This window comes from Arvicanthis niloticus, chromosome 23 (assembly GCF_011762505.2).
Source record: "Arvicanthis niloticus isolate mArvNil1 chromosome 23, mArvNil1.pat.X, whole genome shotgun sequence".
Taxonomy (NCBI): Eukaryota; Metazoa; Chordata; class Mammalia; order Rodentia; family Muridae; genus Arvicanthis; species Arvicanthis niloticus.
In genome coordinates this window covers 3,572,720-3,716,898 of record NC_133430.1, presented here as the reverse complement: position 1 = coordinate 3,716,898, position 144,179 = coordinate 3,572,720, and the positions used below count along the sequence as shown (strand labels likewise).

At 44.4% G+C, this 144,179-nt stretch overlaps 2 protein-coding genes, 1 long non-coding RNA gene and 1 pseudogene across 4 annotated transcripts; 2 read left to right on the top strand and 2 right to left on the bottom strand.

The window, feature by feature from the left end:
• Positions 1–11,293: 11,293 nt before the first annotated feature.
• On the top strand, positions 11,294–28,889 carry LOC143436690 (uncharacterized). Of its 2 annotated transcripts, XM_076920950.1 has the most exons (4): positions 11,294–11,499; positions 19,840–19,966; positions 20,818–20,883; positions 24,341–28,889. In XM_076920950.1, exons 1-4 carry the CDS (start codon positions 11,311–11,313, stop codon positions 25,990–25,992), a joined length of 2,034 nt encoding a protein of 677 aa, XP_076777065.1. In that variant the 5' UTR covers positions 11,294–11,310; the 3' UTR covers positions 25,993–28,889. The 2 variants fall into 2 exon arrangements, with proteins under 2 accessions (XP_076777065.1, XP_076777066.1); XM_076920951.1 differs by lacking the exon at positions 20,818–20,883 and having other exon boundaries at positions 24,341–26,045.
• LOC143436691 (uncharacterized) lies at positions 21,298–31,733 on the bottom strand. Its single transcript, XR_013106542.1, has 2 exons — positions 31,546–31,733; positions 21,298–21,460 (listed from the first exon to the last, which is right to left on the bottom strand). It is a non-coding gene; the product is annotated as an uncharacterized LOC143436691 (long non-coding RNA).
• A 14,013-nt stretch (positions 31,734–45,746) lies between these two features.
• On the top strand, positions 45,747–114,098 carry Vipr2 (vasoactive intestinal peptide receptor 2). Its single transcript, XM_076920952.1, has 13 exons — positions 45,747–45,916; positions 47,967–48,066; positions 61,747–61,854; positions 63,867–63,964; positions 92,063–92,160; positions 99,186–99,327; positions 105,118–105,268; positions 105,945–106,005; positions 107,136–107,205; positions 107,624–107,715; positions 110,584–110,713; positions 110,780–110,821; positions 111,959–114,098. The coding sequence occupies exons 1-13, from the start codon at positions 45,869–45,871 to the stop codon at positions 112,130–112,132; spliced, it is 1,314 nt and encodes a 437-aa protein (XP_076777067.1). The 5' UTR covers positions 45,747–45,868; the 3' UTR covers positions 112,133–114,098.
• Positions 114,099–118,001: 3,903 nt separating this feature from the next.
• LOC143436689 (chromatin target of PRMT1 protein-like) lies at positions 118,002–119,146 on the bottom strand (annotated as a pseudogene).
• Between the last annotated feature and the right edge of the window lie 25,033 nt (positions 119,147–144,179).

The following is a 144,179-nucleotide window of genomic DNA, read 5'->3' as shown; positions in this document are numbered from 1 at the left end:
TAATGTATCCAGCAATTTAAATGATTTGGCCACATTTAAAACACACAAAAAAATTCATAATATTTTCATAGTGTGAAAAGCTGTATTAAAGTGGATTCTTTGAAATAATCTGGCATAGACAGGGAGTCAGATAGCAGAGTGCTAGGTGAGTCAGATAATTTATATTTATTTAAACATTAAGTCTGATTGTTTAGGAAAACTATATGTAATGTCATATTATGCAGTTAATGGAAAAGCCTGTTACTTATTCATATACTCACTTAAATATCTATGTATAGATATATAGATATACTCGACATATAAACAATCATATATCCTCTAATGTAGTAGATGTTGATAGACTTGTTAATAATATGGACAGATAAATGAACACTTTCAGAAGTTACTGCTGTAGGAAATGCATGTTCTCCCTGTAGAATGCATTTGCCTTCACTTTTTTCGAATATATGCACAAATAATAAAAATGCATTGTAATAGCAAAAATACAAAAGAAATCCTGAAACTTATGACTCCACCAGACTAAAGCCATGAAAAATTAAATCAACTTCCTGATCTGCTAAGGGCTACAGCTAGTCTCTACTGCCCCCTGCTGGTTCTGAGCACTCGCTGGTAATTTTGAGCACCTTTTTTTTTTAATTAAATTATATTGGATATTTTATTTACATTTCAGATGGTATCCCCTTTCGCTATTTCTCCTACCCACCCAGAAACCCCCAAACCATCAGTCTCCTCCTATTAATATGAAGATGTGCCCCCACCCACCACCCTCTCCCATCACTCCCTGCCCTCAAATTTCCCCAATCACTTGGAGCATCAAGCAGCCTTTCACAGGATCAACGGACTATCCTACTCACCTATACCTCAAAATGTGCCCATCCTTCCATCCTGACATATACAGATGGAGCCAGGGGTCCCTCACTATGTTGCTCCCAGGCTGGTGGTGTAGACCCTAGGAGATCTGGTTGGTTGGTATTGATGCTCTCCACATGGGGCCACAAACCCTTTCAGCTCCTTCAGTCTTCTCTCTAACACTAACATCTGACTATCGGGAACCATGATTTGTTCAATGGGTTAGCTGTCTGCATCTGACATCTCAATCTGCCTCGGTTATATGTCATGGTCTGGCGAGACCCTCTAATGGAAGGACAGCTATATCAGGGCTCCTGTCAGCAATTGCAACTTCCTGGCATCTCACATACAGCATCTGCCTTTGGGTGAATGCACATGAGATGGATTTCCCAGGTGGAATGGTCTCCAACAGCTCGTTCCCTTCAGTTTCTGTTCCACACTTTGTCTCATATTTGCTCCAATGAGTATTTTGTTACTCCCTCTAAGAACCAAAGCACCCACACTTTGGTCTTCCTTCTTCATGAGCTTCATGTGGTCTGTGAGTTGTATCTTGGGTATTGCCAGCTTTTGGGCTAATATTCACTTATCAGTGAGTGTATATCACATGTGTTCTTTTACTGTCAATAGGACAAAATGGCAACCAACAGATTGGGAAAGATTTCACCAATCATACATCAGATAGAGGGTTAATATCCAATATGTGCAAAGAACTCAAAAATTAGACTCCAGACAACCAAATAAACCATATTGAAAAAATGGGGTACAGAGCTAAACAAAGAATTCTCAACTGTGGAAAATCAAATGGCTGAGAAGCACCTAAAGACATGTTCAACATCCTTAGTCATCAGGGAAATGCAAACCAAACAACCCTGAGATTCCACCTCAAACCATCAGAATGCTAAGATCAAAATCACAGGTGGTAATAGATGCTGGTGAGGATGTGGAGAAAAACGAACACTCCTCCATTGTTGGTGGAATTGCAAGCTGATACAACCACTCTGGAAATCTAGTGTGGCAGTTGCTCAGAAAATAGGGCATGGCATTACCTGAGGACCAGCTATACCACTCCTGGGCATAGACCCAGAAGATGCTACAATATATAACAAGGACACATACTCAACTATGTTCATAGCAGTCTAATTCATAATACCAGAAGCTGGAAAAAACAGATGTTCTTCAACAGAGGAATAAATACAGAAAATGTGGTACATTTACACAATGGATTGTTGGGAGCCGGACTTTAGTAGAAGCGGCTAGATCAACTTTGCAGCCATATGGAACCATATACCCTGACAAAGATTTGGTTTTCAATAGCCTACAACAGCTGAAGCACACTCTGATATCCCACATATTTTGTGTTGCTGTTTTACTGCCCCCAGCTGCAAGGCGCACGTGGTAGTCACCGCCTGCAAGGCATTGCGGTCGCACGTGCTGTCCACGCTATAGACGCCTGTAAGGCTTACGTCATATCAACACCTGCAAGGCACGTGGCAAAAGCCTATAAATAGCTCAGATTTCCCTTCAATAAACGAGACTTGATCAGAATCTCTGCTTGTCTCCATTCTTCGCAGTCTCTTCACCCTTTATCCTCTCTCTCTCTCTCTCTCTCTCTTCTCTCTCTCGCTAGACCCTGACCCTCGGACTGGAGCGGCAGCTTGGGCCAAGACACAGTGGCCGCCAAGCGTGGAGCAGAGCAGGCCGAAACATTTTGGCCCACAAAGCGGGCAGTACGGGCCGGGACAATGGAATACTACTCAGCTATGAAAAACAATGAATTCGGGAAATTCTTAGGCAAATGGATGGAACTAGAATACATCATCCTGAGCTCCTCTTGAAGAAAGGTTTTGTCTGGGCTCACACTACCATCTACTCATTGTGCCTCTTTCTCTGACACAGTGATGCACTGCTGTGTCCTCAGCTCTCAGGTGTCTCATTTGAAGGTAGGCAGTCTTCTTGGAATCATCTCTTGAAATGGTGACTCTCTTCCTCATGGTTGCAGCATATTCTGTTGTGTGATCTCTAAGTTTGTCTCTAATGAACCTACTCTCAACTCCAGACTTTCCCTGCACCCTGGCGATGGCAGTGAATTAGTAGTCACTGAACATAAAACAAGACCCTTCACAGTAGAGTCTCAGAGATCCTCCTGGCTGAACAAAGCCTCCTCCAGACTGCACCAGATGAAGCTAACACTGAACACCTGAGAACACAACAGTGTGTGTAAGAGATGGGGAAATACACACACACACACACACACACACAACATGCACACACTAAATCTCCCATTTCCATTATGTTACCATTCAAAATCGTCAAGGCAAGAACCAAGCTCTGCCCAAACTTTCATGGTATGTGCTCTGAATTAATCCAGTGAACAATGGAAGGCTATGGAGACCTCAGAAATGCTGGCCTCTCTCGGTCTCTGGACTGTAGGAACATCAGCTGAGCTGTTTAGTAGATGACAGAACCCTTTATTTGCATATGCCCATCCCTTTCAGCTCAAACAAATAAACTTACTGGATGAAGGCTCATGAGATTAACATCGTCTTGAACTGCCCAGAGGTTACTGCAGTGGCTGCCTCGCAGTGCATTTTCCTTTATATTTTCAAGATAGAACCAGTGTCCACTTCAGATATCATGTGGTATTTAAACATATATGCTGTCCACATATGTTTTATTTTTTATATTATGTAAGTAACTACACTGTCACTCTCTTCAGACCCTACCAATAATGGGCATCAGATTCCATTACAGATAATTGTTTTCTACTATGTGGTTGCTGGGAATTGAACTCAAGCCCCTCTGAAAGAGCAGTCAGTGCTCTTAACCATCTCTCCAGCCCTCCACATAATTCCTAACTTCTCATCTTCAACATCCAGTTTGACTGCTCTCACATTCATCCTGTCCAGTTAAGACATTTTCCTTGGCAAAATACTAGTTTCCTTTCTTACCCTTTAATGCTTCTAGGAGGCTCCCTTCCAAGGAGCTCAAGGGTGAGGAATGATGAGGTCGTTCGGCTGTGTTTCATCAAAAGTCTTTCTTGTGTATTTTAAACTGCATAGCACAATAATCACTATTTACAGGCACCAAACTGTGTGATAATGACTGAGAGGTTTTTGCCCTAATCTCACTTATGACACACCCACTGATCAGCCCTTCTACATTCCTAAAAGATTCTATATAAATTTTAGGACAGTTTTTTTTTTTTTTTATTTCTGTGAAGAATGAGGTGGGGGTATGACTGTGATTACACTGAATCTGAGAATACATTTTATCAGATTGGTCATTTTTCACTCTGGTAATTCCACCAATCCATGAGCGCGGGTGTCTCTCCAGTTTCTAGTGACAGTCTTTATTTCTTTCTTAGGAGGTTTAAAGTTTCCATTGTACATTTCTGTCACATTCTGTGTTAGATTTATTATCATATATTTTATTTTCTTTGATGCTACTGTGAATATAAGTGAATCCATGAGCTTCTCTGTTTGTTGTTGTATAGAAAAGCTATGATTTCTGTATAGCTCTGTGTGTTGTTGTATAGAAAAGCTATTGATTTGTGCAGTTAATTTTGCAACCTGTTACATTGATGAATTTATTTACCCATTCGGTCTTTACCAGGTTTGGATATTAGAGTTATACTAACTTTATAACAAGGAGTTTGAAAGTGCTCCTTCTGTTTCTGAATGTTTAAACAATTTAAAAATGAAGATGATGCACGTCTTTAATCACAGCAATCAGGAGGCAGAGGGAGGCAGATTATCTGCGAGTTTGAGGCCAGATGAGGACAATGAATGTGTAGATGTAGATGTATCTGAGACTGAGAAACCCAGGGTTGTTTGTGCCCTGAACAGCCCTTTGCCTGATCCTACCTGCCCTTGGGGACTGGGGACAAGTTGGTGCAGAGTCAATTACAGACTCCGGGAGCAGGTGAGGAACGCTGTGGCAAGCCCATCTGAGCACTGCTGCAAGCTCCTTCAATACCCTCCAGCCACGCCTCAATTGGTTCCAAGAAAGTATGTATTCTAAACATCAGTTCCTGATTGGCTGGCATTGTTTACACCAGCAATCCTTGCTCTCCTTAGAGCATCCTCAGTTAGGTTCTCCTGCAGGAATGCTGGTGTCACAAGCAATCCTCAATAGGTCCTCCTGCAGGAGATGCTTTTGCAGCTGCCTGCCCCCCAGCGTTTACATAGAGGCGGCCCTGCGTTTCCTGTTACAACCCGGTGTGAGTTTCTCCTGCCATCAATGCCAACTAAATCACGCGGTGTAAGGCTGTATTTTAATCTGGCTGACAGTATGCCTTTCCCGTTTGTGATGGAGGAAGAGGCAAGGAGAATCAATAATGACACGATTAGGTTTGTTTAGAATGAAAAGAAAACCTCCTAAGCCTGGGGGAGAAATTTGTTAGTATTTGGGACAATTAATCTACAGAAGACTGGTTTGCTTATGCGTAATTCCCCAACTCTAAAGTCACAGTCTAACGTGGATGTCGAACATATTTGGAGAATGCGCACCCTCTAGTGGTACCGAGCAGCACTACAATGTTACAGGCATGCGCACTAAATTTTGATTCAATATATTACAGAACTATCCAAGGGACATAACAGCACAGTTACCTCTTTTGTCGAGGCTAGGACAAACGTCATATCTGGTATGGAAATTTACACTTATTAAGAAATATCCGACTCTCAATCAGGGAAATGACAACATCGTGTGTATATCCATGTCTCATAAATGTAAATGTTTGTCACAAGAGGCACAAAATAACATCCAAAAACAATTCAGGGAACAAAATGCAATTGAGGTAAAAGCCCCTCCGTTTTTTGTTTGGTGGTGGTGGTTGTGGTTGTTGTTGTCATTGTTGTTGTTTTCTGGAACTTCTCTCCCAGTTCCCCCAAGGCATTGTTCACTATGGGTCATTTTTTAATGCGTGCTTTCTTTTTTTTTTTTCTCCATTAATTTATTATTCATTCATTTTAACATCCCAATCACTGCCCCCTCTCCTGGTGTCCCCCCTACAGAGTCCCTTTTCCCATTCCCCTCCCCTTCTCCTCTGAGAGAATAAGGGCCTCTCCTGGTATCCCCCCATCCAGGCACATCAAGTCTCTGCAGGGTTAGGCATATCCTCTCCCACTGAGGCTAACAAGGCAGCCTAGTTAGGGAGCAGATTGCACAGACAGGCAATAGCTTTAGGGAGAGCCACCACAGGCCATTCTTATAAAAGTGTTCCAAGACTCTCTTGAGAAAAATAAAATGTGCAGGTAAATGGATGGAACTAGAAAAAAAATCATCTTAAATGAAGTAACCCAAACCTTTGGAAAATAAATAAATTATATATTTGCTGATATGTAGATATCTGTTATTAAATAAATTATAATCAAGCTACAATTCACAAAGTTAGAAAGGTTAGAAAAGGGGACTGGGGAAAGCACACGGACTTCCCTGGGAGGGAGAAATAGAATGGTTGTATGGGTAGACCAGGGAAGAGGGGGTACGGGGTACAGGAATGGGAGAATCCTGTAGGAAGGGAGAGAGGAGATGGGTTTGGTAGAGAAAATGCAGGGAACGGCAGAATTGAGGGGCATTTAAGAGGTTGTATAGAAAACCTAGTGTGGTATGAACTTCATAAAATATATGAAGTTGATCCTATTGAACGAGACTGAGTGTCAACTGCCATCTTTGTTACCAATGAAGACTCCAGTGCTAGGACTGAGTTTTATCCAGTTGAGTTGTTGGCCAGAGGAGTCCCATGAAAATCCACAAACAGCCCAGACCACTGCCAAGAAGATCGGTTGCTCCCTACAAACTCACAGCAAGGCCCCATTGTAGAAGACAACACCCACAAAACTCACTAAATATGGAGAAGTCAAGCTGGAGCCTGTGTAGAACCATAAAAGATACTGAGAACCACCAAGGCGTCCACAAAACCTTTCACCTACAATCTGTACTGCCTGAAAACTACGAAATGGTGGCACAGAGCTTGTAGGAGGGACCAACCAATGTCTGATCTGACTTAATGCCCATTCCTCAAGATGCTGGCCATATCCAACACTGCTTGGGTGACCAAAAAACCAGAGACTAGATAGTCCAGAAACCTAGAATAACACTGGTGTAAAAAAAAATAAGAAGAAGAAGAAAATGACTCGATGATATTCTGCTATTCTCATAGGTCAGTTCCTTATTCAGCCATTATCAGAGATGTTTCCTCCCGCAGAAGATGGGAACAAACACAGGGATTCACAACCAGACATCATACATAGAATGAAGGTCTTGGAACACACGGCTCTTAATGGAATGTCTCCGTGAAATCTCTCCTCAGAGCTCAGGGAATCCCTTGGCAAAGGAGGCAGGACGTGTAAGAGCCGGGGGTGGGGTGGGATGGAAAACATCAGGAGAATTAACCGAGCAAGGCTCATATGAACTCACAGAGACCGAATCAGCAGACACAGGACCTTCATGGGTCTGCACTGGGTCCTCTGTGTATTTACTATAGCTTTCAACTGAGTGTTTTTATGGGACCCCTGAGTGTGTGGACGGGTGGGTCTCTGACCCTCAAGTCTTCTCTTGGGACTCTTCTCCTCCTGTTGGGTTGCCTTGTCCGACTTCTTCTATGTGATGATTTCTGTTTCAGTTTATATTTTATTTTGTTATGTTTTGTTATCTGAGCTTTTCTCTTAAGAAGAAAAGAAATCGATCCAGATGAGAGGAACTGGGATAAGTGGAGGAACTAGAAAATCACCAGGATATATTGTACGAGAAAAGAATCCATTGTTAATAAAAAGGGGAAATTGCCGGCAGTGGTGGCACACGCCTTTAATCCCAGCACTTGGGAGGCAAGAGGCAGGTGGATTCTGAGTTCGAGGCCAGCCTGGTCTACAGAGTGAGTTCCAGGACAGCCAGGGCTACACAGAGAAACCCTGTCTCGAAAAAACAAAACAAATAAAATAAAAAGGGAAATTTAAAAAACATAAACTTTGTAGGAAGTGGGAGTGAAAATTGTGGGTGTCTCAGTTAGGATTACTATTGCTATGACAAAACAATATGGCCAAAAAGCAATCTGGGAGGAAAGGGACTATTTGGCTTATACTTCCACACCATGGTCTGTCATTTAAGGAAGGCAGGACAGGAGCTCAAACAGGGCAGGAACCTGGAGGATGGAGCTGATACAGAGATACTGCTTACTACCTTGTTCTTCACGGCCTGCTTAGCATGCTTTCTTATAGAACCCGAGATCACTAACCCAGAAATAGCACCACCCACAGTAGGCTGGGCTCTCCCCTATCAGTCACTAATTAAGAAAACAAGCTTGTCTGCAGCCTGATCTTACAGAGGCATTTTCTTAATTGAGGTTCCTTCATTTCAGATGACATATTAAGTTGACATAAAACTATCCAGACTGTGGGTATAAAAGGTAAATCATTCCCTTCTGAAGGCATAAAAGACATTTTTCTTATTTTAATTTTTATTTCTATTTCTTTTTTTAAAATTGGATAATTTCTTTATTTGTATTTCAAATGTTATCCCCTTTCCCGGTCCCCCACCCCCGAAACCTCCTATCCTATCCCTCCCTGCTTCTATGAGGGTGTTCACTCACCCACCCATCCACCCACTCCCACCTCCCTGCCCTGGCATTCCCCTACACTAGGGCATCAAGCCTCCACAGGAGGGCCAGGCGGTGGTGGCACACGCCTTTAATCCCAGCACTTGGGAGGCAAAGGCAGGCGGATTTCTGAGTTCGAGGCCAGCCTGCTCTACAGAGTGAGTTCTAGGACAGCCAGGGCTACACAGAGAAACCCTGTCTCAAAAAAAAAAAAAAAAAAAAAGCCTCCACAGGACCAAAGGCCTCCCCTCCCACTGATGCCCAACAAGGCCATCCTCTGCTACATATTGTTCTTCCCATGAGGATACAAACCCCTTCAGCTCCTTCAGTCCTTTCTCTAACTCCTCCATTGAGGACCCCGTGCTCAGTCCAATGGTTTACTGTGAGCATCTGCCTTGTATTTGTCAGGCTCTGGCAGAACCTCTCAAGAGACAGCTATATCAGCACAATAGTATCTGGGCTTGGTGTCTGTATATGGAACATTTTTCAATGAATTCATATGTTCCAGGATTTCTTTCCCTGGATCAATCTAATCTTGTTCCCCTAAAGTCTTCTTTAGGAAAACAATGGGTTTACTGGACTTACATACAGAGTGAGCTTGTGTGAGGTTATTTTTCAGGCCAGTGAGAACGGAGGGTACCTACTAGTCAAGCAGGGCCAGCTACTGGATACGGAACACAGAGTCTTAGTGTCTCTTATCTGTGACTCTGTGAGATCTAAATGTATCTCATACTGCAAATGAAACATAGTTATTTATTTCCTATAATTCCCTCCTCTTTTTCCTTCACTTTTATCAGTCTTGTCTTTGGATTTATATTAATTAATTAATTAATTTTAAAATTAATTAATTAATTTAAAAAACTTACGTAGCATTCATTGACTATCATAGGACAGATAGTCTGTTTTAATAGGTAAAAATATTAGGTTATGTTAACATGCTTTGGGCATTTTAATGGTTGTTGTTTCAACGACGATTGTTTGTTTGTTTAAGCTCCTTGATACAAGAAATAATGCAGAATGGAACTAGAAAAGGTCGTCCTGATTGAGGTGACCCAGACGCAGAACGACAAACATTGTATGTACGCACTTAGAAGTGGATATTAGCTGTAAAGTAAAAAATAATCATGCTATAGTCCACGGACCCAGAGAGGCTCAGTAACAAAGGGTGCTGCAAGAATCTCCCTGGGCAGGGGAAATAGGATACATTTCATGGGTGGACCGGGGCAGGTGAGCTTGGGAACAGGGGAATCAGGTGCAGTGGGGAGAAAATATCCTGGGTGAAATAAACGGGACTGTGGAAGAGGCATTTCGGGGGCGAGGCGGAAGTGCAATGGAACCTCCGTGGAATCTTAGGAGAGTGGCCCTAGCAAAGACTCCTAGTGACAGGGACACAGCCTGAACCAGCCACCTTCTGTAACCTCAAGACCTCAAGTGGAGGGATTGGGACACCAACCCAATCACAAAACCTTAGACCTACAGTTTGTCCTATCTGAAAAGTATTCTGGAACCCGAGCCTGTCAGAATTGTCATCCAGAGATTTCATCCAGCAATTGATGGATGCAGAGTCCCACAGACTAACATTAGGCTGAGCTCCGGGAGTCCTGAGGAGGAGGCGGAGGAAGGATCGGAGAAACCGGAGGGATCAGGGATACCACAAGAACCTGGTCCAAGAATCAACTGACTGGGGCTCGTAGCGGCTCTGAGATCAGGGAGCCTGTAGGGGTCTGACCTAGGTCCTCTGCATATCGGTTACTGTTGAGTAGCTTGTCTTCTTGATGGTATGTACCTAGTCTTATTGTAGCCTGTTATGCAGTGTTTGGTTCCTGGGAGGTCTGCTCTTCTTCTCTGAGGAGGCTGGGCAAATCTAGGGGAGAAGGGAGATGGAAGGGGCACTACCATGGGGATGTAAAATATATGAATAAAGAATAAACAAAATAAAAACAAATCTAAAAAATAAAAGCACTGACTAAAGAAAGAAAGAAGGAAAGAGAGAAAGAAAGAAAGAAAGAAAGAAAGAAAGAAAGAAAGAAAGAAAGACAGCAAACAGCATCCTACAGCAGTTAATATTCCCATTACAATTACAAGAGAATTTAGGACCAAAGACATCAACCCTTTCTACTTCTAAATCATCCTTCCAGCCATAGTCTATAAATGGATCATCAATTACTAAATTCTCTGCTAATATATTGACAAGTGTCATTAATCTTGAAGATCCTTGATAACTGTCCCATTAGAAACTGTGTTATATGGAATAAAATCTTCAAGCAACCATAACACAATCATTTCCCTTTTCTACTAGCATTACACGATCCTGCTCTCCCAAACCATTTGTAGCATCTGTATGATGCTTCCTTTTCTTAAACTAGTGTCACCGGGGAAAGAGGGGTCTCCTTCCAAGCCGGTTACGGGGGAAGGGTGCATCCTCGCTGGCCCCTGAGCGTGTTAACGCCTGTTTGGCACTCGGGTATGAAGCGGGGTCTAGCACACACAGATCTTTTAATTTCTTAAAGTGAACACTAGAATGGTTTAAACTGAACCTCTCGCTTGTTTGTACTGGACAATGCTGACTTAGGAAATATCTCAAAACCCAGGCAGGAGAACCGAGTCCAGAAAAGTTCTAGGAAATGGAAAAACAATTGTCGTTATGTTCTCTGACTTGTGGACCGTATGTGCACACATGTACAAGGAAAACGCAGAAAGAAAAGCCACAGGTCTCCCTGGAAACTAAATCCTCAGAAGCCCGCCTCCCAAACAGTTTCAACGTAGACCTTGCCCTTCAGACCTCATTCGGCCGTGGGTTGGTGCTATCTGGTGTCAATCAAGTCCAGGAGGGCGGGGCAGGGGTGGTGGCAGTCACTTTGGTGAAAATGTGTTGGCTGAGAGCCCGCCAATCAAGCGCACAGCAGCGAAAGGGCGGGCCCTGGCGATCTCGCGAGCCCACACCCCGTCCACGACCTTTGTGTTGGAAAAATGTGAGCGTGGTTTCCAGCTTTTGGACGCCCCGGTGGCCCTTACGAAATCACGGGTGCTGGGGATGCAGCGGAGCCATGGAGATGGTGAGCGATGCTCGCGAGGCCGCGCGGGGGGCTGGGGAGGCGGGAGGCTGCGCGGACCTGGCGTCCTCGGGTGCCCCGGAAGGGAGGAGCCGAGCAGACACTGATTTTGCTTCCAGTCCTTTCCCCTGCAGCGGCCTCTCTGTGTGCAGCCAGCAGACTGCAGGAGATGGCCCGAAGGAGCGTCAGAAAACCGTCTCCACGGCGGAGCTTCCTGCGGGACGTGGGCTGCCCGCTCTTCCTCCTCCTCCCAGAGTTTTCCCATCTCCCACTTGCGCCTTGTAGATGTGACGGAAATGGGAGGTCAGATCCGAAATCCTTTTCAAACCCAGCCTGCAAGTAAAATAGGTGTGCCATTCCCAAACAGTGTCAATTGATGGGTCACCGTGGTGTCAGTTTCAGTCAGACAGCTTTTGGCATCGTTTTTCTTCAGATTTGATGAATGGCACTTTATTATTGGTTCTTAAGGTTTTTGTGTCGGTGTATATTAATTATACATCCTAGTGAGTTTCTTTATGACATTTTCATACATGCATATGTATTTTGAACATAGCCTCCGATATTTCTCTCCTGCCCCATTCTCCCAGTATAACCCCCCTGCTTTCCTAGCTGACAAAAGTCTATCTTTTCATGAACCAGGGAACTTATTTACCGAGGGGTTAGTTACAGGAGCCTGGGCATCTAATTAGTGGCAACAACAGACCAGAAAATAATCTCTCAACCACTTATCAACTGTTCACTGCTCCTCAGGGAGGGGTGAGGCAAGGAAGTATTCTTAGGTCCAGTCTTTTGCAGGTCTGCGAATTTAATCACATCTGTTGACATTTTGGATGCAAGGGCTATGTCATTTTGTAGGAATTTGTCTTTTGTTTTTTTAACAGTTCCCCCCTTTCAACTGAAACCCTGGTTTTTGTTTGTTTCTTTCTTTAAGTCGTTTCTTTTGATTTAATTTTTGTACTTTATTCTTTGTCTTCTAAGCCACAGATACCTTCACACGATATTTTTGGATTTACTTTTCCCCTTACGTGATGCCCACGCTCTGTGCTTTAGTGACTTCCTGCACCTGGGCCTGACACCGTTGTCCACAACTGCTATGTGTTTGTCTAGCACATAGTGACCACTGTGCCCTCTCCTTAGACAATAGCCTGAGCTGTGAGGAGCAGCCTGCCCTGAGCCTGGTAGACTTTGACCTATGAAGCCCTTTTGTTGTACGCATGTCTTAGTGGCTAAGAACAGTACTGAAGTCAACATGGTGGTGTAGCCATTTTTTCAACGCTATGGCTTCGATCCCTTAGTGACTGCTACGTTAAATGGTCGTTCTGCTTCACGTTTTTAAAAACAGCCGCACTGAATTTATAGTTTAAACAGTTCTGGCCGAGGTTTCCTTTTGAACACACCAGTGGTTACTGGAATACTTTTTTTTTTTCTAAATTCTCCTCTCATATTTCATTCCATCTGCAGCTTCCCCTCCTCCCAGCCCGCCCCCACATTCCCTCCCAGATCCACTCCTCCCTTGAGGAAAGAGCAGGCCTCCCAGGAGTATCAACTGAACAGGACATAATAAGTTACAGTAAGACTAGACAGATGTCAGGGCTGGACCAAGGCAACTCAATAGGAGGAAGAGGGTCCCAAAAGATTCAGAGACAGACCCTGCTCCCACTGTTAGTTCTGCAAGAACAGCAAGCTACACAACCATAACAAATACACAGAGAACCTACGTCAGACCTTTATAGGCTCCCTGATGGTCCCTTCAGTCTTTGTGAGCCCCTGTGAGCTCTGATCAGTTGATTTTTGTGGTTCATTGGACACTTATTCATAATGCTGGCCTGGCACCTGCTGGCTGTGTGTTGAATTACTGATTCAAGTTCTTAGAATCCATATTGTCAGGTAGCCATTGGTTGAATGAGCTGTGAAACTTTATCCTGGAGTAAACAGCACTTGGTGCTTCTTAGAGTTGTAGCCCATAGAAAAATTCTCCATCCAGTTAAGCATGCGCTCAGCTGCCCCTTCTCCCAGAGCCTGGAGGTTCAGGATGTAGTCCAATGGAAGGTGTTAATTTGGCTCCTTCACTACAGACAAACTCTTTCCAGGAAGAATAGGTAGACCCGGAGTCGGGTGGTATGAGCAGCTTGAGGAGAGAGCTTGAGGAGAGGGCCTGGAGAGTATGCAGGTCACATTCAGGCTTCCAGAAGCCCATTTATGAGTAAGGCACAGGAAAGTTAGAACTCAAGGCATGTCTAGTCTACGTGTGAGACCTCATCTCAAAGCAATACAGACACAACTCCACAAAGTTGGCAGTGAGGTGCTTGACCCAGTAGGCTCAGGGAGCTGTGGGCGGGGAGGGGGGAGGGGGTTAGGGAGGGAGGGAGAGAAGAAGCATTCAGATGTCTAGTACAAGAGCTGACTTAACACAGATCAGGGGTCTGAATCACAGACAAGTGTGTCCTTTCTTCACTTACACCCCAAAGCCTTTGTTTTGTTTTTTTGTTTTGTTTTTTTTGTTGTTTTGTTTTGTTTTTTTGTTATTATCTTTACATTTCAGATGTTATCCCCTTACAGCATTCCCATCACCACCCAGGAACCTCCTATCCCGTCCTCCCTCCTCCTGCTTCTATGAGGATGTGCCCCTACCTACCCCCTCAATCCCACCTCCCCCCCTTGAATCCCCCCACACACACACTTGGTGTTGGTCCTTCATGGGACAAAGGATCTCCTCTCCAAAGCCTTTTGCTTTAAAACCTACAAACTTTGTTACGTTTCTTTCCCTTGGCAGATGTGAGCATAAGTGTAATCAGTCTCATTAGGGTACAGTGATCATTGTAAAACGGGAGTTCCACTGAACCTGCCTTTGAAAACCAGAGAATTCGTTGGGTTTGCCTGTGGGAACATGGGTAACTGCAAAACTGCAAAACTGCAAAGCTGAGAAGTTTTATCCCATAAAGTGTGTCCAGACCATGAAGGCTGTATCATGGCATCCCACTTTAAATTAACCTTTTCACTCCTGCATTTTCTAGCATCTTCCATGGTCTCGTGCAGGTGGAACGCAGAGTCCCAGAATCAAGTCCCATGATGCCCCCATCTCATTCTGTCTCTTAGGGATATGAACAGCCACGTTGTCTTTGTGATAGACCTGATGATTACTGTGCTTCTTTGCTTTTTTCTTGTCGTGCCTTCTACCAGGTTAACTTAGTCTTGGCTATCTCTGTCCTGTATTATGATCGTAGAAGAGATAATTGTTTTATACCGTGAGGAAAAAGCTACATAATGCCCTCTGGCCTTTACCACTCATGTGGATTTTGCATAAGATGTGTGTGCTCCAGGAGCCATGGGCTTGCCCAGCAGCTCTCGGGGACTTTATTGTTAGCCTGCTGGCTTGTGCTTCTCAGTTCAAGATTCTTGAATTTTTCCATCAGCTTCAGAGTCACAGTCAGTTCTGTATACTGTTCATGGTGTGGCCTGGGGCTGACGTCAGAGGAAGAACTGACTGTTACCTGAGAGCAGCAGTGGAGAACTTGCCAGCAAGGGAAGAGGACGTAGCTGAAGCAGAGTGTAGGCTTTCTCTGTAGATTTTAAGTCTGGAGGACTCCTTTCTGGTTACATCTGTCTTTGTGTGATAGGGGTCTTGACAGCCAACAGTGTTTGCAAACTGTATGTGTGTTATGTATCTTATATATAAAAAGGATTCTGTTGTCGGTATAGCCATCATCTGAGCCATGTTCTGATCTAGGCCTACAGGTCTGTGAAGAACTGAAGAAGCACTAATAAAATGTCTGTTCACTTGAGAATGTACCATGTGTGTGAGGGGTTGGTCTTGATATCCATTGTAGGAGCCAACTTAGTGAACTGGAAGCTTTCTGAGTATCTCCTGCGTATTCCAGTGAAACCCTACGAATTGAGTCTCCTCTCCCTGTGTCATGAAAGTGGTTTGCCAGAAACGTGAATGGACACATTTCCAAAACTGAATACTTTTACAAAGTAAGCTAGCTTATTAGCTGCTATCTACCAAGCAGTCAGATACTCCTTGACAGCTGCCAACTGGCAATTACAGATTCTTTTATTATAATATGCATTACCATTATAAGTGTGTGTGTGTGTGTGTGTGTACAATGGTTACAGAGGGTTAATGATTTCAGAGTTCAAAGGGGCCTGAGTGCAGCCAGAAACAAAAAGCTGATACCTATTAAAAGGCCACTGCAGGTGGAGATGTTAGCAGCTGTGGGGTGTACACAGGAAGCAGTTTCATGCTGGTTCTTGTAGCAAGAGGAGGAATTCTTTTCAGAGACCTCTACTCCGGTAAAGCTGGGATCCTTTATCACAGAGAGGAATTTCAGGATGAGCTAGTATGTACCAGACTTGAAGTTTGTTGGGAAGAGGTTATAACATAGATTTGAGCATGAGGTTAATAGAAACACGTTCCCAGAAAGGGGACGATACACCCAGTATGGTTGTAGACTTCTTCACACTCTGTAACAATGGCCTTACAGTAAACAATTATTTTTAAGATTCCAGTGCATTCTGAAGTTGCATCTCAAAAAGTTGCTGAAGGACTTGAATAAGATCATAGGCCTGTTCCCATTCTGCACAGATAACATAGCTTATGAGGAGTGCATGAATAATTAGTGTTTTTAATGCAAACAGCAGTTAATAGTGTTTTGTTTACTTCTCAGAAAATGTGTGGGAAAGGACTAAGGCCATAATTGGAGACTGGGTATATTTGGGTCTTAAGCATTGTTTATTGGTGTTTCAATATTTAATTTGAAATATTCTGTATATAAAAGGAACTTTGTCTCTATGAAAGCGGCTTTCACAGCAGATTCTGTTCGGTTGTAATTTGTGACTTTTATCTGAGTCGACATCAAGCAGGCTCCAGGGTGAGAGGCTCCTTTTGCCCTCATTGTTCCCTCAGTTTCCCCCATCTCGCTGGCCTGTCCAGCTTGGTATCAGTGAACCCAGTGTTAGAACTGCTGGGGAAACACAGGAGCCCTGCCATGAATATACAGCTCCTTCTTACTAAGGAGCGGAACCATTCACAAGAGAGACCATAGAAAATGAAGCCCAGGGAAGATCTGGGACTCTGATGACTCCTTGTCACATATACCTGGCGGTCATGTGCTCTTATGACGGATTCCAGGTGAGCACGTGTTAATGCTGTTGGTGGATCTGGACTTCTAAATTACCTCCCCAGGCCCGGCTCTCACTACAGGTCACCGTCCGTCTACCTTATTAAACTGATAGTTGAGAACCTTGTTCCTTGTATGAACAGGGATTAGGTTTTTGCCTCCTTGTGTTTGGTGCACAGATGAGCCACAGAGTCATTTTGCTTTTTTCACTCAAAATGGAGCCACACAAGGCAAGAAACTAGGAAGCCTTTATTTTACACATCATACTGTGACTTAGACCAGCTTGGCGTTCATACCTTGCCTCAAGACTGCAGAAACCTCACTTCCTAAAGTAACAGGTCTCGTGGACCAACTCACCTCCTGATCATGTACAATATACGCATTACTTTAAGTAACCTTGGCTTTTCTAGGCTGATCCATGCAGAGAGGCTTCTGTTTTTCCTCCCCTCCTCTTTTCTTTCCTGACCTTCCTCTTTTTAGAATTCTCTGTGTGTGTGTGTGTCTGTCTGTGTGTGTGCCTCTCTGTGTGTCTGTGTGTGTGTGTCTCTGTGTGTGTGTGCATGTGTGTGTCTGTGTGTGTGTGTGTGTGTCTGTGTCTCCAGAGTTGTTATTGAGTACTTTGCAGAGTGTCAGATTTAAGGCAAAACCACCGTCCCTCCACGCACGTTCTCACAGTTTCTGTTGGTGGTAATTCAGAATGTTTCTAAAAAGCGGTGAAGGTGAATTTGATCGTCACAGGTTTTTTTTACTTCTCAGCTTATTTTGCATTATTTGGGGTCCTTTATGAGAGTTCATGATTAATATGGATAAGCATAAATGAGTAAATTTCAGCCCCTGAGAACTGTACCTTTCAGGAATAAAGTTAAACATTTTGATATACGTGGATAAAAATGAGACCTCTGTGGCATCTACCTTTAGTGTCCATTTTCTGATATGGTGACCGAAGGCATAATGATACATGGGTGTAAGTGACAAGTCTGTGATGAATTCTCATCATAGGTATCATCTAAGAAACAGGCCTTTGTTCATCTCACTTCAAGAATAATGGACATTTTCACTACCAACCTTGAACTAAACATGTCATTTTCCAGGTGTATTTCATGTTTAGTTCTGAAACAAATCAACTAAGAAGGTTTAAGATGTGTCCAGCCTCCTAAAAGACATCATCATCAAGACGGTTCATGTAATAGAACTGCTTAGTTAATTTATTAAATAAATTACCAAAAAAGAATATTTTCAAGTTGTTTACCTAAACTGTAAACCTTTTGTACTGGGCCACATTCATAGTTGTCCTGCCTCTAAACGTGGTCCATGGATGGATCACACCCAGATGCCACAAAAAGAGTATGTGTCACAGACAGCTTCTGGAAGGTGCTCCTTGTTCATGGGTAACACCGGGTGCAGGTCTTTTCCTTCCATCAGCTTATCTGAAAACACAGACTGTTCAAATTGTATTTAAGACAAACTTATGTTTGATGTCATTGACAGTGCCATTCTTGGTTTTCTCCCTAGTTGTCTAGGAGTTGACTTTATATTTCCACAAATGATGTTTATTGAATTATTTGCTATCACACAACAAGGAAATGTTATATTCTCTGAAAAGGGTGAGATAGCATCCTCTTCACTTTCAGGAATGAGATGTAAATGCTCCCGAAGTTTATTGCTTTAAACACCCGAGTATTTTGTGATTTGTTCCAACACTGAATATTGTCATGTAAAACTGTGAACATACCTAGGAAGCAAAAGTCTGATATTCAGGACTTCAAGCTAAAGAATCTCAGGGATGAAAAACAAGGAGATTCCTAGGAGAGCGTGTGTCTGGTTAGAGGCTGTGGAACCTCATATTCTGAACTTGCAAACATTTGTTTCTCTACTTTTCTTACTTCTGGTTAGTATGGTTTCGTTTGTTTCTTTGTTGTTATTTTAAGCTACTTCCTCTTCTGTGATGAAATAGACAGACATTGTGCAGTAAATTTTCACTTTATTCCAGCTCAGTATCACATATACACAATGTTTTATCATTCTTATTTTTAGCCAAAGAAACAAATCTATTTCCAAGTATGTTCAAATTAAACCTTATAATACAAAACAATTAGTGACTAAAAGGCTGCAGCTCTGCTTGTACCTTGACATCCTTAAATACAATCTCAGTGGTATATTAGATATAATATATATATTCTTAAATAGAATATGATTCATGTTTGCACTGTTGGCTTCTGTAGAGTTATGAGTGGCCTTCAATTTATTCCACCTACCAACTGCTGGGATTAAAAGTATGTGTCCCCCACGTCTGGATTAAGCATACAGAGAGGTCAGCCCCTGTCTCTGTGTGTGTGTGTGTCAGAGAAAGAGAGAAAGAGACAGAGAAACAGATTTTTAATCTGTCCTCAGGAGGAGCCCAGGGCCTTATGTACTGTCGATCACTGGGAAATATATGTATGCACAGCCATAGTGTATTGTTTATAACTACTATTTTTATTTTTACAAATACAATATAAATATTATCTGATCAGCTTTGCAGCCTTTTTCATATATTTCCATTCCCAACCTCATGTGAAGACTGCTTGAAGTTTGTTTTAGTTTCTTAACTTTATGTTTCTTAAAATCTTAATACTGGACCAGGTGCATTTTGGTTTGAACCTAGGTTTGACCATTCTCCTTTTTTTTTTTTTTTTTTTTTGACAAAATAATGTAGGAAAGAAAAACATATAAAATCGTTCCCATGAAAAGATTGTTCTTGCTGTACTTCCTGTTATAAGATTATAAAATGCATGATCACTTTAAAAATCAAATTGTACCTCATGGCTGCTAATGAAGAGGCCCTGGACACCGACGTCAGCATTACTACTGAGCTGTGTCCTCTGAAACTCCGACTCAGGTCCACAACGCCTGAATGAGAATCAGCCTCCGTCTGTGCGGCTTTCCTGTCTCATTTCTTCTGTTCTGCGGTAGATAGTGTTTCCTGTTAGTTTATACAGTGCGTATTTTGATGGTAGTGCTTTGCCATCTTAAAGTCATGCAGTTGTCACATTTACACCGGTTTGATGGGCAGTGTGTCCTATTTACTCGGGTAAGGTGTGATAGAATATTAGCACGCTATAAAAAGCCCCCTTGCCGAACAGTTTCAGCTGCCCGGGTCATCCCCGTTGTAGCTCTCTCTTCCCGTCAGCTGACACGGAACTCTGACGGCGTGGTATTGATTTGTGTCCGTTTTATATTTCAGGAGCAGCTGACCTTCCGCGACGTGGCCGTCGACTTCTCTGCGGATGAGTGGGAATGCCTGGAGCCTGCGCAGCAGAGGCTGTACAGGGACGTGATGGTGGAGAACTACGGAAACCTGGTCTCCGTGGGTGAGGACGGCGTCCCTGCAGAGCTCCCAACACGCCGCCGCCTTTCCTTTCAAAAACTTCGCTGTAGCCCGTGCTTCCCGTAGCCAGTACAAACTTGAGCTTTAAAGAACGGCTGCGGGATCCCTGGCGTACATAAACCGTGTTCCCGTTTATACGTCAGTGGTGACTGCAGCGATTCTGTGGCACAGAGCCACATTCTGATCTCCGTACTAAAGTCTAGTTTCTCCTCTTCCGCTTTGATTTGACCCAGTTAGAGGCGGAGCTCAGCACTTGCAAATTGAACATGTTGTCTTCTGTGTCTTCTGAGAAATCAGTTTATACCAGTGTTGTTCTTGAATCCCGTACCGAATCTCCTCTGTTGAGCACAGCACTGAGACTCAGTTGTTACAGGGGCAACCGTAGTATGGGTCGTGTCCTTTTTTTGATAACTAAGTTTTAACAGTCTCTTAAGTCATATCTGGTTTCCTGTCTAGAAACACACAAAAGAGCATTGGGATGTATAATGACCAAAGACAGTGTTTCCAGCTGGGTGCGTGGGTAGGTGGGACCAAATGAAGCAGTGGCAGTGCTGCCGGGTGGGTAGGACTGAGTGAAGCGGAGTTCTCAGGTGAGAAGGGCATAGATCCAGGAGCACGCTACAGTGTCGTGTAATACTGCACTGCATACATACTCCAGATTATCTTTACCTGCGGTTGTCAGGGAGTGGGTTGCTCTCACTTTGCTGTTACGAATAATGCTGCAGTTAACCTTAAGGAGAAATATCTCTTCATTTGGCCATCACCATGTATTTATTGTGACACTCTTTGGTACTGACTCCTCTTCCATGGTTGATGTCCATTATTTCATTATAGTCAGAAATGAACTTCAGAACTCTCCCGGCTGTTGGGACTTGTCTTGTGTCCTGCCGGATAATGCAGGTTGGTGTTTGTTTGTGTCTGTAAACCTGATTGTTTATAGTATTTTTCAGGACTTGTTTCCTGAAGTACTCTGACCAGTTTTGGTTTACAATATGAAACATGGGGATGTGGAGTTAGTATTATTCTGGTTCTTTCAATATCTCACTTCAAATCTCAGTGCTTATATCGTGTTTCTGAGCAATGGGAAGTGTATTGTAATGCGTTGATTGCAATTACACTCTCCTAGAAAAATGGCCATTTGTCTTTGTCTTTGCTATAGTTTCTATGACTTTGATAAAACACCATTACCTAAAGCAGCCTGGGGAAGGAAGGGTTTCAGCGGACAGTTCCACACTACAGTATGTCACTGAGGGAAGTCAGAGCAAGAACTCAACAGGGCAGGGACGAGGAGACAGGAAAGGCCCGTGCAGTGTACAGCTTCCTGGCTTGCTCCTCTTGCCTGCAGGACCACCAGCAATGGGCAGGGCTCTCCCACGTCAGTCACCGGGCATGAGAATGCTCCCTGTGCTTAGTCACAAGCCAGTCTTACGGAGCTGTTTCTCAGTTGATGTTCCCTCTCCTCAGAAGACTCTACCTTCTGTCGAGTTGATACAAAAGGGAAAGAAATGTCAGTGTGCTTATTTTCTTTCATTAGAGTTTCTAACTTAAATTGTATCTTATTTTCACATCTTTTTTTTTCTGAAAGTGTGTTTTTTTATACCATAATTATGGCCATATCAGTTCTCTTTGGACCCTTACTTCATGATTTTTAGCATACCTGAATCCTTACATCTTAAAGAGTCTCCTATGATACAGCATAATTTTCCCTTTTTTTTTTTTTTTTTTTTTTTTTTTTTTTTTGTTTGCACTGACAATGTAATCTGCAGTCCATACAAATTTTCTTTACACTTACACTTCTCTTTCCTGTGATCCTATTGATCACACAGCTGTTTTGTTCGGAGTGTGTCAGTGTATATTGACAGGTTTATAATTAAGCTTTTGCTTTTGTCTTTTAAATTCTCTTTAGAAATTAAAAGTGTATTGTGCATCCTCCTAAGCCCATGGAATTTCATTTCTCTGTGTTTGGTTTTCCACGGAGCTTTTCAGTTTTATTATTTGTGTTGCCTCGCGGTACTAGGGCAGTCTAGTGGTGGTGGTCATTTACAGTGTGTACCCTTGAATGCCTGCATTTTTCCTTGACCTAGAAGAGTGGGCTGGCTGGGTGCAGAATGTTTTAGACTTTGTTCCTTCAGTAGGTTCACTGTGTCCTCCATCTTATGTCTGGATTGCAGTGCTTCCTTTAAGAGCTCTGCTGAGATCATGCCAGAGCATCGTAGAGAGAGGCCACATCACTTTAACTCCTCTCAAGGTTACCTTTGTGACTTGAGTCTAATGCACAGGTCATTTTTACTTCCTGTCTCTCAGCATGTAGCAACTAATTAAAGTGCTTAAATTCTGGTGTTTTCTTCATCATATTCCTAGACTTCTACCATTATTTCATAATAAGTTCATCACGTATTGTATTTGCTTATAACTGTTTATTTCTTTGTCCATATTCTCATTTTCTTGATTTTAGTATTTTGTCATCTATTGTCTTTCAGATGGTTTTTTTCTGGGTATATAATTCATGTAATCAGTTTTTGAATGGTGAATTTGTAGTATTTTTCATGTTCTTCCCACTGAGTCAGTCATCTCTGTCTACTGCATTAACATTCATTGATGTTCATCCGTTAAAAAAGTATCAGCAGCAGATTATAACAGGCGTGGGGGAGACGCATGGAGGCACCTTAAAAACTGAACGTGCATTTGTTCCCGCAAAGCCCAACAGTAGTAAATCACTCTGTCGATAAGGCCACCAGTAGAGTGTTTAATGCGGCGTGGTTTGTATTAGCTAAAATAAAAGTTCATGTCAGTCCAAATGCATAAATGATTCAGGGGTTTAAAAAGAGCTTAGTGTTTAAGCTGCTCTTGCTGAGGACCAGTGTGGGGTCCCAGTACCCACACTGAGCAGCTCACAGCTGCCTGTCACCCTAGTTCCAGGGGGATCTGATGCCTCTGTTATTCACAGGCATCTACACTAACATACACACACTTACACACCTCTGGAAATAATTTTAAAAAACACATTTTAAAAAGATTGTGTAGTCCGTATGCACAGTGGATTAATATTCAGCAATATAAAAGAAAATCAAAATCACCTAGTTTTATGCAGCCTGGGTAAAAGTGCTAGACATAATATGAAATCAGTCAGACACAGGAAGTGAGCATCCTAGTGTGCAGTCTGTAAAGTTAATCTCAGAAATGGAAAGTGAGTGCAGGTGGGTACGTGACCAGCGACTGTCAGCTTGGGGGATTGCTGAAGAGGTAGTGTGTAAAGATGAATATTGCTAAAATAAGCATAAGGCTGCTAGACTATAGCTTTATTAAAGAGCGAGACTTAACTGAAAAAAAAAACAGGATGGGCATGAGAACATTCAGAATTTCACAGATCATGAGAGTATATTTAATATATATGTCTTGAAATACTAGAGAAATTGATGGTAAGTGTTTAAGTACAGAAATTATTATTATATGAAATGATAATGTGTTAAGTAGATACAGTCATTCCTGTATAAATATATAATTAAAAATAGCATGTTGTACATGATAAATAGATTAAGTTAATTTTTAAATGAAATTAACAAACAGTAGTGATTTGTTTTATATTCAGGAAATTACTTTTTTTTTCTCTCTACAGGATGTTTTCATTCATGCTTTTGATTATTGAGGACTCCAAAACCTGTCCTTGGGAGACAAACCTGTTTTATGGAGTTTTGTGTCCTTATTCAAAATTCATTTGCTAACATAGGCTCTCTCCCTGGTGACAGTTTGGGGTGCCAAAATAGTATTTGCCTTTGGTCTCTGTTTTACAAAACTGTCATGTAAAATATACTTGGTAACTCCTACTACCTGTCATTGTAGACAATCAGGTATCAGACCAAAAAAGAAGTCCTCTGTCTCATTTTTTTTTTTCCTGATGGGGATGGAGATTTGAATTTTCCTAATTAGCTATGCTATATAGAGAAAAGAAGACCTGTGTTTGACAAAAGTAACAAACTCCACTTCTGCTACAGTGAGGCTCCTTGGCTTTATGCTTACCTGGGATGCTGTGATTCCTTACCTGGCTATGGGAGGGTGTATATGTTTAATTTTGTCATTAAGGTGTTTTGTTGTTGTTTTGGTTTTTTTTATTGTTTCTTGGTTGTTTGTTTCAGCGTGGTTTGATTTGATTGGGGGGGGTTGTTGTTTTGGTTGGATTTTTTGTTTGTTTTGTTTTGTTTATTAAGTTAACTTTTAACCTTTGCTACTGTGATTTCTCTAGCTGTTTCAATATGGAACTCCAAGTATTCTATTCTAGTATAACTTCACATGTGTTCATAAACTTGTTATCACTAGTATCTATTAAGTTAACTTGTTTCTTTTTATTTCTTTATTTCAGCTCTTTCTCATCATTGTACCCAGAACTTTTCTCCAGAACAGATCCTAAAATATTCTTTCACAAAAGTGACTCGTGGAAGTCGCGGTCTTAAGAGTTTACCCTTAAGGGAAGGTTGTGCAAATGTAGATGAGAACAGAGGAACAGCAGCCAACCGTGGTAGACGTAAGCAGTGCCTGCTCACAAGCAACACCAAAGGTGTCATTGACAACAGAGAACAAGAACAGAAAACAGCTCTGAAAAAGACTCGTGCTAGGCCAGATTCTTTTGATGAGCTATTTGTCTATAACTGTAAATATCCACAGGAAACTTTTCAGCATGACTTAACTTTAATAGAAAGTTTGGAAGATCTGATAGATAGATTAATGTTTCACTCAAACAATTCCATAGACAAAGAACTAAAAAACAAGGGACTGATCTCTAAAAGTGATCAAGTCGAGTCTTCCTATCCTGAAAGATCCTTACTCTTCAGTCAGCAAATAGCTGTCTCCTGTGGCCAGAAGCACAATTCTGATGATTGCGGATTGCCTGCTACTGATCCATTATTGCATAGCCAAAGTCGAGATGCAGATGTTTGGGAAACCCCTTACATGTGTACGGAAACTAGCAAAGATTTCAGTACTGGAGCTTTACCAAATAATTGCAATGATGTGATGATCCTGGAGAAATCTGGCCAGCGTAACAAAGTACATAATGACTTTGACCATTGCTTGAGTCCCAACAAACAACCATGTACTCTTCCAAAACAGCTTTTCAATTGTGATAATTTCTTTACTCAGTGTTCAAAGCTTACCATCCATCAGTGTAACTATATTCAAGATAATTGTTACAAGAGTATAGATTGTGACACAATGTTTAATAAAACTTTAAAGGTTACTAAGCATAGAATTCAGCATTCCCAGAAATCCTATAAATGTAATGAGTGTGGCAAAGCCTTTAAATATTGCTCAAGTTACAGAAAACACAGAATAATTCATACAGGAGAGAAACCTTACAAATGTAAGTTGTGTGGAAAATGCTTTACCCAGTGTGCAAGCCTCAAGAAACATCAGAGAATCCACACTGGAGAGAAGCCCTACAGATGTGAAGAATGTGGCAGAAGCTTTAACCACTACTCAATTCTTGGTCAGCACCAGAGGATTCACACAGGAGAGAAACCCTACAAGTGTAAGCAGTGTGGGAAGTCCTTTACTCAGTGTTCCAGCCTTCAGAAACACCAAGTAATCCACACTGGAGAGAAGCCCTACAGATGTGCAGAATGTGGCAAGTCCTTTACCCAAAACTCAACCCTTAGTCAGCACCAGAGAATTCATACTGGAGAGAAACCTTACAGATGTGAACAGTGTGGAAAGGCCTTTACTCAGTGTTCGAGCCTTAGAAAGCACGAGAGAATTCACACTGGGGAGAAACCCTACAAATGTGAAGAATGTGGCAGAGCCTTTAACTGCCGTTCATCTTTTACTAAACACAAGAGAATTCACACCGGAGAGAAACCTTACAAATGTAAAGACTGTGACAAAGCTTTTATCCACTGCACCAACCTTATTCAACACAGGAGAATCCATACAGGAGAGAAACCATACAAATGTAATGAATGTGGGAAATCTTTTAGTCAGTGTTCAAACCTTAGAAAACATGAGAGAATTCACACATGAGTAAAACTAACAAATGTAAAGAATCTAGTAAATCTTTTATTCGTAGTCAAAAACTTGTGTAATGTCCTATAATTCAACTGGGGTGAGTCCTACAGAAGCAGTGAATGTAACAAAGTCTGAGTCACTATCAGAGAATTAATTCTTCCTGGGGAGAAACCCTACAAATCTGAATAATACCAAATTCTTAAGGTATCTTTACCAGACACCACAGAATTCACTTTAAAAAGAAACACACGGGCTGGTGAGATGGCTCAGTGGTTAAGAGCACTGACTGCTCTTCCGGAGGTCATGAGTTCAAATCCCAGCAACCACATGGTGGCTCACAACCATCTGTAATGAGATCTGATGCCCTCTTATGGGGTGTCTGAAGACAGCAACAGTGTACTTACATATAATAAATAAATAGTTTTAAAAAAAAAACACAAAAAAAAATTTAATGTAGAAAAATTTAATTGTTTACCATAAAACTTTGAATTCATACATGAGACAAAAACTGGCAATTGTGCAGAGGCAGACAGTTCTTTATAGCTCTTCAGCTTTTATTAAACAAATTCACACCCCAGACAAACCCTACAACTGTAGAAACTGAAAAAGTGACAGGCTTTTACCATTTGCACACTTTAACACCAGAGTTGGTCTGGAATGAAACACTGCAAACATAACTGTTTCAAAGCCTTTGCATCAGGCACAAAGCTTTGTAAAGACAGCATAGTAAAAATTTCAATTTTGTCCCAAGTGCACAACTCAAAGAACAGTACAATATTTATGTTCTGTGCAAGCATAAGAAGTGTAATAGAGCCTTTGGTCAATATATAGGCTCTTAGTATAATTGATAATAGAAGTCTACAAGTAAAAGTATTCTAAAATTATTCTGGTAGAAATTAGCTCTTAAAGCTCTCATGGAATACTATCAACAGCTCCCTCTCAAAACCTAGGATTGTATCACGAATTAAAAGTTTCTAAATATGTTTATGAAAATGAGAAAGCACCATTTTTACATGCGTATATCAGAAGAACAAGACTCATTTATAACAAGTGCTTATAAAGGGGTTTTTTCCTTATCCAAGAGAAAGTGCTAGATAACAAATATTACTAATTCATTCCTGGACACTGATAGGATTCTACTAATCATTCACTCCCAGGATCTTCAAGTGATTTTCCTAAATGGGCATGATGTGGCAGCCTGAAAGGTTTTACAGTGTTTGTCAACGGAGACTGCCACCTTCCCAGGATGGGAGGGAGAAAAATACCCTTGAGGTTCTCATGCAGTGCCACCCTCTAATTGTGGCCAGCCCTGATACAGGCATACCCTTGCTGAACATCCAGTCCCTGTTACACACAGTAAACACCACACCAAGAATGAAAGCAATACAGAGGTCCTGGTGTTTCTTGAACAGACCGAAGGGTGGTACCAGCACAGCAGCACAATATAGAGTCATTGCTGCTGCTACCATCTGAAGTCAGCCAGCCTGGTGGAACACAGGCTCAGTCCACTGCCAAATAAGAATATGACTGCTCTGGGGTTGGTCCCACCTGCAAGATTCACTACTAAACCAGGAGGGCATACCACAGGGTCCACAAGGGAAGGATGCCAGGGCTGCATATGCACCTGAGATTAGCCCAGGTAGTTTTGCATAGGTGAAAGGAGGAACTTGTCTGAAGTGCAAAAAGCCACCTGCTTGAAAAAGCGTCAACTGACCTTTTCTCACAGCACGCGGCAAGGTGTCAGCGTTGCTAATTTTTCCATCTAGGTAGGAGTGGAGACACAGGTACATGGAGGGGAGGGTCAGACAGTCATCTAAATCCTGATGAATGGTATGCAGGATCTGGCTAGGTTAGGTGAAGAGGTTGGATGTGGAATTAGATGTGTCTATATGTAAGGATAAGGCTACAAGGGTCCTGACCTGAGCCTCAAGGTTTGTGGCATCCCAAGTGGTGCTTAGTCTATGTTGAGACACTGGATGGGAGACCATAGAAGGTGGGGTACATGAAAGGCAGTAAGGCAGAGTGAGCCAGGCTTACCCTGGTGAAGAGTTTGTAGGATCTGGTTGACCAAAGAAGTTGGATGTAACACGGGGAGGGAATATAGTTGGGGAGTAAGTAGCAGGAGTCCTCCAGGCTTTGAAGTTTTGTGACTTAGAGCACTTCCTGCCTGCCCCACCCCCTGCTTCCTGAGTGTTGAGCCAGCTTCCGGCTCCTGGTGCTCCGTCCCTGACAAAGCAGACTACACCTCTGAAATTATTTCTCCCTTAAGTTGTTTGTATCTGGGAATTGTATCACAGCAACAGAAAGTAACAAGGTCCTCAGTTCAAGCATCCAGAACAAACAGTTCAAAGACATTTGCCTTTGTAACAAAAAAGTTTTCAGTATTCATAAATATGAATTACATTCATGATAAATGAAGTGCAGGTGGGCTCAACCCTTTAAAGTTGCAAAGCTCGAGAACTTTCCTTGCATGGGTTGGCAGGGTGGGTAGAGTCCTCTGCCTCTGATTCATGTTAATTAGAATTTAGCTGAAACTAGGAATTGAATCCGTTAGCCTCGGTTCTAACAGGGATGTGTGCTTGGGAGGCATTTTTTATTGCTTTCTCTGCCATCAGAAACAAGACAATGTAGGAAATCATTGGAAGGGCTAGGAGTATGAAACGGTCTCATTTAGGTGTGGAGGTTGGTCTTTGTTTTTGTTTTGTTGTGTAAGTGTGGCATGTGTGTGTGTATACGCATTGAGCATGTGTGTGGCACCCACAGAAGTTGAAAGGGACTGTTCTATACCTTGGAACTGAACTTGCAGATCATTGTGCTGTGTGAGTGCTGGGAATCTTCTGAAAGCAACAAATGCTCTTAACTACTGAGCCATCTCCCCAGCCTCTATGTTTTTGAATAAAGTGTTGCTTGTTGATTTGTTCCTGGTGATGTTACTGAGGGCCATAGTTTACCAACAGAGGTTTCGTTGTTCTCATCTTGACATTCAACACATTTAATCTTATTTTTTTCATGACAAGAAAAAAGTTTAAATGTGAAATTGAATAAGTGAGAACACAGCATTTTTGTATTCATGAGACATGGTGTGTTTGAGCAAATATCTTAGCGTCAATATCCAGAAAGAACAAAAAATGAGGAGAACAAAATAGTTATAGCTATTTTTCACTTGGGCAAAATATGTATGATGTTTTGTGGGTTTTGTACTAACGTGTCATTGGACACATTAATGAGGATAGATTGGCAGCTCCACACATGTATGTGTGCATTGTATAGTCCTGCAGCCAACTCTAAAGTATATGAGAGAAACATTCAAGTCGGGTTATATGACTCAACTTATAGATATCGTTTATAATAAAGTATATGAGAGAAACATTCAAGTCCTCCATACTTGGAATCTCCAACAATAAACTAACAGTTGTGTTGTTGCTGGGAAAAGACCAGTTGAGGAGGTGAATTCTGATTCGTGGCTGTGGTGCTGCAAATGCAGGATATTAAAAGTTGGCCTCGGGCTGGAGAGATGGCTCAGTGGTTAAGAGCATTGACTGCTCTTCCAGAGGTCCTGAGTTCAATTCCCAGCAACCACATGGTGGCTCACAACCATCTGTAATGGGATCCAGTGCCCTCTTCTGGTGTGTCAGAAGACAGCAATAGTGCACTTATACATAAAATAAATAAATCCTTTAAAAAAATAAATAAAAGTTGGCCTCTCTGTGGTCCAAGTTTTATAGTAAGTCATACTGCTATGAAAGCTAAAGAAAGGCAAAATTAAATTTGTCTAAGAAGTCAATTTGAAACTGTTATGTTGTTGGCTACGAACATTCCAAGACTTGGGTTCTGATATTTCACATGAGAGCCAATGATAACAATCTGAAAGGTTTTTCTATATAAAATATGAATCTCATGTGCCGATGAGTTTTCTGAGTGGTTCACATTAACGCAGGAAGGGCCTGCCTGGTACACACTACATGCTCTGTTGTTGGTTTGTATTACTTGTCTAACTTTATTTTCTAGCATTTAACCATTTGTTTTTATGAGACCAAATCAGAGTGGTTGAAGAAAGTTGAAAATATTTTTGGAGAGTGGCAGCAAGGTAGATATGGAAAAAGTATCCACATGGCAAGTAAATAAAATGTCTAAAATTGTAAGCAAATCTGAGTAAGACCAAATTGTTGGAAGAATACGCTTTATTTGTAACTTCTGTACTTGCTGCTTTTCTGTTGCTGTGCTAAAGCACTGACCTCACACCTTTTAAAAGTTTACTACAGCTTATAGGCGCAGAGGGTTAGAGTCAACACTGGCAGGGATAGCATAGTAGCAGTTGGCAAGCATAGGAAGCCAGGAGCTCATGTCGAGCTATAAACACAAAGCAGAGAGATTGAGTTCTGAAAGCCAGCTCCAAATGGCAGGCTTCCTCACGCATAGATGTACCTCCTATACCTCCAACAAACGATGCCACCAGCTGGGGACCAATTATTTAAATATGGGAGCTTTTGGAGGACATTTTTATTCAAACATAAACACTCTACTCCCATGAGCTGCTGTTGGTATCATGATGAAAAATGTGGCATTTAGTCCAACTCCCAAGATCCCCATAGTCTTTAAGTCTCTTCTGAGACTCAAGATTTTACTTCATTGTAGACATACTGTCAAAACAAAAACCTCACAAGTTAAATACTTCCAATATATAATACTACAGGATATGTATTACCATTCCAGATGGAAAGAATTCGGGCATCATAGGGAAATAATGGACAGAAGCAAGATTGGAATCCAGCAGAGCAATCGCTAAATCCTATTGCTCCATACTTGGGACTTTAATTTCAAAGAGCTCAGGTAGCTTCAACCTCCATTCTACTGCCTGCGACATACATCTCCGTCCTGAGCTCCTGACAGACATCTCATGGTTCTGCCCTGTCTCACGTCCCAGGGTCTCCAGTACAACCCTGACTTCACTTATACAACTTTATACAATGGCATCTCACAGCCTCTTGAAGACTCAGGGACTTCACACAGACTCCCTTTCGCCTGGCTTCAGCGGCTCTCTGAAATCATGGAGAAAGAATCCATGAACCCTTCACTTGTGCATCTTTCCTGCCTTTAAAGACAGCAGTATGTAGGAAACACTGCCAGGTGGTACAGCCAGCTTGGGAAGAATCTTGCCCCTCTTCAGTCACATTGGCAGAAGTGGTTTTTACTCAGTTGCTTTTCAGGAGCAGAAGATGCTTTAGCCCAGTGGTTCTCAACCTTCTTAATGCTATGACCCTTTAATACAGTTCCTCGTGTTGTGCTGACCCCCAACTATGAAATTATTTCAATCCTACTTCATAACTATAATTCTGCTACTGCTATCAATTGTGATATAAATATCTGATATTCAGTATATCTGGCATGTAAACCCTATGGAAGGTAGTTTGGCTCTGAAAGGGGTCACAACCCACAGGTTGAGATCTGCTGCCTTAGGGTGCCTTTCACATATTCGAAGCTTAGCTGAGTGGGCTCTCGACCTGAGCACACATTTTTCTATTTGGACCTGTAGAGCAGGATGCCTCTCCATGAAGGTTCTAATCTTACCTCCTTACACACGTGCTCTGGCTGCAACCTTAAGTTTCTGGTGCTCTTTTTATCTTCAGAATGTATGTTCTTATTTTTTGAGTGCTGCTTCCTCTTTTTCATTGTAGACCTGCGTATCCGTCATTCATAACAGCCATGCCACAGATTCAATAGTCTGCCACCTGGAAATTGCATCCACCACGGAAATTAGTCCATTACTTTTTGATTCACCCTAAGGCAAGTCCTTAGGAGGACACAGAGTAACCAGATTCTTTGCCAAGACAATCATAGATGGCCTCTAGCCAAGTTTTTAAAATAGTTTCTTTCCTCTGAAACTTTTTGATAAGCCTCTAAAGTCAGTATCGCTCTATAAATTTACTGTCTTTCGGGCTCCCACTAAAATATCTATTTAAACTCTGCTTACAGCTTACAGTGTTCAACTGCTTTCTCATCCAAGGGTCCAAAGTCTTCCATGTTCCTTTAAAAACCCTACATGGGCGGTTCCTCACAGCGGCAGCTCACTCTCTGGTAACAAATTCTACACCTGTTACTTTCATTGTGATAAAACACCATGGCCAAGACAACTTGCAGAAGAGTTGGTGTTAACAAAATCAACTTGCTCATGCTATTCCCAGCTACCTATCTCTACCCGTGGTTGTGTCTTATGTGAGCTTGCTTCTACTGTTCCAACATCACGCCTATTCCACTGCTGACATGTGCCATGAGAGGCATGAATCCCAAAGCTCTGAAACCATAAACTTCAAATAAACTCTTCTATCAGTTGCCTTTATTAAGGAATTTAATCAGCCGGGTGGTGGTGGCGCACACCTTTAATCCCAGCACTTGGGAGGCAGAAGCAGGCGGATTTCTGAGTTCGAGGCCAGCCTGGTCTACAGAGTGAGTTCCAGGACAGCCAGGGCTACACAGAGAAACCCTGTCTCAAAAAAAAACAACAACAACAAAAAAACAAACAAACAAAAAAAAAAAACAAAAAAAAAAAAAAGGAATTTTATCACAGTAATAGAAAAGTAACTAAGAAAGAAGTTGGTGCCAGGAAGTAAGCTATTGCTATGACTGGCCTGAGCATAATGGCTTTTGGAGGAATTCGGGAACCGGTGGCTGGGATGCAGAGAAGTCCTCCATGACAGCAACACGACGGCAGACCCCAATAACACGGGAAAGTCCCTGGGTTTCCAAAACGGCTTTATTGTCATGGCGGATGGTAGTTGAATTTGAATGTGCGTCCCCCACCCCAAAACTCAGGGCAGATCTGAGTTAAATAGGGAAGGGGAAAGAGGAGGGTCTGAGAAAAGGAATAGGTAATTGGCTACGCCCTCTGGCCTTTAGGTAACTCATTAATATGGAAATCTCTCTAGGGCTGAGGCCTGTAGTCACACCCTCTACCTGTGCCCTCTACCTGTGCTCTTCGGGAGGGTCTGCATTGTCCTTAAGTGACTGAACGGTGCAGGTTACTGGAGATCTAGACTGAGTGTCAGGACCCTTGGTTCTGGGGCGTGGCCGAAACCTGCCATTGCCCCATTGGGTTCGGGGTTCAAGGCCTACACCACACCAAAAGCCAAGACACCCTACACGGCCCCACAGAGGAATATGGTAGACTTTGAGACTTTTTGTTAGGAAACACAAAATCACAGTAAGCGCGACTAAACGGAGCCTCCAAGCAGGAACTTTGAAGACAGCAATGCTGATGGTAAGGTGGATTACGGAGGCTCATGGGCGTCTTCATGGGGAAACAATCGTGGGAGTCCCTGCAAGCATGATGGCCAACAGCAAAACCATCCAGGTAAGGAAAGAATGAAACTCAGTTCAGCACAACCTAGCTGCTGCTTGTCCAAATGTCTAGAGTCTGATGCCAAATATTTTACTTTTTCTACACATTTAAGCACAGTAAAATTTTGGAAAAAGTTTCCACATGACAGTTATTAGTACAATGCTTTAAGCCTGGCTACGTTGAAACTGCTTTGCAAAGTTCATTTCCTTAGCAAAGCACCCGTGACCTTCGTACGAGAATGAGTTGTAGTGACTGAGAAACAGTGCTCAGGATAAGAGCCCACTGGAGAAGGGTTTGTAAACAGCATAAGGATGGGTTCTATTGAGTGAGAAACAGTGGTCAGGAGTCTCAGCCTAGGAATGAAGGGTTTGCACTAAGTGTAACAGCAAAGTTCATGGGGACCCTTGAGGATCAGTTCCACTGACCGAGAAACAATGCATGGGATTCTGGGTCATTTTAGTGAGAGCTGACTTTACAGAATAGCCAAGAATATTAGGTATTAACACATCCATTCCCTGCCTTCTGGTTGGGAAACAGGTGTCAGTTTCTTCTATTGAAGAAAAAAACCCTGTGAAAAATATAGAAAAACTAACGAAAAATATAGAAAGTCTTTATGACTCCTAGACCTGAGCCAAAAATACAGACCAGCTGGTTCACTAGTCTCACAAAGAAAGCAGAACTAAATGTGAGATTTTTAGGTCTTAAAATTCACTGCCCCGGGATGTATTCTGCATTCTGGGAGGAGTATATTATTCCAGAATCAGAGGACACTTGCTGGATTAACATTCCTCAGACCTCAGGGAAGAGAATGCACCTGCAAGTGGAGAAGGCCCAAAACACAGATATTCTTCCTCAGTTTCCTCCTCACCCCCCCCCCCCCATTTGTGGTTTTTTTTTCCTTTATATACCCTGTACTCCCCAGCCTCAGGGTCAACATTCCTCTGCCCCTATGTGGGTTACGAGTCTCGGCCTCAGCCGGCTGAAATATACCTCATGCTGATTGCATCAAGATCGGTGTCTTGTGAGTTATTGGGTGACCATGTTATCCCGAGACTCGAGTGAGGGTCTCCCCTCCATGGGGGTCTTTCACCTGCATGTGTAACAGCTCTGGTTTCTCTAATGCTTGTCTGAGTACTCATGTCCGCTGCAAACAATATTAGCAACTGGGGCAGAGCAGTGATTCTTGTGGTATTTTGGCAAAGAATGTGGCTGCTTTCTGCTCCTAAGACTAAATTGAAAAGGATTGATTTGATTTTCTTTGAAGAGAAGATTTCAAGACAAGCTAATACTGATTCTGTTGTGTGGTTACTAGGAATAATGATTATGCAGGTCTATAATGAAAAAAAAAACAAGCAAGGTTGTAAGAAATACAAAATGTACAGTTTGAAATGTAAAAGAACAACAGAAAATTAAATCCTGGAGGCAAGGCTTGTGCTGAAAGAAATAAGAAGAGGTCTGATGTGAAATAGTGAAGCAAGGGGGTCCCCTCAGGGCAAGACCCACCCAACTAAGCTTTTATTTGGTAAGTAGGAGAGGGCCTGGGGATTTTCCACTCACAAAAAGCAACATCAAAAGTGTGGAGAGCTTTTGGGGCTGCTTGGCAGGAATCTGACGTTGGCCAAGGATAAGGAAATGGGCTTTAGGCGGGAATCTGACATTGGGCCATGACAAGGAAATAAGTTCAGGCAGGAATCTAATTTTAGGCTAAAACAGAGTAGTAAGTTCAGGCAGAAATCTAAGTCTTAGGCTAGAACAAAGAAGTAGGCCTCAGGCATGAATATGACTTTGGGCTAGGACAGGGAAGTAGTCGAACGTATTTTGGTCATCCTGATAAGCCCTTAGAAACAATGATCACAGGAGAGATCACAGGACTTTGCTTATTGCCTTGCTTGTTCCTTGACTATTTGCATCTATTGTATTGCTAGTTCCTCAACCTAGAACTGACCTAAATACTTGCATGTAATTAAAATGGTTTAAAAGCAAATTGGGAAAAAATAAACCCAACTCAGCCTTCAGCCTCAGAACTGTCTGGGGTCATGCTGCAATATTGTCTAATTGTCTCTTTTCTTTTAATCCTCACTCCTGCGCTGGAGAACCTGTTGACTGACTGAGCTGGCTTGGCCACAAAAGAAAGCTTATTTAGTGAAAGGCTACACTCAAAAAGGGCAGCATAAGCCTGTGGCCCTGGCTTAAGAGACATGGAGGATACAGGCATTAAAATTGTTGTGGAATCATCCCCTGTGAAGCCACTAAAGACCCGGATGTGGCAGAGGAATCCCTTCATGAATTCCCTGAAAGGACAAAGTTTGCAAGTGTGAAAATGAAGGTTGGAGTTAGGGTTAGTGGGCTGGGGGCTAGGGTAGAATTAGAGTGTTAGGGTTATTGTTAGGTTTAGGGGTTGTTAGGGTTTGTGTGCTTGTATAAATGTGTATGGGTGTGCATATTTGTATATGTATGTACGTGTACATGTATATGATTATTTGTACATATTTGTGTACATGTATATGTATGTTTACATTTATGTGTACATGTTCTTGTGTGTACATGTGTACATAGTTATGTGTGTCTGTATATTAATGCATGTATACATGTATATGTGGGTATATCATATATTTATGTGTATATGTATGTATATGCTTATATGTCTACAAATATGTATATGTGTATATGTATATGTGTATTTGATGTATGTATGTTTATGTGTACACACGTGTATATTTATGTGTGTATTTTATTTTCATGTTTGTGGGCATGTGTGTATAACTATACTTGTATGCGTACAAGTGTATGTTTATGTGTGCACATGTATATGTTTATGTTTGTGACAGAAGTCTAGGAAAGGCTATGACAAGCAAGTGAGTTTCCTGGAGATGACCCACTATTTTGCATGGATGTAATGGGTGCACTCTGGAGAGACACAGCCCCAGAGACTTCATCCCAGGACTACTTCTCACTGCTGACATGCCTTTCCTTCCATTATTACATAGCCTAATGATTCCTGGACATCAGTCCACCCTTTTAGGCAAATTTCCTACAGATCAACATAAAGACAAACTTTCATAAATTAATGCTGTTTAGATAAATTAATGACTTTGTAGAATTCCTGATTTGATTCAGATAATCTTGGGAAGAAAGTTTAAGGTGGTAGTTTTAGTTATTTTACCAGAAAGATGTAATAAAGTTAGAGTCAAGACTAGGATATGCCTCCTCCTCCTCATAGAATAGTAAGTAAAGGCTGCATAATAAGGACTACAGTGAGCTTTCATAATTGCACTAAGAAGAGAAACAGGCTTGGAACAGATTTGTGATTGAGGAAAAACGCTCATTCTAGGTCAGGTCCAAGGATGAAGCCACAGGTGTGCACTCTGATAAAGCAAGGCCATGTGAAACTGTGGCTTTGAACTTATAATGAGCTTAGAGAATGAAACACTGCTTTAAACTTAATATCAACATCCTTCTGTAACTGTCCTTTTGTGTAATATTTTTTAATGAGGTAATTTTATAAAGAACTTTTGTGTAGGAAGGTATAAAAAGGCTGAGAGAAGAAATAAAGTGTGGCTGTTGGTTGGGGCTCTGCTCCTGCTCCATCTATCAAGTGTGTGTATGTGTGTATGTGTGTGTGTCTGTGTGTCTGTGACTGTGTCTGTGTCTCTGTCTGTCTGTCTATATGTACATACAATATCTCTATATTTCTATATGTCTGTCAATATGCATGTGCATACATATATGTGTTTATAGGTATGCATGTGCTCTTGTAAAACTGATGAAACAGGTAGTCAGGCCCAACTAGTGTGTGAGTGAGTGTGTGTGTGTGTGTGTGTGTGTGTGTGAGAGAGAGAGAGAGAGAGAGAGAGAGAGAGAGAGAGAGAGAGAGTTTCTTTTTCTTTCTCTGTGAAATTGCCAAAAGTCATCAGCTTTTGGCCCCAGAACAGTGAGTTAGATTCTGAGTGAGATCAGACATATCTTTCTGACTTAGTCCCCTTAGCATAATTCCTCCTGATCTACCATATTGTGGCAAATGGGAGTGTTTCCTACTTTAAAATGCTTGGTGTTACTTTTAAATGATTAGTATTCCAATGTGTATTTATACCATATCTGTATGCACTCATCTATCAATAGACATGTGGATAGTTCTCACTATTAGCCTGGGGCATGCAGCAGCTCACAAGGCACTCTGTTTCAAACAAGGTGATGGACACTTGGGGTTGTTCTGTGACCTTCACATATACATCTACACTCATATACAAGACACATATACAACATGCACAAAATATATGCAAGAAGAACGAGTGTATTTTGTCTGAAATATCTGAGTGATTATTTTAATTTAATTTTATTTTTTAAACACTAATTTGAGGTGACAGCTGTACTGCAGGTGATCCAAAAGGCAGCTTGGCTTAGTGACAGAAGAAAAGATGGAGGGGTGAAAGGGAGAGGGGAAGAGGAAGGATGGGGAAGGAAGAAGAAAGAAGAAGAAGGAGAAGAGAGAGAGATAACATCTAATATCTTGCCTCTCCTGGTCTATCTGGTAAACTAAGCAATATTTTTTTTTGCTAAGCAATATTTTATTGACTTTTAGTTATGTAGCATTTAAAGTCCCTGAACTCATTTAAACGTCTGAAAATCCCCAAATCTATTGAAAAGAATTCCAAACATGAAGCCCTGGGGGCAATGACATTCTTGCAAAGGAACCAGGCTTCTCTGCATGCCGTCTGCTCCCTCATGAAGCTGTTTTTCTCTGACAAAAAGATGGCAAGCTTGAAAGTACTGAGAAATAATGGCCATGAGATGAGTAGATACACACAACTCCAGCTACACAACCACAACAAACACAGGCATACCACAGCATATAGACACATATACCACAAAACACACACATCATAGCAGATGCACACACACACACAAGCTGTCAGCTACACATACTACAGGATACACAATGCATGAATCTCACCAGACACATCATACCAGCTACATGCTTATACACATACTATATCACACACAGACACGTGTACCACACCAGCTGCAAATACATACATTCTATACCAGCCACACCCACCACACCAGCTACACATAACACAACCCACAAACATATATGCAGGGACATATATACCACACCAACTGCACACATACCATACCACAGACAAAGTCACACACATACCAACACTCACGCACACACACACACACACACACACACACACACACACACACACAGACACCAACTGCACATATATCCACATGCCCCACTGCATCCAGACATATCACCATACTAGCTACACACGCATATTTATGCACACACGGCCATGCACCACATCAGCTTCATGGGCCCGAATAGTCATAGGTGAACACCAGCTTCCCTGTCCTGAGAGCTTGACTTACTAGGGTATGTGTCAATGTCAACTACTTTGATCTGCTGTGTTTAAGACTATCGCAGCTACTTAGAATCTGTGACTGATCACTGACTTGTGTGATCACTGTTCCTGGTGTAGCACCTTCTCTGGAGTTAGGGGACAGTGGAGCATCTTCTCTAGGATGTTATAGCTCCAAGACATAGACTTGCAGTGAAGCTAGGTCTCTACGTTGCCCTCTTTCACATTTGGTGGACATCTTTCCCAGGAAACGTTGCCTGGAATCTACAAGAGAACGCTCAAAACCCTGTCCCTCGTGCTTGGTTTCACACACATTGTGCTGTTCTGTGGCAGGCAGGAAGGCAGGTTTTAACAATAGCTCGCATAGGTCGTGGCCTCTCAGCTCAGATGTTCTTTCCTTTAGCCCTGTGGTCGGGCAGGCAGTGCCTTGGGTGCCCCTCCCCATGGTCCACTTTAGGAAGCTTCTTGTTTCACCTTTCCAATGGCGATCTCCTTCTCTCTCGGAAGATAGTGTGAGGCAGACACTGTCCACTGAGGGGCAGTGCTCCCCTGGTCAGAACACTACAGCCTCAGGAAGCACGCAGGAGAGAGAGGGATGGCAAGATTTCACAGGCCATTGCATAGAGAGAGCTGGGTAGGCGAAGAGCGGGGCACACCTACACGGTCCTGATTGTGAATATATGGTGCACACGGATATGTGTAGGCACTACCCGGGCACATGGCTGTTACTGCTTAGGGACTCCAGCATGAGGACCTTCGATCCAGGGATGGGAGCCTGAGTGTTTGCGAGAATGAAGTTTGCAGCACTTCCGGGGCTAAGGCGAGAGCCGTCTACCCGTGCATTTTAAGCTAGGAACAATGTCGCTGGGAATGCTACAGGGATCGTTTGCCAGGACCAGGGGTTGGGGTGGGAGTGACGCGCCTGCAGGGAGCTTGGCCATGATCAGTTCTCACTGCAGTTCTCCCCTGAAGAGAGAAATGAGTGAGACTCATGTCCTGCACAGCGTCCCCAAACCTCCCTCACCTGATGCTCCAGTCTGTCCCGACTCACAAGACTCCATTTTTACATTTCATTTCCCTAAGAATTTAATTAAAACACTGCTTCTCAAAGAGCATTTCATGACAAGAAGTGTAAGAAAATGAAAGTATTATTTTTCCTCCTGTCTTGCAGCATCAGGGATGGAACCAAAGGCTTTATGAATTCCAGACATGCACTCAACATTGGCCCCCAGCCCTGAGTATTTTTTTATTCAAAGAGATTGTAGCACAGCATCACAAAACTAAGGCAACGTTAACCTCTTTAATTTCACTTACTGAATTCTGATTATATCCTGAAATTGAAGGTTTGCTCCAAACTGAATCATCCTTTGATGTTTCACACACTTTCATAATTAAATAAATTATGACTAAAACAAGATCTTTCTCTCCCACTAGAAAAACAGGGTGGGCAATAACTGTGGACAAGGACGGGCTGACTTGTTCAGAGGCCCCCTAAGGGCCACCTCCGCTGCACTAGCTAGCCCTGGTGTTCTCATCTGTCCTGGAGCAGAGCGAGAACTTGGTATCTTTGGACTCTTATTCCAAATTCAAATCATTATTCCTTCAGAAAGAAAACATCAACCAGCAGGAGACGATCACTACACTGTGACAAAGACTATGTGTTCACTTGGCGTGTTGGGGGAGTCAAAGACTCCTCAGCATCAGTAGGGCATTCACACTAGACGAACAAGGTGCATCCTTTGGAAAAGGCAGGAGTCTGCTGCTGCCGTCACAGCTCCCCAAGCACTCTTCAGGGGCCACTTTGTTCATGCTTAGGGACACCCACATGTCTCGTGATATCCATGGGCTCTACACCTGATGAAACTATGGGGATCCCAAGGCCATTGCAAAGTCACCCATAACCCCTGGACAACAAACACATGATGAAATCAGAGAAACTCAGATAGGTCAATGGCTATCATGAAGATTTTCTCTTAGATGGCAAAACTATAGACAGCATAGAGGAGGAGGAGGAGGAGGAGGAGGAGGAGGAGGAGGAGGAGGAGGAGGAGGAGGAGGAGGAGGAGGAGGAGGAGGAAGAAGGAGGAGGAGGAGGAAGGAGGAGGAGGAAGAAGGAGGAGGAGGAAGAAGGAGGAGGAGGAAGAAGGAGGAGGAGGAAGAAGGAGGAGGAGGAAGAAGAAGGGGAAGGGGAAGAAGGAGAAGGAGGAGGAGGAGGAGGAGGAGGAGGAGGAGGAGGAGGAGGAGGAGGAGGAGGAGGAGGAGGAGGAGGAGGAGGAGAAGGAGAAGGAGAAGGAGAAGGAGAAGGAGAAGGAGAAGGAGAAGGAGAAGGAGAAGAAGAAGAAGAAGAAGAAGAAGAAGAAGAAGAAGAAGAAGAAGAAGAAGAAGAAGAAGAAGAAGAAGAAGAAAAGTAATTGGATAGTAGCACCTAAGTTTTGCCTTTTAGCTCCCTATTCTGGTTTTCTCTCATTCTTTCTTAACCATGCCCGCCCTAAAGGAAACTGCACTGTGTGGAGACAAACACAGCAGACTCCTGTGGGGATGAAGACTGGTCAAAGTAATGAGCCAGGAGTCCTCTAGTAGAGTAAAGGGGACTTCTCAGCAGAAACGTGGGCAGCACATAGGATAGCCACCCTTCCAACTCTTCGCTTACAAAGCTTCAAATGGAGCATTCGGCTGTAACTTCCACTCAGAAGGTTTGTGTTAAAATTACAATGTTATTTTACTTAGTATCTGTCCATCTTAACTGTTTGGTCAATTTAACATATTAGGGCCAAACCACAAGAGAGCATGCTTGTTTGCCCTGGGACTCCTGTGTGGATACTGGTCTCCTAAGCAGACAGCACACTCCCAAAATAACAAGCATGAGCTCTCTCTGCATGGCCAAATACAGCACCCAGAACACATGTGGTGCTGCATAAATGCTTGCTCTCTGTTGAATGGCCTGTAGGACACTCTGGCTTTCTGAATGACTGCCTAGGAACAGACCAGGGAGCAAAGACAAGGAGACTAGTTAACACGCAGGCTACTAACACCACACCTAAGCTCTATTCAGACAGCTCAGTGACGGGGAAATAAAGGTAGGTCACAGGCTTTCACAGAGTTTGCAATGTTGTGGTGGCCTGTGAACCTGAAACGGTGCGAGAACTCTGTGCATATCAGCATGTGTCAAATGGCAGAGGCTGAAATGCCATAGTCCTCTGCTGGCTTCGCTTGGGCTGGCTTCTTGATCTGCTCAGGTGCTGTGACTCTCAGGTGTAAAGCAGAGCCTTATGGTTAGACATAGCAGCACACATGCGTAGTCCGGCTGCTGAGGAGACGGAGGAAGATAAAAAGAAATTCATAGTCAGTCCTAGCTAATGTAGAACAGAGTCTGAGGCCAACCAGGCTCCATGAGAACACCTTAAAAACAAACACAGCACAACAACCACAAAATAGCCCACAGCTTGTATGGAAGGGGTCATGTGATGGCTCGGAGATAGAGAAGGAGCCCCAGGATTCTGGAATTCACTGAATCTTCATATAGAGCATTCCTTCTCTGGCATGTGTGTAGGAAAAACTTAGCACTGAGTACTGTGCTATTTATTCTGCATAACTTGTGCTTCAACTTCAAAATTTGAAGAGCAAAGCCGTTCTTTTCGGTACGATTACACAATTGAGTTGAACCTGAACCAGAGCACATGAGCTCAGATCTGGATAAAGAAGGTGGCTGTACAGGAATGCAGCCACAGCCCACCTCCCCCCCCACCCCCACCTACCATCCCTGATTCCTGGACTTCAAGCTGTCTTCCTTCTATTGGTTTGAGAAGAGAATGCAGGATCCCCTGCCTTGGGCATCAGAACTCCAGGTCAAGAATTTCAACTCTGGAAATCAGAAGCTCTTGAGTTTTTGCCTGATCTAAGAATTGCATCATCTGCTTCATTGGATCCAAGGCCTTCAGACCCAGATGGACCCATGATACTAGTTTTCCTGCTTCTCCAGCTGGTACACAGCTTGTTGTGGGGCTTCTCAGTCTTCATACTCAGGTTAGACAGAGACCTAGACAATCTTCTTTTCTCTCTTCTTGGTTCTGACCCCCTGGAGAACCTTGTCCATACAGGGAGGACCAGGCTCGGAATCTGGAAAGGTGTTTGTGTTCAGCACACATGTATTACTAGATTACCATTAAGCTCAATATAAAAATAAATTATAAGAAAAAGTTAAAATGAAAGAAATTATATCTTTATGGACACTATGAACTGCTCCTCTCTTAGAAAAACTGAGCCTGAGGTATGGGTGGGTCAGACCTGATAGTGAGGTGGGACACCCATGAAAACCAGCTCCACTCACTGAATTCCTCTGTAAAACAAACAAACAAACAAACAAACAAACAAACAAGAACAGACCCAAAGGCTTGCCTTTCAAATTTGGGCAATAAAATAAATTTTAAGGTTGTTTCCCCCGAGCTTTGACAGAATATTAGGTAAAACTCATTTTCATTTTAAAGACTCATAACAATATGAAATGCATATAAATCTTACATTTAAACTAAGGATTTAGTTTGCAGAGTATTAACAGGAGTCAGGATGAGCACGAACCCATCATCTGATACATTTTGCAGAGGAGATTTGCCCTTTACAAATTGGTCGTGTGTTGCTTTCCTTCTGCGCACATAAGAGGCGCAGAAGCCTGGAGATGACTGTGGCTGTGCCCCCTAACGGGTCATGTGTCTTTCATAACCAACCCTCCAGGCACAGCAAATAGATTCAGTTTATGTACTCCTCTGAAATTGCTCCTCTCATTACAAGGCGGTGTCAGAGAGAAGAACCGGGGAAAGAATGTCATTTTGTAAAAGTAAGACAAATAGAGATGAAACAATCACTTCCATTCTTCGTTGTTGTTGAAGATTTTATGTTGAACACAAAGCCCTTGTAGATAAGAAGGCAGCAGCACCTTCTGAGGGAGAGTCAGCGGATGTTAGTGGGTGTTGTCTGTCAGCTCCTGAGGATCCTTTTTATGTGTTCATATAGGCTTCTAATGTTTCTGATCAGCTTCACTGAATGAGCTGCATGTGGGGAGTGATAGCTGTTTAGCCACCATTGCTGAACCAAAACTTCACTGGCAAAAACAAAACAAAACAACAACAAAAAAAGGGACTCAGTAACCACACCCTAAGAGTGGAGGGTTGGGTAAAATGGCATGTGAAGATCACTGCCCCAAACACTGCTTTGGGTGTGAGAAGCCTCTGTGATAACCAGGACTGAAACTCTACAGTCTGGAAACCAGAGCAGACACTCAAGTGGGAGGTGCCAGGAAACGGCCGAAGAGGATGTCAGTGTGGAAGGGATACAGAGCCCAGACATCAGTAGGTGGAGATGAAGGGGCGGGGGGGAGCTGAGAGCAGGTCTGGTGGATGCTGGGGAGCACAGAACAAGGCTGAACTGTGAACAGTGTGAAGTCCCATCATAGACCCAAACACACTGGCCAATCCAGCCCCATCTTTCACTCTTGAAACAAAACCAGAATTAGCAGAGCAGCAGGCTAGTGAGCCTCTGTGTGTGTTTTCTGAGGGCAAGCCAACTGCTGGAGACACCAATGACCCTACTCCCTGTTTGTCAGGGCGTCTGCTCTTGCTTTCTTAGCTGCCACAGTGATGACCACTGGATGTCATGTTCCACAGGACCCCTCTTTCTAACGTTCTATCTGAGGAACCTTGACCTCCACTGGCGGCAAGTCTCTTTGGGACTTTCGCTTCTTTGGGACGCCCCTAGGAAGAACAAACGTCTCGTTTCCCCTGTCTGTATCTCAAGCTTGTCAGTAGTATCACTTCACCTCCTCATACACACCATTGCTGTGGGCGGAGTCCTGGCATCTCACCCAGTTTTGACCCCTAACATCCAGCTGTGACTTTAGAATGTATCCCTCGCAACTACTCATGTATCAGCTCTCCTAATTCTATTTGTAACCCTGTGGGGTTGAAGGGCAGACGTCATCATCGTTGTGACTTACAAATGTGCAGGTGGATCAGGTTCACTGGCTGGAAGAGTAGAGAGGGTTTGTGGACAGAGGCCCAAGCTTCCTGGCCCTAAGCTGCAGACCAATTTCCCAGACCTTCTCCTCCATAAGATAGACAGACACAAACAGACGATGGAAGGATGACAGACGACAGGTAGAAACTTAGGTCCTCGGGTACATGGGCCTCTGATGTCATGATGAGCACATGATGAACTCAGTGGGGAGAAAGATAACGGGCAAATAGACACCCCAAAGTGTGAAGGATGCATATTGTAGTATTTTAGTCTGACTTTGGGTTTGAAACTATAACTGAATAAGAAGTTTAAAACTGGCCTGCTTTACTTAATCCAGTGCTATTGTCTGCTGGTAGCGTTCTACTTTTCCCTAGACTGATCTGTCGACAGCCAAACCACTGAGCAGCGGCAGGGTCCCCACAAGCCTAGTATACAATGGGCCACACACGTGACACCTGAGGGTTTGGGGTGCCAATAGGCAGACCCACTTTTGCCTTGATGTAGTCTCTGCTTTCTGTTCAACTTGGCCTTGAGCCCTCAAGGGAAACGCATACAAGAGCTTTCTCTTTTCTATCTACTCACACCGGTGCAGCCCCAACCATGGTCGTCCAGCCGCTCTCTGCAGTTCTTCCTTGAGCTGCCTACAGGCTCCGCGTTTGCACAGGAAGTTAGTGCTAGATGCTACTTCAGCGCTCAAGTTTCCTTACCTGGGATTGGGCAACACCCTTCGTAGGTGAGCGGCTGCATAGAGCCTCCAACTCTCCAAAGGCTTGAGCATGACAGCTCACAGTGGGGTCGCAGAGGAGAGACGCAGTACAGCTGGGTTAGCAAGGGGATCCCGGGAGGAAGGAGCGCAAGAGAGCAGGGCTGAAAGAAAAGTACTTAGGTCAGGAAGGGGTCGGGGTGAGGCTCAGGGCCCAGCACTACAGGGAGAAGCAGGGGTGGAGGGAGGGATGTTTGGACAGAGATCTGGTGGACCGGAGTGCCAAGGAGAGGCTCGGCAAAACGGAGAAGGGGCGCGAGGCGAGGCGGGGACTGGGCCGAGGGGCGGGGCCGGGACTTGCAGCCTGGAAGGCGGAGAGGGAGAGAGGCGCGAGACGGAGGAAATCCGCGCTGGGAGGCCCCGAGCTGGGGACGGTGCTGCTGAGGGCGCCAAGGACCGAGGCGGCGCGCTGAGCCCAAGATGAGGGCGTCGGTGGTGCTGACCTGCTACTGCTGGTTGCTGGTGCGGGTGAGTGAACCCGCACCCACTTCCCGAAGAGGCGCATCCTGCAGTGGACTGCTGGGCTCACCTCCGAGTCCCAGCACGAGCGGGCGGAGCGTGGGGCCAGCGGAGACAATCCAGAGCAGAATGCGTCCTACTGAAACCCTACCGAACCCTAGGCTGCTGGACTCACGGGCAGTTTTCCTAGTCCTGCCGTCGCGGGTTCGCCAGAAGTGGGGTCCAGGTTCTCCTCGACCCCCGCCCCCCGGGTCGACCTGGGTCCTGGTCTGGCAGTGCGCCTGGAGTTGGGGACACCCCTAGCACCCAGCAAGAATAGTGGCCGTTGCCCGGGCCACCTGCTCTGGCTTTGCTTCCGAGGGAATCTGTCGTTACTCTGTGGTTAAATATTTCTCTTTCCATCTCCTGGTCCGTGTATTTGTTTAGTATGTGACAGAAAAAAAGTGCTGTGGCTAAGAAAGTTTCCTTTTGGAAATACTCTTTTTTTCTTTTCTTTCTAAGAGAGCCAAAGGAACCCCTGAACCGAAGTTTCTTACATGGGTTGCATTGGTTTTATGTAGTTCTCCGGAACTCAGCCCTTTATCTGAAAACCTTTCTTAAGAAAGAAAAGAAGGGTTTGAGCCTTATTTCTTGCGTTTCCTTCTCTGCTCTGAGAACTGTATCCCTGTGGAGCTCAGGGTTTCCACGCATATCTAGGCCTCCGGCTGAGGCAGCCAAGCAAGCAGAGCGTGTGCAGCAAGAGGAGAGGGGTTGTTTAAGGAAATCCATCCGTCATTGTTGATGAAATTTCAGTTTTCTGGAGCATATCTCCTCCGACCCCACGAGCTGCTGAGGGAAGCCTCGCAGAGATGCTTGTGAAGCCTCGGGACTCTGTTCACTTTAACCTTTTAGGCGTCCCTAAATGTCATCGTTCCCCATGCTCCAGGAATGTCAGAGATCGAGATCGCGGGCTTTTAGCACCTTGATTTATCATCTCATCAGTTCTGAAATTCATATCAGTGGGCTGCTGTTGCTTGACATCCGTATCTCTGCATTTTGGTGGTTGTGTAGCAACGAGCTGGGAAATCCATCCGAGGTACCTCAGCTGGTCTTTAAATGAAGTGAATGTGGCAGAAAATCCAACATTGAGTTTTGTCCTTTGAGTCTATTAGGAAATTATATTCTATGCTAGCTGGCCTAGATCATCAGTAGGATAAGTAAACACAGGAAGAAACCAAGACAGTCAGACAGACAGACAGACGGACGGACAGACAGACAAGACAGATAAGACAAGTAATGGGAGCGAGTGCTCCACAAGCAGCCCAGCCTGGGAGGACACTAGGTCTTCATAAGAACAGCGATCAAAAAATGCTGTCTTCCTGGACTGCGAGCTCAGATGCTCTCTTTACTCTCTGCCGGGCGGGCTCAGCTTCAGTGTCTAAGGACACTGTGAAAGCTTTACAGAAAACTTCCGTGGCTCCTTGGATCAGGTCTGTTTCTCTCAAGTCTGCATCTTCCATCTAGCTAATCCCTCTCATTTTTTAAAAGGTGCTTCACATCCAAGTTGCACAATGATAACATTATCTGTACAAATAGGGTTAAGTTTTGAGTGTGTCCTGAGGCTTATGAGAGTTCACTTAAGCTATTCTGATTCTATCGTGAGCACAGAGAGGGTCCGTGGGTGCACAGGGTGTCCGTGCACACCCCATAGCCACTAAGAGTTAACTTGCTCTACTTAAGCCAAAAAGTATGAACTGGGAGCTCTTCCATTCTGAGAGATGCACATTTCTAATGGCCCATCGCTCTTAAGTTAGCAACAACAACATACGATGCCAGTTTGTTTTCCTGCACAGAAAAGGTATTTTATTGGATTTTACGTTTGTAACACAAAATAAATAGTAATGTTTTTCTTTTCTTCTTTTTTTTTAAATAGCTACACCAGGAAAATGAAATAGCTACTTTAAAATTAATTTCAGCTTCAAAGAAATTTAGAAATGTGAAGCTTTGGATTTCCCTGTAGATTCTTGCCTAACCCCTTTTGTGTAATTTTTAGTTACTTCTATTTCTTTAACTTTAACAGGTGAGCAGCATCCACCCAGAATGTCGCTTTCATCTGGAAATACAGGAAGAAGAGACAAAATGTGCAGAGCTGCTAAGCAGCCAAACAGAGAATCACAGAGGTGGGTTTGGGGATTAAGTCGGGGGGGGGGGGTCTAGTTGTCTACACTTCTCAGCCCCTTCTCTAATTGAGTGATTGGAGGTCACCTGCACCTTAAAAAATAGGACCACTTGCCGCTGTTCTGGTGGGCCACAAGCAAAACTAATGCAGCCTTGTGACAGTGGGGATTTCAGCAAACCTTTTGAAAGAAAAACCTCAGTTCTTAACACCAACAGTTTCCATGGTTTGATGAGGCAACTGTTTCTAGCATTTCTGTTACGGGTCTGTCATGCTCTGCAAAGTCAACTCTGGTTCCCAGAGAATGATAGCACATATCTGAGTTCTTGGATCTAAAATATTAGCTATCCTTGAAGTTGGTCTAGCTAAGAATGATAGAGACTTGTCAGAAGCAAGCAGGAAAATGGGACTTCAGTTCTCTGAAGACATATCCGTTTCAATACTGTGAGTTTGTTGAGCTTGTCCTCTGAGTGGAACAGAAAGTTTTCTGAGACCCCAGGACTTTGATTTACACCTCCTTCATGTTCAGAGACCCAAAGGCCCCTGGGTACCAGCCCAAGTATCAACAGCACGGCCCTTTTGTCTGGGATCTCTCTGCTCAATAGTCATGTGTACAGCCTTTTCAAGAAAGAAATTAAAGTCCATAGTCTGACGTTACTTAGAAAGACTCAAGTCTGATATTCCACTCTGACTTCTTACCTAAGGAAAGAGTTAGAGCTACATGTAATGTAGTTCACATTCTAGGAGCCACATTAAAACAAGTTTAAAAAGAAGTGAGATTAATCTTAATAATGTATTTTATATTAACCTAAATTATTGACCTAATTATCATTTTGACTTATAAACAATAAGAAATTATTGTTTCTAAATTCTTTTTCTGTTAAGTCATAACATACTGCATTTTTTAAAGAATGTTATTAGCACTTCACCTTTTGGGACACTTTTCAAGCTTCTAGTACCACAGATTGGTCAGTGGCTCCCACACTAAGCAAAAAGGCTGTAAATAGGCCTCAGACCCTGTTTCCTCACCTGAAAGTGAAGCCTCCGCTCGGCTCAAAGCTTCCTTTAACCACCTGTGATTTTACAGCTCACGTGTGGTTCTGAGCTAGACATTCCCCAAATTGTCTAGTTGAACTCAGTCCATCGACACAAATATAGTCAGTCAGTCCCACTGCCCCCATGAAAGGCTAGCAGTAAAGAACTGGCTTCAGCTGGCAACAAATGAGAGAAATGGATCAGCACTGTGGTCACCAAGGCTGTCTCTGTTCAGTAAAAATTCAAGAGTTCAGAAAAGCAATCCTGTGGCAAAAGTGCTCTCTCTCTCTCTCTCTCTCTCTCTCTCTCTCTCTCTCTCTCTCTCTCACACACACACACACACACACACACACACACACCAAATAACAACAATGATAACAATAACGAGATGAAGAAGAGAAGGGGGAGAAAGAGGAGGAAGAGGAAATGAACTTAGACATGAGGCTTGTGGAAGATTTAGTAGCTGTGAGCACTTGCTGGGTTCCCAACGCCCACGGCACCACATTTAGAACTACAGTTCTGAGGAATCCAGTGCCCTCTGCAGAACTCCATAGGCTTTTGCATACACGTAGTATGCATGTATGCTTCCAGGCAAACATTCATATATATGTATGTGTATATGTGTAGGTGTATGTGTATATGTATGTGTGTGTGTATATATATATATATATATATATATAGAGAGAGAGAGAGAGAGAGAGAGAGAGAGAGAGAGAGAGAGAGGTTTTTTTTAAATGAAATTAAAATGGGAGCCAAGCAGACCTCTGTGGCCAGTGATGGCTAGAGCTGCTGATGACTGAAGTTCTGGGGTGAGGGGCCCTCTCCAAGACAGCATGCTGAAACAAGCTTCCTGGGTTCCCAGAGGATAACGTGTATGAACAGCCTAGTTGGAGGTTATGAAAACTGCTCATGTTTCCTTGGTGCTTGTTTGGCATGACCAGGTGGATCAGGTCTGTGGGACTTCTCCCTTGTTTGTCATATAGACAGACCTCATTGCAAGAACAGATGCCTACTTGGACATTTCATGTTGCGGGCTTCTATTTCAGTGTTAGCTTACAGAAAAAGTATGTGTGTACCCGATTCATCCACCTTTCTGTTTTGCAAGAACTTCTTGGTCATTAGCCAGCCACCCTCAGGAGAGCTGAGCTGACCATCAGCAGCCACTGTGCAGCTCCCAGAAGAGACCGCCTGTGACCCCAGTTCTCATCTGCTCTCTGAAATATGCAGAGTTCCAATGCCAAGAGTATAAATAGCAGTAGGTTACCAGGATGAAGATGCTGCAGGCAACGGGAGCCAGAGGCTGTACAGAGCCAGAGCTGAGAAGCACTTCTGGTAGGACAAGGCCACAGGACATATCCTCCTGCAGTCACAAGTGACATTGCTGAGTTCCTAACATCTGTGAGAGCTGCTTTCATATTCCCAGGCAGTGTGTAATTGGGCTAGAAGAACCGCAGAAATTAGAAACAAAGTAGCTTCCATGTTGGCAAAATAACTTCCACTCAGAAATTAGAAACAAAGTAGCTTCCATGTTGGCAAAATAAAAGCTTCCACAGCCCTAAAATGGAACTCTTCCACTTTGCTTTATGAAGAATCAAGAAAACAAAACAAAAAGATGTAGTAAAGCCGTACTACGAAGCCGATGTCAATTCTAAAAAGGACTCAGAAAGCTTTGAAGATATTTGGAGTCCTGTAGTTTAATTTTGATTCACTGCTAAGACAAGGTTAATCCTTAGGAGGATGAGGAAGGAGCCTAAGGTCACAGATGGTTGAGAGTTGAAGTCAGTGTAGGAACTTCCCTGAGGCTTCACATCGCCTCATGCCCACATCTATGGCCACTCCAGAGATTGGCAGAATAAAAGTTAGACTGGCACGCCTTGATAACCCCCTCCCTGAAAAATTAGGTGGTGTTTGTCAAAGGATGCGTTTTGCTATAGTCGACTTAGAACCAGGTAAAGGAAGGCACTGAACAACGGCCTTTAGTTCGTTTTAAACAGAATGTTGGATTCCTTGGAAGAACCATGAGGCCTTTGTTATTCCCTGCTGGCAAGCAGACTGATGGTAGCCAGGTCGTGATAATAGCAGAAGATGGGAAATGTTGGGCCAGAGACAGACTTCCCTGCTTCTCACACAGGGCACAGCATGAGCGTCACACTCACTGGGGATTGCTTCATTGAAGACTCTCAGATCCAAGGCCCATGTATCTGGATCATAGTCACACCCTAGGATATCCTCAGAGTCTACAGCAGGTTGTTAGAATCCTGACAGCAAGATGAGGATCCAAAGAGGTGGGGGTGGTGCCTTAATTGCCAGACTGTCCAGAGGAACTGTTTCCCAAGGCTGTTTGCATCTGATGTTGTCAGAAGAGAAGCAGATGCAAACAGTTAGCATCTCCTTAGAAGTTGCCCATGGAGGGGATCAGGAGCCCACACTGGAGAACGGTTAGCAAACTGAGACTGCTTCTTTTTATTATCCAGGAATGGTGTGTGGTCACCAGTGACCACAGCACACTGGCCACTAATCCTTCTACCCTGTTGTTTTTGAGACAGAGAAAGAGAACATGTTTGGTTCCTGTTACATCTCACAAATCTTATGCTGTACCTTTAAAAATATTTGAACTGGCTTTTACAGAAGGAATTAATGAACATTTTTTACATCAAAAATTAGTGTTAAAAAATAGTGACTATGAACACAGAAAAAGTATTACAGTGAGAAGCATGTCCATGTCTGTCCTCCCTTGCCCTGTGAGGATGACAGTGCCGGTGCACACTGCCCTTGAAAACCATCCATGGGTTTGTTGTGTCTTGATCTCTCTTCTCTCCTTTAGTTTGGAGACTGTGTCTACTCTCCATTCTCCTTCAAGTTTACGTAATATCAAGTATGTCCCTTTGGTTCCTTTCAGTTATTGAACTTTCAGATGGATGACAATGTTTCACTATTAGAAACAATGTCCTAATGTTCTTAGGAATAAAATATCTCACAAGCACCTCGTGAACTTCAAGTCACTAATCATAAAATTAAGTCAGTGTCTCGTGACCCAGTAAAGAGCAAGGTCTGTGTGATGCAGTTCTTGGTCAGTGACAAGTGGACCCTGAGGAGAAAGCTTAAAGCAAGAGGAAAACCAGGCTGTGTACTCCCACCAGGTGCTGAGGTCCAGGAATGGTGTCATGTGCCTGACACAGGCCTCTCACAGTGAATAGCCACTGCAGGGTATTCAGTACAAGGGAAGATGCACACTCCTGCAGTACCTGCGCCTTTCTCTGTTTAATAAGAGTGAGGGGTCCTGAGCTGCTCCCAGAAGCTCAAGATCTCAGGCTAAGGACGCTGAGTCCAAACAGGAGGGCTTTCTAGGCCCCAGACCCTCTACACCTACTGTCTTTGCATTCACAGCTTGTTAGAAACAGAGCAGAAATTTCTAGAAGGACATTGCCTCATTCTTCAATGTCCACTCAGAGACAGGAGTGCCACTTAAATGTTGAGCCGCAGATTCTGAGTCTCATTTGCTTCCTTCATCTGTGTATTCAAAGCTGCCTGTCAGATGAGAGGATTTCTACCGGGTCATTGCCTGCTTGGTGAAGTGAGTGTTTTCTTTCCTTGGACCCGTGTTGGCATGTGAGGTTCCAGGCATCACCCTGTGTTCTTCTCTCTGAGATTTAGATCTGGCTGCTCTTCTGCGTTGCTTTCCACATCATAACTTTGACGTAAACCCCTTTGCATCTTTTTTGGATATAAGTTAAGGCTTCTGGGAGCAGCTGTGGCTTTCCTAGATGAGACAACTCATTGGACGGACACCACGTGAGGTGGCACAGACAACCCCAGAGTCCAGGCTGCTCAAAAATGGAATGAGGTGTTGCCTAACCTTTCCTGAGCTGCCCTGAAAGACTTGAGTGTGACCACAGGCCGCGAGTATAGATAAGAATAAAATGCATGCGTACCGTGAAACTGTGCTGTACTTCGTGGGCACCCTCCATGAGGGTAATCTGTAATTTAAAGTAGTCTGGGAATATAAGCACATGTGCACATTGATATGTTTATAAAAAGGATAACGAGAAAGAGAATATATTCTATGGGGGTGTGGTGAGATATGGGGGAAGGGAATGTCTCAGCGGGCCCATGCCAAGGCATCCCTTCCCCTGAGGGACCAGCTCACGATAGCATAGTATCATGGTATAGAACTGACTTTATTCAGAGTGTAGTAGAGGCAGAGAAGACAAGGGAGGAACAGGAGATCGAGAGAGGGAGGAGGGGGCAAGCAGCCCCTTTTATAGTGGGCCAGGCCTACATGGCTGTTGCCAGGCAACTGTGGGGAGGAGCATACCTGGCTGTTGCCAGGTAACTGTGGGGGTGGAGTTTAGACAGAATGTTAATACACATGGTTGCACCAAAATATACTGGGAATTACAAGGAAGGAGAGGGGGGATTCCCACTTAGGACTTTGGTACTGGCATGAGAGACATGAACCAGGCTGATCTCAGATATAGGAAGTAAGAGGGGGTTGTGGCAGCGCAGACTAGGAACATCAGCACAGATGAGGAAAGAGAGCAGAACGGATATGTGTAGCCCCGAGGGTGGCGATACACTGAGGGCTTCGGAGAGGTCGTGTCTTGGTATGAGCTATGCTTTAGGAAGGTCAGGGCATCCTTGGAAATGAAGAAAGACGACAAGCAAATAGCATTCCAGGGGAGAAACGAAAATGTTTCTTGTGGAGAGTGGTAGGGGAAAGCAACTCCCAGAAGCCTTCAAGGAGGAAAGGGCAGAAAGGCCTGGAGGCTACAATGTGCAATGCTGTTCCAAAGAAGAAAGCCGCTCAGAGTTCAGAGAAACCGCCTTCTGTGGGGACAACCCAGCAGGGGCTCTGCCCAGCAGGGGGTGACAGACAATGCTCGGACTCTGCCTCTTACAGAAGGAAGGGTCAAAGTTACCTGGAAAGAGAAAGTGCTAGCTGCAAGGCCCAGTCACCTCAGGGGCATGTCAGTCCATCACGGCAGAGGCCAGAACAGGAAGAAGTATTTAAGTCTCAGAACTGGCCTTGAGGCGTTGAGGGATGGAGTCTGTTCCCAAGAAGGTGGGATGACATCACTGACTCCTGGCCTAAGGCACTGACTGCTAACCTTCCAGGGCCTAGGCGCCCTGGAAAACACAGTCCTCTGGTTCTACATTGATACAGTTCTATCCTGGCTATGGTTGAATGGTGGCTTGGCATTAACTTCCATGTAGGGTTGGACTCACAACTTCCTGAAGTAACCAGTACTTTGGTCGCCTTGCCTGGGTCAGTTCCTGCCTAGATATAAGTCAGAGCCTGCTAGTAGATACACTGGGGTGGTTGTGGGAAGTCACTAAGTCTTGATCATGAATCTGAGGGAGATTATTTTGAGATCCATTGGCAGGATGTCTCATGCCAGTGATGTAGTCTCCAGATGGGATCTGCTGCTACGCAAAACGTTACCCAGCTCTGCCCAGCCTTGAACTTCCCGAAGTAATAGCCAGACCCTGGGCTCCAGTAGACTTTGGAGAGAAGCTTTTGAAGTATTTCATATGGGAGGAAATTATGCCATCAGCACAAGCATTGTGAACATCCTAATGAGTCAAAGGGTCAACATTTTGCAAACATTCAGCACACGAATTGGTGAGGTACCCACATTGTGTCACCTTAATATACAGTGTCCACATGGTGCCACACGAGGGTGCCAGGACCCATCAGGCAGGAAACAGTCCTATCTTAAGGACTAGATTCTGCACTCAATTTTTAAGTGGCAGTGACTAAGCAGGTCTCTCCACATGGATTATAGTGACTCCTGCTGAAATGTACTGATACTGGGGTTTTATTGGATTTGGCAGAGTCCCCGCCAAAAAAAGTAGGCTCTGCCCAGATCTTCATATTACTTTATAAAATCCTTTGTTCATTCAGAAGATTGTGTTGCTTCTGAGTCTGAATCACAGTGCAAACTTAGCTGAAGTACCAGAATCTGGTTTCAACCTTTGGGACCCACCTTAACCCCGAAATAAACCTGCTGCTTTAGATTCAAAAGCCAGATGCGAGCTGACTTCCCAATGCCATCCAGCATCAGTTCCCTGTAAATGGTGTTTCCAGGTCTTCCTGGTAGCTGGTAGCTAACACTTCACCCTAGAGACTGAGGATGAAATTCTAGCCACACCCTCGTTAAGATATAAGTACTTTACCTGGATCCTGTACAATGTCATGTGGCACTCCAAACACATGGAGGGAGTCCTGGCTTTGAAAAGCCTTCTAGCCTGACCTGATTTGCCCCTGTTTCTCTAATACTAGGAGTGGTCTCATTCATCAGCACATCCCAGGCTAAACATCTACTACCCTTTCTTGCAGGAAGAGCTCTTTGTTAAGAGCCTCCTGAGAGATAGTGCTACTCCATCCACAGTGTGTCACCAAGCACAGTAGATGTTTAAAAACCCTTTTTAAAAAGATTTACTTATTTATGTGAGCACACTGTTACTAACTTCAAGAACATCAGAAGAGGGCATTGGATCCCATTACAGATGGTTGCGAGCCACCATGTGGTTGCTGGGAATTGAACTCAAGACCTCTGGAAGAACAGTCAGTGCTCTTAACTGCTGAGCCATGTCTCCAGCCCCTAGAAACCCCTTTTGAAAGCCTCATAACTCCCAACACATAAGCAGCATGACCACAACCCATTTAAAACTGTAGGACCAATAGGAAGGAACAGTGTCCTGGCTAGCTTCTGACTCCACGGACGGTTCGGTTCCTGATGGACACTAAGCTTGTCCCATTAATAATCTTTGGAATATCTTATAGCCCCAGTGTGTGGTCGTCTGGACCCACATTGACCGTCTCCTGAGAGGTGCAAACTTTCCTTGGGTGCTTCATTCATTAGTTTTGATGGGCTACTGCTTTGGGTATTTCCCTCAAAAGGTTTCTTTGCTGTGCTTCTCCCAGTTCAGTTACTGTCATTATTCCTAATTGCAGCTTTCCTAAAATGGCGTTTGGCAACATACCTAGATGAGCTAATGCCTACATGGGGTTCTGAGCTCACTGGTAATATTTTAAGAACAAATGAAGCATCCTTAGAACAAAAGAAAGGGGTGAATCCTCCCAGCAGGAGCCCCTGTAACCTCTCCCTACCCTCAGAGCAACTAACCGAGACTCCAAAGCCCTCAGAATAGCAACTGTTGTTACAGTTAGCAGCTTGAGTAGCCAGACTCCCCAGCCAGTCACAGAGAAAGCCAGTACATTGCATTCACATTCCTGGGGGCTGTGAAATTCAGACCCAGGTGGTCCGTTTCCTGCTTCCTGTGTAGATTTATCCATTGCTTTAGAGCCTTGTGTACAGTGAACATTAAGACAAAAAAGTCCTGGTTGTAAGCTGTCTGTGTGGATTCTGGACTTTGACCGAGGCAGATATAGGCACACATATTTACCCCGGATGGGGTACCAACAACAGGCAAAAATAAACCATTGCACCCAAGGTCAGCTTGATGAACTGTTATGTTGATTGGATTACTTATAGCAGCAACACTGTCATTCCCTGTATAGTTTCCAGGTAGGGACAATGAAGAGTCTTCTCTCCTCCCGTCCCCAGAAACTATTTGCTCTTTGCATCATTTGGGGGAGAGATCTCATAAGTCTTTTAATGAGTTTCCAGCATCTGTGACCTCTCTCCTTCACACAAGAAGGAGTGTTCAAAATCGAAGAAAATAACTGACACAACAGTTTGTCGGCTCGTGGAGCAGTTGTTCCAAGAACACCCACATCTGTACTATGCCTCCTTGTTCAGGGATAAAAGCATTTGTTCTGCATGGTCAATTCAGGTGGAGGACCTGAGTGCCCCACCGAATACTAGGTGTCCAAAAGTGGCGTTAGTTGAGATTTCTGAGCTGCAAGCCAGGTAAAGTGATAATGAAAACATGCTAAATTTCTGTGGGCCTCAGTTGCCCCTGCAAGGCTCTAGGACACACAACTAGGCTGAGGCTAACAATTCCACACAGATCTGATTTGGCCTCTAGACTGTGAACAGCCTGAGGGCCAGGCTAGCTTAGGCCAACCCTATGGTCTTTGGGTGTGTGCAGCCAGGTGAGTAGGCAGCCATCCTGAAACTGTCTTACATTCTTTTCCCCAAAGCTCCTCCAGAAGACCACGAAGGGTTGACTTTTTGTGGTCACAATGCAGAGAAGCCAGCACCCTCCTTTACCAAGACAGTGTAGCATCTCTGTGGGGCCTGCAAGCAGAAGTCTGAGACAATTCAGGCCAGAATAGATTAATGTAGTTCAGAGGATGACCAGCCACTTGTAAAAATTACCTTTCCCAATTCAATTTCCAGCTCCATCCAGCTCCATCTCTGAAGTTGATGACACGCAGAGATGATCGGCAGATTTGATGGCACAATGATGATTAGTTTTTTTTTGTTTGTTTGTTTTTGTTTTTTTTTAAACTGTTGCTTTAAAACCGTAGCACTTAGCGAAATCACAAAAACCTTCTGGCTCAACAGTCACCTGAGCAGAGAAAAGACAAAAAGGCTGCACAAGTGTACCGGGCACACGAGAGCACCAGGAAAGTGTGCCTTCACAGGTGTGCCTAACACAGTTGAACCCTAGACAGGTGTGCCTGCACAAGACACTCACAGTAAATACCATGCACAAGTGGACAACCAAGAAGGTGAGCCCCTGGGCAGGTATGCCTCATACAGGATAGCTCTGGATAGGTGCACCCTACCCTACACAGAGAAGCCCTAAATCAGTACACTACCCACAGTTGAGCTCCCAGAAGGGTAACCTAGAAAGGTATACCCCGCACAAGTGAGCCTGAAGGAGATGTGCCCTGCACAGGTCAGCAGACCTAAGGATCACTGGTTGTGTTAGTACAGGCTCTGCTACTGGGTTGTCTTAACAGCAGGGCCTCAGAAGCACTTAGCACCGTCTGTTTCAGTATCTATTAATGATTTGTACCTGGATTTACTGTTTTGTAGGAGAAATCTGGTGATTCTCTAACTTTGGTCATTCTTTACATATTCATCAACCAGTGTTCTTAGGAAAGTGTTCTTCAACAGGAGGAAAAAAATGCCAATTCCTTTTAAAAGGCAAACCCATGCATTCTTTTTATCCCTGTTCTATACTTAATCATTGTATTTCCTATCAGTTATTTCATAAACAGTGGATGCTGAGGTTGTGAAATGGGGATTTAACTTAAACTCAGACTTTGGAATACCATGCTGCCAGTGAAAAGAACCATATTATAAGCACATAACATGAAAAATATGAGAGCCCAACTAGATGGGAAGACAATAAAAAATATTCTTCCTCAAAAAAAAAAAAAGTCCTATGACACCTCTCCACGTAGTGTGTCTGAGACTGTGTTGAGAAGCAGGTGTTCAGAGGACCCAGTGTGGACAGATCCCTGAGCAGGTCTTAGAGGTTGGGCTAAGATTACCCTCCATACCTGCCTCGGCGGCTGCTGACTAGTTAGTACCTGTGGAATTCCATGACCGTCTTCCTCGGCCAGTTAATACAGTGCAGGGAAACTGCCCTGGGAGAAAGGGGAGAGTTATGGATGACAGCTGAATCTCGGTACTTGTTGAGCAGAGAAGGCTAAGTGGGAGCTTTGTCATGAGGTGTATGAAGATTAAGGTGGCACAGCAAGATGGCCTGCAGAGGGCACTACTGAATTCAGTCCATGGGTAGCACTGAGGCAGCTCCCGTGAGGGAACTTTTGAGCAGACAGTGCTGGACCACAGTGCAGAGTAGCCACTATACAGCCACGTCATATGTAAAGTGGGAGTCCCTTTGATGGTTTACGTGGAGCTATGGGCCTAGAGGACTTATCAGGCACCCTCAAGAGGATCTGCTCTGCTCCTGGCTCTCCTCTTTGGATCATGACCTAGGAAGCCTGGCACATCCATAGGATCCAAGAGGAACTCGAATTCTGTGTCCTGCCAGATGGCAGTTCTGGCCACAGCAAATTCTATGCAAGGAATGGCCAGGGTACAAGAAGTACTTTGTCTGGTTCCTCCTGAGGTAAGAAGAAGAAGAAAAAGCACTTTCTATAATAAACACTTGACCTTATCTGCGTCTCCATCACGAGCCAGATGAGCTGAGCTGCCACAACAAAGGCCCTGGCCGCATTAATTCCTATTATTAAGTTGCAGGGGCTTTTTTCTTTCTCCCTTCTCCTCACATGGACTCCTGCACTCACAAACCCACCGTTCTGATGGCATAGATGCTCAAAGGGAAATGCTGAGGTAAGGTGTGTGAGGGCCCCTCCGTCTACTACATCAGGGCATGCTTCCTAACCTGATTTCCAAGATGTTGTGCCGGGCTGCCAGGCTTCACATTGGCCTCTTAAAGCAGGAAAACAACATCCAGGGGGTGTTTCTATTACCACTGGACAGTAAAGAATGCTTTGGATAGCAGCTGCAGGAGGACTTCTGGCTGATTCCATGGATAGCTAGGCCCTGAAGACTCAGGGACACAGGGGTGGAAAGCATTTAAATACCCCATCCCAGTGGGTGGTCCAGGGACACAAGGTGGAAGGTATTTAAATATCCCACCCCAGTGGCTGGTCCAGGGACACAGGGGTGGAAGGCATTTAAACACCTCATCCCAGTGGCTGCTCAGAAAGAAGAGGAGCACTCACTCTTTATCCCTGCATCTGTTGTGAGCTATCGAGAGACTGATTAGGCCACACCCACACAACTTGAGCTTCTCATGAGCACTGTCTGGGCCAGCCTTTCTTGCCTCATTCCTTTGAGAACTTTTGCCTTGGGGATTTTAAATCTAAGCCTTTTGAAAGAGGAGCGGAAGCTGTTCTTCAGTGCCGCTGTTCCCTCAATGGCACTGCTCACTCTGGCTCGTGTCTTCCTTGGCTGCACATAGTGCATACAGCTCTCACGTGACTTTCTCGGGTTCCTTCATACTAGAGAGATCAGCCCTTCCAGAACAATCCACACTTGAGCCAGTAATACCCAAGGACATCAGACCACACCCAAAGCCCAGGTTGCCATGGCTGGAGCCCAGAATCACCTGTTAAGTTTGCAGAACCTGCCCCTCACCTTACTGAGCAGGAAAGTAGACAGAAGGAAGTGAAGCTGAGTCTCAATCCAGTGTAAAACTCATATAAGCCCTTTGGGAGGAAATAAATGAAGCTAAAAGGGGGGAAAACCCTAAAAAGGACGTAGTGATGTGCTACCTTCAGCTTTGCAGTGCCCTCAAATTCGTGAATAGCAGAACACGTGGGTATCTAGAAATATCACACAGGAAGGACCAAATCACCAAACCCAGCAACCAGCTCAAACCCAAAGGAAAGCATCTGTACTGGCTGGTTTGTGTCAATTTGATGCAAGCTAGAGTCATCAGCAAATAAGGAGCCTCAGTTGATGAAATGTCTGATTGAGATCCAGGTCATTAATTTTCTCAATTAATGACCAATGGAGGAGGGCCCAGCCCAATGTAGGTTCCATCCCTGGGCTGGTAGCCCTGGGTTCTGTATGAAAGCAGGCTGAGCAAGCCATGAGGAGCAAGCCAGTAAGCAGCACCTGGCCATGGCCTCTGCATCTGCTCCTGGATCCTGTCCTCTTTGAGTTCCTGTCCTGACTTCCTTCAATAATGAACAGCAATGTGGAAATGTAAACAAATAAATCCTTTTCTCCTCAACTTGCTTTTTTGGTCATAGTGTTTTGTCGCAGCAATAGAAACCATAACCAAGATGGTGTCATTTAATATCCTAAGTGTCTGGAAATGTTTAAGGTGTGCAAATGATGACCTCGGCCTTTAACCAGGCTCGGCTCACCAGACTACCGATTCTCCCCTGAGTATTCGCAGACCTAGGTCTCCTCAAGACTTAAGGCCGTGAGGAGCCATTTTACCACACTGAAGGCGAAAATCAGGAAGAAAAATATAAGGACTCACTTTTATTTTAAAAATGTGGTGTGGAGACACAAAGGAGATCTGGTTCCGCACTATAAAAGAGGAAAGTTACGTCATTCGCCATAACATGGTGAGCCCAGGGGACTTAAAGCATAGAAGAATAAGCCAGGTGCAGAAAGGCAAGCACCACAGAACTCACCTGTGTGGGATCTCATCTGTTTCATACAACAAAGGTAGAATGGTGTCACCAAAGACCAGTTTTGGATGCTGTTTAGATGGCGTGAAGTTTCAGTCGGGCAATAAAAACGTGTTCTAATGACCTATTGCATAGAGAGTTGACTACAGTTAATGTCAAGTAGAATGCTAAAACAGTTCCTTTTAAATGCTCTTACCACAAAGAAATTACATTTGAAGTGATAGATACATTTATTCATTCACCTCTCAATGTATAAATTGTATCAAACATCTTGTCTACCCCCATAAGTATATATAATTATTAGTCATCAGTTTAAAAATAGATAGAACTTTAAAAAAAAAAAAAACATACACAGTGTACACTGAATTATTCACATGCTTTCAACCACAGGCCTATTGCTTCCTTCAAAAGAATAAAGTGAACACATAAGCTGCTCCTACCTCAACAGCATTGTGTGAGCAACTCAGGGAAAGGCGCCTGGGCAAAAGGCTGTCTAATTAGCAGTATTCTTCTTGCTGTCTGCTTCGCTCATTCTCCTGCCACCCGACTAAGCAGTGTGTTCTCATGGCCCATGATTTACACCTAATTCTTTGCCCCCTCTTCTAGCCTGCAGCGGCGTCTGGGACAACATCACATGCTGGCGCCCTGCAGACGTTGGGGAAACCGTCACGGTGCCCTGCCCCAAAGTGTTCAGCAATTTCTACAGCAGGCCAGGTATTTGCATTGATTGAACGCGGATGTTTTCATCTGGGGGGGGGTCAGTTTTTCCCCAAAGAAGCAAGCTGGGCCTCGCTTCTTTTGTAGCCGTGTGCTTACTCCCTGGTCCTAAGGGAGCCAGAGAACGTCAGCCCATGCTGGGTGACTTCTTCTTTAAAGAAGCAGAAATACCTCAACCTCTGGAACCCGTATAGGCAAGCAGGGCAGATACAGAGGGAAGACTGGATGACAAACTCTCAAGTGACAAAGCAGGAAAAATTTACATGCATGATCCTGGAGATAGGGTGGGAGGAGAGGGAAGGAAGGTTACTGTAAACCCAAGAGAGATTACCACAAGGTTGTAAGAGTTAGGGGAGAGAATTTGGGACACTGCACAAAATATGCTCTTACTGACCAGTTTGCGGTTGCCTGGAGTTTAGAGAATTTGGGGCAATCCATGCCTCTGCCTTACATAGTTCTTTATGCATGCCGCGGGACCCCAGGTTTTCACAACACAGAGGAATCTGTGTAGAAAAATACAGATTAGAAGACACAACCAGAACAAGAAAAGTGCTGTGCTTTGGAGAACTGGAAAATAGCTTTATCTGGGCAGATACTGAGGCGAAAATCTGTGAGGCACAATAATGCTGTCGGGGACTTGGTCTCCTACTGGCAACCTGGGCCCCTAACCTACCTCTCTAGTCATTCGTGGCCATGTTAGAGAGTCTCAACCATTCTCAATATTCTGACCTCTGAAAGCTCTCATCCAGTCCAGTCACCAACATCTCCCTCAGGGGCTGGGCCATGAGTCCAAAGAGGCAGTCCACCCCGATTGTTGATGGGTCAGGTGTGGCTTGAGTCAGAGGCCTCATGAGGGATACCAGTTGGTCCCCAGGGGAGGTGATGGGAGACTGGGACCTCGAGTCCTTCAAAGACTATGGAGTTGCATCTGCCCAATAGTGCTGGTCTCAGGATCACTAGCCTGGCAGGAACTGCTAATGTACATTGCCAGACAGGAGATGAGCTCTCAATGCCTGGTGACTGCTCACTACCCGTGAACAGGTGGCCAGCACCATATAGAAAAAAAAATTGCAGGTCCTTTGGGTCAGAAAGCCTATCTCCTGATCAAGCTCGAAAACTACCCAGCCTCCAGGACCTTAGTCCCCCACCTGTAGAATAAGAATATTCTGCCTCTCAAGTCCGCTCTGAAAGTGAAGATGTATGTAAAGGAAGACCTTTGTAAAACTGAAACGTCCTGTGTCTGTGAGTCCCATGAGTAGTCTGGGCAAGGGACAGAAGCTCCGTAGAGGACAAGGGCATGTGTTGTAGTTTGAGCATCTTGAATAAGAATCAGGCCAGGTCAGTTGAAATGACTAATGCCCTGGTCAGTCCCTTTCCCACCAGGCCTGTCAACAGCTTCATTCTCTTTCTGCTTTATGTGGCCACCTGCCACATTCTTTGTAAATAGAGTGAATGCTTCTTCTTCTTCTTCTTTTTTTTTTTTTGATAAATTTGAGATTATTTAGGAATGGTGGGATTTTAAAATGACAAAACTTCTATATTTCTTAGTATTTAGATCTCAGCCACGTGTTTTCGTCCAACTGATAGCCAAGTGGAAACTGTTCTACGCTGCTTCTGAAGCATTGAAGGGTGAGGGACAGGCCAAATGGAGAGGGGACAGGAGTCAAAAAGTAAAGAATAAAGAGAGGTTGCTCCAGAGCACTGGGCCTGGTCACCAGCACTCTGATAGATGCGGACATCAGAATATGCTTAGTGTTGGCATTCAGCTTCAGAATACCAGTTGTGATCTGTTCTCATGCTGCTTTTACCATTCCATGATACAGTGTGCCCACTCGTGTCCCCTAGACCCTGGCAGGCAGGTCTCAGGAAGAAAGGAAGCTGTGCAGGGCAACTGAGGAAAGACTTCTGGGAGGCCTCAGTCGCTTGCTGATTAGGGCTTCAGCTTCTTGTATCAACCTTGGTTGTGAGGCTAGCTTTCAAGGACCAAACATCTGAAATTTACTTTCCAGGAAACATAAGCAAAAACTGCACGAGCGATGGGTGGTCGGAGACGTTCCCGGATTTCATAGATGCTTGTGGCTACAATGATCCCGAGGATGAGAGTAAGGTAGGTGCCAGATTGGCTGCACAAGCTCCACTCGTGAACACTGTGAACAGACAACATCCTCTACTGGTCTCCTTACCTCTATAGCGGTACAGCATCTTGATCCACACTTGGTCTCTGACATGCTGTGGCTTTTGGATTTGCTGGTTCTGCATAATTTAGGAGGCTCAGAAAAAAAAAAAAAAAAAAAAAAAAAAAAAAAAAAAAGGCTTCCCTTACCTGTCAGCATGTCTGGATGGGAGAGACTCCTGTAAGTGGGTTATACCTGCCACAAGCTAGCTATTCTGGGGTCCCCTGAGCATCAAGTCTTTCATGCTATCTCGATCTCTTCATCTCATTTATAGTTTTGCCATTATCTGGATTCTTGCGAAGCAGATCTGATCCCTCGGTACACAAGTCCATAGCAAAGACATCTTTGTAGGTTCTGAAGCTGGGTCTGTTCGTAGCTGCTGGTGTCTTATCTCAGGACACTCAGACCAACTGCCAAGAGTCTCTTTAGCCATGGCTACAGCACTGGCCCAACCATTTCTAAGATAGAATGCCGAAACTGTGAGTAGATCTTTCACTACGAATGTAGTTGTTGGTGATCTGGACATTCCTGACTCAGCCCTGTACCTCTGTCTGGCAGCCGAGAGTATCCCTGAAGCAACTTCCTTTGTGCTTGACCACGGTCTCACCCTCCTCAGCCTGGGGCACCTTCTCACTGCCAGGAGGGCTTGAGCTCCTTATAAACCCACATTCAGCTGCATACAAACATGCCGACTTCTCAGTAAGGTACTGAATGTAGGGGAGACTCTGCAGAGACTCAATAAATAGCCAAGCACAGATTCTTCCACACAGCCACAGAGAAGTCACTTCATGCCTCACTCGGGTCACCTCCTGCCTATCACGGTGCCTTCTCACCATCCGTGGCAGCAGCACCACTTCTGGGGGTTGACTCACTTGCCCTTTGCCCCAGATTAATTGCTTTCCTTTCTTCATTGAGGTTTATAGTTCAAAGCCAAAAGATTATGAATCTCATGAAAAGAAAACGCCACGTTGTGAATGTTCCACTAGTTGAGGGCAGCATTCGGGGACAATAGCAGTGTAGCAGCCGCAGAGTTGCCTGTGTCCTGTGAGCCAGACACTCAGGCTTGATGGCACCAATTCCACAGACAGGTACTCAAACTTGGGAAAACGCTGTGATATGCTGGCCTTCTTCCGTCTGACTTTACAACCTTCCACTTGCTCCCACACACACTTTGACATTTCCACGAGAAAGGGAACCCACTGGACTCCGACCCTCTTCAGCTGCATTACTGGACTGGGATGCTGGCTGGGATTCCAGCCCTCTGGCACACTCAGAACACCATGGAGAGGGTTCTACATAACATCCTGCATAGTGAAACAAAGCTGAGAGATGAACCAGTGTTAAAGACCAGGATTCCTTGCATTTGAATAGATACCAGCTCACTTTTGACCTGCTAATCCACCCAGGAGTCCATATACAAATCCCTGGTCAGATGTAGGAACAAGGGACCTGTCCTCTCTGTCTCCTGTGCTGCACACTCTGATGACCTGATTCTGTTGTTTGGTCTCATGTGATAAAGTCCCAGAGAAGACAGGTTTCTTTTCTGGCCGGTGACACTGTGGTGCTGCCTGTTCTGTTGTGTGTAATCACTGCCTTTAGGTTCTCTGCGACAAGTGTACCCCGTGTTCTCTGTGGCTATGATTATTGGTGAAGCCGTGGGTGGTACCCAGCCCCCTAGAATGGCTGCTGAGCACACAGGACAATTGTGTGATCTGGACTTGGTGATTACAGAGTATACTGAATTTCATGTCGCTGAACCCCACCCACATATCCTGTAGACCAACCTCGAGAGGTTCACTAAGCTGAGTTAGGCTCACAGTCCTGGAGAATGCAGACAAAAGGCAGCTACTTAGGATGCAGCTGAAGTCAAGGTGCAGAGAGACTACTGCAGCAGAAATGTCCCCACCCTAGGTCACCTGCATCCTGCATGTGTGACTAGAGGACCGAATTCTCAGACTGCCCTGCTTCCTCCTCATTTACCAAATCCCTGAAATGGCGGTTTCTGTCCCCTCTGATAATGGCACCGTCTCGGGGTCACTTTGATGCCAAATGATGCTTATAATTTTGCCCTTTTATAGTACTGGACCCCACAAATATGGACCCAAATCCCACGCAGGCCTTTGGTAGGAGCACGAAGAGCAGAATTCTGGGCATTCTGGCAGCTCTGAGGGCTGCATTCTTAGAAGCTCCTTTCCTGTCTGCACAAAGAGATCGGCAAAAACCCATTTGAAAGCTCAAGACTCTGTCCGTGTGGAATAAGATCTGAAACATGTTTTTACAGAAGGCAAGAGTGCATGTTAAACTGCCCTAAAGCATTTTGATGAGTTGTCTCTAGGAAGCTACACACTGGCCTTCTGGGAGTAAGCATCACCTCGGCACAGACTCTGAGTCTGCAGAGATGGTTCTTAAGTCCTCTTCTGAGTATCCTGAGTTCTGATCCAGAGCAGGGATAATGGCCATGGCTTCAACCCCATCCCTCTGAAGCTGATGTTGTGAGACAAGATCACCTGATTAGGGGCCATGGAAACAGATCAAGCAGCCATGAGTCTCCGGGCTTCTGCGAGGGAGTACAGTTGGGAAGATTTCTGTCTCTAGGTGGGATTCTCTGCCCTGTGAGCTTGCAAATGGGCTTTAATTCATATCTGAACATAACAGGTGTTGAGCAGTGTCCTGAGGCTGTTTCACTACTTTCTTCCTAGCCACATGTGCAGGTCTGTAGGAGTGGCCTGGGCAAGGCACGCACACACACACACACAAACGCACGTGCATGTGCACACACACATACACACCCCTTCACCTCTTGTGTGTTCAAAGATCTCTAGGAGCCTGCATTCTGAGCTCTCCCCAGTTAAGAAGAGTGACAGGGATGTAAGAAGCTCAGGGACGTAAGAAGGTCTTCCAGAACAAGACCTCTCTTCCTTGATTTCTTCTAGGTCACACTCAGGGAGTATTTCCAGAGACACTGAAAAATTCCAGAGACACTGAAAAACTCCCGAGGCCCATTCGGTGCTTCTGAGGGGGCTATAATTAAACCCTGCCTGTGTGAGGCATGGTTTCTGATCCCTCATGCATTCTGTCATGATATTTCGAAGAACTATTTTTGTTCTTAATTAAACATTTCAGAGATTCTTCAAATAGCGTAAATTTATAATAATGGATTAAAACGTCAAAATATTTTAATGCAAAAGGCAATAGAAATGATGGGTCAAAGTCAAAATGAGTAATTTTTCCAAATTGCAGCTTACACACTTCAAATACTTCAGATACTAAACTGCTTTACAGATGCCTTGAAATATAAAACTATGGCAAATATGGTGCCATCATAGATACCCTGAGCATGACACAGACGGCATCTGGGCTCTGGGCACACACACACATGGGCCAAGCTGAGGCCCCTTGTCAAGGAGTACAGAGGCATCTGAGAGATCTCTGTATCTTTTTTTGTCTTCTTTAAATTGAAAAAAGTCATATAATATATTCTGATGGTGGTTTCCCTCTCCTATCTCCTCCCAGATCCAACTTCTTTCTATTTAAAAAAAAAAAAAAAAAAAAAAAAAAAAAAAAAAAAAAAAAAAACAAACAAGCAGGCAAATTCAAAAGGCAAAGAAACCAGATTTAAAAAAAAAAAAAAACAGTGAAAAGACCCAAGAAACACAAACACAGAGAGACAGACAGACAGCAGACAGACAGACAATCCACAAAAAAACACAAAATTGGAAACCACAATACATAAGTAAAAGATCAGTAAAATAGAAAAATCCTCAACAAAGCAATATGAAACAAGAACCCTACAAAACCACCCCTGAGTTCATCACTCTCTAATTAGATTTAGGACCCACTACACAAGATGGAGCCCATGCCCGGTAGTGCTCAGGTGGCCGAGAGCCTGAGTCTAGACTAGCCATAGGCCTGGGGAAAGCTCAAGTCTTCTTGTCTAAGACGGCTCGAGCTTTGCCTCAGCATCACACTTTCTCCTCAGATTTGTTTTGGGGGTCTCCCACTCACATGTATTCATATTCTCCCATGAGGGCTATGTGGGTGGTCATCCCTGGTCTCAAAATAGATTAGGAGAAGGAAATACAGGTCACAAAAACCACAGGCTTGACTACATAGGTGGGGAAGAATAACAAGATCAAACTGCAGTGCCAGGAATCCCTTCAAGGAGAGATGTTGGGGTCCTTGGGGCTTCAGCATTGTGCCCCTATATGACCTAACTCACTGCCTATATGACCATAACTCACTTGAGAACAAGAAGCCACCTCTGTTGTGCCTTCCCACCTGACTCTCATATAAAGGATCACTTTGGCTAAATTTTGAAGAGAGCTTTTGTCGCTTGTGTCAAGTAGACACATTTCTTTCATATTATTTGATATTCCTAAAATTATTGATACCTTCTCCTCCCAGCATCCTCCATGCTAGGCCACTCTCCCTAATGGGGTTCCTCTTACTTATCATGGCTGATGGCGCAGACCCCCCATCAACCCTCTGGCACTATGAAGGCACTTGACCCCTAACAGCCCAATAATAGGCTGGGAATCCTGGGAGTGGAAGGAGGAATTCACAGGGAGCCTCTCTGACAACCCAGAACTGCCACCTACAGGTATTTGTCAGCATGAGAATTCCTCAGTTCCAATGCTCACCAGGTGACAGATTCCAGCAGGCGCTCACAGGGACAAAGGCATCCGCTCATTTCTGTATAGGTTATACTGACTCCATGTTGTGGTGTCTCTGTTTTACCTTGCATCTAAAGGCTTGCATTTCATAGTGTTTCGGGCACATTGTGTGCCAGGCTTAATGCCAGATAGCAGTGAGAAGAAAAGATTTAGGGAAGGCAGAGTGAGGTCAGCTGTGCACAAGATGGGCTTGGCAACATGAAAAGGCTAGGCAAGGAGCTACTCCACAGATGGTGTGGCAGAGAACTAGAGTCACAGTTACCCACAGGGGGCTATGGCTGACCTTGCACTCACACTTGTGTGATCAAGAAGTTGCCCCGTGGAGACAGACTGAGTTATCAGTCATGCATACTTCTGTTTTAACAGCAGCTTCACAATGGGCTTGATGCTTTGCAGCAAACCATTAATTGGCCAAAGGAGAATCAAGACATTGAAAGGCTGCCCAGGAGTATGCTATGGTTCTCCAGATGCTTAAAGCCCCACCATTGAGAAATACTACCTTACAGCTGGAAGTTGATGCGAACCAGAAGATGAAAGGGCTGAGGAGCAGTCTATGAGGACAGCCATCCAGGGAAAGTACAAGCTAAAGGCATCTCCACGCCTCAGTCTACAGAGTTCCCTCTTTCCTTTGTAAGAGCCTATCTCGACCCCTCTAGGATCGAAAGTCAAAATAATGTTTTCTTTAATAAAAATAAAAACCCATCTTGAGATAAATTACTTGTGAGATAGAATAAGAGCCCCACACAGAATGGACACAATTTTCTAGATGACAGCAATCAATGAACTTCTAGTTCCTCTCTTACCTGCAGCATCTCTCTGTGATGGGTGCAGATCCCCCAAAGAAAGGTTGTAAACCCTGAAGGTTCATGAAGACAGATAGAAAGTCCCACGCTTCCAGTGAGCTAAATTCCCAGCTCCTTCACCTCCCTAGAGTACAGAAGACAGCTACTGAGGAGAACCTAGGTCATGTCAGGTCAAGCAGCCCCAGGTTCAAATCCTGGAAAACCAGCTATTTTCCTGTCAGGACATCAGTATCTGGAGACACCAGATACCCCCTGTGTATGTGTTGGACTTGGTAGGGTCATTAGATTTGGGGGGGTCTGTCAGGCACAAGTTTAAAATCAAATGTCAGAATATTTGATAATAAAGCGAAGACTGCCAGCTCTAGGTCAGCTGCCTTCTTGTTTTAAAATCATAAATTCTGCATATGTATAAAATGCTCTGTGGGTTGGTAAGCCACCAATTAGCTCTGATTATTTATTTCCTTACCTCAGAAACTCTACATCAGGGTTTTAAAATAGATTTCTCTCCCTGTTCATCTCACCACTAGAAAGAAATACTCAGTTCTATTTAAAAGAAGGTGTCTACGTTAGGAGAGAGGATGTCACGCTGATCGTGGGCTGCCTTCCCAATAGGTCCTGAGCATGCCTAAAATCACCCTAGAGGTACACACAGGCTCAAGTTCATTCTGCAATCACCCTTGAACTGGGCTTGTAATCTCCATGGGAACTGTGACCACACAGACCTCACCGCTAGAAACCAGCATTCTCCTAAGCTGGCTACATGAATATCTTTGACATCCTCAAGAAAACTTATATCCTCAGGAGGATGTGAATCCCCAGGAGGGTCTGTGTTCTCAGGAGAGGCCATGTCTTCAAGAAAAGCTTAGTCCCCAGGAAAGACTATGACCTCATGAGAAGACACCATATCCACATGAGAAGTTAGACACTTTTTGAGAGACTTGGTTCCTGCAGCAGCTGAGCTGGTAACCTAGTAACCTCTGATCAGCAGCAGCCAACATTCATGTCTGCTCCTGAATATCTAAGTGACCACTGACCTTCATCACCCCAGTGTAGCCTGGAGCCTGTCTCAAATGGGTCCGGCAGCTCTGCTTCCTCTGATGAAGAGGTAAATGATTGGAGTGTAAACACATTGTGAGCATTCTTGGGCTGAGGCTAAAGGAGAAGTCACTGCTAGTCTGAGAGCAAGGGATGTGAATTCAGCCCTGATCAGAAGATACCACCCAAGGAAGAGCCTCCTCCAAGAAAGACTAGGGATACATGGTCTGCATCTTACCTCTCATGGCCTCTTAAACGACAGAGAAATATCCCAAGATTTTGGAATTATCTTCCATTGGCAGGTAGGAGCCCAAGCTCCAGACCCCTCCCCTTACCCTAAGACACCAAACCAGATTTAATCAAGGCCTTAGAAAGAGAAGTTACAGAGTGCATATCAGGACTCTGTTGCAAGAAGCCAGTGAATACATAGATGTGACGATCCACCCTTCCAGGCAGACTTGCTTTGGGGGTCTCCTGTAGTCTGTGAGAGGATTCAGACTCAGGATTCTGTGTCTGAAGCCACTCAGCACTAGAAAACGTGTTGGCTAAGCCTTCAGCTGACAGACGTGGTCACTGTTGTAGAAAATACATTTTTCCTGAGTAAGGAAATGGTATCCTTTTTTTTTCTTTTTTTTTTTTTATTGGGTATTATATTTACATTTCAGATTTTATCCCCTTACCCCACTTCCTCCCACCACCCAGAAACCTCCTATCCCATCCCCCCTCCTCATACTTCTTTGAGGCTGTGCCCCTACCTACCCCCACCCCCACTACCCCCTCCCCACCCTCATATTTCCCACCACACACTCTGTGTTCGTTTTTCATGGGACCAAGAATCTTCTATTCCACCTATGCCCGACAAGGCCATCCTCCCCTACATATACCACTGGAGTCATGGTTCCCTTCCTTATGTGCTCCCAGGCTGGTGGTTTAGACCCTGGGGGGCTCTGGTTGGTTGGTATTGTTGCTTTCCTCATGGGGTCATAAACCCAGGAAAAGGTATCCTTAATTTGTGGATGATTTACTCATCCTGGTTATATATTCTCTGTCCTAGCATCCACGGGTTCATTGCCCTTGCACTCAGCTAGACTCAGATGCAAAGCAGTGTCCCATGGCTGTTGTGCCACACAACTATGATGGCTATACTGAATATGAACAGATGTTTTTAGTCATTTGTCCCTAAACAATGCCTCACAACAGCTATTACACAGAGCTTACGTTGTACGAGTTAGCATAGTCACGTGGATGGGGTAAACATGTGAAAGGATTGCACAGGTTATAAGCAAATATTACAACACTTATACAAGGAACTTGAGATCTGTAACTTTTTATGTCTTGAGATCCTGGAAGTTGTCCCCATGTGTCTTAAGGGATGATACAGAGCCTATTTCCCCAGGTCAATGCTTGTGCCTGCCTGGCTAATCACCCCTTCTTATAGTCCCAGAAACTGTGAGGAAGAAAATCTTCTTCCTGACCAAAAGAACCTCAGAAGTTTCTGTAAAATGAATTATTTTAATGTAAGTATAAACAGTTTATTAATCTGGTGGCTGTATTTCTTTACCTTAGCCAGTCTCCGATAACCACAGAGAGAAACCAAGATTTATTTCAAGCTGCACCTCAATACTTGGGCAGTTATATGATTTACCTTAACCCCCTACACTAATCTAGCTACCCCCTATCCCATGATACTTGCAATTTAAAATTATTCTAGCTCTCTCTTCTTCAGATGGTTTCTTCACACTGTATCTTCTTGGACCCTGTCCTCCTCGTGGCATATCCAAATCTCCCTCCCTTTCTCTCTCTCTCCTTTCCCTGGATGACGGAGTTCTGTCCTATTCTCTCTTCTGCCCAACCATTCGGTGATCAGCTTTTATTGACAAAACACAGAATAAATGGTAAGAACTGTTTGCACAAATGAGACGGGGTGGGGGTGGTTATTGACCCAAGCATTACAATGCCATGTCCAGATTGAAACAAGAAATGCAGGCAAAGAAATTAGCATTTGAATAATACGCAGTACACAAAAACGTTATGCCTGCAAGCTTCGCCAAACTTGAAGCAGTGGCCATGAACCCAGCGGTAGAACCTCATCCTCTTGTTCCAGGCATCAGCGCCATGGCCAGTTCTGCCTGCAGACTATCGCCATGGAGCCTCAGCTGAACTAGAAGTGCTCTCACTTCCATTTTATTGTGTGGGAAACAGTTGAAAATAATTGCATAGGCCACACACTCCCAGGTAACTGAGGATCTGGATCACCACCATAAGACATTAAGCAGCAGAATAAACTTTGAGAAGGGTCATTACCCTGACTGATGGCTAGTGCATCCAACACATAGATACGTGTTTGTCAGTGCAGAAATCTGAGATAAGTAGGCAACTGTTTGTTTCCCCATCTATAAAATGAAGTCATCAAACAAACCACTCATTTCTTCAAAGTATAGTTAGGATCCTAGACCTTATTTCTGATGCACTGTTGGCAGGCTGCTCTATGTGCCACATCTGAGACTGTGCTCCTGAGAGTATAGCATGCCAGCAGGTAGATGTTGTGACTGACAGGGAGCCAGCAGGTAGATGTTGTGACTGACAGGGAGCCAGCAGATAGATGTTGTGACTGACAGGGAGCCTTGTTGGAGGCAAGGAATTACCTGGGGAGGACCATAAAAAGGGACTGGGACCATAGGTGTTGCTGTGGCTGTTCAGCTCTCCTTTGTAGCTGTTGGGGTACAGACATAGTCCAGAACAGAACAATAACAACCAATAACACAAACACAAGATACATTTACCTCATGGGAAAATTCATGCCTCCTTGCCAGTGTCTCTGAAAACCTACCTCCCCAGCACCATGCTTGCAGAAGTGGGTACCATGACCTCACTAACCCTGGGAACCTGGCTAAGATTCCAATACCAGGCATGATTTCCCTTCTGTTAAGTGGGCCATAAGTCCAGTTAGACAGCTGTTGGTTGCCAACAATATAAGAGTGCTACTTTTTGAACCTTTATGCGTATCTTGCCATTCTGGTCATTTCTGTGGTTCATAGGTTTTACAACTGAGAAGGACAGTTCAACTGTTTCCCTCCCTTGGAAATTAGCATAATATTTTCTGAAACTGTGGAAGCAGGGCCACAGGAAAGAGGCTTTCAGGTCAGATCTATCTTGAGTCATACAAGTCTTATGTCTATCCTAAGTTTGTGGTTGGTGTGTTTTGGTAATAAGATCCAAGCCTCAACCCTTGAGAGACACACAAGGGCTACATGACTATCCTACCAAAAGCAATTTACAGATTCAATATTATCCCAATAAAAATATCAAAAACATTCTTCACAAAACCAGAAAAAAAATCTAAAATTCATATGGAACCAGGAAAGACTTTGATGGCCAAATCAATCTCAGCAGAAAAAGGGTCCTGGAGAAATTGCTATTTTAGACTTCAAGATATATTATATAGTTATTGTGATAAAGACAATATGGTATTGGTACAAGACAGATATGTAGGCCAATGTAATAAAATAGAAGAGCCAAACATGAGTACTTATAACATCAGCTACCTGATGTATGACAAAGAGGCAAGTATTTGTACACTGGAGAAAAGATGGCATCTTCAACAAATGGTGTCAGGAAAACTGTATTTCCATGTGCAAAAAAAAATGAAATTAGACCCATATCTATTACCTTGTACAAAAATTCGATCCAAGTGAATCAAAGACCTCACTCTGAAACCTGAAGAACTGAATCTGCCAGAACATATAGGCTGCATCCTATAAGATACAGGTTTGGGAAAGGACGTTCTAAACAGAATTCCATTTGACAAGAAGATAAGACAAAAAATTGACACCTAGGGCCTCATAAAACTAAAAAAAAAAAAAAAAATCTGTACAGCTAAGAAAATAATCAACTGAGTAAAAAAGAAACCCACCAGAGTGGAAGAGAGTCTTTGCCAGATATACATCTAACAGAGAATTAATAATCCAGAATATACAATCAAACAAGCAAAAAACCAAAGAGTCAAAAAAAAAAAAAAAAAAAAAAAAAAAAAAAAAAAAAACCCCACACAACCAATTTTGAAATGGACTAGGGATCCAAACAAAGAGTTCTTAATAAAAGAAATAAAATAGCTAATAAATACCTCAGAATTATTTATTATTCTTAGCAATTAGGAAAATACAAAATAAAATAACACTGAGAGTTCATCTTACCCCAGTAAAAATGACTAAGACCAACAAAGTAACTGACAACCAGTGCTAGTGAGGCTGTGGAGAAAGGTGAACACTCATTCCCTCTTGGTGGGCATGCAAATTGGTATAGCAACACTGAAATCAGTATGGAGAAGTCTCAAAAAATTAAAAAAATTTAAAAATTTTCTATATGGCCCAGCTCTCCTTGGTATATGCTCCAAGTATCCAGCATCCCACTAAACAACAGTTACTCAGCCATGTTCATTGCTGCCCTGCTCACAACAGCCAGGAAACAAATAACCTAAATGTCCCTCAGCTGACGACTGGATAATGGAAATGCGGTGTATACGCACTATGGAATACTGCTCAGCTGTAAATAAAGATGAGATTTGCAGGTAGATAGATGGAACTAGAAGGGTTACATTGAGTGAGATAACCTAGATGATCAGCTGCCTTTCTTATACAACATAGCTGTATGCAACCAGACCAGGGATGTCCCTACCACATCAATAAATATTCAAGAAAATACCTTATAGTAGACATGCCAGAAGCCAGTCTAATGAAGCCAGTTCTTCAATTCCCATTTTTCTAGGTTATTCTAGTTTGTGAACTAGTTTAACCAGCATAACCTTTTCTTTTTATTTATTCCCTATATCCCATGTTATTATCACAATATAAAACATGGCATTACTTTTAAAGTCTTTAAAAATCTCAAATACTAAAAAAAAAAAAAAAAAAAAAAAAAAAAAAATTAAAAAAATCTCAAATACTTTAAACTTTAAAGTCTTTTTAAAAAAATACCCAAAGCCTCTTTACTGTAGGTTCCTATGAAATCAAAACCAAGTTAAATAACTTCTTACTCCAGAAGAGAATACCCGGGAAGCAGAAATAAGAACAAGCAAAGTAAAACTCCAACGATATAAATAGTTCAGTCCACAGTCTCGAACACACAATCTTCTGGGTTCCAAAGAGTTTGTGGGCAGAACCTGTTCTCCGGCTCTGCCATCCACAGCACCCACAGCGTGTGTACTAGACTCAGACCAGCTTCCGCTCCTCACCTGGATGGTCAACGAACAACCCTGGCATCTCAAATATGCTGAGGCCTTGACTTCAGCTGAGCCAACATCTTCAATAGTGTCTTTTCTTAGCCTCTTCAGGGAGAACTATCCTGCCACGTAGCGCCTTGCCTGGCTTCTCTCCAGAACCCGCCCCGTGCTGATGTTCCCACTACATCACTGACCTCTCCTGACCTCTCACAGTGCAAAGCCTCAGCTTCTTTCAATGACTCCTTCAATCCTGCACCTTTCATACGACCAGGTACCACACGGGAGACACATATTACCAACTTCAGCTGCCAGCTGGAGATGCAGCCGTGGCTCCCTCTGGACCACAGTTTCAGTGTGCTAACCCTGAGGAAATACTTCTCAGGGTATTTCATCCAAATGGAGCTGGTCTCTTGTTAATCATAGCTGATTCTCCAGCTCTAGCTAAGCGGCATTGATTGCCTGCTCTACCGAAGCAAAGTTCGTTTCTTTTTGGGGGAATCCTGAAAGTGGAAGTGGAGCTGTCTCTGACTTTTTTGCCTGCTATTGGGACCCTCTTCCTCTGACTGGATGAGATCCCCAGTCTTTTTTTTTTTTTTATCAAATCATAATTTTTACTTTTTAACACAGGGGTTATAAACACAAAAAATGCAGGATGTGGGGAAGGGGATGACACAGGAGCATAGGTGTTCAGGGGGAGTACAGATATCTTTCAGAACAGGGTATCAGCTGGCTGAAGGTTCAGGGGTCAGGTCACTATGACTCTGCCTATGCTTCACTTGTCCTTATCTAAGTTGGTACTATCCGCCAAAGGCTGCCTACTTACACGGTCTATGACTACTCAGGCTGGTAGATTTCCACAAAAGCTGCCTGTTTACAATAGTTTATAGACATCTGTTTCAGTGTGTTTCCACAGAGACCCAAGACTTTGTGTTAGCAGGCTTGTATGTCAAGCCTATTGCTGATTTTAGGCTTATGGCTGATTTTAGGCCTTCAGTGTATAAGCCAGTCTTGATGTGAGGGTTTGTGCCTGATCTTACTGCATCTTGCTGTGCCATGTTTGGTTGATGTCCCTGGGAGGCCTGCTCTTTTCTGTCAGGGGAGACAGATGTAGACTATATCTGGGAGACAGAGGAGGAGCCTGGGAGGGGTAGAGAGAGTGAAATCTGTGGTCAGGATATATTATATGAGAGAAGAATAAATAAAACACTCTTTAAAATTATTCTTAATCCAAAATACCACTTGAAGGAGCCTAATAGAATCTTTGTTATCCTCTGAAATTTCACAAGCCAAACCTCTACCGTATTCGTTCCCCTTGGCATTATCTTCCAAGTTCCCTCAATAGCCCATTGAGCTCCAAAACCTCAATGACTTTTCCAACCCAAATTTCCAAATACTGCTACAATCTTCCCCAAAAAGCTACCACATGTAATATTCCACTTTCCGATATCAATGATATCCACATGGGCAGCTACCACAGTAATATTCCACTTTCTGATATCAATGTTTTGTTCTACTTTGGTCTTTTCTTACTGGGATAAAATATAACCAACATCAACTTAAGGAGAGAAGGGGTTATCACATCTTGTATGTTTTAGTCAAGAAAGGCCAGGGCTGGAGCTCAAGGCAGAAGCCTAGAGACAGGAACTGAAGCAAAAACCATTGAAGAGTGCAGTTTGCTCCCCTGCCCAGAGATGGTGTTACACACAGTGGGCTACGTCAGTCAAGAATCAGTATGCCCGAAGGCCAATCTGATAGAGGCAACTCCTCAGTTGAGGTTCTCTTTTTCTAGATGACTCAAGTTTGTGTCAAATTAACAAAACTAACCCGCACACTGGGCATGACGGTTATAGACTTGTAAGTGTCATCTTTTTGTCAGGAACGGCAGAAAAACTACACTGGATTCGGGAGAAAACAGAAGTAGCCTGCTACAGTAAGTAGCAACAGCACACAAAGGAAATGGGCCAGCAGTGTCAAAAGAAATCCAGACAGATATTCTTGACAGGAAAATTTTGTTGAGTGGGAAACCATCTGTTGCTGAACGAGGAGACAAGACTGAGCAAAGCCTCCCAAGAATGGTCAGCAGGCTTCTGAGGTGTGCTGTGCACGCCGACAGAGATGCTTTTCTCACTGGTTAGGGTGGATAGCCTCCTAGCTGGTGCTATGATATACCAAGCCATCATCCAGGACTTGAGGCTAGAGCTGCCACAGCTGCAAGGAAGACAGCTCTGCGAGCTTCTCTGCTGATGCAGCTGCCAACTCAGTCATAGGTCAGTCCTGGCCTCCCTGGTTAATTTTATTTTCATTTAATAATCATCACTCTGCCTTGGACATCTCTCTGTTGATTGAGACCGTCCCCAGCTGTTAGGTATTACTGATGTTCATATCACAATCTTTTCCCATATACACAGACATCAGAAACCAGAATCCCTATAGATTCTCAGAGTGGCTGTGGTTGTGTGGTTTTGACTGCCTGGTTTTCACGGACATCAGTGACAGCAGAGATTCCGGGAATTAAGAACCATCACAGGACTACAGCTCAGGTCTGGGTGTCTAAACTTAACAAAAAGAAAGACCAATGAGCCAGCGCATGCTTTTCTGCCAGTCTTCGTTTTCTTGGATAAAGTTTAGCTGGGTTTCAGATTTTTCCGGAGTGGAAAACACTATCTCTCATTTATCCAGTGGGCAGCCTGTGGCCCTGTGATTGTGTCATACAAATCTAGCTGAAGAAGGCACAGTTGTGCTGTTGATAAGGCCTCTTCCAACAATGCACAACTACATCATCTTGTTGACATCTTCTCCAGTAAATTCTGAGACTGAGGGAACATCGCTTACCCTCAGAAAATATTGACACCAGTTAGAAACAGTCTGTGAACAAATGCTTCAGTTGAGGAAGACATAGTCACTTGACACAGGTGTCAACTCAGGAGACAGCACTATAGGGTTTCCACCCAAGTTAGTTGTCTGTATGGTGAGCATAGAGACTTAACAAATGTTTCTATGGAAACAAGAGACAAACAAAGGTCAACAGTCAGAACAAATGGCATACTGGGAAAATCCCTGGAAAGGACTTCTGGCTCCCTGCTCCCAGCACCTCCAAGTTATGTGGGATGTAGGGGCAGTATTGGCTGACAGTTATTGTAGTTTCAGCTTGAATATCCTTGGTGGTGTCGTCAGGTGTCCCAGAACAGTGGCTACGTAGCACAGTCTGACAATTCGCAGCCAGTATGGGACTAATGATTTCTCTAAAGCATGTAGTAGTTTTTCTAGATCCAGTTTTCAGGCTGTGAATACAGGGGAAGTCCCAGATTCCAGTGACTGCAAATTCTTCTAATGGAATAAAAATGGATGGGAGGTTAGCTTGAACACTCATAGGAAGATATTGGAAGAAAAATGGTTGAGAGATAAAATGAAAGGTGAAGACACTAGACAGGGTTAGAGTCATTGTTGGAGCCCTGGGTGTTCTTTACTAACCAGGTTTCTTCCTGAGACCGCCTACTCCTGCCAAAGGCAATCACAGCTGACTAAGCAGAGGAAATCTAGTCTCATTAAACTGGAGCTAATGGGTCACACAGCCAAAGTATTTGCCCGGTCCTGCAAAACACCTTCAAGTCAGCACCAGTGATATCCAAGGAGGCTCACTGGCTCTATAAGGTCAGCCATAGCCCATTAGAACTTTCTGGAAACAAGGAATCTCCAATTAGACTTTTAAAAGCTCCTCTGGGCCAAGGACCCACCACGGTGTCCTGTTAGTGGAGAACAGAACCACCACGAATTTATACAAATCACAACATTCCACAAAAGTTAGGGTATGCAAGAAAAGCTTCTCAGTTCCCTTTGTTTACAAAAGCATACTTTGCCAAAGTTTCAGAAAGCTCCAGTGAAAAGAGAACATGGGTTCTTTGAATCTAGGAAATGGAACATCAGAAAGTCCAGAAAATTATTTCTTGGATCTGTCAGTTTGGTTATTCTGAATATTCCCATCCAAATGAATTCACAACCTTGAAGCTGTCCAAATGCTGTGCTTGCCCATCTCCCATGGGTCCTCTTGCAGTCTGTATGATAGCTCCTTGCAGAACTTCTGGAAAAGCATCAGATTAAGAGAACAGATGTCAACTCTCTAAGGTAAAGACTGATGGGGACTCACTATAAACTATGTGTTACTAGGACTGGCCTGACAGCATGGTCTCAGGACACACTGGGTTTCCAAGAGTCTCATACACTTTCTGGCAGGCCTAAGCTAATGGCGTCTATCCACACAGCTATAAGGTAAGGGAAGTTAACCATCATCTACTGCAAAAAGCCTAATTACTTCAATTTCTCTGTGTTTATAAACAGAAAGAACAAATTCTTTTAAGCTTGCTAGGAGCCCTCTGGAAAAACTCGAGTGAGTTTGAAATCAAAAGGCTCCAGTTAGGATTCAATTAGCAGAAGTTTGTCAAAAACATCAAAAAAAAAAATATAAAAGCATTGTTTAAATTGGATCAAAAAGCAGTTGTCTCTTTAAGACAGTGACAGATTTCAAAGGCAAATACAGGAAGTTACATGGTTACTTAAAAGACAGAAAATGTAACTTTTGAATAGTGAACCACAGGAAATTATTTCGATGAAAAAGACTCTTTCCTAATCAGATTATTCAGAAGGCAAAGGAAACCCTTTAGGGTCTCCTCTCCAGCTGAGGTTTTGCCCTGGGCTTGCATGATTCTGATAGAACGCTACCAACATATGCTTACAAACAGTGGGTTCCATCAACACTGAACACAAAAATGAGTAAGGTCAAGAAATGGCGGCGTATGCTAGTAAAGCCAGAACTGGACCACCAGCAGGAGGGTCCTAAGTTCAAGCTCACCTTGGGCTATGCAGGTAGATGTTTGTCTCAACAAACTCCAAGAACAGGAAGAGAGACAGGAACAGAGGGAAAGTTCGATCAGCTTCATACCTTTTTACAAAAACACATTCTTGGGATGGTGAGATGTCTCAGCAGTTAAAAACACTGGCTGTTTTGCTTGTTCCTTGACTATTTGCATCTATTGTATTGCTAGTTCCTCAACCTAGAACTGAGATTAATACTTGCATGTAATTAAAATGGTATAAAAGCAAAAAGGAGGAAGGAGAGGGAGAGCTTGGGGGGGGGGGAAATGGGGAAAGGGGATGACACCTGAAATGTAAATAAATAAAATATCCAATTTTTAAGAAGAAAAAAGAAAGAAAAACAACACTGTTTTGATGTCTGGGCATGCAGGTGTACATGTAGATGGAGCACTCCTACATTTAAAGAAAATACAGAAATATATAATTTTTTCAAAAAGGACCCAAATTCTTACTTTACATTCACATTCTTATATTCGCATTACAAAGTCTTACTGTACATTATCTTATAATAATGCTAATTTTAGAATGCTAATAATTTCATATATTACCACAGAAGGTCCTCCCTCCCCTTCTCTGTCTGTCTGTCCCTCCAGCTTTCCATATGTCCTGATTGTCACACAAGCCCTCTGTAGATTGGCTGGCCTGTAAGGAATTCTCTTTTTGTTTGTTTGTTTTGTCTTTTGCTTTTGGTGTGGCATAGGACCGTTGACTAACAAACCAATTCTCTTCAGTTATCTGTCAAAAAGCAAGATAAACATAAGTTGGACAGCTAATTCTTCTTATTGGAAATTATGCTGATTTAATCCATTTGTTTTTTTTAAACTTTTATTGTTGAGAAATTTTGTAACACAAAGACAGTATGACTGTTTAGAAATAAAAAAGTTATGTGTCTACAACATGTGACACTGCTTTCTGTAAATATAAATATTTTTAAAACAAAAAGCCAGTATTCTTATTTACTGGAGATTACCCAAATCATAGACACTTGTACATTTCTGAGCTAATTTGATTTTTCATTTCTGATTTCCACTTTGGGGAATACTTACGTAATTAAGTGCTTATTTTTCTTTAAGCTAATTAAATGGAATTTTTACAAATTAATTTTACTCTGGGTGAATTTTTATTCAGAGGTAAAACATAAAAGACATATAGACAGAAACAGAGATCCCATAAACCCTCCATTTGAAATATCAGGCAGGTGTCAGTAGTATAATAAAGAATCCAGTGATTTGTTCTGAGTAGTTGGGTTAAGGCTGTCAATCTGGGATCTGAGATATACTAATCATTCCAATAATCAACACTCTGGATGATGGATTTTTCATTTCTGCATCATATTGATCCTTTCAGAGTGGCTTTATCTGTAGGAGCTCTATCCCCAAGACACTCAGACGCTCTTTCAAGCCTTCCCAGTAGCAGACATCTTGATTAAGCTGACAGTTCCTCAGAGCCGTGACAGGTCCAGGTTATCCCTTCAGAATTTACCCATTTTTCCAAGAAGACACAAGACTCTGTTGTATTGTAAGCTCCCAGACAAGAGGGACCCATCACTGCCTGATATACCCTAGTTTGGCAGCTAACTCAAAGCACTAGGAGTTAGATACCTTTTCCACTTCTATTGGGCTGTTGGCTCAGGGACTGTGTCAACTTGACCTCAGTTTTACTCATAATTAACTGTCAAACAGTAGTTCCTAAACTCTAATAAGGACCTGCAACAGCCACGTGTGGAAATCAGAGAGCAAGCTAACATGAAATAACCAGTTTGTTAGTGTGGCCTGTGTTGATTGATCCAAAATCCAAGTTACTGGGCATTCGCTGGTTAATGCGTCCCTGGAGCTTTGTGCTGTGTCCTTTACTGGCCTTCCAGTACCTCGGCAACAATAGTTGCCATAAACGCTTAAAAAAAGGGGGTGGTGGTGGTAGAATTTAGAGCCGCATGTTTCCCTTTATTTTTTGTTCTCTTTTTGTTGATTCGAATAAGACAAGTTTCTGTACGATTCTGGCCACAAGAATGAGTTAAGAGGACTTTGTTTTGGTCCAGGCTACAATAACAAAATAATGCAGCTGGAGCGACTTATCAACAGCAGAGATTCATTTCTCCCCAGTATAAAGCTGAAGTTCAAGGTCAGGGCACTGGCAGATGAGACTCCCCCCAGACAGCTACCAGTATCAGGTGTGATAAGCTGGTGGCTTCCTTTAGAGTTGCTCTGAGGAAGGACCCATCCCCCACCCATGAGCTCATCCCTCAGGACCTAGCAAGGCTCCATTTCCTTACTGTTAAAGATTTAGTACATGGATTTGAGGTGGGGACACAGATACTGAGGTCACGGTACCCATAAACACAGAATTTTATTTATTTTCAGTCATAACCAATGTTTTATTAAAAAAAAAAAAAAAGCTATACCAAGTCTGATCACATTTTGTCGATCACCGATGTGGCTGGAAGACGTTCCGTGTTAATTTTTAATTTGTTTTCTTAATTGCTTCTTTCCGTTTCCAATTCTCCTGAGGGCATTTTCTTTACCTCCTTGCTGACCCAGCACTTCATGCACCGAGAACCTTGTCTTATTTTCCCCAACTTATTCCCCGATAGACTATATAACTCAAGTTCAATAGTACAAATCACAATCCACTTGCCTTTTACTTGATGGGTTCTTCCTTCCCTTTTATCCTTTGGCCATCCACAAGCTCGTGCCCAGCCATCTTGTCTCCCCTCTTTGCACATCAGCTAGCTAGTACACTTGAAGTGTATCTGCAGGAACTCTGATAAATCAGATATAATTTCTCACCAAGAAGCTCATCATTCTCCCAGAATCATATCAATTTTCCTGCTCTTCCCATCCCATGGAAGCCAACCCTGGAGTCCGGAAGCTCATCCTCACTATAGACAGCACAGCTGAGTCCCACCTTCAACTGTCTTAGTGCCTGTTCCCCAGAAAAACCCACATTTCTTGTCTCAAAGTGGGACTTGTTGGTTGTAATAGCAGACTTACCTGGGGTGGAGAGTGGTAACCATTGTCCTGCAGTGGAGTCCCCATACTGTGTGCTATCTGTCTGTGATCAGGTCCTTACTATGGGAACTTATTTTTATTTACATTTACTTATAGGCGTTTTGCCACCTGTGTGGCTGATGATTTTATTCTTTCTGCTGTTGCTTCGTGGCTTTATTTGTGTGTTTGTCCATCCCAAGCTGCAGTTGTGTTTCTCCTTCTCCGATGTGTGAAGTGCTTTTCTTCTTCTTGTCTTATTTTATAGGTTAAAAACTAAAAACTTAAATAAAACAAACAAACAAACAAACAAACAAAAAACCCAACAGTTTTCTTACAAGCACCAATTTTAGTTTCTAAAACTAAAGTAACCAAAAATTAGTTCCTTACAACTTTTAGATAAACTATGGTTGTTGGTATTTGGATCTTAATCCAAGTCCAATCTGGTAATGTCTACAGCACAGAATGTTCCTTGGTCCTTTGAAGACACGGAACTCTGTTCTGGTTAGCACGGAGCTACACATTACATGTTCTTTAATTGAAGTGTATGAATACGTGCAAGCCACACTGGGTGTGGATTTCTCCTTGTTTTATTGTCTTAGTGCTTCATACATATTGTGCTGTCCTATGCCCAACGCATGGCCGATGTATGTACTCACAAGCACAGCTGCTTTCTGGCCTTCGCACCTTTAGGAACATCTGTTGCCTATTGCTGTGCACCAGCTCAGCTCTAGGTATTTCTGCATATTAATAAATGAAAGCAAAAGCCTGCTGAGTGTAGCTCCCAGGGAAAAAAGAGCCACCTTTTGGTCCCCCCATTCCTATGATTTTATCATTGCTTCCTTCTCCCAGCTGTCAATCAATGTCTTGTCACTCCTAGAAGGATCGTCATGAGACCAACGCCAGCTGCTGGCCACACATTCAGGCACACATGCCCCAGTCTCTCCTCCTGAATATCATGGTTGATACCCATCAGAAGTCCACCGTTTGAGATGGCTGGAGATCTCAAAGAAAGGACTTTGGGCTCAGGCTGATGGCTCTGTCAACCCAGATCTGAACATTTTTAACCAGTTCTAGTTCCCTAGAGGATGAACAAATCATATGAAAAGACAATGGCTGGCTTTTATAGAGCCAAGATTCAACCCTCACTTCAGCCACCGTGGCTGGCATCCTGAACTCTGATTGCAACCATGGGTGGGGTCGTGATACATCCTTGAGTCACATGCAAACATACTTAATACTTTCTAGAAGTGTGATCTGCCACAGACATCCTTGCTTGAGGGCCCATGGATGATCATTTCTGTGGGAAAGCTTCACCTTGGGGCTTCTGGGTCAACTTCTGAAAGAGGAAGCCCCTTCCTTACCCTGTGTTTGGTAACACTGTACTTATCCAAAAGCCACTGCTTCGTGGCACCATCAGAACATTTGCCTTTTCTTAGAAAGGACAAATACAACATTAAACTCTCAGCGTCGTCTTTTGTTGCTGTTTGCTGTGGCAGGACCCCAGCTCTACAAAAAGACCAGACTTCAAAGCTTTGGAAATGTTTTCTTGCAAAGTCTAGGCCAGCATTTGCTGCAGAGACTTATGAACTTCCCCAGCCTTTTCCTGCCAGTTGAACTATTCCTGCGAGGTTCTAGTGAGAAACCACACATTTTCAGATCCCTGGACAATGACCGTGATCCAATGGGTTTTTAGTACAATGGAACCTTTCCCAGCCCCGTAAGTTGTGCTTGATCCAGGGCTCTAAGGTGCTCGACATTCAACAGTCACCAAAGGGCAACCTGATACAGTGGCTCTAAGTTTGTGTTTTAACACCAATGAAAATTTAAAATGTGAACTCTGCTGGGAGTATATAATGGCTGAAGCAAACTTTATCAACAACAACAAAAAAAAAAAAAAAAGAAAAAAAGAAAAGAAAGAAAGAAAGAAAAGTGATAAATTAGAAAAACTGAGAGACACTCCCAAGTCTGAGAGGGGTTTCCAAGACAGGGAAAGGTATCAAACTATTTTGTGTATGGAGCTTTATGGGACAAAGACTAAGGTGATCTCTATTGATTAATTATCTGGGACCCACAGTCTCTATGCATGTCCCTTTGGCCCAACCAGGAGATGATCATGCTCAGCTCATGTACCCCAGTTAGGGGTGGTGGATGCCCCCTTTGTCCATCTCTGATTGTGCTTCGTTAGCTGTTGACCTTGACAATTTCCAGCTGTTAGTCACTGGCTTGAGCTGCTCCCTCCGACCTGGCAGCTGTCTAAAATCTCCTCAGTTGTACTAAACCCTCTACGTCTTCATAGCCACCAAGAAGTAGCTGCCTTTGTTCTTTGTTAACTCCTTGTCTGTGGGATGGCCTGGGTCATCTTTCCTAAACTAAGCAGGGGCTTCTTGTTAGAAGCCAACCTTGCTTACGATTTAACCTGTTACAACTAGCTGCATCAGAAACCAGGATGTAAGAGGAAACAATAGTGTCTTTCATATGTCCCTCAAGAGCTGGGGCAGGAGGGCAGTTAGCCTGCCTGAATTGGCCCGGGGCCCTGTCCCTTCTCATATCTGTCTGGCTTGGTTATCTTATGCCTAAGTACAAGTCCTCTTATTTACTTTTCTCAGTGTCTAGGCCTTGATGTGTTAACCGTTAACCTTCTTTTTAATTCCCACCAGGACTCTCACTTGTACGTGTGTGAGCAGCTTATGTGGCCCTTTCCCATACTTCCCACAAAGAGCTAGCCCTTCCAGAGTCCCTGTCCTCTCTGCGCTGGGCTCATGCGCCCTTGTTGAAAGGCTGTGGTTGAGGTAATGAGACCAGCACTCTGTGGCCTTACGACTGTATCTCAGCAGGGAGAGCTCTGTGACCTGTGTACCTTCTCAGAGGATCCAGGTCAGGAAGGAACATGAAAACAAACAAAGCAGCAAGCTCAAGTGGGCGCAAATGTCCGCCTAGTCTGATGTGAGTCGGGTGGAGATAACAACTTAGGATGGTAGCTAGCACGCCCTGTCAGGCGGTCCTAGCAGAATGGAAAATTCATCTTCTGTTGGTCCAGGGTTGAGGCCATTGACAACTGGATCTTGGAGCCCTGAAATGCAGCCAGTGTAACCAAGTAACTGATTTAAACTTTATTAACTGCAATTAGTTTAACTTAAATGGCCTCACCCAGAAGAGGCAGGTAGAAAGCATCTGCATATTCCTCACCACAGGAACCACGGTTCACCATTGAGATAACAAGATAGACATAAAAATTCTAACATCTCACCTAATTCCTTAATTTGACACACCAAAGTGTACGTTTGACTTGATCACCTGAGTCAAGTTGCGAAAGCTACTTGATTTTCTTACAAAACATTAACCACAATGATCTTCCCAGCTTTGACCTCCGTCCTTCCAAGTGTAAGGTATGAGGAACTTCCTTTGGAAGGCAGGTTCTCAATCGAGCTGCAGAGAAAGATGTGAAATAGACAAAGCACAAGCAAATCAGCCAGGTGTGTGGCACCACCAGTCAGGGCTACCCACGCCGATGGCCTCTGGAGCCCGTGAGTCCAGGCAAGAGTCAGGGCTTTGAAAGAGTCTGCTCTCAGCAGCTGTTGTCTCAGCTCCTTGAGTCAAATGATTGCTGCATTAATTGTCCAAACCTCATAGCTCCCAGACCTGTGGGTCATCTTTCATTCACTGGCTAAACACCATGTTCTGATGCCTACTAGACACCCATGGCCTTATAAACTCTGTAGGTACTATGTGTTGTGATAAGAGTGACAGGTGGACTGAGACACCAGAGAAACTCAGAAGCAAGAGTCCAAGCATACAAGCAGGGAAACTGGGGTGGCAGCAGAGGGCCTTGGGGACTTGGCAGAAGAGACGGCTTCTAGGTACAGGGGCTGCAGGTTGGCTGGAAATAATCAGGGAGTCTTTCTCTGCTGCCCTTGTCTTGTAATTAGTGTTGAGGTGAGGCTATTCTGCTTATTTGCTTTGTTTTTGTTTGGGTAAACTTACGTGCATATGTGTATGCATTGATACATGCATACTGTGCTTGCACTGATGCATACATGCATTGACGGGTGTGTGCTCTGTGTGTGTGTGTGTGTGCGTGTGCACGTATGTGTGCATACTGTGCTTGCATTGATGCATACATGCATTGATGGATGTGTGCTGCCTGTGTGTCTGTGTGTGCACGCGCACGTGCACACGCATGCATGGGAGGGCGTGTATGCATACATGCATGCATATGCACTTGTGTAACATGTTGGTGGTGCTGAGTATGGAACACGGGCTTACTCCCACTCCAATAACTGAAATGCCACGAGATCCCACTGCTCCTGCACCTCCCTGCCATCCCTTTCAGTCGCGGTGCCTCGGCACTGGCCGTTCCTTTGACCAGGTTGCTCCCTTCTTTCCCAAGGCCAGCCCTGATCACAATGTTATGATCGCAACTGTTCTCAGCCAGTGCAGCAGGTGTGAGCCCTGGTCAACATTCTTACTTTCCATAATAGGCTGTAACATATCACGTGGTTCTCCTAGCCAGCCTGGATGTTGGTTTGGGTCTCGGTGATTCCTGTCTCCTTTCATCACTGACATCTCTGGCCCCAGTGGTCACTTGATGATATGTGTTAGGTGAATGAAAGTAATGGATGCTTTTGCTATGAAGCCATAGTTGAGTAGCCAAGAGTGTGAGTTACTCTACTTTCATGTAACGAACAGCATGATGTTAGTACATCTCTGTTCAAATAGTATCCATCTGTTACCTGGGACTGGAGTCGTGGAAGCTCAGCTACAGAAGTGATGACATTCACGAGCTTCTGGCAATCCTACTGCAATGTTTGTGAAACTTGTACTGCATGCAGCTATGCTGAAATTCCATCCTCACTAAAATGTGTTACATTTTTATTTGGCTCATTAGAAGACATGTACACATTGGTTTTCCTTGTCATTACCTCCTGCTCTAGTTGGAGCCTTTCCTACCGCCTGAGTCGCTTCTGTCAGTAAGTCACGCATGCATTCTCACATCCCCATAGAGGAGACTGATGTGTTCCCAGGTAGCTGCTGTGTGAGGCTGTCCAGCACCAATGTCAGTAGTGTGTTTGCTGACAGGGCTCCAAGCTCAGCTTTCCTGAGCCCAGACTTAGCTAATCAGATGGCCACTCCAGACCTCCCAGGCAGGAGGACACCATGATGAGCCAAGAGGCCACAATAACAAGAGCACTCCAGAGGTTTGCCAACTACCACAGGCCAGCTGAGGGTAAAGAGGTGAGGGTGAGAGGGAAACTTAGTCATAACAGGGTTTTTCTAGAAGCACTAAAAGCTCAAGAAGAGGCGTATGCACGTAGAAAAATGCATAAGGCCAAATATAATCACGGGTAAACATATTAAGTACATTAGCACCAGAAGAATTGTTAGAAGGAAATCTGACTGTGGTGATTTAAATGAGATGGCCCCATTGTCCCCAGTTTGTGGCACTACTCAGGTAGGCTGAGTAGGAGTGAACTTATTAGAAGGATGTCGCTGAGGGAAAGCTTTGAGATTTCAAAAGCCATGTTACCATTCCCAGTTTGCTCTCTCTGCCTCTTGCTTGCCATTAAAGATGTGAACCCTCAGCTTCTGCTCCAGCCTCGTGCATGCTGCTTGTTTCCAAAGCCCTCCTTCATGGATGGACTCTGATCCCCATGAAACCATAAGCCCAAATAAATTCTTCCTTCTGTAAGTTGCCTTGGTCATGATGTTTGATCACGGCAATAGAAAAGCAGCTGTGACACTGACCAAACAGGATGTCACAGGGAAATGATCGTGAAATATAAAGGAAGGTGTGGTGGTTTGAGTGAGAATGGCCGCCAGAGGCTCATATATTTGAACATTTGTTTCTCAGTTGACCAAATATTCAGGAAGGATTAGGAGATATTTCACTGAGGGTTTGTACTGAGGTTTCAAAACCTATGCCAGGCCCAGTTTTTTCCTCCTCCTCCTCCTCCTCCTCCTCCTCCTCCTCCTCCTCCTCCTCCTCCTCCTCTTCTTCTTCTTCTTTTCTTCTTCTTCTTCTTCTTCTTCTTCTTCTTCTTCTTCTTCTTCTTCTTCTTCTTCTTCTCTCTCTCTCTCTCTCTCTCTCTCTCTCTCTCTCTCTGTCTGCTTACTGTTTATGGAAATGATGTAAGCTCTCATCTACTGTTCCAACACTATCCCTGCCTGCCATGTTCCCTACCACAGTAGCCATGAGTCACCCTCAGAAACTGTAAGCAAGCCCCCAATTAAACGGTTTCTCTTATAAACTGCTTTGGTTATGGTATCTCTTCATAGCAGTAGAAAAGGAACTAAGAATATAATGGGAGATGAGAACAAGAGGTCAGGAATGAGGGGACAGTGGGGGGAGATGAGGGCAGTAATCTGTTTTTCTGTGACCTGCCCTTTGTGGCACAGCTCCAAGTACCAACCAGGAGAATTCTTGAATTTTAAAGTGAAGAGGGTGGTGTTAGAAACATGACCAGACTGACACAGTACAACAAACCTCACAGGTCCCTGCATAGCTCCTTATACTGTTTCTATTTATTTAAGAATTTCATACACTAGAAATTTTATTTTGATTATGTCTTTTCCTACTAACCTCTCCTCAACCTTTTCAGGACAACCTGTCCAATCTCCCCTACAATGTCATGTTTTCTTTTTTTTTTTATTAGTTGTTGTTGTTGTTGTTAGCCCCTGAGTCAAATTAACGCAGACCACATGTGCATGGGTGTGTTGCTATGCACTGGGACATAAGCCACGAGCTTACCAGGATCCACATGCCCGAAGAAAAGTGACTCTCCCTCTGTCAGCAGCCATCAGCTACCAACAGGCTAGGGTGGGCCTTGGGAACACTCCCCAGTCCATGCTGAAACATTGGCCAGCATGCGTTTTTGCAAGGCGTGTGCAAGCAATCACAGCTGCTGCGAGGTGATTTGTTCAACAGCTATTGTAGTATCCAGAAGTCAATATTTCACAACTTTCCTACTCATCCTCTGGCTATTACGTTCTTTCCTTCCACTCTTCCCTAATGTTCCCTGAGCTTTGGATGGATAGAAATAGGTATAGATGACCCATCTTCAGCTAAACACCCACACTTACTTATTCTCAGTACCTTGACCACTTAAGAGTCTTTTCATTAACCACACTACCCATTGAAAAAGAAGCTTCTTGATCAAGCTTGAGAGCAGCACAGATCTATGGCAGTAAGCATAGATATTTTCAAGACAGTTTGACAACAAGACCATTTAATGAAACACCAGTAGGTCTCTCACTGAGGCTTATGGTCTTCCAAGTTATCATAGGCTTTTGACAAAACCCACAGTACTAGAAATGAAATTTCTCCTGTGGAGAAGACCTCAGATCCACTCAGGAAATAGTTGGTTTGCCCATAATGATCATGCCACTATTTCATTATTGGGTACAACTTGCCTAGCAGATCAATATTGTAGCAAGATGCTAAGTTTTTTATGTTTCACTATAAAGACTTTAAATCAGGACCCCACATAGATGAAGGTTTCTTCAGACTCTCTGTACATCGAAGGCTCCTGGGACTGCAGACATGTGCCACCATACCTGACAAAGCTTTTCATTGTCCATGAGAGTTAGTGGCAGTAGATATGTCTATTTTAGGATTTTTTTTTTGACAAAAAAAAACCATTCACTCTATATCAACAGGCATATTCTCATTTTCATATAATAATTAGTTTTACCAGAAAATGTAGAGCAGGCATGGCCTCTGAGAAATTAGGACGGTACAGCCCATTCAAATGTCCTGTGCCTGGCTTGATACACACACACACACACACACACACACACACACACACACACACACACACACACACAGAGTCCTTCTGCTTGTAGTGTCCTACAGAAGTAACTATGGGCTTTCTATCCCATATCCAGTGATTGCATAGATATTAGATTCCAACCATGAAACCAAATAGCCTATGTATGAGAAATAAAAAATTCTAAGATATAGCCACTCTATGAGGAGAGACCTCTGAGTAACTGGCCATATATCTTTGATACCATGTTCTTTTCCATGAGCTCAAATGTGTGTATCACCTCATCTTATTTGGAAACGCATTTCCAGACTCCATCAGGGACCCCACCAGTTCCCTTCATCTCAGCCCATCTTGGCCCTAATGGTAGCTAGTACAGTTCCTTTGGATAATTTTTTGTTGTTGTTTACAGAAGTCATCCACTCACTTATAATGGCTTGTAAGAGAAGATAGGTGTTCAAAAAGTGAAGGTCCTTCTAGGCTCAAGATGGAGGAAGGATTATAAAATGGCCCTGTCTCCTGTCTACCAGCACTTGGCATGCAAGAGAGAGAGAGAAAGAGAGAGAGAGAGAGAGAGAGAGAGAGAGAGAGAGAGAGAGTCCTTTGTGACCGAGATCTCAAAATGTCATGTGCCCCATGCATTTGGCTAGCAGTTTACCTGTGTGTTATTTTTTATTTCTTCATAGATCACATTTTATATTCTGGTGAAGGCCGTTTATACCTTGGGCTACAGTGTTTCTCTGATGTCTCTTACAACAGGAAGCATAATTATTTGCCTCTTCAGGTAAGGATCAAAACATGAACAATTCTGCAAAGATTATGAGAAAGCAAACTTCCCTATAGGTTGTGTGGTAACTCAGAGATTTAGACTCTTGACCTGGAATACCCCTGTGTAACAAGCTATAGAGAACCCTGGGGGCTAGAGAGATTAGATGAGCATTTAAAACCACTTGATGTTGGAGAATGCTAGGATTCAGTTCCCAGCACCCATGTTGTGTCACATGGCCATCTGTAACTCCAGTTACAAGAAATCTTTTACTTTCTTCTGGCCTCTGGGGGCTCTCATGCACACATAAACTCAGTTACACATACACATGGTAGATAGATAGATAGATAGATAGATAGATAGATAGATAGATAGATAGATAGATAGATGATAGATGAGTAAATAAATATACAGCACTCTTGAAGAAAGGTAGCATGTTGACACTAAACATTTTGCATTTCTTATGTAAACAGGTAATGTCGCCCTTCAGTTCAATGTTCTTGCTCTCTCTGTCTCTTTGTTTCTCTGTCTGTCTCTGTCTGTTTCTGCTGTCTCTGTCTCTCTCTGTGTGTCTCTCTCTGTCTCTCTGTCTGTCTGTCTGTCTCTCTCTCTCTCTCTCTCTCTCTCTCTCTCTCTCTCTCTCTCTCTCTCATCAAAACAGAGTTTCTCTGGTTTCTCTGTGTAGCACTGGCTAACCTGGAATTTGCTTTGTAGATCAGGTGGGCCACAAATTTAGAGATCCTCCTGCCTCTGCATCCCAAGTGCTGGAATTAAAGGCATGCGCCACCACTGCCACAGACACATTCCCTTATTCGTAACACCTAACCTGCTCTTTCCGACTGACTTTCCCAGTCAACTCAAGAGCCTCACATCTTAACTCCACGTGCCCCTCATGCTTGTAGTCGCAGTGAATTCTCAGACTTTACGCTTGCCTAAAACAGATACCTTTGCCCTGCTTTTTAAAAGGTTATTCCTGAGCGCGGGGGATAAGACTGTGGCTCCTGAGGAGTTGCCCGTGGCTCAACTTTGTTCCTAAGAGGATGGCCTTTTCCACTTTCAAATGTCTCTCCCTGTGTTGCAATAAGCTAGTTTTTATTAACTTTCTGAAGCTGACGTTCATGGGCTTCATTTCATTACTTTTGTATCTTTCTTATGGTTGTGAAATGTCTGACCTGTTACTCTCTTTGATCAGTTTCAGAAGTCCTTGGCTGTTGCCTCCTGATATATTGCTTCCCATCATTCTCTTCTCCTGGATCAGCATCCTCAGTGTGTTCTCTGTTTTGGCCTGTTCTCATATATTTTCTTACCATTCTTCCATCTTTTCCATTATTTCATGTCTCTTCACTTTAATCTAGGTGTGTCCTACAAATCTGGCTCATGGCATTGTCATTTGCAGCGTTTGCCCTACTGTTGACATCTCTTTCATTCTTGAGATCAGAGAGATTTGTAGGAGTAGGGATTTCAGGTTGTTTTCCTCTTAAAGATGATCTTAATGTGTTCTTTAAAACTTTGTGTATAGATAAAGTGCATTTTGATTATATCCAATACCCTCCCCACCTCCGACTCCTCTTGGATTCACTACCACACACCCTCTTAGACTCACGCCCTTTGCTTTTTTAAAAACGAGGTTATGCTAGCTAGTTTTTATTGTTAATTTAACACAATCAAGAGTCATTTGTAAAGAGGAAGTCTCAACTAGATTGTTCAGATCAGATTGGTCAATGGTGAAATCTGTGGGGAATTGTCTTAACTGTTTTTTGATATGGTAGGTCCTAGCCCACTGTAAGTGACACCATCCCTAGGCAGGTGATCATGGGCTATATAGAAAACTAGATAAGAAAGCTGGAGAAAGTGATTCTATAACCAGCCCTCCTCGATGGTTTCTGCTACTGGTTTCTCCATTGTGTTCCTGCCCTGAATTCCTTCGGTGATAGATTATTACCTGAAAGCATAAGATTTAATAAGCCCCATGTTGCTTTTGGTTATGGTATTTTATCACAACAACATAACTCAAACTAGACTGGGGAGGTTAGCCAATTGCTTTCTGATTGGATTTAAGATCCATTGCATAGGATGGAACTCATGCCTGGTATTTTAAACCTAGCCAAGAGCTTATATGCAGAGCTTACAAGCCCTAGGGGATAAACCTACTACTATTATTTTGCAAACTGGACATTTATCAAAATCTGTTCTACATACTTATCTTTATACACAGAGATTGGTACAGTTATTAGCCCTTACCACCGAGGCTTCTTTTTGCAGTGAATGTTGGCTAATACAGAGAATCACAAATATTCAGAATGCAGGCAATAAGTGACTGTAGAATGAAGTGATATCTGATAGTCTCATACTTTGTGTGCATGGTATGTGCACCTATTCGTGTGTGTGCCCAAATGTGTAAGAGCTTCTGCATGTATGTGTATGTAGAGGACAGAGGTCAAAGTCTGGTGTCTCTCTCAATCATTCTTCACTGTATGTTGAGATGGTTTCTTACAGAACATTGAGCTTATTGATCTGACTAGACTGGCTAGTTAGCAAGGCCCAAATCTCAAGGATTCTCTAGCCTTCTCTTCCCTGGGGCTGCATTTGACTTTTTCACATGGATCTAGAGGATCTACCTTGGGTTCTAACACTGAGTGCTGCAAACACTTCACCAACTAACCCATCATTCCTGCCTCCTCATGTGCTTTTTTTTTTTTTTTAAACCATCTTTATATCCTCTCTAGTCCCATGTTTGCAGTTTCAATATTTTGGTTTCTTGTGACATTTTAAAAATTTATATACTATAGACACTAGCTTTTCTCATAAGTCCAGTCTATAAATGTCTTCTACCATTACTTAGGTGTATCTTTAAGCTTGGTGATGTGTACTTAATATGTTAAAGTTTTAAATTTTGAGGGAGTCCACTTTGCCTATTTTTTATTATGTTGCTTGTGGGTTTTGGTATAACATTTCAAAGACCTTTGTCATATCCAAGGTCACATTTTTCCAACCCAAAATAGTTTTATCCTGCTGGCTCTTGTGTTTTGCTCACTGATTCATTTTCAGTTAGTTTTTTTATATGCTATGAAATGGAAGGGTCTAGCTTTATTCTCTCACAGTTCCTACCCAGTGGTTCAACACCAACAGTTTGAAATGTTCTTGGCTTCATCAGAAGGCAAATGGTCATAAATGTGAATGTTTTAAGATTCTCGGTCTGATGTACCAGGGGGTCATTTGCAGAGCCATACAGCTAGATCTCCATAGTCTGCAGAAAATTTGGAATCCAGAGAGTTCTTCTACTTCGTTCTTTTAAAAGAATTTTCTGGCCATTTGAGATCCTTTGCAATCCCATTTTACTTTTCCATGAGAATCCAAGGCCCTGTTATGCAAGTGATGGGTAATAATCCATGTCTTTTAGGTTTTCTTTGTTTTTCTTCGTCTATTTACTTTTCTGCTTCTGACATCTGACTTTTTCTGTAGAGACATGAACAAACATGTATTTAGCATATAAATAAGATGGAAATAAATAAGTAGGAACCTACATTTAGCCAAAGTCCCCTTAAGTCTAAATTAGTGAACCAGTGAGAGTTTACTGGAGCTAATTACAACAGGTTACTTACAGAGACATGAATGACTCAAAAGCAATTGCACCGCTGGAAAGCCCACTCAAGCATAAATGATAATTCACAAACACTGAATCTCCTGCATTCCCTTTCTCAACTCGCAGGCTGCTAAACAGATTGGTGAGTCTCCTCTTCTTAGAAGTTGTTATTGTTTGAGACGGTTCCTTGTCAATATCATAAGTTTCAGAAACTTCCTAAGACTTGTGAGGTGTTTATTCTCTGAGCCTGGTAAGTTTTGTTTATTTGCATAGTGTTAATGACTTCACTCCAAGATGAAGTGTTTCCATTTCTAAATTACTACATATCAGGTTCTATCTAACACTGGGTAAAATTTCCTTTGATCTTTAAATTTACTGAATCTCTCTTTTGCCTAGATTTTCCTTGGCCATCTCTAGGGAATTTCTAAAACCAGTTGCACATTTTAAATCCAAACTTTTTAAAGTTACTTCTTAAAATTTCATTTATTTGTTGAAATTTCTATGTTTGCCAAAGGATTGCTCTATTTCATTCTGTTCTTTGAACACATTCAAAGCATTTGGCCGTAAGCCTCTGTCTAATAAGGCTACTTCATGTGTGTTTTCTTTTAGTTTTGTATGGTTTTTAAAGAGAATGTTTTATTTCTTTCTTTTTCCTATTAGTAATCCAGCTTTCTTGATTCTTTTAATGCATCATTATCTTTTTGTTGAAATTGGACATTTTTAATAATATGAGGTGATAACTCTGGAAATCAAATTTTGTCTCTCATTTTTTTTCCTTTGTTATGTGTTGTAGCTGTTTCTGTATTATTTATTTTATTCTGTTATTTTTGTGGTACTTGAGGTTGAACTCAGGCCTAACAAATGCTAGACAAGCAGTTTACCACTGAGGTACAGCCCAACCCTTTCCTTTACTTTTACTGTGAAACACGGTCTCTCTGAAATAACTTAGGTTGGCCCTGAAACCCCTCTCGGTCCCAGGCAAATCCTGAACTTACAACCTTCGTGTTTCATGCCTCTGAGTAGCTGGTGTGACAACTCTGTGCTAGTAGGCCCAACTTGTAATCATTTATTTAGTAACTTTTCTAAACTTTTCTGTTTTGTAGAGATTGTATTGCCCCTGTTGGTCTCTGAGATTATATATATACTTACTGATGGCGATTTCCTTAGACATCTGCAGTCAGAGGGGAAATAAGGGAAGAAGAGAACACACATTTCCCCAGATGGGGAGCCCGCCTGTGTTGGAAGCTCTCCTCCAGTGCTTGGACAGGCTGTTTCCCACTCTGCCTTAACATTTTGCTTGTGCTAAAGAGCAGTAAAAGCTCTTTGGGAACACATGACCTTCCCAGAGCGTGTATGCAGGTCTCTAAGTTCCTCTTATATATGAGAGCTTTTCAAAATACTGCTTCCCCCAGAGAGCCTTTCTCCTCAGCCTTTCTTCCCAGGCTCCAGAATGTCTGTCATTTGCCTCAACTGTTAATGTTGGCCTTAGACAGCAGCCAAAAACTATGTGGCTTTTATCATCGCGGCTGCTCAACCCGAGTGGGCTCTGGAAGGTCACACCTATTCAGTGAACTTAAAAGTTTAAGACAAATTATCTTGTACTTGTAGATAATTCCAGAGAGCACACAGAAAACACGAGCTGTAGTCCTCAGCACCGTGCTAAGCTGGGCATGTGCCATGGGACAAGGCAAAGCTGACCTACAGTGTGCTCACCTGGGACTGGGGATCACATAGCTATCAACTCGACTGTTTTCCAGAGTTCCAATAGTAGTCTGAGTGGTTTTGCTGGTTTCAGGGTTTCTTGGAAGTGCTGGACAAGGGCCCCATCCCAGTTTTCACTGGCTCCCTTTGTTGGAATTCTAATTCTAATTTCAGGTGACTAACTTTAGGAATGTTCTTGTTAAATTCAACAGAATCTCTCCACCACAGAAAATGGTCTCTGCTGTTCATGACATATCCTCATCGTGTGCTACGTCAGGAGTAGGCCTTCACTTTAAATTCTAAGGCTCACCTATACTTATTTCATGAAGTATAAAATACTTACAGCTAAAATAACATACTTCCACAAATAACTGAATATGATTTTTTGCAATTATTACTAGCACTCATTCAGTCTTCAAAAATATTAACATATTAACATATGTTCCACTTGTGTACAGAAGAGGAAATAACTGTAACTGGGTTAATCTATTAACCTATATCAGTGGCTCATTTGTGTGTAATACTAGAAGGTACATACACCCGACACTGCCATCGTGCACATAACACACACACATACACACAAGACATATGTGATGAATATATTAAAATAAAATACAGCTCTACCAAGACAAGAACACGGTGTACAAAAGAAAAGTAGTCCATGCTGCTCTTGCTTTTAACTTTAGATTAATTAAAATACATAAAATTTTAAATCAGCCCACGTTTGGCCATATTTCAGTCTCATTTGTTCATGTAGCTCACAGCTTACGATTGGTCCACTCAGGTCCAGGACTGTGAGAGAGTCAAAGGGAAAGCCAAAGCTTGTGTGGCCAAGAAAGGAGATCAATGGAAGACAACAAACTGTGTCCTTAGTGTCGATATAAAGAGGAGAAAGTTAACTTGTATTAGACGGCAGTGTCCCACCTGGCTTAGTCAGGGCTTCTATTCCTGCACAAAGCATCATGACCAAGAAGCAAGTTGGGGAGGAAACGGTTTATTCAGCTCACACTTCCACATTGCTGTTCATCACCAAAGGAAGTCAGGACTGGAACTCAAGCAGGTCAGGAAGCAGGAGCTGATGCAGAGGCCATGGAGGGGTGCTGTTAACTGGGTTGCTTCCCCTGGCTTGCTCAGCTTGCTTTCTTATAGAACCCAGGACTACCAGCCCAGGGATGCTACCACCCACAATGGGTCCTCCCACCCTTGATCACTAATTGAGAAAATGCCTTACAGTGGATTTCATGGAGGCCTTTCCTCAAGGGAGGCTCCTTTCTCTGTGATAACTCCAGCTTGAGTCAAGTTGACATTCAAAACCAGCCAGTACACCACCTAATTCAGAGAGCCACACATAAGGCCAAGTTTCAGCTGAGGAATGGGTGAGGTCACGGTTGTGTGGCTCTGTGACTCTGTCCCAGAGTAGAAGCATCCGAACATGAAGACCACAAGCTACAACAGAAGATGAGGATAATGGGACACCCACAATTCAGCTACACAACCTGTGTCCTGAAACATATGAGGGGACAGACACAGTTGACTGCAGGCTCAAGACAGCTTCTGGGTAACTTTTGCATTACATATTCATACCGAGCTCCAACCTTAGGGAACAATCTGAGATAAACGGAGAGTTCGTGTGCCGAGACAGGTATCATGATGCAACAAACAAAAACTTTCATAACTGAAGTTAAACAAATGGTAAACTTCATGAGAAGAAAGACTCTAGATGATAATTAAACATCAATTTCTGACTCTCCCACTTCAGGAAGCTGCACTGCACAAGAAACTACATCCACCTGAATCTGTTCCTCTCCTTCATGCTGAGAGCCATCTCTGTGCTGGTCAAGGACAGCGTGCTCTACTCCAGCTCAGGTACACTGCGCTGCCATGACCAGCCAGCCTCCTGGGTAAGACTATCCTGAGGGCAAGATCACTGTGTATGGGGGAGACCCGAGTACCTACTAACCTCTTCGCTCTCAAAAGAGGCCGCAGGATCATCGACCTTCTTTCTCATGCCTGAGCAATGGAAAGAGGCTGGATGAGCTCAGGCCTGTGTCAGCAGACAAGACCAGGGGGTCCACAAGAAAGCTGAGCAGTGTCTAGCCACTGTGTAGGGCTAGGAAACTAAGAGGCACTAGGCCCTGGTGACCAATACTGAAGTGAGTACAGCAGGAGCAGCTGAGAAATCCTTTTGTAGATGAACATACACTTCAGTCTAAATCTTCCAGATTCCAGGGAATCCTTCTACCCATTTTCTAGAGAAAATCAACCCGCATGGTAAATAAACCCCAGGCAGAGCCAGTGGGAAATGCACTTGGTGTAGCTTTGATGAAAGAACAGACAAGGCTGATGACTAGTTTCTGCAACGTAGCATGGGTTCTCTCACAGGCCTGGCCGTTCTGCCTTGGCTCTGCTTGTGGGGATAACAGTGGTGATTGACTACCTACTCAAGCCAACTGGACAGGTATTTGAGAGCCTTCTACGTGCAAGTCTTCCTAGAGTTTTCTCCACTACCATATAATGTTCCATGTTTGGGAATTCGCTGTAGTTCCTGATCTGGGGTCTCAGTTACTTAAAGAGACAGGACAGTGAACTGCCCCCACCTTCCCTTCCCCCTTCCCCCCCCCCCCACTGCATGTGAGTAGATTTATCTGCTAACATTAAGTTTGGCCTGAAGAGAGTTTAATTAGTTTAGTTTTGACACAGCATAGGGCACGTCCGCTGTGTCTAGCCCTCACCATCTGCCTACAGGTAAGCATGTTCTCCAGGGTCATGATATAGAAGTGGGCTTTAAAAGATATCTGTACAACAGCAAAGTCAAAAACAGGATCTACCACCTGGAAAATTCTGCCCCTGGGCATACCTTGCTGTCTCTGAAGCTCTTGTCCTGAGATGAGGGTGTTAGCACCTGCTCACCAGAGGTGAACACTGCAGTGCGGCAGATCAGTTCCCAGAGCTGCCTTTTATGGCTCTGATTCCGTAGCTCTTTCTTAACTGATCCTCAGAGACACCTAGTACCCATCTCTATCTGAAAGCATCCCTGCTTAGCTCTACCTCAGTGAGACCCCAAAAGCCTGAACCCTTCATGTGGAAGGGCAGAGGGAAAGCAGCAGGCACCCCCGAAGTAGAAAAGGCTAGAGTATCGACACCACCCTACCCACCATCTCCACTGTTGCCAGAGCCTACAGGGGAATCCCCACCTCACACTACAGTGTTGAGATCCATCTGGCAACAGTTTGTTTCCCTGCACTGCCATGAATACTTGCTGAACCAGGATTTACCCTGCATCACAAATGATGATACTGGGCTGAGGAAATCCTGCAGTTTTCCCAAGATGCTGAAGTTCCACCCTGAGTACGTGCTAAGGTCAGACACCAGCCAGCATACCCAGGCTAGTGCCAAGGGCTGGGGGGTGAGAACTGAAAATAGGGACTGGTTCCCCCAGCCTGTTTCCCGAGCTATTCTCTGGGGAATAGAGGATCCAGCTGTGCCCCAATACCTGAAGGCCCTGAGATTCCTACACAGAGGAGGCAGTCAGGAGGGACAAAGGTGCAAAGAGGGAGCCAAAGAAGAAAGCCAGAACCCAGCATGGAGGGAGAGAGGAGGAAAAAGACAGTGCTGTCTGAAGAATGATAAAGTTATGAACACATTAGCAAAATAGAGTCAGATTGCAGAATGAGCAACGGGAAACCATTCTTCTACCAGCTCCATTTTTTCCATTTTATTCCTGGATGTATTTCACTAAACCAACATTACTCTCCCAAGTCACCCACCAGAAATGCTCCCCACGGTGTGACAAATTGCTTTTTCCAGGCAGCAGAATGATTCCACACACGAAGAGGCCTCTTCCTGGCCAGGGAAGGCTGGCACAACAACTCTTCCATGTGGCCAGAGGCTACACAGGTTCCTCAACTTCTGGGCAGCTTGCATACGGCAGAGCCGTTTATCACTGGTGATTTGAACAGATTTCTCCAGCGGTCTGCAGGTTCTGAGAATCCTGAGTTACTGCCTGTCTGGGTGAGGGAAGTGGATAAGCCACAGTCCCAAACACTACATCAAGTCCCAGACAGCCACCTAGACAGAAACAGACTCTGTTTGACTATTGAGTGTCCAGGAGAATGAGGAAATAACGGGCCAAAAGTCCAGGCTGGAAATTTGGCTAGGGGTCATCATCCCACACAGCTGATGTCAGAATGGAAGACAAAGGAGCAGAAACAGCGAGTGACTTTGCCCACGTACATGTGCAGAGCATATACAAAAACCTGTGTAGAAACAGGGTTTTTTACACATTTACACAACGCTCATATGCGAGACATTGTTCACACACGTGTACACACATCCCAAGTATGTCTGTGTCCACATGCACCTCAGACACATGAATATGCACATGTGTATATACTCAAACGGAGACTCCCAGACAGAGCCTTGGTCTCTCAGGATCCTGCGAACGATCTGCCTGGCCTTGTTAATCCTTCCATTCTGTCCTTGTACTGACCTAGCAGGACAGCATCAGACCCCCCTACACACACACACACACACACACACATACACACACACACACACCAGACTCCAGTGTTATGTGGTTCAGTGAACAATGTTGTGGAAAATGAGGTCAGAAGAGGATTCCGTGTTGCTCAGACCTCTGGTCCTCACAGGTCACACGTGTTAGCAATGAGCTAAGGGATGGAAATGAAAAGCCGCATTTCTGGTGCCGTTTAGCAAGAACGTGGAATCCTCATAAGCATCCTTCTGCACCTTCTTCTATATAGATGCCCTCAGTCAGCCATGCCCTGTTGTCTGTCATTGACATCACGCCATGACCCACCACAAGGTACAGCATGACTCATCTGACTAGTTCCACAGCACGGGCGCCATCTTGGTTTGGCCCATTGCTGTCATATCTCCAGCTGTTCTCTTCCACACACTGATGTGTTCCTGCTCCTGTGAGGTGGAACTCACAGGTGGATCAATCAGCTCAAAGCGTCTCAGCAACCTGAGCAGACGCAGCAGCGCAGACGCTGCTTCTTACCGTTCTGGAAGACAAAGGTCCAGGACCAAAGTACTGCTGGTTTGGCATCTCATGAGGGCCATAGAGAAAGAACCTCCTTCTCAGCCACATACTCATCTCCTAGCTCCATCTCATGACCTTGTTACCCACCAAAACCCCTCCTGGTACCATCGCCTGGGGCTAGTGCCATACAAAGGGCAGATGTGTCTTAAACTTTAAGCAAATTAATTGATTGCTTTTTGAGAGACACCAGGAAGACTATGACATGAAGGTCTCTCCTTGGTACCTGGTGTCCCTTTCAAAGACACTACCAAGAGCAGCCATCCTTCAGGATTCTCTTCACCTCCCAAAACATGGTCTTATCTTTCCTTGACAAGTTTGTCTATATTGCTGTCTGCTGAAAGGAGCCTTTTATGTTTCTGTTGCAAATGTGTTTCCAGATTCACCACATGTCAGTTGCATTTTGGTGGTCTTCTACTTCACAAACGTTTTCAATATTTTTGTATGCTCAAAATTGTCTCCTAGCCTTCTAGCAATAGATTTGTTTGTGTTTTGGGTTTTCTATTTTTATTAAGAGATATTTGTTCTCAATTTTGTTAATTTATGTCTTTAATGCACTTGTAATTTACTCATTTTGTGTTTTAAAGGAGGATAGTCTTTATCAAGTGTTGAAAAAGCAAGATACATTTAAACAGGTTATCGCCTACCATATTCGTCTCTCAGAGATTTTCTAATTTGTTTCACTCACCATTCCAGTGAGTGATAATGAGTTACAAAATTGTGGATCTTTGTTTTCTTGTCCTCGGGACTGGGTTGTTGGGGCATTTCTGTGCAGGATCCCATGCTAAGATCAGAAGCTGTGGGAATCTTCACTGATGGAGAAGACTACAGCAGTAGGAAGTCTCTGGGGTCTGACTGTTCCTAGAAACAGGAATTGTTCTGTACCTTACTTTCATTTGGAGAAAAAGGAGGCGGCAAAGCTTAAGACTGCAGCTGTGTGGAAGAGGCTGGGCAGGGGTGGAGTTCAGCGTGCTGAGGGCAAGCCCTTCATAGTCATGGAAGCCCTCTGGAAAGGCTCCCATGTTTCCTGTGTGTGATGTAAAACATATAATCGGTATATCTAAACCTTTGGTCTCCTTTCATATAACCAGATGTTTAATCAATCAGGATTTGTGCATAAGTAGAAAACTGCTGCTTTTAAAGGAAAAAAAATTACTTTCAATTCCATCCTCATTTATATATATATATATATATATATATATATATATATATACAGATATATACAATGACGTGTGGAAATCCTGTACTGTGGGTACAAGATGGGATACAATATGTGGGATGGATATGTATAGGATGGGTATATATTGAGTATATACATGTGATATATATATACATATATGTGAATATAAATATATCATATACATATCCATATATATGTGATATATGTTTATACATGTGATATGGGTGAATACATGTATCTGTATGTGGGGTAGGTATAGTTACAATGCATGGACATACATGAAAAAGATAATAAGAGTGGGTATTTAAATTTTGAGAAATCAATTAGAGTTGGAAATAAAGTGTAAAACAAGAAAAATATAGCAAATAAACTATTTTTCATTGGAGTTTTAAAATGATCTTCATCTGAGGGAAAAATGACATATTAAATTAAAGGTTGTCAATTTTTTTTTAAAGTCTAGGAACCTAACTTTGGCCCATCGTTTTTCTTCCTGAACCTCTATCATCTCTTAGGATATGATCATGGTCTGCCAACCTTCTCCGGTGTTCATCTTTTGTCTAGACACAGGGGTTGAGACCAGGGAACTGCAGCTTCACTGGGCAAAGCCTACCATTCCCCCAGCATCCAGACACTGACAGTCTCCCAAGTATCCTGGGCAATGCCCCTGCAAGTACCTCAAGTGTCCATAGCATCGCTCAGGCTAGTTTTATGTCAACTCAACACAAGCTTGAGTCATTCATTGGGCAAGTGAAAACCTCAGTTGAGGAAATACCTCCACCAGATTGGCCTGTGGGCATTTTCTTGATCTATGACTGTTGTGGAAGTGTCTGGCTACTCCTCGTGGCTTCCAATTTGGTTCCTACCTCCAGGTTCCTGCCCTAACTTCCCACAGTGAGGAAGTGTGTCTTGAGAGTTGTGAGATAAGATAAACCCTTCCCTCCCTAAACTGCTTTTGGTCATGGTGTTTCATCGAAGCAATAGAAACCCTAAAACAAGTATCCCACATCATTTTAGCCAGCGCGTGCTCTCCTCTACTGCATGCTCCAGAGCGAGTGAGCCTCTTTGGTGGGCAGTGGAGAAAATACTGAGGGAAGTACATGTCAGAGGGGCCAGGAGTAACCCGGCAGGAAGGAGGACTGAGAAGAAGGAGCTATGTCTGAGCCTGGTGTCCAGGAAGGTGGCCAACAACTGGCTCCCAGGAACTTCCTGCCTATACTTCTTGCTTCAGACAATCAGAAGCTCCCTGCAGATGGTCCCTGGCATTGTATATACAAAGGGCTGTACCCCAGTATAACACATTTTTGGCCTCTGCCAGGCCAAGATATTAACAGTGCCCGTCCAAGTCAGCATGCTGGCTTTGCTTTACAACTTATCCAAACAGAGAGCTTCCCCCGCCTACCATAACTATTTTTACCAACTGGCACGTTCTCTCACTGTCTCTGGTTCCAGGTCGGTTGCAAGCTCAGCCTGGTGTTCTTCCAGTACTGTATTATGGCAAACTTCTACTGGCTTCTGGTGGAGGGTCTCTACCTGCACACCCTCCTGGTAGCCGTCCTTCCTCCCAGCAGATGCTTTCTGGCCTACCTTCTGATCGGATGGGGTAAGGGCTTCATATATTCTCCATCTTGATTCCTATCTCATTTGGCCAAAATATGTAGTTTTCTGCACAAAACCCTACTCCAGGAGCATACTCATAGTCACCTTGGGTACATTGAGGGTTCCGTTGATGTCAACCAAGGAGCTGGTTTTAAATCCTGTAGAATTCGACTTCCATTTGGCAACCCCCTTACCTTAAATGAAACAACTTTTAATAATAATAGCAAAATAATCATTCCTCTCCCTTTTCCCAGTCAGCTCATATCAGCCATGAAAAATCAGAAGAGCAGGTTGATGGCACACCTACCTGCTGCCAGGAGCCCAGCCCTTTTCCAGAGCAGGAAGGGATGAAAGCATGCATGGCTTAGGGAGTAAAACACACAGCCCCTCAGACAACATGGAGCCAGTGAGCATATCTCCCTCTTACTTGGCCTCCCTGTCTTCAACAGACAGGTTTCAGCCCTGTTCAGATTCTCAGCTTTCAGACATATTTGTCCTGGCTATTTAATCAGGTATAAGTGCAAACCTTTATGTATTGATGAAGACATTAAGTGAGAACATCCATATGGTCCTTTGGTTGAAAATTCCTCTTTACAAGTTCTGGTTCCTGGGTACCAGGTATACAGGGGTTCTGCTTCTCACTCATGACCATGAGCCAATCTGATGGGATCTCTCCACAGGCATCCCCAGTGTGTGTATAGGTGCATGGACAGCAACCCGCCTCTCTTTAGAAGACACAGGGTAAGTGCTGTGTGTGCATTCATGCCGGTGAAACAAGGACTGCCAGTGCTGGTTGAATATCTGGGAGTTAAAGAAGTTTGTACCATTAGAGACAAAAGTCTTGCAATCAGTCAAGACATTTCTGGACAACATTTAGCACCCCCTGATTAGAAGACATGTGGATGGTCATGGGCAAGACTCAGTACGCATTTCAGTATTTAGAAGATAGCCTAAACCTATGCTGGGTTTAGCTAAAATAGCAACAAGCCAGGCAGAATGAGTGATACTTTGCATGTCCCCAAGACAGCCAAGCAGAAACAAGCAGGTTTACGGGGGTGGGAGGGGGGAGGAGGGGAGAAATGCATTGAGATCAGGCTATGTGGCTGCCTGGATGGCCTCTGTGAGCTCCTTTTCTGACAACCTCTGAGCCCAATGATAGTAACAGGCATCCCTAGGCTAAATGTATCTCACAAAAGACCCCAGGGTATCAACTGTCCACTGGAGAGATATCACTCTGAGTAGTTGGTCTAAGCCAACCCTTTTCTTTAGTTTGTGACTCTACACTAACAACAAAAATGAAACCCCATCCATTCAGCCCAGCAGTTGTTCCTCCAGCTGGGTTCGCTGGCCCAGTCACCCTTGGGTAAGGAGGACTGACAACTGAGGTAGTATCAGCTGGAAGGCACTCTTTGCTCTATGGTTTGGAGGTCTCAGAGCCAGCTCAATTGTCCATGTCACATTGCCAAACTGGCTGGGTCCCTAGGCCCTGGAACTCTGCCCTTGCTGGAACAGTCACTGCCCACTGTGATCTATAGCCTTGAAGGAAGAAAGGGGCCTTCATGACATCAAGAGAGATGAGAGCACATACCTTGAATTCCCACAGCTCTGAGACTTACCAACCCTGGAGCTTCATTCCATGCTACCTCGCCATTAGCAGACTGTCAGGTATACTCACCAGGGAAAGCTTCTTCATTCAACACCCAGGGCGGTTAGATCTAGTTGGAGGTGACTGTGCAATCTGAGTCTGATTGGCACATCAAGTTTAAGACCCAAGAAGGGATGTGAGAATCAGTCCTCACCCAAACCGTTCTGCACAGAACCTAGTTTGTATGTTGAGTCAGAGTGACACCAGTTTCTTTCTCTCTTAACAGTTGCTGGGACACAAACGACCACAGCATCCCCTGGTGGGTCATTCGGATGCCCATTCTAATTTCTATTGTAGTAAGTAGCTGCCTGTGGAGAGCCTGTGCTCTGCTTTTCTTTTGTGTACCTGTACCATGCAGAGTGTAGCCAACATGCTTTCACTGTGTGCACATGGCTACCACCTTCCTAGGGCCCCGTCACCCCCAGAACAATACCCAGGGAAGAGTAGACTCCAAGGCAATAAGACCAGAAGGATTCTAGGCTTGGAGGAGACTAAAATAGTCTGTTGCCCATCTCCAGCTGCTCAGATAACTACAACCTTATGCAGTAGTACCCTTAATGCCCACACGAGGTCCTCTTTGGTGCAGTGGGCAGACCTAGTGCCTGGGGTAGATGGTGCCTGGGGTAGATGGTGGCTATATCCTATAGATGGGTGGCCAGGGATAAGATTTAAAGGTGCTCACAGGTCACATCCTCCTTTGCTGTCTCTGTGCAGGTCAACTTTGCCCTCTTTATCAGCATCGTTCGGATCTTACTTCAGAAGCTTACTTCTCCAGATGTTGGTGGCAATGACCAGTCACAGTACAAGTGAGTATCTGCTTGTCCAGCATGAGAAATGGACAATGAAGTTCATGGAGAGTAGAGCCCAATGCCAAGCTGTAGAAGGTCCTCAGGTTATCCAGGTGGCCCTTTAAGGCTCAACGTGCACTGACACTGGAGTCTTCCAGCCCAGCACTAAAAGGGGCCAAGAAGACACACTGAAAGGATGATGGTGCTAAAACTAAGAACATTCTCTCATGTTTGCCATGGTGCATGGAGCTTTGATGTGAGGGTGTTTCTTAAATGTGTGTCCTTTCTACGATGTCACGGTGTGACATCTCCCTTTGACCACACACTGCTCTTCATATTGTCTGTCCTCCCCACCAGACCTTGGGACTGGGACACACAAGCACAGTTGGCGCTTTGTGCCTAGACCTGCTTTAGCAATAATCTAAGAAGCTGTGTGTCACTTAGAAGGGCACAGGGTTGGAGGTCATGAATGTCACTAGCTAATTTATGATTGTCCGAGGAATCAATAGATTACCCATAATTCACAAAGAAAAAAAAATAGTTCCCAACTGAGGTATGATGAGAACATGAATTTGACAATGCTGTATTTGATACAGCTCAGGGCCCTGGGCTCATATGATGCTGTGCTGGCTAAGAGCTGCATCACCCTGACAGGTCACAGCTCCCAGTCAGATGGAAGTTAGCACCTGCACCCAGGCTGCTTTTCAGAGGGAAAAAAAATGCAGTGTGATCTGAGGGCTGACCCAGCAGTATGGCAGAGCAGAGAGGGGCCTGCCCTGTATAGACTGGATATTTGCCTGTTGGGTTTGAGAAACGACTGAAAAACATTCAGTGCCTGGAACAGAAGAGTGGAGAAAGGACTTGATAGGCATTCGAGTCTTAGTTGTGTCACGCTGAGCACACATACAAGAAATAAGTTTCTCTTTGTGGAGGAAACCAGCCGGGCTACACATAACAAGGTATAAGCTGCCACATGGTGCCTGATCGGAGATAATGGTTCTCAGGCATCTCCTCTGCAGCCCTGGAAAGCAGGGCGGGCATTCTTAGTCGCCTTTCAATTGAATTTGGATTTTCGGCAAATCCTGTTTAGTGTCGGTGCTGACCTTTTCTCTGGGCTCCTGGGGAGTGTTAGTTAAGGTCTTGGGATGGATACTTTTATTTTGGAAACAATTATATAGAATAATGAAGTCTGTGCTCTTCCAGGGTGATAAGAAGGGCAGAGGGCTGTTTCACCCTTTGGGTTGTAGCAAATAAAGACTAAAGACCTTCCTCTCCCACAGGATTTCCTAGGGACAAATGTGTAGATAGGACCTGGCAGCTTCCAAATAACCTCGGTTCAGGAGCCTGGTGACCCACCCTGCTGGGCACAGAGCCTTGAGGGTGTGCATTTGCAAGGCAGCAGCTGCAATGACATCCTGTTGGTAGAGACACCTACCACTTGCACCATGACCATCACAGAAAGGACCGGGCGTCTGTGAAGGTTATCAAACAGATAAAAACCCTGCCCTTAATCCCTCACCCCATAGGACCCAACATGTGGAAGAGGCAAACATCTCTAGAACTTGCATACCCTGCATCTTACTTAGGGTTTCTATTGCTGTGGTGAAACACCATGACCAACAAGCAAGTTAAGTAGGAAAGAGTTTATGCAGCTTACATTTCCACAGCAGCGTTCATTATTGAAAGAAGTCAGGACACGAACTCAAACAGAGAAAGATCCTGTAGACAGGAGCTGATGCAGAGGCCATGGAGGGTGCTGCTTACTGGCTTGCTCCTCATGGCTTTCTCAGCCTGCTTTCTTATAGAACCCAGGACCACCAGCCCAGGGGTAGCCTCACCCACTGGGCTAGGCACTCCCCCATTGATCACCAGTTAAGAAAATGCCTTATAGCTGGACCTTTTGGAGGCAGTTCCTCAATTGAGATTACCTCCTTTCAGATGACTCTAGCTTGTGTGGAGTTAACGAGGAAACCTTGAAAGTAAGTGAGAGAAAGTTGATTATTTTTTTTTCTCCTGTGTTGAAGGTAATGAAAGGAAAAAGAGAAACAGGAACCAGGAGGAGCCTAATGTCTTCCCTAGCTGAATCTCAGGGATATAGGCTGTGTGCTTAGTGATAGTAAGAAGGCAAGCGAGGGCTTCCACATACCTGCACACCCTCCAGGTGGCCGCTCAGATGAGCATGCGCTCCTGAGCAGTGGGAGGCACCTGGGAATGGTAAGCTGGATACCTGGTTTCTAGTGTGGGACCAATAGAGCAGGATAAGAACAGTAGACATCACTGGGAACTGGGCAGAAGCTGCAGATTCTCAGGCTGTTGCCCAACCCTTCCTGTTCCAGAATTCTGATGAGGCCTGGGATCTGAGCTGCAACAAGGCCTCTTCATGGTTTCAACTCAGTAGAAGTCTAAGAAGCTTTGGCTGAGATAACTCAGATTCCAGGAAACACTAATCCCATATCAATTGGTGTCTATATCAGTAATGGAAGACCCCCTGATTGTTTTGGGGGTGCTGCATGCAATCCCCACCCAGCCACCCAGAATGGAATCCAGGGTCTTGCTCCTAGGAGGCTTTGTCATTGAATAGCCCAGCCCCACCAGAATTATTTGTCCAAGAGTAGTGTGGTCCAGCAGTTGGCACTCGTGACAAAGGACACTAAGTCCCCTGAAAGCTGGTGAGTCACACAATATAACCCTGTAAGAATCTCATCTTCATGAGCGAACTCGCATGTCCACATTTGAGAATTCTGACCAAATGGGCGAAGAAGGGTGTTCACTGGCACATAGAGTAAGCATTTGTGTGTTCCCTGACTGCTTCAGTCTGAAATCCCTCATGATCTCAGGTGAGGGAAGTGAGAAGCACAAAGCATCATGTCCTTCTCCTTCTACCAGGAGGCTCGCCAAGTCCACTCTGCTGCTAATCCCACTGTTTGGCGTCCACTACATGGTGTTTGCTGCCTTCCCCATTGGCATCTCCTCCACGTACCAGATCCTGTTTGAGTTATGTGTTGGGTCCTTCCAGGTAAGTATGGGAGGTGCTGTGGGTGCCGCAAACTGTGGGCAGCTCTGACACTCTGTCTCTTTGCAGGGCTTGGTGGTAGCAGTTCTGTACTGCTTCCTGAACAGTGAGGTAAGTCCTCTGTCAGCTGGAACTGGGCCCTGACATTGGGTCAGGATTTGGCCCTATCATCAACCTCTGCCCAACTATGCCCCCTTGCAACCAAGCCCAAACTTGGTTTCTAAAGTTCCTCTTAGCAAGACTTTCACTCCTTCCAGCAAAATTGCACCTCTGTCCTCCACCCAATATCCCCTTTATGATCAGTATATTTGATTGATTGATTGATTGACTGACTGACTGACTGACTGACTGATTGATTGTATATGAGTGCTCTATCTGCATGTACACTTGCATGCCAGAAGAGGTCATCAGATCCCATTACAGATGGTTGTGAGCCACCATGTGGTTGCTGGAAATTGAACTCAGGACATTTGGACAGTGCTCTTAACCACTGAGCCATCTCTCCAGTCCCCAGGATCAGCATTTTACTCTTCAACCCAGAACTGGGTCCAAGAAGATGTGGTGTTAGTGGGAGGGGCTGGGCCTCATTGAGAGATGCATCACTGTCCCAAAATGACATGAGAGCCTAGTTCTTCTTATGTAAACACTCTGTCCATGCACCTCCAATCCTTAGAGTCTATTTACCCTAGGTATTGCTGTCTCTGTATGACCTTCACCTGATGGCCAGCCCCTTTTCTAGTCACTAAGGAAGGCTTTTACAGAGCCAACATCCTTTTCCCCTCCCAACACCTTCCTCACTCAGAGTCTTTAAAGTGGGAAGACATTGATGAAGGTCCTACAGGATCCATAGGGCTGTGCTAAGGCAAAACATACAACATACTACATTAGACTCACCAGTATCCATAAGGCTATACCCTTTTCTGTGCATCGCCCCCCATGTCCAGCCCCCATGCTACCTTAGTGTAGCCTGCTAGTGTCTGGTATTCACATGCATCAAAGCCAGACCATCTCCTCCAGCTCTCCATTCTGCTGGCCCCTGTACACTCACCCATCGCCTTCCTGAGGCCTGAAGATTACTTCCAGGAATGGGGGTGGGCCAGACCACTCATCCCATGGCCACTAGAGAAGACTCTAAACCTACAACAGCCGTTTGCTGTCTAGTGGTTGAATCCATGCTGCATGCTTCCTTGGAGGATTCATGAGTTCCTGCATTCCAAGCTGACTCTTCACTAACACCCTCATCCCCAGGTACAGTGTGAACTGAAAAGAAGGTGGCGAGGCCTCTGTCTGACCCAACCCGGGAGCCGGGACTACCGGCTGCACAGCTGGTCCATGTCCCGGAATGGCTCAGAAAGCGCCCTACAGATCCACCGAGGATCCCGCACCCAGTCCTTCCTGCAGTCAGAGACCTCGGTCATTTAGCTGTGTCCCCTCACATGGAGCTGACAATGCTGCTGGGTTTGACATATGTGTTTGCCATCTTCCTCTGCTGCCCCAGTGTCTGGTGCCTTATTGGGTCAGCCCTGGCCCTTAAGTCTGATCCTCGTGTGTAACTTGATTGAGACACCAATTATTATTGTCAAGCTCTAGCCTTTAAGCCATCCTCTTTATAATATGGCTCAACCGTATAGACAGGTCTACTTTCAAACACAGCAAGGAAGACGGGGGGCCCAGAACATCAAAACAGGACTCTAGTACCTCCAAAGAGATCAAGGAGAAAGACTCCAGTTCCCCTACTGCCTCCTGTCAGGAGGAGCCAGGTCCAGAACCAAGTGAGCATCACCACCCTGCGGCACCCAACACATGCCTAGGGATGTCTCTGACATTCCTCCTCAGTCTATGGCATACCAAGAGAAACAGCTGAGAGCAACCTTCTCTTCCTAGAACTTCCTGATCCCCAGAGCCTTGAGTTCTGTCCTATGGGACTCCATCTGACAGCCACACCCTTGCCATTCCTGGGACCATCTGGTAGTGACCAAAGATAAATCAGGGGAGGATGTTCATGGTTCAGCAGCCAAGCCAGGAACTCATATCCTCCTGGGGCACTTAGCATCTGCTGCTTCCTGCAAGTGGTGAGCAGCTCTGGATCCCAGGCTGCCTGTTGGCATGAAGGCCCTTGTGACTTATCCATTCAGCCAAGGGCTGTTCTCTAGCCAATAGAAAACTGTTCCGGTGTTAAAGAGAATCACCATCTTAAGATTGTTTAAAAAGAGAATTATGTTATCAAAAGTATAAAATGGCATCAAGTATTCCTACATGATAGTTGCCAATAACAATCCCTTATTTTTCCCGATGTTATCTGCAACTGTGGACAAACAGACCTGAGGAAATGCTTGCCGTGATTAAAAAGCATCTGAAGACAGAGTGTCTTTCCCTGCCGTGCACTGAGACCCTAGAAGACTATGTCATGGCCCAGTGCAAGGACTGTAGGTTCTGGAACTAGTGTTCTGGCACTGTCTATGTAACTTTCCACCAACACACACACACACACACACACACACACACACACACAAAGCATAAGAACTGCAAAATGTTTTTCCTGTGGTTTCTGTGGCATGTAGGCTCTGGCAAGTATGAATACCAGTGATCTCAACAATTGTGCCAGAGCCAGAGGTCTCGGGGTCAAGAAATCACAAAGGTAAGGGCTCTCCTCCCAGTATGTGGGTGCTTTAGTTCAGCAGAGAAGTATCCAGAAGCTAGCTGAGGCCCAGTGGCCAGACATCTGACCTGAAGGTCTGTGCCACAGAACTGCCCTGGACTTTTGTCTCGATCAACTCTCGAAAAGCCTCCAGTTTGTCTGCAACTGCATGATACAGACACCTCAGATGATCTAGAAAACACCACTAACCTACTGCCTTCCAGGACTACAAGGCTAGAGAACAGGTCGTGGGGAGCAAATGGCCTAGGTTAGGAACATTTAAAAAGAGCTGTTGTCAGTGACGATAGTTGGGGGCTACGAGCCCTGGTGTCAGCCTTGCCTCTCTTCATACAGAGCCCACTGTGTAATCCAGCACTTCTGAGGATACATAGTTCTCCTGTATCTGACAGTCCTATCAACAACTGGGTATGACCCTGCCATGACCCAAAAAGACATGTAAAACCTGTGAACACAAGCAATCACTGATTACACACGGAACATTCAGATGTACAGGGACACCCTTCCCTCAGCCCAGCATGTGCTAGTGTGTGCTACACAGAGCTGGGTCCTCTCCCTGGTAAAGAGATGGGCTGATCACCAAGTGGCCACTGCTGGAACTCACCAGTAGCAGACGTGTGGTAACCACATAGCCAGCATGTGATCTTACATGTTATATGTGAAATATCTACAAACACACCACAGAGTGGAACCGAGCTGTGTGTATACCGCAATAAACCTGATTTCATTCTGTGTGAGAGTCTGCTATAAATAAATGATGCTGGGGCCCTAGAGCAGAGCCGCCTGCTGCTAAACCCTGAGCGCCCTGACTCTGGACCGTCCTGTCTACAATTCCTCATAGAAGAAGTTGGGTCTGAGGTACCCAAGATGTAAAAGTGGCAACCATGAGGATGTGCCCGGCATAGCTGGCTATTCCTACCCTGCAGCCATAATCTGCTCCCGCAGCTCTACAGAACCTGAGCCTTGTCAACAAAGCAAGCTGAAATGTGTGTGTGTGTGCATGTGTGTGCGTGTGTATGCGTGTACGTGCGTGTGTGTGCGTGCGTCTGCGCATGTGCGCGTGTGTGTGTGTGTGTGTGTGTGTGTGTGTGTGTGCGCACACACACACACACACACACTCTTATTTGTGGGTACTAGTCTATACTGACCCTTAGCCACTAGAAAAGTAAACTGTTTCTACTCCACACAGCACACTGCTGCCGAGTAGTCAGGAACACTGTACACTGGTGTCAAATCCTCAAGAGCATGAACAGAGAAGTCAGTCCGACAGCTTCTAGGGAATATCCTCAGAGAAAGCAGCAGGATGGGAGAGGAGGGCTCTGCAGGGCCCTCTAGGATCACAGTTGTCCTGTCTGATTAGGGACGCTTGGAATGAGGTGCTCTAAACAGAACAGCTCTGCAGATGGGCCCAAGGGAGTCAGCCTGCTGGAACAGCTGGGAACCACACTGAGAACCAGCTCCATCTGTATGAATACACGCGCCTGCTCTTCCTTCTCATCACACGCCAGCCATTTTAAATCAGCCGCTTCAGATTGTGGGAACTTTAGGAGATGGGAAACCCTAGATTTGTGGCCGATTGTCATGCAGAAAGCAGAATGCTCTGAGCTCAGCCTCCAGCCCCAGAGATTGTGAACTGGATGCGGGTCCCAGGCCTGTTTTGTCACACAGACAATTCCTTCCCTTTTTCCTCTCTTTTTACTCGTGGAAATTAGGTCAAGCTGCATACAGGTTTTTAGCCAGCTTTGTTCATGCAAACCAGAGCGGAGGTCTTTCCTTTATAAACATAGGGAAGTTCATTTTTTTTTTTCTTTTTCAGGACAAGGTCCAGGTTTCAAGTCCCCATTCTCCCACTTCAGCCCCCAGAGTATCTGGGATCAGAGGTGTGTCCCCCACTGCCTAACTCAGAGCTACAGTATTTTCAGCAATTCCTTAATAGTGGATCGATTCCTTGAATAGAATTGAGGGCACTCATCTCTAGGCTAGCCCGAGGACTGGGACCCGGGGTGGCAGAAGGCTGCCCCTTGCCACACTTAGAGGTGCTACGCCCTTTGGTAAACCCAGCCCTGTTAATACTTTTTCATCACTCCCTATGGCTGCTTGGACAATGTCCACGAGGGCATTCGTGTCTGTAATCGAGAGGGACTCCGAGCTTCATCTCTTCAGCTTCCCTCTAAATCTAGTTTAAAGCAGAACCTTGGCCTGGGTGAGTGGGCAGCCTCCCTCTGCTCGAGCCATTCACAAATGGACTTCTTTATTATTGGCAAACGGGGACAAGGACAGGACAGGCGACCCAGTGGAAGTCAGCTCTCTCTTTAGGCTGTCATCATCACTGCCAGCAGGAGCCTCAGCATGTGCTGTGGGGACTTAGCCCTCACAAAGGATTTGGGACATGTTTTATATAGAAAACTGTTCTTTTTAGATGAAAAGAAAAGGGACCCTCCCTTCCTTTGTGTTCTCTGAGGAATTAACAAGGGAAGTGGAGCCAGTGGCCATGTCAGCAGGTGGTCACCTGGCTGCTGAAGACAATGCCTCTTCTGGACCTGCAGGAAAGACACTTGCTCCCCAAAGTTGCTTGGTACCTTTTCAAAAGCTGCTTCTATTGAACAGCTGGAGCCGAAGACAACACTGGAGGGTGATTACAAAGCAGAGACAGACTGCTCTCCTTTCAAAAGTCAGGGTTTTCATAGCCTCACGTGTGGAAGTTTTATGTAAAATCCCCAAAAGGCACCGAAATTCAATGTCCTTCCAAAACCCAAGCCATTGTGGTTCAAATAACGTAGTTATAAACATAAAATGTAAACTGGATTTTTTTTAATCATAAATGATTACCCTCCTTTCAGATTCAAACACACACACACACACACACACACACACAAACTCCCCACTCCCATGCGTTGCTGCTTGTGTGCTGACTTCCCTATTGCAATGTGGGCCTTTACCTGCACTTCTTCCTCGTGGGTGATATCAGAGAAAGTATTCTTCAATCTACCAGCACTGGCGTGGAGTGGATTCTCAACTCCAATACCTGACTCCTGGTGAGGCCCAGTCATCCTAGAGTCTCCAGTTCATTATCCCTTGGCCCCGACCTCTGCACCTCCCTGCACCTGCCTCTTCTCTCTCTCCAGAGAGGGAGAATCCTCCTCCAGGAAGTGAGGGAAATGGGCAGGGTTGGAGGGCAGCAATCCAGGCGAGGCTGAGTGCTTAGAGGTGAGAGGCCATGTAGGGTTGTGGGGAAGATGCAATAGTGAGTGACCCAGAGGGTTAAGAGGCATTGTCAGCCGAGCCCAGAAACAGAACCCAAGATCCAGGTAGTCGTGGAATTAAGGGCCTGTCTTAGTTAGGGTTTTCCTGCTGTGAAGAGACACCATGACCAAGGCAACTCTTAGAAGGACAACATTTGATTGGGACTGACTTACAGGTTCAGAGGTTCAGTCCATTATCATCAAGGCTGGAACATGGCAGCATCCAGGCAGGCGTGGTGCAGGAGGAGCTGAGAGTTCTACATCTTCATCTGAAGGCTGCTAGAAAATACTGACTTCTGGGCAGCTAGGATGAGGATCCCACGCCCACAGTGACACACCTACTTCAACAATGCCATACCTCCAAAAAGCCACTCCCTGAGCCAAGCATGTTCAAACCATGACAGAGCCCAAGGCAAAAGAGATAGCAAAGTGGGGCAGACTGAGTCCAAACAGTGAGCGGGACCTCTTCAGAGCAGCACCAAGCACAGGGTGTGGGGTGGAGGCTGCCTGGAGTTCAATCCCAAACCAGCCCTGGCTTCTCAGAGGCCCCATCCAGGTTTAGGACGAGACCCTTGTGGCTGGCATTCCCTGCTCTCCCCAGGGTCAGTCACACCCGAATGGGGAAGCAGCTCCCCATGGGAGCCACAGTGGGTCAGGGCAGCATATGTATGACCATCATCAGGAATGAAACGGACTCCACAAGACTCTGGGTCTGGAAGCAAGCTGTGCCTCCTCAGCAGAGGCTTCCTGACCTCCCTACAGGGTCTCACTCTGATAACCGTTGTACAGAGGCCAACGTGATTTATGCTCCCTAACAGATGCGAGACCTTCTTCACCCAGGCATCTTGCAAATGTGCCCTACACTTGGTCACCACGAGGACCTACCTGTGTGGACCTGCTCCAGAGCCGCCGTGTGTGCTAGAATAGACTTGTTGATAACCTTTTTAGCAAAAACTTGAAAAGCCAGGAAGAATACGAAAAATGGTGCACTCTCCAAATAAGTAAGAGTACAGTTAGGTGCTCTGGTGGCCTATAAAAACGACAGTGACGGTAAATCCAAGCTACGCATAGCATAATGAAAAATATTTGATGGTTTTAATACAATGAATTACCATAATATAATATCCATTGTATCGTGCAACATATTAGTTCCCAAGTTTATTCACTCTAATTTCTTCTTCTTCTTTTAATTGGGAGAACAATTCCGTATAATGGACCAGAGATACAAGATTCCATTGAAACTGCGCTGCTGACAAAATATGGTTGAACGTAAACCTCAAGAGAGTCAAATACAACCGGTTAAGTGGATTAGACAGAGATCGGTTCTGGATAAACATAGGTAACTACATTTCCACACTGACAGCCCATGACCCCTCCCCAGCAGTCCGTCTGTAACCAGTCTCCCACCTGTGTCTGGATAAACAAACAAACAAAAAAAACCCAAACAACCAAATCAAAGGAAAACGGGGTTTCATATGACACTGTCAAAAAGCAGATGGAACAGACTAAACGCGCCAGCAGGCTGCAGGTAAGTCCACAGCCTATTGTGCTGGTCCTTCCAGCATCCATCGGTTTCTTCTTTTGTTTCCTCAAGGCTGTTTAACAGAAGCGGTGACTTTAGAGTCTAACGGGCAGGGAGGTAATCGGACTTCAGTCGCTGGTTTCAGGATCTGTCTGTGCCATGTAGACATCCGATTCAGCATCCAGGTATCCTTTAGTTTTCTACATGTGTGCATCCAATTGGTTGTCCCACTGTTCTTTGGTCATAAGGGCGAGTAAGGGCACCTCTCCTCCATGACCTCGGGCTCTACTTCCAAAGCCGACCTATCACACCCAGAGCTCTTCCGATGCTCATACCGATTCTGATATGACCTATAGCTCCACGCCCTAGGCTCCCCTCTCCCAGGACCTACAGGACCTCGAACACCACCCGTTCTTAAGCCCATTCGTGGGGCTACAGCCCCTTCACTCTTGAAGCGGCATCCAGCCCCTAAGCAGTGGGTTGGCCTCTGCATCCAACTGCTCCCCTCTCCAGGGCTTCTATGGGTCGGCCGAAACATGCCTGGTTGTTAATCTTGCCCAGGCTTTAAGCTCTTCCTTCTGCTTAAGTTTTAATGCTGCCTGGACAGGCGGTCTATTCTCCAACTTCTGGGCCAGTCTTGAGTTTCTGGCACTGGCTAGCTGCCGCTGCCGCTGCTGCTTCTCTGCATCAAAGCCCGTCGTTTATTACTGGCCTGGGCTGTTTGTTCTTCAACATTTCAGTAAAGCACTCGTTTAGAGGAGTTTTGGTGGTGCTTTTTAGCACAACTTTCGGTGCTGACTGTGCAGTCATCTTCAAATCCAGGAACCGAAGGCGCTCCTGGGACTTCCTCCACCCGCGGCTGCAGCGGCTAGGCTAGGCTCTGGCCAAACCTGAGCTGATAGCAGATTGCTCAGGTTAACTAGCTGGGTGATTGGGTTTGATGCTTAAAGATAGGATGCAAAGGCCCCTCGTTGTGGGTTGGGTATCTAGCCGCCGTTTCTCCCGCTTGTCAGGCCTGCCCTTCCTGCCTCTGTGCCACCTCAGCTGGCTCCACCAAAACAACAAAAATAGTTGTAAAGTAAATATAAATGAATAAATAAATAATCTATTTACTCTAATTTCTAAAAATAAACTTTGAAGTGTACATTGCACTTAACCCAGCAATTTTATTTCTGGAACTCTTCCCTAATTTAATACTCCAAGTTAAACATAGTCATAGCAATGATATTAAAAAAAATAAAACTAAAAATAATCTAATGTTCCATCATTAAAGAATGAATAAATAGTTATTGAGAACATAGAATAAATATTCTTGCTTTGCAGCCCATTTGAAGAAGGTAATTCTAAGGACTGTGTCCTCAGGACCATACACAGAAACACCAGCTCGCTATACTGTGTCACCTGGGAACATCCAGCAGAACGGAAACTGCTTGCCCAGCCTGAAGCCTGCAACTTCCACCACTGCATTCTTCACAGTAATTAACTCTGTCAAGCAAACCATGAGTAACGCAGCACAAATTACATGACCTAGTTACCCACCTAGCAATGATACTATGTAACACAATGAAGGACAGCCACTTTTGATCAGATAAACCAGAAAAGGGGAGAGCATGGCTTATTCCACACCCAGAGTTGTAATCTTTGTGCATGTAGACAACACCACTAACCAGCATGGCATCTCTTTGCAGTACAGATGCCATCTTGCCATTGGCATCTTCCTCTTTTCAGAGAGATGAAGAGCCAATTCATCAACTTTACTACACATGGTACACAGATACACAGTGGTCTGTCTGTCTTACTACTCACTTTCCTCATTGTAACACACGGCTTTCCTTGGCATCAAGGGCACTACACAATCAGGGAACAGTGGTTAAGAAGAGGTATGTTCTTTGTCTACTTCTGAAAATAAATATCTACACTTTTTAAAGTCTTTCTGAGCCTGCATTTAAACTAAGACCCAACAGTTGCTTTGGCCATCTTGTGTACCAAGAACTTGTGAAATGAGTGAGTCCTTGCCCCTGGATACAGAATGGATCCAGAATGAGGCTGTGTCTAGAGAGATCTTACAGAAGTCACCGAGCTCATTAGGGTCCCGCATCATTGTTTTGCATGTGGACACCAGTTTTCCCTGCACCAAGCTGAAGAGGCTGTTCTTTCTCATTGGATGGTCTTGGCATCCTGTCTGAGGAGCACCTGACCGCTGGCCATGTATGCAGTGTTTGGTTCTGGCCCTGGTCTATGTGTCTATTTTTATGTCAGAATTTCACTGTTGAGTACTGATTCTTGTGATAGGGTTGAAGCTCAGCTTCCCTCTTTCTCAACTGCTCTGTCTCATTAGAGTCTCTTACTGTTCCATATGATTTTAGAATGAATTTGAAAGTCAGGTATTGAGATATTCAGTTAGTATCACACAGCTGCCTGTGTCTTCGGTTCTGTAAAGATTCAGCTCCCCTTATGTAGGAGGAGCTAAGGTGGGAGGAGTAAAGGAGAGGAAGAGGAGGAGTAAAGGAGAGGAAGAGGAGGAGCTAAAGGGGAGACGGAGAAGGAGAGAAGTGGACATGGAGGCTGATGATCGCTTGTCTGTAGCAGTCAAAGGTAGTTGGTATATCTAGGTTGGGTATTGGGTTACACCTCTGACTGTAAGAGTATCCATCTTGTTATTGATCATTAATAAATATATAAACCTTTGGATAATCTAAGCATTAGAGTCTCATCTGTACCGAGCCTGTGTGGTTGGCGGGACGGTCTGGGCACTGCCCAGCCTTGCAGAGACAGTATGGAAGACTGGCAGAGCCATCTCCCACGCTGATGTCTCATGGGTGGCAGAGCTGGTGTTTCTAGCTGGCCGTTTCTAGCTGCGGGCACACGTGGCCTCTGGCCTCGCAGCTGAGCTAGGCAGAGACGCTGCAGCCTAGACAGTCGGCTTGACTGGTGGCCATTTTTTTAAATAATTACAACACCCCCCTTACTTTATGGTATCCCACTGTGTCATAAATTTTTATAATTGTTTTATCTTTTACATGTTGGACCTTTAATAAGTTGATATTTTGTCTCTGTATATTTTTCTGACTTAAAGTCTACCATGTTTCATTCACATACTGTCCTATATTCCTATTCATATATTGCATCTTTTCTATCCTTTTTCTTTTTGTCCCATTTGTGTCTTTAGACCTAAAGCAAGTATCCTATAAACAGACCTTAGTTGGAGCATGAACTTTTAAAAAAAAAAATCTATTCTATAAACCTCTAACCTTTGATCAAAGAATAGATAAAATTCATATGTATTTAAAATAGCTACTGATTTTTAAAAATAATTTGCTTTTTCAGATAAAATTTTTAAATGATCAGTAGGTTAGTTTCTCTGTTGAAAGGCACATTTCTAGATTGTATCTAATGTGAAACTATGCTAATTTTTTTAGAAGCCACACACACTAGAACCCTCACATAATTTAAGAATTTCATCATGGTATCAGATTAAACTAAAATCTTAAAACATTTCATTTGACAAAGAAGGGAGTTTTGTGTCTGTTGGCAAAGGTCATATTTACAAATGGTCTTTTTAAAGAAATAATAAATGCTAAAAGAAAATATGAAAAAAGAATGGCAGTAGTAGATCCTTTTCTAAGATCAATGACCTCACTAGGCCTGGGAAATCAGCTGGGTCTCTAGCTCCGGGGGACTGTTCCGTTCCTCTTGAAGAGCCCTCAAATCCACCAACAACCTGCTGGCCATGTTTGTGGCTTCAGATGTCACAGTTGTGCAGGACTATTAATTGCTTCTCCCCCTTGACAGATTTCATAGCATTTTCTGGTATCATGAAAGCTAGACCACAGAAAGAAGGCTTTCAGGTTAAGTCCAGCTGGAATAACTGAAGCCCTGCATGCTAAAGTATCCAGTGTCTTCAGCAATGGAGATTTATCTATGAAAGGCAACCAAGGGCTACAGCCATAGTCTATACTGTCTCTGGAGTCGCTCTGACTACCCTGACCAACCATTGTCAAACATGGTGCTGGGATACTGGGGGCCAAGAATATGGCGTGAGCATCCTCTCATCCTCTCATCTCTTCTCTGCAAGGGCCTTGGACTCTGGAATTCCATAGCCAAACAGAGCAAGTCTGCCAACTCAGCTTTCTGTTCCTCTTCTCAAAAAGCTATAATGTCACCCTTAGGACTTTATCTAGCTCAGTCACCTTCCAGAAGCCCTACCTCCAAACATCATCATGACTTTGGGGAACACACTTCTAAAACATGAACTTTGGGAGACATATTCAAAGAGCAGCACCAAGAAAGACCATGGGGAAGCTGTCTAGCCTGAACAAGTATCTGGGGAAGTGACTTCAGGGCTCACCTTGCTGTATTTGTTTCTCTCTCTCTCTCTGTCTCTCTCTCTCTCTCTCTCTCTCTCTCTCTCTCTCTCTCTCTCTCTCTCTCTCTTTCTGTTTGTTTGTTTGGTTGGTTTTTGTTTTTTCTGGTTAAAGTTTTTATTAATCATTTTACTCATTTACATTTCAAATGATGTTCCCGTTCCCGGTTTCCCCTCCACAAACCCCTATCCCATCCCTCTCTCCCTCCTTCCATTTGCCTCTATGGGGGGGATGCTTCTCCACCTACTCACCCACTCCCACCTCATCGCTCTGGCATCCCCCTATGTTAGGGCATCAAGCCTCTTCAGGAACATAGTTTCCACTTTCACTGAGTGGTCTAATTAAACAAAATCTGTGTTTGGAGAAAATGGGTGAACATTCAGTGGTGCCTGTTGCAAGCCAAGACTGGGAGAGAGAGCCTTACAAGTTCTGGGCAGGTCCTGCCTGGCTTCACTACTCTGTCTATCCCTGGGATTAGTCTTGGCCTTCCCCTCCCATTGATGTCAGATAAGGCAGCCTCTGTACATACCTGGAGTCATGGCTCCCTCCATGTAGCTTGCCGACAGGAGCCTGGTATGGCTGTTCCCTGAGAGGTTCTACAAGCACCTGACCAAGACTGATGCAGATACTCACAGCCAACCATTGGACTGAGCCAGGGGTCCCCAGTGGAAGAGCTAGGAGAAGGACTGAAGGAGCTGAAGGGGATTGCAACCCCATACAAAGAACAATATCAACTAACTGGACCACCCCCCTCCCCCCCCACCCGAGCTTCTAGAGACTATACCACTAACCAAAGAGTATACATGGGGCATTTGTTTCTTTAAGCAGCACTCTCAAGGAGAATCTGTGATCATATGAAGCCACAGAAGCACTGGTTCTTTCCAGCCTTCTTGTCTCAGCCTATTGGGAATCCTGTGCTCAGGAGTCCCTGACCTATGCAGAGTCCACCTGGGCAAGTGAGGCCTTGACTGAAGCATCCAAGACTCTGTTCAAGGGTGAAGTGGCCAGAGAGGAGGCAAGGGATGGATCCAGCCACGCTACCTGTGAGAGATGCATAGAGAGAAACAGGAGGCATAGAGACTGTGGCCAGCAGGTGCTGTGAGAAACAGAAACAAATCAGGAGATCCCTATGATCTACTGTGCCTTGGAAATGTGGCACCTCTGAGACAGGACACTTGTTCCCAGACATGTGCTGCAGTTGTCACCTCACACATTAGAACAAACCAGGTCCCCAGGGGTCAGCAAACTTGTGTGAATAGGCAGAAAGTAACTATTTCAGGTTTGGGGATCATGAGATTTATAACAGCCATAGGCCTTGGGATGTCCCATGTGCCTGGGCTGGTCCTGTCTTCTAACCCCTTGTCACAAAGTGATGTCCGAAGGGAGGAGTTATCCGGGTTTGTGAATGAGTCTCATCATACCATCATGAACAGAGTTGCTTGAAAGTAACTGAACTTTTCCTTCCCTCCTTTCTCTTTCCTTGTCATTCTTCTTCGTTTGTTGACTGGCTTACACTCTATCAACTCAGACTTGGGAGAGACTCGTCCATTAATTATGTAAAGGAATCTATACACACTACCTAGCTTTATACTCCACCAACCTGTGGTATTTGTGACCTTTGAGACCTTTTCAGAGCCTCTTGTGACCTTAAGGGCACAGGCTTTCTGATGTACAGGGTCTTTCTCAGTCCTTGTGATGGTATACATTGTATACGTTTGGCCCAAGGAATGGCACTATTAGGAGGTGTGGCCTTGTTTGAGTAGGTGTGTCACTGTGGGCATGGGTTTAAGAGCCCTCATCCTACCTGCCTGGAAGGTTGCTAGCAGCCTTCAGATGAAGATGTAGAACTCTCAGCTCCTCCTGCACCATGCCTGCCTGGATGCTGCCATGCTCCCACCTTGATGATAATGAACTTAACCTCTGAATCTATAAGCCAGCCCAGTTAAATGTTGTCCTTATAAGAGTTGCTTTGGTCATGGTATCTGTTCACAGCAGGAAAACCCTAACTAAGAAAGGATGACTTACTTCAATTCTCTTTTCTGGATCCATCCAAAGGGTGCCACAGTCTGAAAATAGGCTTGTTTTGTTTGACAGCTCTTTGGGGGGACACACAGAAGGAACATTCCGAGGAGGGGAACCTGCAGATCCTACAGAAACTGCAAAGCCATTGACTTCTCTGTACCCTGACCAGAGCAGTTACTACATGCTGTTCATGTATAACATGAATTATAGTGTTCACTATAATTCACCCACCTGACACGTGGGTTAGACCTGAATATCGTTTCTTTAACTCACACTGCTCATCCCATTGGTCTTTGCTGTGCTTCTCTGTGACTCCTCAGAGACACTTGGAACTGTCCTGGAGGGAAGCCATCCCCCAATGATGATGGATGAATGGCTCCAGCTGCTCATTGCTCTCACCTTGACACAAAGTCCTTGCTCCTCCAGCTGGAAAACAAGTTGGAATTTATATGTTTCCAATGAAGATTAATAATTCATTCGATGCTTAAGTAGTAAAACAAAGTACCAATTAATCAAGGCTCCGCTTAGGCACGCTTTGCAGCCACCGGTCTGTGGGGATTGGCAGTGCTTTTCCCCTGGAAGTAGGTCAGGACTGCAGAAAAACAGCACTCGTGTACTAGCATCTGTTTGCTCTAATCGCTGTACACAGCTTTGGCTCTTACTATAGTTTTTATTAGTTATCCCGGCTGGGATTTATGTCTCAGCAATAAAGGAGCAAGAGTGGGAAGAGGTATTCTCGAAAGATCCAGGTCGTGCAGTGCAGGGCAGGGAATCTGGCTGACTCCATTTCTTGGCCCATAGAGCCCCAGGGTATCAGATCTTAGCATTCTAAGGAGGGAGACTCAGAGCATGCATGTCTTAGAACTCTCTCTAAGGCTTGGTGCCCAGCAAATATATCCTGTTTGTGACTCCCCTAATACCAGGTACAGCCCAACACAAAGGGCCTGTCCCAGGGGAACTCACAGCTCAGATCTGGTCCTAAGTATAGGTTGAGTTTGGATGAGGCCAAAAATAATCCTGGAGGTAGACAGAGTAGTGAAGCCAGGCAGGACCTGCCCAGAACTAGTAATGCTCTCTCTCCCAGTCTTGGCTTGCAGCAGGCACCACTGAATGTTCACCCATTTTCTCCAAACACAGATTTCATTTCATTAGACCACTCGGTGAAGGTGGAAACTATGAGGCTTACCTGTGCCCACCACAGTGTGAGTGAGTTCTGTGAGAACTAGACTGTGCTTCTCCTGGCTTTATGAGTGTCTGCTAGATGGTAAACACCACCACCACTCCTGTCCTGGTATTTGCTTGATTATTTATTTAAGTATCTAAAGCACAGAAGAGAAAAGCAGCATGTGGCTATTTGAGCGAAAGTAACAACCAGTTGTGGCCTGTTTTGAAAGTGTTAGGTATGGAAGAAAAGAATGGGAGCCTCCCCATTCCTCTGCTCGGCTGAGCATCAGCTCAGTTCCCCTGGCTCCAGCTCAAAAAAGATCATTCTTTACTCCTGGTGAGACAGTACTTGGGAGTGATCTCTTTAAGGTAAAAGGTAATGACATTCACTATAATACTAAAGAGTGTAAGACACTGGATTTGTCTTCTGTGCCCTGTCTCCAGGACAGACCCACAAATGGAATCCAGAAAACTAGGCCTAAAGAAGATCACTGATTCCCTGAACCAATCTACTGGATCAAGGAGATCCTTGCCACATTGGGTTTGCAGACAAGAAGAAATCAAGAAACTCCTGATGTGCCTTCTGCCTCTGGCCCTGCAGACACCTATGGCTGCCAGGCCCTGGCACCCTGGCCTAGCTCAGCTTGTGGTCTCCTAAGAGACTCGCTGGTATAAAGAAGACAAAATGGCATAGGAAGGTTACTCTGGTTCTAGCTAGCAGTCTTGCAGAGTTGGCATAGCCAACAGGATCAGCTGCCAGGCCCAAACTTACCAATCAGATAGAACACGGTGCATTCACCAAGCGGAATGTTAATGTAATATTTCATAGGACCTGTAGAGAACGCCCTCCTGATTCATTATCGAGAGTCAATCTTCTTCTCTAGCCTGGCTCTTCAGTTTTAATCTCTAGGCTCACAGCCTGGAACAGTTTGTCAACTTACTCTGATCTATCATGTCATTAGCAGCCATACTGAGAAACACAACATCCTAGCAGCCGAGAATACAAAGGAATTTGTCTCGATCTTGTAAAGACAGTTCCTGGAGCACAACCTACTTAACCCTCATCTTACCCAGGGAGAAATTCAGACACAGAGTCACCAGCATCAAAAACCTCAGTTGCCACACATGAGCCATACTCGAGGTTAAGCTTTTTGGATGTTCACTTCAAACACAGAGACCGCCCAAGGACATTACAATCACTAGGAGTGAATGTTCTGGAAACCATGCAACAGGAGGATAGCAGTAATAGGATCTCATGGAAGAAGGGGTCCCAATCCATCCCAGCGAAGTCCACTTTTTTTCACCACATGACCTTTGTCTTGGCCTTCAGAGCAAATGTTTTCTATTCTGTTCAAATATTATTTGAGTACATTGCCAGATTTTTGTGGTGTGTGTGTGGATTTTTGGATTAGTATGTCCTATTTTGAGGACTGTAAATCACTTTTAAACACACATAAGCTGTTTATAAAATAATTTACTAAAGTGGAACTCAGCCTGCATTAACAGCTGAAAAATAACAGAGACATCTCCATAAAGCTGACACCAGAGGACAAGCTAATGAGAAGTGTGGTCCCTCCCACAACTGCCTCTGTTGTGTCTACAGCTCATATGTGCCACGATGACAAGGCCAGCTTACTCTCGTAGCCCAGGTTATCTAAGGTGTATCTGAAAAACCTCCAGACTGGAGCCATGTCAGAAGTTGACAAGGTTGGCACACTGCTGAGCAGCAAGCAACCTAGCCCCAAACACAGATTTCAGGTCCCCGAAAAGCAGCTGCTCCATGGCCATGGGTCTCAAAAATGTATGGAGATCTCTGAATTTCAGCTGTGTGAAGCAGGGCAAAGCAACACAATGTGTGTAATCCTTCAGTGTCAGCTACAGAATTCAAGCCAGCAAACATGCATGACCCTTCCCACTCATCTACCCACCATGTACAAAATAATTTCATATTAGTTGATTTTCATAATCTACTGTGTGTCAGTCAGCTACTGAGACAGATTCAGAATTGGCCACAGATTAGCTAACTGGCATCCTTAGACTGGCCAGCAGGCCAGGCCAGTAGGTGGTGTTTATGTTCCAGACTGCAACAACTTCTTCTTCATGGAAATCCCAGTGTGTTCTTTTAGGCTCTCTTCATGGGTTGTTTGCTGAGACTATCTAAGTTTACTAAAGTCAGCCTGTTGGAAAACATATCAAATCCACAAATGCTTTCATAGCAGCATCTGGATGGGGCTTTAAAGGACATAACTATATACTGGCCATGTGGACCCAGAGCAAACCAACCACCACTGTGACACATGCAGACCAAAATCTAACTTCATTCTGTAACTCTGCACTCACAGCTCATGGTTTGGAACCCAAGAGAGCTCAATGGCTGGTTTCTGCATGTTCTTTCCTACGAGAGCAAAGCCTGCGAGAAAACATGGACACGTTGAGACTTCAGCAAAGCATCTTTGATCTCAGTGATGAGCTGAGCTATCTGGCTTTAGCATATGAGTTTCAGTCTTGATCCATCCGTCCGAACACTCCCATTTGTATCTCCTTTGTTTATGCTTCTCACTACAAATCAGAATGCAGCTTAAAAAGACCAAGACCAAGAGAACATGTAAGGAATCCATCAAACCTGGGAAGCATGGCATTGATAACACCCAACTTCTCCTTTCATTAAGAGACAATTTAGGTCACAGCAAAATGCCATGGTCATAGTAGAAAGGTACTTGACACAGCCCTGCCAGGTAGTCATGACTGTCCATTGGCTAAATGTGACCCCTGCACTGTGGTTTTTCTACACTGTCTTTTAGTTTAATTATTTGAGATTATAATATAATTACATTATTTCTCTTCCCCTTTAACCCTCCCATATAACACTCCCTCAAAACTCATGGCTTCTTTTTTTTTTTTTTTCAGTAATCCTTGTGTGTGTGTGTGTGTGTGTGTGTGTGTGTGTGTGTTAAGTATCAGAATACAACCTGCTCAGTCTGTATAATGTTACATATATATGATATATGTTTTCAAGGCTGACCATTTGGTATTAGATAACTAATCAGTGTGTTCTTCCCTGGGGAAAACTGGTTCTTCTGCTCCCAGCATTCCCTGGTTGCCTGCAGTGCTTTGGGTAAGGGTTCAGGCCTTAGGAGATTTCCTTCATTCACCTTAGCTTACCTCTTACTATCATTCTTGTTCACGTTGTCTTAAGGCAATCATGTTGGAAAGACTGTATATGGATATAGCTTCTGACATTCCTAGGAGACACAATCTCACAGCAAGCTTCCTGTCCATCTGACTCTTAAAATCTTTTTTCTTCCTCTTCCACAATGATCTCTGGCCTTTAGGCTCAAGAGTTGTGTTATGCATGTGTCTTTTTTGAACTAAGCTCCACGATTTTACATTCTGATTGACTGTGGTTTTATATAAGTCTGTTTCAAAGAGAAGTTTTCCATGTAGAGGGGTAAAGACTACACTTAGCTATGAGTGTAAGAACAAGTGTTTAAAATGTAAACAGAGATCATGCTAGTTCAATCAAATAGCCACAGTAGGCTTTCCTCCAAGATCTCTAACTTCACTAGCCCTGGGTGGTTGGTTTCCTGTCCCAGGCATGATTTCCCTCCTGTTGTGTGAGTCTTTAGTCTAATTAGAGAGGTGTTGATTACCAACAAAGTATGTGTGTAGCAGGGTACTTACTCTGCTACATTGTATTTCAGTGGAGCTTGGTGATTAGGCGGTAGAAGAGGAGGGGGAGCTGGGAGAGGAAAAGAGGAAGGGGAGGGGAGAAAGAGAGGAAGAGGAGGAGAAGAAGGAGGCTACCAGCCATGGAGAACCACGGATGGGTCGAAAGCTGTCCTGGGTAGCAACTTCTATCAAAAGGTTAGATATTGGGTAACAACTCTAATTGTGTGGGCATCTTGTTGATTGAGCATTTCTAAATATATAAATCCTTTAGGTAATCATTAAGCTTTAAGAGTCTCATTTCTACCGGGTACTGCAAGGATGACAGATATTGTCTGGGGTTCAGCAAAGCTTTGTGGATGCAGTGTGGTGGATTGGCAGAGCCATCCCCCACGATGGTGTCTCGTGGGTGCCAGGACCTGCGCATCTAGCCGGCTGGAGCCCTGGTCAGAGCCGAGGAGCAGCAGGAACATGGCTTCCCAGGAACAAGCTGGACCGGGCGCCGAGTTCTAAATATCACCCCTACATATGTGTACATTGCTTTACCATTAAGTCTATCATGCCATGCTGGTCATTGTTATGGTTCAACAAACTGTTGCTTATTTCCCTGCATTGCAACCTTGTATAGCACCTTCCAGTCCAGAAAAGCTAATCCTCAGGGAGGAAGTTTTCAGGTCAGTTTTAGCTCAGGGAACTGTGGACAATATGTCTAAAATGTGCATGATGTTCTTCTGAAATAGAGACTTACCTTCCAACTCTGGAAGGCACCCTAGGGCAAATCTCAATTCCCTATAATGTTTGGGAGTCTCTTGGACAGCCCTGACCAACAACTCCAAAGAAGGATTCTTGCCTGGTGTTGGGGATTTTGTTAAATGGTCTATGGCTCTTGAAGGGAGCATGCTCATACAGAACTTGAAATGTGTCCCTTGTTAAAACACTTGTGAATGGGAAGGATCATGCACAGAAATGACTCTCCTAGGTGTCCTGGCCCCACAGGACAGGCCTTTTGTTATTGCCCACAATAACCTTCAAGCACCATTGTGTATAGATATTAACCTCCCAACCCTAACAGAGCATCACTTCAGATGCCTTGCAGGCCCTTGTCTTTCTCCCAGGAGCCCCGTGTTCCCAGTGTGTCCCCACTCAGAACACCACCCTGTCTTTGTCCAGAAATACACTGTGCGACATCATTCCCCAAACCCATGCTCCTCTCTTTTTCATTTACAGTCTTGTTTTTCTTGGGTACTTCCCTGAGTATCGTTCTTTAGGAACCATCCTCTTTGTTTTGCTGAGACAAGGTCTGTCAATTGACCTGGAGCTCACCAATTAGCTAGGCAGGGTGACTGGCTGGCCAGGAAACAGCAGGATTACAAGCTGGTACCATCACACCTAGCTTTTATACGAAGGTTCTGGGAATCTAACTCAGGTCCTCACAGGTGCATGGCAAACATTTTACCAACTGAGCCAACTTCCTGAGCCCTAAAAGAACTTTAGTCTACAGTTGCATCTTGATAACCTATAATTTGTCTTATTTCCCTCTACCTCCTCCAGACCTTAAAGATGTTCTCTTTGACCCTGGTGTTCTATGCCCTTTCCTGGGACCTTTTCTTTCATAATCCTAAGCATTTGGTAAGTATGGTGGATTTGGAGACTTTGACACCCTCTAATTCTGGGTTTTGTTTTACAAGTCTTTAGTAACTTCCACCATTTTCTCTTTTTGTTTCCCCTGGTTCCCAAAAGTCAGGATTGGGAATGAGAATTAAAAAAAAAAACAAAAAAACAAAAAAACAAAAAAAACCACTTTGTCATTTATTTTTGCTTTTCAAGATGTTTCCTAGTGGTATTCCCAATACAATATTGAATTTTTCACTTTGTAGGTTATGTTTTCATTTTTCCCCTGAAGCCCTTTCCAGTCCCCACTGGTTCCCTGTGGGACCTTTTGTCTCTGTAAGATCCCCACATGTTTACTGACTCCCTCAGCATCACGTCTTCACTGGTATGCTTGGCTTTTCCATGCGTCAAGGGCCTTCTTTACATGTTTGCTACCAAAAGCAAAGCATGACGGTACACACCTTTGATCTCAGCACTCTGGAGGCAGAGGCAGGCAGATCTCTACTAGTTCTGAAGGAATCTCAGGCCTCAGCCTAAACATTAACTTCTCTGGGCTCTGGGAGAAGTGCATTCCAAAGACTTACACACATTCCAGAAAGGGCCCAAGATAAGGGAGTAAAAAGGTTATCAGGAAGCTGAGCCTCAGAGCAATACATCTGAGTAAACAGGAGCTAAGGTGTAACAGTCATTGTCATAAGATAATGTTGCCAAGAAACCAGGCGTGGGAGCAGCCGTTTGAGGTCAGCCTTTGGGGTTAACATTGTCTGAAAGGTGATTGTAAAACTGCCCTTGTAAACCCTGTAAGAATGGTATAAAAACTGCTCTTAGCTTTAGCCCGGTGTTTCTCTAGCCTGCATGTGGGGAACCCCAGTGCATTGGTATCAATAAACTTCTTGCTTTTGCATTGAAACCTTTGTCTGTGTTTCTGTGGGAGTGTGTCCCCGGTTTGGATCTTACGGTCCAACAGTTCAAGGCCATCACGGTCTACATTGAATCTCAGGGCTCATGGTGAGACCCTTTTCTAAACAAAGCAGTCATAACAAAGGCATACATAATTTGGTACTGATGTCCAGCACACAGAGATCTTCCTCTAAACTTTCTTTCCATGCGAAGAGTCTCCCACTTCCCTAACAGCAGCCAGATGCCTAAGAATGAGTGTCCTGTGCCAGAAGACACAGATGCAAAAGTCTTATTACAGGAAATTGCAACAAATCCCTATATAAAGAGAAGCCTTCTTAAATGAGAGAGAGAGAAAAAAAAGATGTGAAGCAATTTCAGTGCTTCAGAGTTTATGTTTCTACCTAAAGGAAGCTTGAGTTTTTCACGAAATCAGAGAATGTATCCTTACAGAGCAGGACCAAGGTGGTCTCCATAGAAACATTTTTCTAATTCTGTATGGGGACATTTGTGCTCAGAGGAGAGCACCTCTGTGGGCTCCATCTAGACTGCTCCTCTTCAAAATACCAGCTCCTCATACTTGGGTATAAGTCTAGTTCTTTACAGGACCCTCTTGCCCACTGCACTCCAACCCGAACCCTTCCTTCCACCTGCTGTTTGCCCTGTTTGCTTACAACTGAGCACTCAGCCAGCCACAGAGGACAGAAATCCTCAGTAAGTGGGGAACAGCAGTGTGTGGGGTGTGTGTGTGTGTGTGTGTGTATGTGTGTGTGTGTGTCTGTCTGTCTGTCTGTCTGTACACATGTGTGTGCTCACTTATGAGTCTGTGTACCTGTGTATCTGTGTGTGTGCTTGTGTATGTGCCTGTGTGTCTGTACATCTCTGTGTGTGTGTGTGTGTGTGTGAGAGAGAGAGAGAGAGAGAGAGAGAGAGAGAGAGAGAGAGAGCTTTCCTGTGTGACAGAGACTTGTAAAGGTTTGGGGAATCACAACATCCGGAAAGAGTATGCAACAAAATCCAACCACACTATCTGTAAGAAATTTAAATTTGTCATTTTTCCTATTGAAGCAATAGCCCTTCTTGTCTTCAATACATCACAACTTCTCCCAGACTGCAATGATTCAGTGCTTGCTCCAGCTGGAGGGTTTGACCATAAGAAGAGATCTATGGAACCCTGCTGTCCTGAACATGTTATGTGTCTTTTGACAATGTCAGAATTTAGCTGGTTGCTGGGCAAACATAGGTCTCTGGGTCCTAGCATTGGGATCAACAGCTCTTCCCAAGCAGGTATCTTCCCTCACTCTGAGACCCAGGAAGACATCTTCCATGGCCTTTTCATCAACAACATGAACCCAGAGAGCAATAAGTCTTGTCCAACACTATACAGTACTCCAGAGGAAAGTGGTCTTTGCCTCAAAGAGTTTGAATCTGGAGGGGGTGCTGATCAAATCTCATCATTGGACAGCTGTGAGACTCTCAAAATACTGATTTTCAGGAACTCAGAAATGGAGAATGGAGGGTAACATTCTGTACTTAGGAAGGGACTGTGGGGTTGTAGCGTGCGTGGGTCCATTATGTTGAATTGTGGGTCCCACGACTGTCCCTTCAAGGGGCTCAGAGTGACAGAGGCACAGAAATTTGTGTTCACTCCATGCTGGTGCCAGGTGGACATCGACCGTGAGAAGCCGCAGGACTCTGCTCATGGGTGGAGAACACAGTCTGAAGTCCCACAAGGAGGGGGAGAAACTCTGGCTATGTCCAGTGGGGATGAGAGTCTTGGTCACAGCAACTCACTTGGCTGGATCATGACTGGCTTTGTTCACTTGCTGGAGTTGGCCTCTGAGGCTGGAAGCATAGAGAGGTCGTCTGCAGGAGATTAGGTGGGAAGCTCGGTAGTTGAAAACCTTCTCCATGGTTCCCCACAATGGGTCCCAAAGAAGAAAGATAGGCTATGGTCTTAAGATATTTATTTTCATGGTAGAAAAATGGATGAAGCTATACTCCAATATTTTCAGGGCAGGCCTGAGGTTAAATACTTTTTGCAAGGAGGAGGGTATGGAAAGGAATGTTTAATTGGCTACACCCTCTGGCCTTTAGATATCTCATTAATATGGAGATCTATCTTGAGGCTCTGTGGCCTGTAGTCACACCCTCTACCTGTGGAGGGGCTGTTAGGGGTGTTGTCCTAAGTGCCTGAAAGGTGCAGATAGATGGAGATCTTCAGCCTCGTGTCAGGAGCCTGGAGTCTGGGAGCATGGCGAAATGTATGCTGTCCCTTGCAGGGAAACCTGTGGGGTCTCCAACCTGCTGGATCTCTGACCATCCCTTGTAGGTGCTCAACCAGAAACCGTGCTGTTCTTTCATGGTCCTACAAGGAAGTACAGTCACCGGAGCCATAGCAGACTTGGGAATCCTTCTGTAGTAAAATCCCAGCTCTGGAAGCCAGAGGCTTCAGTTCTAGAGGACAGAAAGCAACAGTGCCAGCGGCACTGCTGTGTTCCAGGCTGGCACCTGTGTTTCTTATCACAACACCTGCTTCCCTGCTTTGTTCAGTCTGGGCTGTGATCCCGGACACCATCATCCAGTCTTCAGACAAACACCCAAACCCGAAGGGAAGAAACAGCTTGCAGCCATGCTCTGAAACTACTGGAGGAAAAAGAGAAACATGTAAAATATGGTTTTTTCCTCCAGGGCTGTAAGCAGCCTGGGTGTCTCCCCACTCCCTGCTGGGGTAGCACCATAGCAACTCTTCCTTTGGTTTTCTTTACGCCAGCAGCAAGGCTCCATCTCATACCCTAAGGGGCCAGAATCGTCCCCTTGATTTTCAAAGATGGAAGACATCTATAATTAAATTAAATCAGAAAGGCAATTCTTCATTTGTCAGAATGACTGCTAGAAACTCTGTGCCAGATTTTCTTTAAATGCAAAATAATTTCAAATAAAAACTTAAAAATATCTTTATAATGTTTGAGCTGCTGCATGGGCCAAACAAGAGAAATGAGAGATTATAAAGGTACCGGTCCTGACCGCCTGTGCCCAGATAGGGTGATGTTTGCTTATCTTCTGTATGCTAGGGCTCTCCCTATAAATTGTAGCCTTTTGCAATAAGAAACACACACACACACACACACACACACGTCCCAAAAAGAAAATGAGCTCATCTCCACATGATCCAAACAGCAGAGCCTCTGCCACCCACAGCTCACCGTGAAGAGGCAGCGGGGACACCTGTTCATGATTCTCGTCCATGGAAGTGAACCAACTCATTCCAGATGCCCACAACTCACCGACAAGAAAAAGCCTCAGGAACTTGTCTCTCTGAAAGAAACTTCACACAGTCCTAACAACCTGTCAGAGCGCCTTACAGGATGAGACTGAAGCCCAGACAATGAAGGGTCAACGGTGGCAGGAGCAAAGCCTGCCTGGGCCTGCTTAGACGTTCACAGCTCCAGGCCATTCCATTGAAGATTTAATCTCATTTCAGATCCTGAAGATGGATGTGAGGGGTTCAATGGGTCTCTTTGTCCCTCTTCCCAATGTGATCGAGTTGTATAGATCTTTTCCACTTCCCACTATTAACTTGACTCTTTTAATTGTCTTATTAAGGATCAGAGGTTGGACCTGGCTTGGGGCACAGGCTGTGACTTCTCAAATTCAGTAACATTCCCAGGAGCTTCCGCTGATGTGAGAGACATTTTAGGCCTCACTTCCCCCTGAGGCACTGAGGCAGAACTTAATGATATCTTTACTGTAAACACCTTTTTTTGTGTTTATTTGTCTTTAAATAAGCTAAGACGAGGGGATGGGTTGCAGACTTGATTCCTAGTTGACAGCTGTCAGGCTTTCTAAGGTATCCTATCTTTCAGTGCTGGAAGGCGCCACGGGGACTGTTGGAAGAAGATTGTCACCAACAGCTCTGCTACACATGAACCTTAAAGGCTTCAGTTCTAACCCTCCACATGCTATGTGCTCACTGGAACAATAGTGGCTTGAGAATTATGGGTACAACCAACTGTTTTCCAATCCAATTTAAGGCTGGCTCAATAGGAAGGAACTCACATCTGGTACTATATAATCATGGCTAGTAAGGTCGTAGGATCCAGTGGAGAGGTCACACTGTTGTTTTGTTAGATGGACGTGATGTGTTTGTCAAATTGCCTTCTGAAAGGTGCTTCTGCTCATAGGTTAGTTACTGCTGGTGTCAGCCTCTAATAGACCATGGAAAGAAAACTCTTGTTTGCAGTGGGAGTTGTACCACAGTGTCACAACAGGTCAAGTTCCTAAAAACCAAATGCTTGGTGCTGTGAAATGACAGCCCAATGCTTAGCGCTAACTGGAAGAAAAATCAGATATATGTCTGCCCACCCCACAAAGCTCAAGGCACAGCACAGAAGATGGAGCAAAATGAATGTAAGGGCCAGAGAAAAGGGTGTTAGTTATGCAGCAGTATTTCCTGGATAAAAAAGAAGAGAGGGAATCTCATGAGGATCATGTAGAGAGAGGAATCTTTCACCTGCAATCTGTCTCAGTGCTTCTCTTTGCTGACCCTGAAAGGAAACTTTGCTCTTAGCAAGACCAGCAAGACTGAAATTTTCTGTAAGAAACAAAACAGAAGCCAGGACTCAAGAGGAAGAGTAAAGAGGAAACATAGTTCCCAGCCAGGTTTGGGCTGCTCAACCTTCTGGGTATGTCACTTGATACTGTGACACTGTTTACACTGGTCAGAGCAGAGCATGCAGAGACTGCCAAGACGATACTGGGACAGGAGTCAAATTCGTAGTCACCGATAGAATCAGAAAGCCTGGTGAGGAAACTAAAAGCCTCTCTAGAAAAAGGAGAAACAAATAGAAAACACAACACAGTTACCAGGCAGAAGTTGTCAGTCAGGACCTGCAGAGAATGAATCTAGCAGAGAAAGTGGGGTGCTTTGCTCCATCGTGGGCTTCCTCATGAAGAAAGTCTCTCTTGTGGAAAAGACAAGCAAACTCAGACAGCACAGGCTCTGAAACTGAGTATGGTCAGCCCAGAGAAGCAGGTGTCTTGGAAGTCTTTCCCTGTGTGGTTTATGAAATAGTTTTCTGTGGTGGTTTGGATAGGGATGGCCCACATAGTGTCATATATATTCAAATGCTTGGTCATTAGGAGTGGTGCTCCTTGACGGGAAGTATGGCCTTATTAAAGTAGAAAGTGTGTCCCTGGAAGTGGGCTTTGAGGGGTTTTTTGTTGTTGTTGTTGTTTGTTGTTTTGGTTTTTTTTTTTTTTTTTTTTTGATTTTTTGTTTTGTCTTGGTTTTTGGTGGTGGTGGTTTGGTTTGGTTTTGGGTTTTGTTTTCTAAGACATTGTTTCTCTGTATAAACACCCTGACTGTCCTGGAACTTGCTTTGTAGACCAGGCTGGCCTTGAACTCACAGAGATCTGAGTGCCTCCGCCTCCCAAATGTGAGCTTTAAGGTTTAAAAGTATTCAAGCAAGGCCCAATGTTTCTCTTTTACTCTTCCTTCTGCCTGCTGGTTAAGATGTAGAACTCTTGGCTCCTTCTCCAGCACCACGGCTGCCTGCACGCCGCCATGCTCCCTGCCATGGTGATGATGGACTGAACCTCTGAACCTGTAAGCCAGTCTCAATTAAATATTTTCTTTTACAGGAGTTGCTGTGGTTATCGTGTCTGTTCACAGCCATAAAAACCATAACTAAAACACTTTCCAACCTTTCTGTCCCCCACTGGTAGCTGTCTGTCCAGGAGTACGTATTTAGATAGAGATCCAGGCAGCATGCTTTTATCATGTGCCTTGTAGCTTAGGAAATGTCAGCTGAACACAACATAATTGTCAATCCTTTGTTCATTCCCCCAGAGTGGTGAGGTAAAGGAAATGCTCCTGGAAGCAGGATTCAGCAGGTTTTCCTGAATTTCAGAGGTCTGAACTGCGGCGAGCTGCTGTTTTTCTGAAAGTCCAACCTTCCCTACATAGTAGAAAGAAGCTCTGAGTCGTGGTCACCCAATGAGATCATACACCTATACTCACACAGAGGAATAAGAGGAGTTACACATGTAACCTCTAAGCCCAAAAGCCATTTGCTACTGGACAGTCATAGCCACAAGTCAATGCTAAGTACAGGGTAGTTAAGCCGTTGTGACAACATTCACCAGGGAGTCAGAAAGTTTGATGAGGGTAACCATGGAGACACCAGTAGAGTGACAGGGGATAGGCACTGGTGGGGCCTCTTGGGAAAACAGTAGTGTGAATGTAGCAGCTCTCACCATGGCTGGGGAGGCCAACTCCCAGAACACGTCGTAAAAGTGCTCCTTTTCCCTACCGAAAAAAAAAAAATATCTGTTCCAAAACAGAAACACGGTGTTTTCAGAAATGAAGCAGGTCGTGTGGAAAGAATGGAAACATATCTTATTTGGCTATGATAAGATACACAGTCTCATCAGGAGCATGCCAGAAAGTCTGTGCCAAAAAGGGAGCTGTGTTTATTGGGTGCTGAGCCTGGTCAGGGTGCCCAAAAGCAGCCATCTTCTCCTCGACTCTCAGGAAAGAACCCAGCACACACGCATTCCACTACAGAGACCAGGAGTAACCTGAGGGTTTCGGGGATTTTCTTACAACCATGGGCAGCAGGGAGCAGAGCCAGACTTCACAGACTTACTGCCAAGCTGAAGAGTGCATGCTACCGGAGTTCCAAAGCTCTTTGCTTTGTGGTGTGGTGTACAAGACTGAAGATTGAAAAGCGTTGTTAAGTCTCTACTGTCAGGACTTGTAAGATGTGCCACGGTTCCACCCTTTCTATCAATTTATTTGGAACTTTTCAGAAAAAAAAAATAAAAGAGATTTTAGTGGCTCTCTGCTAAATTGATTCTGAATCCAGTCCTAATATAATATGAGAAGCCAGAGAGGAACTTTCCCAATGGCAAATCTCTCCAGGCAGTGATCTTGATCTGCAAGACAAGCTCATGACAAGTCTGAAATCACTGGGCTTCCAGCTATGATGAAGGGGCATAGATAGGTAGAGAGAATCTGCCTCAACAGGCCTAGTTTCTGGGCCATGAGCACATCTGCAACGCGTTTGGCTCAGTCTCGGGGGAAGGTGGTGGGAACCCTCCTCCAGTTTGGCTCAGTCTCGGGGGAAGGTGGTGGGAACCCTCCTCCAGCAGCTAAGCATTTAGGACACGTTGCTCAATACTGAGTTTTTCCAGAACTTTTTTTGTTTCTAAATTTACTTATTTATACTGGGGTGGACATGGGTTGGAGATACCACAGTGTGGGTGTGGAGTTTAGAGGATATCATTCAGGAGTTCAGTTCTCTCCTTCCACTAGGGGGCTCCAGGAACTGAACTCATACTGCCAAGTCTATGCAGCAAGAGTCTTTACCCAGTGAGTCACCTTGCTATCATAATAGTTTCAAACCCTTGGTTTTTTATTTGTGTGTGTGTGTGTGTGTGTGTGTGTGTGTGTGTGTGTGTATCTGATAAGTGCAAGTTTGCCCACACATGTCGTGTGGAGGCCATGTGACAACTTTGTGGAGTCAGTTCTCTCCCTCCCTCTTTACATGGGCCCCAGGGATCAAAGCCAGGCCACCATGCTTGCATAGCAGGCTCTTTTATTCATGGCGTCCTCTCACCAGCCTGGGACCCTTTTAAAAAGCCCACCCTAGACTCACCAGAACTGAGTCCTGCTCTGTCATCCCTGTAGACACAGACGGTGCAGTCTTCCTTCCCTGCCACCAAACTCAGTGTCTACCATGAAGCAAGTCTACCATTCCAGCACGTATTTGGAAAATAAAGGAATGCATCATATAAAGGGGAACTGCAGAAGCTACCACTGCCCATAGTATAAAGCATCAATACCAAGAATTCAAATAGGGCATCTGAGACCAGCTTGATATTCCTGGGAGTTTTGTTCCTCCAAGAGTCCACTTGAAAATGTGATTTTTGAGGTTATCAAGCAGGGAAAGGAGGTTTATAAACTATCGCCTGAGGTAACAGGAAATCTGCGACACCAAGTCAGGCTAGGGTCTGAATCTGAACAATAGAGACTTTGGTGGCAGTGATACTCAGGAGGGAAATACAACTATTAACATTCTGGCATAATTTAAGAAAACCAAGGTCATGAATAGCGTGGCAAGATGGCCCTAAAGGTGGCACTCATATCGTGCTTGTAACCAACGGCTTTCTAACTGGGTTTAAGGATCACTTAGGAAGAGGGAAATTATAGCTGGCACTGGAAGCCGACCCAAATATCCAGGGAGAGTGAGTTCATGGATCTTACAGAAGAACCTACTACCACCACTTTACCAAGCCAACATAATTCCTAACTGTATTCTAAATACTTATTTTTCTACCCAAAGTTAAATACAGCTCTCACTCTTCGTCGAAGCATCTCTTGGGCAGTGGTCAGAGACCAAACAGAAAACACAGCTAGCTGGTCAAGATGTGGAGAACCACGGGTTGTGGATTAGAAAATCCCAGGGGATAAACGTACAATACAACTTCTACTGGTAAAGCTCTGAGAAAGTCACAGAGAGGAGTGATGGGAAGGCTGTAAGATCCAGAAGACTAAGATACTCCCTGTTGGCATTTAGTCTAGGCTCCACCCCACAGTTACCTGGCAAAAGCCAGGTGTGCCTGACTCACTATAAAAGGGGATGCTTGCCTCTCTCTCTCTCTCTCTCTCTCTCTCTCTCTCTCTCTCTCTCTCTCTCTCTCTCTCTCTCTGTTTTTGCCTTTCTCTCAACTACCATCCTGTGGCTGGTACCTCAAGGGGAAAGGATGCCTCAGCATGGGCCTTCAGAGACACTCTCTTCCCCCACACCACACTGCGCTTCCATCAAACATACCCCTTCTTCTCACCCAAAAATATCTCTGGTCTCTATATTTATATAAAACACAGCATCTGCTATGAAGTTGTGTCTTCTATAGATGACAGGGAGTCTACACCCATGCTGCCTCAGCAATATGGCTGCCTAAACAAGACTGGAACAATAACAACACCAATAGACAAGCATATATGAAAGGAAGAAATCTCATGGAGTCCCACCCTTAGACAAAGAACTATAGAAATCTAAGGACTTCAGAGAGAGGGAGATATAGTGATCCCCAGGTATGAACCTGAAAGGTTACCCAATTCCAAGTGGTCTGTCTTGAAACCATATGCATATAAGCAACAATAAATGGACACAGTAGGTTGTTCTTACTTACATATTTGTGCACTTGTACATGTATGTAACAATAACAATTAAAGAAAAAGAGAACATTTAAAAAACTGAAAGCTAAGCCTGGAAGCTAAAGAGATGGCTCGGAAGTTAAGAGCACTGGCTTCTCTCCCAGCAGAACTGGGTTCAACTCCCAGCACCAACAGGTGGCTCACAACCGTTTGTAATTTCAATTCCAGGGGCTCTGACACCGCCTTCTGGGCTCTTCAGGCATTAGGTATGTGCGTACGCACACATACGCTGATAAAACACTGGTGGCATAAATACATTTAAAAATAAGAGCCAGTTCTGGGTAGCTGGTTAGAAATTTGACAGTGAGCTTACAGATCCCCTCTGCAGTGATGGTACAGGCAGCAGGAAGTGGGTGCCAGTGTGGTCCCTGGGGTCACTTGGGTCACATGTCTAGGTGGTGTGATTCCAAAAAAAGGTCACTCTTGGGATTCTTTAACTCCTTCTTTTTCCCAGCAATAAGGGGAAACAGTTTACAGACATCTCCAAAACGCACTGCTCCACCTCAGACCTCAGACTTTCCAGGCACACGAGACAGTGAAAGGCACAGAAGAAAGCTCATAAATAACGCAAATCATGAGATAGACGGGGGCAGATGGAGACATCTCACGCTCCACCGACCATCAAAATGCCAGCTAGTTTAACTGCACTGAGATTCTAGGACCTAGAATCTAGGTCAACAAATACTTTTCTTTGCATGCGTGTGTTTTGAAAGTATTTCAGGCTAGTAAGCAAGCAACCCTGTCTATGTCTTAAGATGTCTAGGGAATTTGTTCTTTTAGCTATTAACGGAAAGTTAAGTTTTAAGACTTAAATTTTTAATGAGTATTTAAGAAATATGTGGAGTAATAAATATCTTCTGGTAGTCAAGGAAACACTGAATGTTGCACACGTCTTGGAAGTATTTCATAAGAGAGACTCAGCAGAGAGCGTTGGAAGGATAGTAATTGATCCCTGAGGTAGAGATGATGTGTTTATAAAAAGATAAAGAGATATGGGATATGTTCTATGGGTGTGTTGAGGTGTGGGGGAAGGGGATGTCTCAGCAGGCCCATGCTGAGGCATCTCTTCCCCCTGAGAGACCAGCCACATGAGACGGTATAGTATAGAATAGAGTTTATTCAGGGCATGGGGTGGGCAGTTAAGAGGGTAGTAGAGGCAGAGAAAGAGTAGGGAAGTAGAGGCAGGCCATAGCATGTGGAGAGAGGGAAAGGGGTGATGGGACAGAGGGAGCAAGAGAGAGAGGAGGGGGCAAGCAGCCCCTTTTATAGTGGGCCAGGCCTACTTGGCTGTTGCCAGGTAACTGTGGGGGTGGAGTTTAGACAGAATGCTAACAAGAGAGACATCTGCTGCACAGGAGATGACCTGGAAGCCACAAGGTGCAGCAGCAGAGGAAGGATGGCAAACTTTAATGTGATCCCTGGGAGAACCAAAAGCTTGAGAAAAGGCACAGTTCTTTGAGCAGTTCCCTTTTGAAGTGTGTGCTCCTGAGCCCGTAACACATCCCTGAGGGGAATGCAAGAAAGAAAACACATGGCAAGCACACCATTCAGACAGCTTCCAAACCGAGAGCTTCAAACTGGAAGCTACATACCAAAGCATCTGCCAGATGGCTTTGCCCTCCAAGTAAAGCTGGAGAACCAAAACACCAAAGAGACTGATCACCCACTACATTGATTCTTTAACTGATGGCAAGCAACACACTCCTTCACAGCTCACCCTCCGATGGAAAGCAGGCCATGGAAAGGACTCATCCAGAATCAGCTAGGAGACAAACCTCTGGCCCTCGCCAGGAGGGAACTTCTAGAGGGGTTGACTGAGGTGAGAAACCCTCCTTTAATGTGGGCAACACCACTCTGTGGGTTGGAGTTACCAACAGAATAAAACAATAACTAAAAAAGGACCAACATTCATCTCTGCTTCCTGACTGGGGACACAGTGTGCCACGACCTCTTCACCCTTTCCACCCCAACTTCACCTTACATTACCCTCAAACTGACAGCCAAAACAAACTATCTCTCTAGGTTGTTTTCCCAGATATTTTGCCACAGCAATGAGAAAAGCAGCTAACAGAACTGAAAACCCAGATGGAGTCACTAGCCAAGGAGCGTCCAGTACTTGACCTCTGGGGCCACTGACAACATGGCCTGCTAAAGTTTCTTAAAGGATCTTTTGGGGATGAACACCAGGTACCAGGTTGGTAGACGCCCTGGGTACAGTGCAAAGCATTAGAGACTTGGCATTTTCATTGCTACAGAGTCCTGACTTTCCCTAGGGGCAGGTGCTTCATGTGGTTAACCTAGTTGTAGCCTAATCTCCACCAGGGGGCACTCTGTCTCTCAGGCCACTTTGCTCTGATCCAGATGGGTTTCCAGTTAAAGCTCAGGGGCCAGCAGGCCTCCCAGGAGAAGTTTTGTGCCAAATTGAACAGATATATGTAAACTCAGAAGTAGACAATCTTCTAGAATCTATAGGAACTCACAAGAATCCCCAGCTCAATACACGGGAAAGGGACATGACAGAGAAAGGAATGACATTCTGAGAACCTGCAATAAAAGCTGTGTGGGAATCTATTCCAGGCTGGCCACACACAGAACGCCCACAAGAGTGACAGGCCATCCGAGTTGTTCCACCTGAACTGTGGCCTTCAGAGGGTCGAGTAGGGCCTGTGAAGCCAATAGTTCATCAAAGAAGTACCAAAGAATACTCAGTGTTAACTGAATGGATCACAAATACGTGGCATCTGTGAAGATGGAAGCCACATCCAGGATGCACATCTGGACCAGCTCATGTGGCCTGAGCAACAAGTCTACGAATCTGGACTCTCACAAGCTCTTTAAAAATAAGTAATAATAAACTCTCTACAGAGAGAAGTGTAGACTCAGACATGTCTGTGGAGATAAATATGGGTGTGAGGAGAGGGATTCCCCAGGACTGGAGGCTAGATGAGAGAAGTCTGGGACTCTCTCCCTTAGGAGTGGACTCATGAATGGACAGCAGTTCAGCAAACATGTCTCAGGACAAGAATCCAGTCCTGGAGAAGACTACAGGTTCTTCTGGGCAAAGCTGAGTTAAGAAAGTCTTCAGAATATCTAGGGAAACTA

Excerpts from the sequence above, each read along its gene's own strand:
- LOC143436690 (XM_076920950.1), top strand. The coding sequence starts at position 11,311 with ATGTGTTGGCTGAGAGCCCGCCAATCAAGCGCACAGCAGCGAAAGGGC. Across the intron at positions 19,967-20,817 it reads CGGAAACCTGGTCTCCGTGG|TCAGAAATGAACTTCAGAAC; the intron begins GTGAGGACGGCG and ends ATTTCATTATAG. Across the intron at positions 20,884-24,340 it reads TGTCCTGCCGGATAATGCAG|CTCTTTCTCATCATTGTACC; the intron begins GTTGGTGTTTGT and ends TCTTTATTTCAG.
- Vipr2 (XM_076920952.1), top strand. The coding sequence starts at position 45,869 with ATGAGGGCGTCGGTGGTGCTGACCTGCTACTGCTGGTTGCTGGTGCGG. Across the intron at positions 45,917-47,966 it reads ACTGCTGGTTGCTGGTGCGG|GTGAGCAGCATCCACCCAGA; the intron begins GTGAGTGAACCC and ends TAACTTTAACAG. Across the intron at positions 107,716-110,583 it reads AATGACCAGTCACAGTACAA|GAGGCTCGCCAAGTCCACTC; the intron begins GTGAGTATCTGC and ends TCCTTCTACCAG.